At 41.3% G+C, this 120,162-nt stretch overlaps 1 protein-coding gene across 3 annotated transcripts; it reads left to right on the top strand.

Annotated features, from left to right (window-relative positions):
• Window positions 1–2,810: 2,810 nt before the first annotated feature.
• Window positions 2,811–119,357, top strand: LOC311090314 (cyclin-dependent kinase-like 1; the record flags this gene model as incomplete). 3 transcript variants are annotated; one of them, XM_084125566.1, is made up of 10 exons in its annotated part: window positions 2,832–2,999; window positions 3,094–3,212; window positions 4,638–4,710; window positions 5,725–5,815; window positions 8,769–8,969; window positions 14,384–14,466; window positions 14,541–14,597; window positions 60,124–60,276; window positions 63,512–63,639; window positions 119,231–119,357. In XM_084125566.1, 9 exons carry the CDS (start codon window positions 2,832–2,834, stop codon window positions 63,611–63,613), a joined length of 1,047 nt encoding a protein of 348 aa, XP_083981692.1. In that variant the 3' UTR covers window positions 63,614–63,639; window positions 119,231–119,357. The 3 variants fall into 3 exon arrangements, with proteins under 3 accessions (XP_083981693.1, XP_083981692.1, XP_083981691.1); XM_084125565.1 differs by having other exon boundaries at window positions 3,091–3,212; XM_084125567.1 differs by lacking the exon at window positions 119,231–119,357 and having other exon boundaries at window positions 2,811–2,999; window positions 63,512–63,879.
• Between the last annotated feature and the right edge of the window lie 805 nt (window positions 119,358–120,162).

Genomic DNA, 120,162 nt, shown 5'->3' with positions numbered 1-120,162 from the left:
GATACTTTTATAGGACTTGAAGATCTCTCTCCAGAATTCCTGTTGTGGCGGGTGAATGCAAACCGTTAATAGGGCTGCCATTGACTCCCATTCGGGAAAAATAATAATAAGAAAACAAACGGATACAATAGGGGCTTACGCCCTTTTTTAGGGCTTGGCCCCTAAATATATTTTTTCCTCATAGAATTTTCTGTGGACCTCTAACACCCCCTTGTGGCCTTAAACCCCAGTTTGACTTTAATCCATGATAGAGGACACAAGAAATGTAAATAAGTGTAATGTAACGTTATAGAGCTATTATAGAGCCCCAGTGCACAATCAACGTCCACAAAAACCATATACGAGCCTCACGGAGAGGTGGAAGGGTTGTGTTGCTGTCAGTGATCACTTACACCTTCTCACTGAGCTCAGAGCCGCTAGCTACGTGCCGTGGATGAGACATTGAGGTGCAGCCAACAGTTCTTGTTACTGTCATCACATCGTCTGTGCGTAAGAACACTTCTAAAAGGACTCAAATGAGTGAACAAATCGACGACTCTCCGGTGACATTTCCATAAATTGTCACTGATCTAGAGGAATGAATGCTTATGTCTACTAGGATGGAGCTTTCACGAAGACAATGCCTCAGGAAAGTTAGTGCAGGCACTAAACTAAACGAACTGCGTGTTTTTAGCTCATGAAGAAAACTTGCGACTGTATTAAACATTGAAATGATGTTCAGAGTCAAAGAGGAAGAACTGTTATTCCTTAACGAAGAGGAGAAGAGAAAAGCTTTGTAATTTATACGAGTCATTCCTCAGGTAAGGTAAGGTGACCAAGCAACGTAGATTGTGCTTTTAAATCACATTTACATTTTAGCTCATATTGCGATTTTAGCAGCATGTTTTTATTTAAAAATCCTTCTCATAAATATTTAATTTGGTATTCATTAAATAGACAGAACATGAAAAAAAAAAAACGTATTTTTTCCCAATGCCCTCTGGATGACAAACTACATTACAGTGTATATAAATATGCAAACGCAACTAAAGTTGCTTTAAAATAGGTAATAGTCCTACTAATAGCCAACATGTGCTTTATTTGTGTTATTTTAATAGTTTTGGAAATACTCAATGTAATTTTATTACTATTGTAATTGATCATATTAGCATACACTGTACTGTTTTGTCAGATAATATCTAAATTAACTGTTTTATTCAAGAAAAAAAAATGTATCTAAAAAAAGATTGGATATCAGGTTATACATCAGCAAAAAATAAACACATGCAAACTTATGTGGATAGGGGAGAGCGGGGCACAACCTAACACTTTTTGACTTTCTCAGTTTGTGTTTATCTACTTAGGTTTCAGAATATAAATTTTTTCCCACATTAATTTCCCACATGATTTGACACATGACCATATGACAGCTTAAAATGTTATCTGATCTCGAAAAAATTACAAGACAAACTAAAATATTTAGTCAATTAAATGCAATTATTAACTTTTTAATATAAAATAATGGATTTTTTTTAATAATTAAAATTAAACAAATTTTTGAGTTTGATAAATATAATAATATTTAATATTTAAATATATAATATTTAATAATTTCTGAACATTGATTCCCAGTCTTTATTCACCTCTTTCTCATGGTTTCTCAATAGAATTCATAAAAGTTGTTAATGTGAATTATATCACTAACATCCTAGAATAGCATAGTTCTACTTGGGGCACATTGTAACGCAGTGTTACAACATGCCCCACCTGCGCAGCTTGGATTTAAAAGTTGGTTAGATAAGGAGTAAACAACTATCTAAACTGCTAAATAACAAATTGGAGATTAAAATAATAACAGATTTGTCTCATTGTATATAAACACTAAAAACTGAGATGAAAAAATCAACTTCAGTTAGAAATTTACTTTAGCTATGGTTAAATAAATGTTCAGTGATATCTTCCAAAGATTTTGGCGCAATTTTATCACTATATAGTGTTGATAGGGCAACTAGTATATACACTAAGATTTATCATGCTGGCATGTGTGGAAGGTTTTAAACCATGTGTGTTACAACTAGCCCCGTGTTTGTGCCCCGCTCACTCCCTACTCCATTCTAATTCACAAGTTTACCTTCAGCAGGGTCAGTGAAAACAAATCTGCACCACAGAATTATATTCTAGAGAATTTTGTGCTTTTGCTTCTCTCATCTACACAGACGCAGCAGTTCCCATTTTTGCAAACCATACATAATTACAAGGAAAGATATTACCACACAAGGGAAATCATTGTGGTGTCCATGAAGATGTGAAAAAATAGGCATAAATCTAGCTTACACGTTTACCCAAATTATTAGATGCCTGTTTAACCGAAGCTAATTTTTGGGTGGGTTTCTCCCATCCCCATACAGTGTCACTTCTCTGTCTTTTACGGCCCTGGCGAGAACGTTGGTCTCCTCGGCTGTGAACCGTTCCTGGCGCGCGCCTGGCAAATCCACCATGGAACAAGCGCGCCTGCTCTTAAAGGGAATGTGAGATGACGCTCTGATTGGTTTATTTCACGTTACGCCCAAACCACACCTATGAGTAATGAAGCGACTTCAGACCAACCCATTTTAGATTTGCGTCGGGCGCAAGAGTCATTTATCCCGCCGGTATAATAGCAACAGCGCCCGAGATCCGCCCACAAAGATTTGCGTTTGATACTTGCGTTTCAGATCGTTAATATAGGGCCCATAGTGTTTCTCCCAGAAATTAAAATTCTGTCATCTGTCATCACACCATATGACTTTGTGTGTTTGTTTGTTTGTTTGTTTGTTTGTTTGCAGTATGTAGCCCTTCATGATCTCTGTGAGATGGATAAGTATGAGAAACTGGCTAAGATCGGCGAGGGCTCGTATGGAGTTGTGTTCAAATGCAGACACAGGGACACAGGTCAGATAGTGGCCATTAAAAAATTTGTAGAGTCTGAAGATGATCCAGTCATCAAGAAGATCGCATTGAGAGAAATCCGCATGCTGAAGGTACAGTAGATGGTAGATATAGAGATTGCTTTTGCATTGATTTAAACATTTGCACAATTATACATAAACATTTCCATTTTTATCCATATAGCAGTTGAAGCATGTGAATTTGGTGAATTTGCTTGAGGTCTTCAGGAGAAAGAGACGCCTTCATCTGGTCTTTGAGTTCTGTGAGCAAACTGTTCTAAATGAACTGGACAAGCACCCCAGAGGGTCAGTCATATTCTCCTCATTAAAAAAAAATCTAAATCTTAAAAATGACATAAAGGAAAATAAAGCAACTTCAATAATTATGGTTTAAGATATTTGGCCCCTATAGAAGATTATCTTGTGTTTCTCTTCTCCTTTTGAACTTTTCTTTCCTTTTTCTTACCGTTACCTTTTACTCCCATATTCAATGACCAACGCAATAAAATCAACCAAATTTCATATACGGTTATACAATTTCATATGTTTATACTGTTATCTCTAAAATCAACATGAAATTAGAACTGTCCCTATTATGATTCTACTGTATTCTCATTGCAAAAATGTTTGCCTTTGTAATCTTGCATTCATAATAACTTGTCCCACCCTAGAATCAACTTTCCTTTCAACTTCACCAAGCTCTCTTCCTTTTCAACACCTCCTCTCTCACGAACTGAAATGCCCACTTTTCATAAAGTAATCGATTCCTGATCTGACCTATAGCGTTTTTTCGTCAACAGTCTTGTTTTTCAAAGCTCTTAAGCTGGTCAGGCCACAAAGGCTGTGGCTGCCCAGCATTCTCTCTCTTTCCCAGAAGGCCTTTCAGTCGTAACCTTAGCTTCTCTTGAAAACAAAGGAACTGGTTGCCAGGGACTACATGCCCATGGTTACTACAGATATATGGGAGCTGCAATGATCTTTAGAGAACAAGAGAATTTAACTGTTGTTAGATCCTGCCAACTACAGAATGCCAAAAATGTTTAATCAGGAAAATCTAAGGGCATTTTCAGACCTGCATTTTCCTTTTCCGATACAGAGACTTAATTTGTTACAATGTTGCAATTTCTTCTTAGTTCGCTTTCACATGACAACAATTCAGAGCGTACCAAAATGTTTTGCAAGTCACATGTGAGTAAAACTGTCCTTTTATTGGTCATAGTTTCTTCTGTGTCATCCATCAAGATGTATTGACAAGTTCGCTCTGCAAGCTTATTGTGGCTTTATCTGTAGCTGTTGAGATGCACACAAACACACAAATGAATGTAGCTGCCATTCCCGCTCTTACTGATAAATTAAATATATTTAATTATATTTCAAATGTATATGTATAAATGTATTATTAAATTTTTTTATATAACACATTTCCCATTATGAAATATGATACCGCTTGGTTTGTTGGTCCATTGGGTCTGAATGCTTTCTCACCTCAACTGAACCGCCCCAATCTTTGTTTCCAATCGGGCTGAGACCACCTCAGTCAGGCGATTTTGGTGCAATTGTTTTGGTGCGGATCTGAGCGCGATTTCTGTGTTCATATATGCATAAACAAACCGAACTAAGGGAGAAAACGCATCAGGTTCCAGAACAAATGACCCAGGTGTGAAAATGCCATATAGTTGATTTTTGTTTCTTGGTCTTTATATAAACATTTGTCATTTTTTCTCTCTTCAGGGTTCCTGAGGCACAACTTAAGAGTATTGTGTGGCAAACTCTACAAGCTGTGAACTTCTGTCACAAACACAATGTCAGTATGCCCAGCCTCTCTTTTTTAGCCTACCAATGTGTGTCAGTTATGACTTCCACAGGCAACTGTGAAAGGTTGCACTATTAAAGAGCCTTTTGGGAGGAATGAGGAGACAAATTTTTTCAGTCTTCATGACCTACACCAGGCTTTCCGTGCGTTTTAATGTAAAGATTTTTCAGTGGCTCTTTCTGCAAGTTATGATATGCCATGTCAGTAGGAGGCAACAAGTGTTTGTTTGTTTGTTTGTTTGTGTGTGTGTGTGTGTGTGTGTATGTGTGTGTGTGTGTGTGTGTGTAATAAGCGAATCATTGATTCATACAGGAACAATAGCCAAAATAGCTGCAAAATTTATCTAAAATTTAAGTTACTCAATATTAACTTTTTGTTTATTCAACTTTTACGGTGATATTGCTTACGTATATAGGAATATGACTAGCTGTGAAACATGAAAACATTGTATTAAAAACAAACTCTTAAACAGAATATGGATCTTAATTGGAAAATGACATGCAGCATGCACAGTGCACTACGTACAGTCGCTGTGTCTGAAACTGTCAGAGTATTACATTTGATGAAGAACTTACTAGGTATGGATACATATAATATGAATGCAATCCTTACTACAACTGCCATATTGTCATGTGACCTACCACGTCATATGTGCAGCTTCCATGCATTTACAAATGGTCTCCTATTGCCTCATCATGGGATTGTAATGTCCATTGAATGCACACTTCAGAATCTTGGTGGAAGTAGTAAGTCATGAATACTATGAATTTGGACACAGTTCAGATACTGCTTTTTGAAAACTATAAAATAGGCATATTCGGACACAAGGGAATGACACTCATTGTGCTAGATTGTTGCTAGATCGGTTCTATTGCCTGTGGTAAGATATTAATTATATTTTTTTTAGAAAGAAATTGTCTTTTTACAAATCCCTGCCTTGTAGTAGTGTATGTGTATTTTGTGTATGTATCTCTGACAGTGTCACTCTTTGTGTGTGTATACTAGTGTATTCACCGGGACGTAAAACCAGAGAACATTCTTCTGACCAAGACTGGTGTGATCAAACTATGTGATTTTGGCTTTGCTCGCATCCTCAGTAAGTGACTTTGTCTAGCTCACACACTCTTTAGCCATTTATGTGCATTTAGCATCTTCACTTCATTAATGACTTATTTATATGTTCGGTCCTATATCAGCTGTCATGCGTCCTGAGCATACTTTCAGAGCAGCGTGAAGCCTCACAGGTGCAGTCAGCCAGTCAGGGTCAGCTTACATCATCCTTGAGTTTCAGTGTATTGTTACTATAGGCTAACACAAGGTCTATCCATCAGCATGTTGTAATCCTTTCTGTATGATGTACATGTAATTCTGAATCTGTGCATGTGTAGCTACTTAACCAGGTTTTGGGCACAAATTTGTACCCAGAAGTAAGCTAAACATGACAATTGCTCCCAAAACTGCCTTTTGGGGATGTCCATTTGTAAATAACAGTATAAAAGTAAAGTAAATAAAGTTTTTTTTTTTATTAGCTAAACTACAGATAGTTATGTATGAAGGACTAAAAATGACAGAACGAAAAATAAATAAATAAATAAATAAATAAAAGTAGAAATAAATAAATAAATGCAGAAATAATAGTGAAAATAAATACATTTTGGTAATATAAATGGCTATTTCTGTATTTTTACATGTATTTATTTATTTATTTATGCATTTCTATATGTATTTATTTATGTATTTATACATTTATTTATATATTTATGTATTTATATATTTATTTATTTATATATTTATATATGTATTTATTTATACATTTATTTATTCCTACATTTATTTATTTCTGTATTTCCACATTTCTACATTTATTTATTTCTGTATTTCCACATTTCTACATTTATTTTTCCCTGCGCATGTATGCTAATTGACCAATGGCTAAGCCATGCCCCCTCCACTCACTCGGACAAACAGTCAACATTCGGTAACAGGCGCTTTGGCAGAGGAGATTTCACAGGAGGCAATTGATGATTTTTTGGAGACAGAAAGATTATATATCATCTCGATGTCACCAAAAGGGCCTTAAATATGCATTGGAGGGTTATATTAATAATTTTATTGTTGAGAAGGTCGATAAGCTTCAGCTCCAGAACAAAGATTTACAGTTCACAGTGTAAACGTTATAGTTTGGTGCTATTTCGCTTCAAACGCTCGCTTTATACGCGCGTCCTATTCGCTTTGGATTCAAAATGTTCAAGCGTCGAACTAGACGCGGATACGCGCGAATTTGACGCTCTATTCGCGTTTGGTGTGAGCGCAGAATAATGAACAGGCTGCGATGTCAAGATTGCATTGCTGGAATGTGTGTGTGTGTGTGTTTGTGTGTCTCTCTGTGTGTGTGTGTGTGTGTGTGTGTGTGTGTGTCAGAGAGCGGGCGCGATCGAACAGTGGAAACATAAAAACATACTCCATTTTGTTCATACAGGACATAATTAAAACTGCAAAGTGTTTAGCCTACTTATATTTGTGTAAAACACAACATTGTGCTTTTGTCAAACTGTAAACTCTTGTCAAACTGTAACCTACAACTGTCACCCAACCAAAATCACACACACACACACGCTGTTTAAAAGCCAAAATGACAAGAAAAAACATAAAAACGAATGAAAACTGATAACCGCAATGCATTGCAATGGACAAGGAACTAAGCAAGCAGAGAATGTCCGAGCAGTGTTGCCAACTATTTTCAAAGGAAAGTAGTTAACGCCTCCACTAAAAGTCGCTAAATGTCGCTAGATGACGTCATACGTCAATTAGCATATTCATGACGTCATCGCGGCGTACTTGCGTTCTGCCTGCCTAATGTTTTTTTCTCGTTAAAATCATGGTCACATACTGTATTTTAATATAACATGCTATAATATAATATAATAGCCTATACTAGCCTATAATATAATATAATATAATATAATATAATATAATATAATATAATATAATATAGCCGAATGTCCAATAAAGCTGTTCTCATTTACTATATTTTTTTGTCAGACAATAGAATGAGTAGCTGTTGAATGACTATTTTTTTATATGTGTAAAATTATCTGAATTGAGAGAGTTCGGGAACTGGGTGAACTAACGCACTGTGATAGTGAGTATTAGGCTACAAGTGATAAGCACAAGTAATAAAATAAAATGGTCAAACTAAATTATTTAAATATAAAACAAAAGATAAGTGATAAGTCCGTGGAAACAACACTGCTCATTCACGTCTGTCAGCTGCCGTGCTGCTGCGCCATTCACTTAACAGGGTAGATGCAGAGAGAGGTGTGTGACGGTTTGTCCAAAAAGTAGCTAGATTTGTCGCTAGTCGCTTTTTTGAAAAAATGTCGCTAAAGGGGTCTGAAAAGTCGCTAAAAATAGCGACAAAGGCGCCAAGTTGGCAACACTGTGTCCGAGTGTATTGGGTTAGCTATGCGTACTGTGATTGGCTCATCGCGTTTGGGGGTGTGGCTTAGCCATTGGTCAATTAGCATACATGTGCAGGGAAAAATAAATGTAGAAATGTGGAAATACAGAAATAAATAAATGTAGAAATGTGGAAATACAGAAATAAATAAATGTAGAAATGTGGAAATACAGAAATAAATAAATGTAGGAATAAATAAATGTATAAATAAATACATATATAAATATATAAATAAATATATAAATACATAAATATATAAATAAATGTATAAATACATAAATAAATACATATAGAAATGCATAAATAAATAAATAAATACATGTAAAAATACAGAAATAGCCATTTATATTACCAAAATGTATTTATTTTCACTATTATTTCTGCATTTATTTATTTATTTCTACTTTTATTTATTTATTTATTTATTTATTTTTCGTTCTGTCATTTTTAGTCCTTCATAGTTATGATGTGGGTTAGGTTATAGTATTTAGAACTAGCTGTTAATAAAAACAATAAAAGTCTATGTAAGTTCCCCAATTTGTTAAAAGCCGTGCGTGCGTGCGTGTGTGTGTGTGTTTGTGTCAAACAGCTGGTCCAGGTGATGATTACACTGATTATGTGGCCACACGATGGTACCGGGCCCCAGAGCTCTTGGTCGGAGACACTCAGTACGGTCCCCCAGTTGATGTCTGGGCCCTTGGTTGTGTCTTTGCTGAGCTGCTGTCTGGAAATCCTCTTTGGCCAGGACGTTCTGACGTGGATCAGTTGCACCTTATTCGACAAACGCTGGGTACTAAAAGAGAAAGAAAGGAGAATGTTTGTGTGTTTAAAGTTTAATAATTGTATTGAAAATTAAATCCGAGTTGATTTATTTTTTACAGAGTTTGATAATATTGTTGTGATCATCTTTTCTGAACGATTGTTTTCCATCCTCGATTAAGTTTGCCTCAGGACTTTTGTTAAAGCCAAAATATGACCACACCTCAGAATTGGTTCTCTTAAAAGGCTGAAAAATCTCCTGAGCACGGTCACTGCCTTCCGCAATTCCTTCTTGAATAAAAAAACAACAACATTGCGCGCTGAGCCTGCGTCAGACTGTTGCTGGCTGGACAGGATCTAAAATCGTGATAATCAAACACGGTTTTAATGATAATTAAATTTTAAACGATATTACTAACCGTCAGTACATTTTATCGTGGTTTATAGTGAAACCAGTAATCGTCCCATCCCTACTACATATTTTAGAAAAAAAGATAATGAACTTTTTTTTTTTTCAAATTAATGAAGCTTATTACATCTCGCAGAAATGCATTGAAAGATGGAGGGGAATTTTGTTTCCATAGCCAAGTACACCTGGCTGCAGCCTGCAGATCGGGACGGGGCTACACCTGGGATGGAGCTGCATGTGTCGCTCCGCCCCACACTTGATTGGCACATTCGTCTAGGCATACATGTTGCATTCGTAGTTGGTGTAGGTCAGAGTAGTGCATGGATTGATGAGCGAATGTCATCAATCAAGTTACAAAACTGTAAAAGAGTGTCAGGATAAACAGAGGACCCAAGAGCGAAGGCAGGTACAGAAACAAAGTTTAATAGAAAAGGGAACAAAAGCAGTCAGCCATCAGGCGGACGCAGAACTGATAAACACAAAAGTCGATAACTTGGCTGGTGAAAAACAACACCAGAGGTCCCCGAGCTGGGTAACAGTGGTCAGCGAGGATGACAGTCTTAGGCCAGTAGTTGCAGATATGCAGGTAGCGGTGAGGTTGGAGACCACGAGCAGCAGGATGGCTGGGCAGAGAACAGTCTAAACAAACACGCAGACAGGACAAGACAAGGTTCTCCAGAAGTTGGTTAGCTGAGTAGAAGGTAACTGGTTTAATGCAAGATACATGGAATACAGGTTGGACACAGCATAGATCACGAGACAATTTGAGTTCAACAACTACCGGACTAAGAACCTTAACGATGGGAAAAGGTTCAGTGAAACGAGGTGCTAACTTGCAGGAGGTGCTAACTTCACCTTCTGGCCGCTAACATATCTAGGAGCCCTGATGCAACGTCAATTGGCAGCGCGTCGAGTGTGTGCTTTGGAACGACAAAGGGAGGGCAGTTCGCACCCTTCTCCAGGTGCGTTTGCACCGTTGAATAAACGCTTGCATCGAGGGAACGGAGGCCTCGGAATCCTGAGACGAGAATAGAGGAGGTTGGTAACCAAGGCAACAAATAAACGGGGATACTCAGCCCAAGGTAGCTGCCCAGACCAGGACGAGGGATTCTGGAACACCAGACTACGGAGCATATGTCTGAGAATTTGGTTGGCCCGTTCGGCTTGCCCGTTAGTTTGTGGGTGGCGGCAGAATTCCCTCCAGAACTGAGAGACAAACTGGAGTCCCCTGTCTGAAACAACATCAGAGGGGAGCCCATGGAGCTTAAAGACATGATTGACCACAGCCTGTGCCGTCTCTTTGGCAGAAGGGAGCTTAGGAAGCGGAATAAAGTGTGCTGCTTTAGAAAAACGATCAATGACCGTCAGGATTACAGTATTCCCTGCTGACGGTGGAAGTCCCGTAACAAAATCTAGGGCGTAATGAGACCACGGGCGAGATGATGGTAAGGGGTCTGAGTTGGCCAGCGGGCGGAGAATGACTAGACTTAGTCTGAGTGCAGACAGAACAGGATGCAACAAAACGACGGATATCACGTTCTCTCATGGGACACCAAAATCTTTAGCGGATGGTGGCGAGAGTACCCCTCACCCCAGGATGAGCAACCAGTTTGGAGGAGTGACCCCACCGGAGGACGGCTGGATGCACAAATTCAGGGACAAATAACTACTCCTCAGGACAGCGCCACGGTCTAGTGACGTGAGTGAAGGCCCGTCTTACTAATCTCTCTACTCCCCAGATAGTAGCTCTGACCACACAATCATGAGATAAAATTCTCTCCTTGGTCGAAGCGCTTTCTGACGAGCAGAATTGACGTGAGAGGGCGTCTGGTTTAACATTTTTAGAACCGGGCCTGTAAGAAATTATGAACTCTAAATGACCAAAGAAAAGTGCCCAGCGAGCCTGTCGAGCATTCAGCCTCTTAGCTGACCAAATATACTCGAGGTTTCTATGGTCAGTCCAAACTATGAATGGAACGGTCGCCCCCTCCAACCACTGATGCCAGTCCCCCAAGGCTAAACGGATAGCCAGCAGTTCACAGTTCCTCACGTCATAATTGTGTTCCGTGGGTGAGAGCCGATGAAAAAAGAATGCGCATGGATGAACCTTATCGTCGAGCGGAGAGCACTGCGAAAGCACCTCCCCCTCGACTATATCCGAAGCATCCACTTTGACAATGAATTGTCTCTTTTTAGGAGTGATTAAAATCGGTGTGGTGGTGAATAGAGTCTTGAGGCGCTCAAAAGCGGTCTGGGTCACTTCGGACCAAGCAAAACGAGACTTGACCGAAGTGAGCGCTGTCAGGGGGACGGCAACCTGGCTGAAGATTCTGATAAAGCGACGATAAAAATTGGCTAACCCCAAAAATCGTTGGAGCGCTACTCGAGATTCGGGAACTGGAGATTCCGTGACGGCTCGTACTTTAGCGGGGTCCATACTGATCCCTTCCGCCGACACGACCAAACCAAGGAATGTAACAGACTGGGCATGGAACATACACTTCTCCGAACGTGCTGCACGTGCACTTGGAGAGACGGGGAGAAAATAAGTATGTCATCCAGGTAAACAAAAACGAAAATATTAAGCATGTCTCTCGAAACATCATTTACAAGAACCTGGAAGACGGCAGGAGCGTTGACGAGCCTGAGCGGTAAAACCCAGTATTTGAAGTGCCCTAGAGGTGTATTAAATGCTGTTTTCCACTCCTCTCCCTCATTTATGCATACTAAATGATAAGCGTTGCAGAGATCCAACTTTGCGAAAATCTTTGCTCCCTGCAAGATCTCGAAGGCTGATGACATAAGTGGTAAAGGATACCGGTTCTTGACAGTTATGTCATTCAACCCTCAATAATCAATGCAGGGATGCAAATAACCGTCTTTCTTTTTCACAAAGAAGAACTCGCCCCGGCGGGAGAGGAGGAGAGCGAGAGAGTCAGTGAGATATTTCTCGAGTGCCTCGCGCTCCTGCGCCGACAAGGAATATAACCTTCCGCGAGGTTGAGTGGTACCTGGGAGGAGATCAATACTGCAGTCATAAGGTCGATGAGGCCCAGGAACGACTGAACACTGCTTGCAGATCGTGGTACTTCTTAGGCACTCCTGACAAATCACCAGGTTCCTCCTGAAATACAGAAACAGAGGAAACAGCAGGGACAGCAGATACTAAACATTCAACATAACAAGATAAATTCCAAGAAAGGATAGTCCCCTTTACCCAGTTAATCTGTGGGTTATGCTGCGCTAACCAAGGATGACCCAAAACAACAGGAGTAAAAGGAGATTGAAAAATTAAAAAAGAAATTGCTCTTGATGTTTGCCCGAGATGGTGAGACTCACTGGGACGGTGGTTCGACAGACCTTAGAGAGTACACTGCCATCAAGGGCAAAGACCGTGGTAGGATTCTCTAGATCAACTAAGGGAATGCCCTGTTCGAGCGCCCATGTCTCATTAACGAAACTTCCCTCAGCTTCTGAATCGATGAGGGCCATGCAAGAGGCTGTGGAACCAGGTCAGCGGAGGATGGCAGAAAAGGTGGTGCGAGTCTTCGGCGATGGGTAAAAAGCAGTAGCGCTCGCCAGTAATCCCTTGTCATTTGCGATGTCACTGATTGCGATGATGATCAGCTGGGAAAAGGAGAGAGAGAGAGAGAGAGAGAGAGAGAGAGAGAGAGAGAGAGAGAGAGAGAGAGAGAGAGAGATCTAATCTAATGTCTAATGCCACATAAATAAGATAGAATTTACATAAATTTAAATAGTTTGAGCTCAGTCTAGCACACTTAATCTGAGAATCTGAGACAACTTAATCTGAGAATCTGAGACAACTTAATCTGAGAAAGATCTTTGTTAACTCTCTTTGTACGTATCATTGAATCACTGAGTTGTTAGCTACTGCAAGTTTAATCTTGTAGATCAGTCGAATTCACAAATGAATGTTATTTAGTGTGAACCAGTGATTTAAAAGAATCAGTTAAAAAAATGTGGTCATGAAACTGTTCTCGGAGATCTCGATTTAATACTTCATAAAGTGAATCACAATATTTGACCATGGGGCTGTGAGATTTTATGAGACAATTTGAGCAATTTGACAATTATTCGAAATGTGATGTTTTCAAATCTAATTTTGGCCGCACCTGAAATGGAAACATCGCTTATTCAAGGACGTGCATTTATTGCATGGACTTAGCAAAAACATGATGTAAAAACATAATGTAACATAATATAAAAATACTCATTAAGTTTTTCATTAAACTGTTTGCTGAAATAACCACAACATTAACAACGGCACTGAAATAAAAACACGCTGTTTATCTGTCAGTCAAATGCACGTGAAAGATGCGTTCATTACTATAGCAACAGACTTCAGGCGCTTTCTTTCTGAATCGTGGCAGGTACAGATAAAAAATTCTCGATTTCGTCACTTTAAAATAACGAGGAACAGGTTCTTTTTCTGAAATAAGGTGTAACACCTTCTATAACTATGAGTATGTCTTGTCATGTTACTGATAACTATACTGATACATCCTTTTCATTTTCCTTTCTCATACTATGGTGATAAGAAATAATCAAAATGATAAATAAATTATTTAGCCTAATTCATAATTCATTCCTCTAACTGAAGACCTGACCCTCCTGTTGTGGATAATCAACCAATTCCTTTTTTAAAATGTTGTGGGGTCGTTCGTGTGTTAGTCTAAAGACCAGCTTAATTTACTAAAACAATCATTTCAGGGACATTGCGAGTTACAGGCTAATGAAACTTTGTGAAACCGCACAGCTTTTCCAGTTTTTTTAAATGACATACTCCTTCCTACACCAACTATGAACACATTTTCTATCATGTATAGCTATGAAAGACGATGGAGCCAATCAGAGTAGGTATGGGGGTGCATCTGCAGGCTGCAGCCAGGTCCTTTTCTCCATAGCTGGAGAAATCTCCAATAGAGGTCAATTGTATGACTAAAGTTTAGTCTAAATCTCTATAAAAAGCCAGTTATACATGGGCTCCTAACATCTAAACTTTGACCCCCTGATAGGTGACTTGATCCCACGTCATCAGCAGGTGTTCCGGTCCAATGTCTTCTTTAGCGGAGTCAGCATCCCCGAGCCTGATACCATGGTAACATAAATACCTACACTTAATAAAAAAATAATAATTGTGAAAGGTAACTAAATTTGATGTTGTTGTTATAGGAGCCGCTAGAGAAAAGGTTTCATGATGTTTCTCCTCATGCTATTACTGTGATGAAGGTGAGATGTCAATACAGACATAAGTATCATATACCACTTTTTCACAGACAGTGACATTCTTAACCTCTGCCAAAGGTCGCAGCTTAATTCAGAAATGGTGTGTAAACATCATGAATGGCAGTCAAACAGTAGAGCATGACACTAACAATGCCTAGATCAGAAGACTGATTCCCAAGGAATGCATTAACTGATTAAATGTACATCTTGAATGAAATGTAAGTCGTTTATAAAAAGCATTTACTGAATATATAAATGTAAATGCATAACATGAGTGAGTTAATAATAACAGAATAAAAAATTTTGGTAAATTGAGGATAATATCCTCACTAAATTCTGCTCTCAAAATCACTATGGTTACACACATAACCCTGGTTCCCTGAGATTACCGGAACGAGCATTGCGTCTGCTTTTAGCTTGAAGAACAGGGATGTCCAGGTTATAAAATCTGATAAATGTGGATGGCAAGGACAACCTCGCCACACAGATATCTGCGATGGAGATTCCACAATCCATCTGGAAAGTCTGCTTTGAGATTGGAAGTCCTTTGCTGCAACCTCCGAAGCAAACAAACAGCTGCTCTGATTGCCGAAACTGGCCTGAGCGCTCAATATACACTCTCGGGACAGAGTGGATGGGGTGCCTGATCACTTTCTGCGAGCAGTAGAGCTAACAGTGCTATCACCTACGTTCTGAACTGGGTGGAGAGCACTTTTGGCACATACCCTTTTTTTGGCCAGTAATGTCGTTGGTGCCAAAATCAAGGCAGGAAGGTTCCAGAAGCCGGTTCGCCAATCTGTGAAGAGGGCAAGACTGGGTACCTCCTTGGTGGTTAAGGAATGCAACACCGTCCTTTTCTCCGAGCGGACCAGGACATGATGGCGCCTGAGTTCTGACATTAACTCCTTCAAGGCCAAAATTACCACCATCATTTCCAGATGGTTGATGTGCATTTCATCATCATTTCATCGCCCATAAGTTGAAGGCTATTCTGCCGTCGGGGGCGCCCCAGCCTGTCTTGGTCTGTCACGACCACTTTCCTCCTAGAGACAGGGCCCAGCATCGTCCCATCCTGGTAGAAACAAGGAGATGTCCAAGGGACCAAGGCCTTGACACAGCCATGGGTCACCCTGGGAGTGAGTTGCCCCGTGCATATAACCCTCTCTTCCGCCGTCCTGATGTATTAGGACTGCTTTGGCTGCACAAGCTCTAGCTCTAGCTTGGGACAGGGGCCCTGTTGCTTTGGAAATGGGTAGCGTGGCTTAGATTCAGGCTCTGCTCCTGGTTGGAGCTGGACAGGCACTGAGGCTGGCCTGCACTGTAAAACAAATATCCTAATTTTACAGAAAATAACTGTGATTTTTTGACGATCATTTTCTTTAATTTTAAACTGTACTCAAAACACTGTAAAATTACAAATAATATCTGTAAAATGAAAAAAATTTTAAGTTATTTTAGGTATTGTGACATTAATGACAAATTACAGTAATTCACATTTTTTATACAGAAAATGTATTGTTTTTTTCAAACAGTATTTTTTCTGTTTTCTTAAATTACATAAAAATGTATGTAAAATTACAAATATAATCTGTAATTAAACAGTAACAAAACAGTTAAATGATAAAATGGTCAAATGACTGTCAGCCCCCCAAAAAACTGTAAAACATCCTAAATTAAATAAACTGAAAAACACTGTTATTTTACAGCTATTTCCTGAACTAGATGTACCGCATGGCGGTACAAAATATGACCGCCGCTCAGGCCTGCACTGGCTTTCCACAAAAATAAATGACGTGGAGCAATTTGGCTGTATTGCGTGTTTATGTATATACCTAAAAAAAGTAGTAGTATGTGCATGTCTGTCTGTGTGTGTGTGTGTGTGTGTGTGTGTGTGTGTGTGTGTGTGTGTGTGTGTATGTGTGTGTGTGTGTGTGTTTGTGTATGTGTGTGTCTGTGTGTGTGTGTCTGTGTGCGTGTATGTATGCGTGCGTACATGTGTGTGCGCGTGTGTGTGTGTCTGTGCATGTGGATTTGTATGTGTGTGTATGGCTGTGTGTCTGTGCGTGTGGATGTCAGTGTGTGTGCATGCTTGCGTTTGTTTGTATTCCTGCATGTGTGTGTGTGACTGTATCATCCTAAACCAGCAACCCTTCGCTCAACACCACCATCTACAGGCCGATGAGTGTACAGTCACTAAATGTGCACATAAATGAATTTATTTTATACCCCCCCATGGATGAAATTCTACGAAACTTAGCATACCCCCAGAGGATGTCAAGTTAATCATACACATGAAATATGGTGCAGTTCTGAACATCTCAACTGAAGATAGGGGCGATTAAAGCAGAATAATATTGCATTTTAATTTTTTATGGGAGTGGCGTAAATCACAAATGAGTGATTATGGGCTAGGTTGATGTGGGCCCTTAAGACCAACATACCATAAAAATTTCTTCATCCTCGGTGCCACGGTTCAGGTAGTTATGTAGGAAAAACTGCATTTTTGGGGTTTGGGGGGGCCCAGCTCGGGGGGGGAGTGGCCCCCGGGGACCAAACGAAATTTTTCCGTAAAAGTCTAGTGGGGCTACATGCCCACAAAATTTCATGTTCCCCGGTGTTTCGGTGTCCCTGGTATCGTTGACGAAAAATTCAGTAGATGACGGAAAAAAAAAAAAAAAAAAACTTTGACAGTCGATTATGGGCTAGGTTGATGTGGGCCCTTAAGACCAACATACCATAAAAAATTCGTCATCCTCGGTGCCACGGTTCAGGTAGTTATGTAGGAAAAACTGCATTTTTGGGGTTTGGGGGGCCCCAGCTCGGGGGGGGGAGTGGCCCCCGGGGACCAAACGAAATTTTTCCGTAAAAGTCTAGTGGGGCTACATGCCCACAAAATTTCATGTTCCCCGGTGTTTCGGTGTCCCTGGTATCGTTGACGGAAAATTCAGTAGGTGACGGGAAAAAAAAAAAAAAAAAACTTTGACAGTCGATTATGGGCTAGGTTGATGTGGGCCCTTAAGACCAACATACCATAAAAAATTCGTCATCCTCGGTGCCACGGTTCAGGTAGTTATGTAGGAAAAACTGCATTTTTGGGGTTTGGGGGGCCCCAGCTCGGGGGGGGGAGTGGCCCCCGGGGACCAAACGAAATTTTTCCGTAAAAGTCTAGTGGGGCTACATGCCCTCCAAATTTCATGTTACCCGGTGCTTCGGTGTCCCTGGTATCGTTGACGGAAAATTCAGTAGGTGACGGAAAAAAAAAAAAAAAAAAAACTTTGACAATCCCTATATGACCGCTTTCGGTCAAATGACTGGCAGCTACGGTAAGCAGCCAGAGAAAAACTCGTGTTAAAAACTAAAAGGTCAAGAGCCCAACTAAAGCAAACACTGATCTCCATCATGGTGACATCAAACTTTATTCTTTTCAATAAAACTTCAACTTCTAAACCTCTGTTAATTCCCAATAAGAATGTTAGTATGAAAGAAATAAAGTCTGGATTGTAATAAGTGAAGATGCTGAGATCCTGAGAGATCTGTTGTGTTTAATGTTCTGTTGGGGTTTAAAGTGTTTCTGTATGGTGTGTTTTGTGTGTCACCATTGTATTGAAGAGTAGAGCCTGAGCTTCAGTTCAGGATGAGCAAAGAAACACTGATAATATGCTGCATGTTGCTTTATTTAACTGACAGTAACTGTGTAATTGCTGATACAGTGACGTATAGTCACAGCAAACCATGCATGTAATTAACTGTAATTAAATGTAATTAATTAAAATGTTTTTCAGTAAAAAATTCAGAAAATAAATGTGAAATAACTGTGTTTCTGTTAAAAAAGATTAATTTAAGATTTCTGTAAAAGTATTTTGCACTTATTTAAAATTAGGATATTTTACATTAATTTTACGTTTTTTTTATGGCAGCCGTTGCTGACAGTCATTTGACTGTTTTTTTATGGGATTTTTTTACAGTGAAGGTGTTTGATCGTAATAATCCAGGAAATAGCTGTAAAATAACAGTGTTTTTCTGTAAAACATTTAAGGAAAAGGCTTGGTTGGATGACCAGACTTGGCCTTCCAACTGATCGCCGTAGGCGGGCTGAGGCGGACAGCTTCTTCTACTGGGGGTAGCTTCGTGTTTAATTTTTCATCGACACCGTCGACTTTAGAGAAAACAGCTGAAGAAGAAGACATTTGGGGGGCTGAAATGCCATTTGTCTGTGCCACTGCACAGACGTGAACCAATCAGGCTTCAGAATTCAAAGAAAACAGGAGTTTTCCCCATAAGCGTCGGCTAATAGCAGACGCAATGCGAGTGAACCGTATATGGAAAGGGAACCAAGACAACAACAACAACAAAATAAAACTATAACCACCAACGGCAATTATCAGAGTCCAAGCATCACGGCTCAAGTAGACCATAATACAGTAAAACCATGGCCATGTCCCTTTTCACATGTAATATGGGTGCTTTAGTGTCTCTGCATGAAAGCATTGTTTGTGTATTATGTAGAAAAAGACAAATAAAATTGTCTCTTTGTTTTAATTGGACAGCAATACACTCAGCCATGTCTCAACTAGACAAATATGTTTTTAAAATCTTTAGGATTCATAAAAATTAAGGTAACTAACCCAGGGTTACCAGGGAGTAACAGAAAAAAGAAGGTGATTAATTTAATAATGTAATAATGTGAAGACCTTTGAAAACTATTTAAAATAAATTAATTTATAAAAGGAAATATTACTTTTATAAAATATATATTTTCACTTGGTTATTAATGTGGCCAATGGTGATCAGTTTTGAACTCGAAACTGGCCAATGCGAGCGCAGAATGTGGCGCAGCAGAAAAATTGATTTCCGGGTTTTGCACGAGGTTTATGCGTGGAGTCAGAGGCAGCTCTCTCTCTCGTGCACGGATTTCCTGATGAACATTGATGCCCCGTGGAAAAATAAAGCCTCCTAGATGATTTCTATCAATGGATTTTTATGAGTGAAATGAAAAACTTTTTTTGCATTAATTATGAATGACATTGAGATGTTGCCAATTGAGTAAAATGCACATTCAACTTATAAATATCACAGTGATTATCACTTTTTGATTAAAAAGAAAAAGAATAAAGGAGACGAGATACACCTATGCCTCTCTGGAATTTTCTGTGAGTTTAACGATCTCCTTGGTAAGTCAGTTTGCTTTATTAATTGTTATTAATTATATTGTTATTAGTGTGTAAGAGGACAGCAAAAGAAATAAAGTATATGAGAAAGGTTAATATATGAAACAAATGTTAGCTAATGCTGTATTTGATAAATAACTGCAAACTATGTGATCAATTATGTGACGAGAAGGGGTCAGTCATATATTAATGAGTGTTATGTTGAAAAAAATAATCACAGACATTGCATATATAAAGAAAATATTCTTTATTTGAAGAATACATGTATGTGTATATTCAAGATATTCAAGTTCTTTGTAAAATGTATGATGTACGATGAGTAATTAACTTTCATGAGTTAAAAGCTTTATTGTATGTTTTTGTAAGATATTGATGATTATTTTGTGACCTTGTCTGTTCAAGGTCAGGTTTTTTTTTTTTTTTTGGGAAGCTGGTAATGCTGTTTGTGGAGTTGTTTAATCATCCTCTGCTGAGATCTTGAGAGTTTTAAAATATTCTATCTTCAGTTGATTTCAACTAAGCTGGAAGTCAGTTGTAGTTTTTGTGTTTCTCTTTCCTTCAGTGATTCTGCTTGTTAACAGCAGGAGTTCATCACTAATGCTCAATCATCACTTAATTAATCACTTAATTATACAATTATTATACAATTATCGTGCGGGGATCTAGAAATGTTCTATAACTCATTCAGTTTGAGTTCTGTTTCAGTCATTGTGTCCACATAACTTTCAGTACTATTTGAGTGCACTGAACTCAATTTGATTTAGTACATACAACTGTTAGGTTTTACAGTGTGGGCAGCGCAGGCGGGATCATGAACTGTTTGTGATTATGGGAGTCAAGCTCTGCTTTAACATGAGGGAGATAGTGAAAACTTGATCCAGAAAGACTTGTCCACATAGTCATTTTACATTTTTCAGTGGTCTCCTGTGGAAACGCTGTGACGTCAGTCGCCATTTTCATTTCTTCTGACTCAATCTCTGCTGCAGCCACTTTAAGAAACTCAGCCTCTGCCGCTGCAAACTCCTTTTTATGCTTTAGTGACAACAGTTCAGATTCCAGTTTAGCCTTTTCTAGCAGTACCTCAGCCTCTCTTTCCACAAAGTTTGTACGTCCTCTCACTGCTTCTGCTTTAGCTCGTGCTTTGGTTGCTGCCATACTTGCTGTGGACGATCTTGAACTCTTGGAAGATGCAGATATCACCGATCTGGTTTCCAGTTGACTGAGTGAGATGTGATATGGTCAGCTGTTGCTCTTCAGCTTTCTCTTTAACATCCATCTTGAGTCAGTTGTGATGGGTGGAATAATTCGATAGCTGTCCTTCTCAGAAGTGTTGTCTTCTGCCCGTCGTGATGTTGATTTTTTACTATTTTGTGCTCTGCATGCATATGCGTTGGGCATGCGTATACAGATAGCTAAACATTTTATCAAGTAATGAAGAGGCTTCAATGACCACTCAGATGAAGTATTTCATCTTTACTTGACTTTCTTGAGTGCAATCATGTTGTTTCTCTCAATCTGTTACATTATTTTGTGAAACTGAAAAAGAAATACAAAAAGACTTATTTAAAGATAAATCAACAAAAATACAATGACTCTTTACACAGTGTTTACATTAACATCGGTAAATTACAGTAGTTGTTACGTGATCACATACCAATCTTTTGAAATGTCTGTACTCCTAACATGCTTCTTATACATTTTAACAAGATATAGACACAAAGTATATACAATAATAAGTGATAAACGTACAAGAAAAGCTTCTCTCGGGCTTTAAACCACAAACTGGAAACAGATGCAGGAAGCACACAATCTCTCTGCTGCTCAGAATTGCAAAATGGCTGCTGTGCTTTGCATGATTGTTGCTATGAAGCATAACAAATAACGTTTTTCCAAAGGTAATTTAACTAAACCTATAGCAAACAGCTCCATCTAGCAGAGAGGAATGATTAACGTTAGACATGACATAATACCCTTGCTGGGTGTTGAATGCAAGAAAACTCAAAACCTGTCCAAGGAGAATGAGATGAATACTGTACCTAATAGTGCGGGAATTAACAATCCTTTAGCCACACGGTTGCAGGGTCCAGCTCTGACTATGGATATGATGGATCCTCCTGGTGTGCAAAGAGTCATGGTTGAGCACTTTGTGAGGACAAAGTGATGTAACAGCCCAGCATACCTCCCTGCATCTCAGATGTTTCTCAGGTAACTGGTTTTCAGGTTCTATCTGTTTCAGACTTGTCTCATACAAGGAGAATCCTAGATAGCTTCCACCTGCTGCTGATGTAATCAAACATGTTAGTCCACAGTCATCGCCCCCAGTGTATTTAGAGTTGCTGGAGTGGAGGATGGGGAAGAGTTGTTGGCAAAGTTTATGACTATGCTACAAAATCAGGGAGAAAAGCCTTCCAGCTACCTGCATCGATTACAGGTGATGTTAAGCACAACGGACAGGAGAGGTGGCATTGCAGAGAGCAAGCGTGACCGCTGCTTGTTGAAGCAGTTCTGCAGGGTGCTGGGATAACGGCTTAATCGCCAATCTCCAGCTGGAAAGGAGGAAGACTAACCCACCGTCCTTTGCGGAACTAGTAGTGACTGTCAGAACAGAAGACAGACAAGCTTCAAAGGAGGATCGGATGAGGAATCATTTTGGGGATGACTAAACAAAGTCTAGCCCCTTCCAAGTCACGAGCTGCAGCTCACCAGTTGTCTGTTCACTCGCATGATGTAATCTGCGGAGCAGCCACTGAAACAGACTCCATGAAAAAGCAAACATCAGAAATATCAGATGCCTTACTTGCCTCCATCCAGACATTGACTCACCAGAGGTGCCAGCCCACTTTGTTCCAAAGCAGTGAATGTGACTTTGCTGAAAAAGGAATTGACTGAACTACACGTGCAGGTTCAAGCATGGAAGCTGCGGTTTCTCAAAAGGTTCAGAATAGTAGCTCAGAGGCTGAGGAAATTGCTGGACTAACGCGATAGGTTTCAGATTGAAAAGCTCAATTAACCGTCAATTAACAGAAACATCAGCCAGGAAGAACATCTAGGTTTAGAAGTCCTTCTGCAAATTTCACAACCCAAGCAAACTTGGTAGAAAGAAAGTCAGTAGTGGTGGATTGACCTCAGCTCGACCTCATCCAGGCTACTGCTTTCATTGCAGAGAGGACAGACATGTTGCCGTAAATTGTGAAAACGATCCAAATCCCTCCAAAGTAGAAAGCAAACAACAATAGCTGAGGGAGAAACAGGCTCAGTGGGATTTGAAAAACTGAGTTGCAGCCCCACAGTTAAACTACTAGCAGTCTCTGTAGCAGGACGTACAGAAACTGGGGCAAGACCCACATGCCCTAACAAACCTAGAAGAGTGTTCAACAAATGTTGTTAAGAAGTGATGCAGAAAAAGTTACCAAGAGGATTGGTTGGAATGAAATGTATTTGTTTATGCCAAGTTATCAAGTTAATGCCAAGTTGTTTATTTAAGGAACTCCAGTGAATTGTCTGCTAGACACCAGTTCCCAAGCAACCACTATTCCACTATCCTTTTACCAAGATCATCTTTCAAGTCACCCTCTGGAGTCTTTACTTGAAGTGGAGGGAGCAAATGGGCAGTCAGTTCCCTACTTGGGCTACTTAGAACTCACTCTAAGATTTCCTAAGGAAATCCTTAGAAAAATCCTTAGGAAATCCTTCCTTGTGGGAACAAACTCCCTTGATGCTCTTTATGCTAACATGCTCAAGGAAAACCAGGAAACCTCAATCCAGCCTTCGATGCATATTGAGAAGTACTCAAAATTCTGGATGTTAGACATAAGCAAATGAGCACTGAAGTCCTGGGATGTGTGATGTTGGAAGGAACTACTCCTAAAGTTGTGTCAGCAGGGACTGTGGCTGTTCTTGATGGAGTTGTTCGTTGTCCTACAGAAACCTTGACAACATTAGGACAGCCTGGAACATTGTCTATGCCAGGTGGATTATTAGTAGCCAGTGGACTGTACACCTTGCCGCCTAAACGCTCCTTTAGTTTACCTGTATTGATGAGAAAAGACACCCAGAATGACAGCTGTTCCACCAAAAGCTGTAAAATGCACGCAGTTTAGCACGTGATTTAGACGCAGCCAAGACATGATGCCTCTCAGACTCGATTGAACTCTGACAGCGTGCAGATGAAGTTTGATTTTGGTGATTCCTCTTTACCAGCAGAGTGGAGAAGCCGGGTATCAACTTTGTTGAACACTGTGCCTGAGGTATTTGCCTTACATGACATAAACTATGGGCATATAGATAAAGTGAGACATCGCATCAAACTCCTTTTTTAGCATCGAGCTAGGCCCATTTACCCACAGGATGCTGTTCGCAAACACTTACAAGACTTGTTGGCTGCTGGAATTATTTGTGAATCAGAATCCCCCTTTGCCTCACCTATAGTGGTGGTGAGGAAGAAGGATAATTTGGTACGCCTTTGCATCGACTTCAGGAAACTTAACTCCCAAACTATAAAGGATTTCTATGCGCTTTACAACTTAGAGGAGGTCTTTTCGGTGTTACATGTTTCAAAGTGGTTCTCAATTCTGGATTTGAAGTCAGGGTACTACCAGATCGAGATGGAGGAAGCGGATAAACACGAGACAGCCTTTGTGTGCCCACAAGGTTTCTGGGAGTTTAAAATTAATGTTGCAATGGATAACAAATGCTCCCATTACCTTTCAACAGCTCATGGAGCGCTGTATCTCTGTGATCTGAATCGAAAAGAGGTGCTAGTTTTCATAGACAAACTTATTGTTTTTTGGAAATCCTCAAAGAGCACGTACATCAACTAGTGCAGGACCTTACCCATCTGAAGGAATATGGCTTGAAACTCTCGCCTGAAATTTTTTCATTTTTTCAGACATCAGTGCGATATTTGGGACATATTGTTTCTCAACAGGGTGTGGAAACTGACCCAGCGAAAATTGAGACCTTTAAAACCTGGCCAAGGCCACAGAATCTCAAGGAACTGAAATTGTTCTTGGGATTTGCCGGGTATTATAGGAGGTTCGTTCAGGGCTTTTTAAAATAGTCAAGCCACTCAACAACCTTACGGCTGGATACTCCCCAATTCAGAAAAGAAGGAGATGTAAAGACGCAAACTGTCATTACTATGATCCAAAAGAAAAGCTGTGAGACAGATGGGATGCTTGTGAGACAATTGTGGATAAATTAACAACTGCTCCAGTTTTGGGATATGCTGATCCTAGATTGCCCTATATATTACATACTAACGCCAGCACTACAGGCTTAGGCGCCGCATTGTATGAGGAGCAGGAAGGGCAGTTGAGAGTTCTTGCTTATGCTAGTCGAGGATTAACTAAGAGTGAAGCCAGATATCCTGCCCATAAACTTCTGGCCCTCAAGTGGGCGGTTACCACCAAGTACAGCGACTATTTGTACAGGGATGAATTTACTGCTGACTTCTACCAAATTGGACTCCACTAGTTATAGATGGCTGTCTGGGTTATCAGTGTATAACTTCAAAATCCAAAACCAGGATGCTGATGGGTTGTCCAGGTGTCCAAACGGTCAGGTGTTGAATGATCTGGAGTCTAAAAAAGAACAGGAGAGAATTAAACAGTTCACTCTGAATCATTTAGCTGAAACTGACAAAGTTCTGTCTGTGATCCTGCCAGAAGCAGTGAAGGCTGTGTGTAAGAAACATCAGTTTAGCCAATCACAGGATGGGTAAGGCAGACCGGCAACAAGCAGATCCTGAGTTGGAAGAGGTCCTGGAATACCTGGAGTCTGGTGAAAAAAACCTTGGTAGGAAGAACCAATCGCCTAAAATGACTATGTGGATGAGTGTGGAATAAATATGTGGATTCAGTGTTGGAAGCCAGGGCGTATTGCAATGGGCCAGGGCGGATCCGACAGTTCAGGGGGCCAGGGTGGCGCTGACAGTTCAGGGGGCCAAGGAGGCATGGCCTCTGAGGCCTTAATCAGGTACCTACTGCCCCCCCCCCCCCCAAAAAAAATGTATTGGGTGGAGGCTCTGGCGTGGCGGCGGCCATCTTGGCCGAGGGCTTACATGTTGTAGCTGATGTGTGTGCTGCCCACAAAATAGATGTTTAACAAAAAAAGAAAACAATAAGAAATAAAATCACACAAAATAGATGTGGCCACTACGATCAGCGCTGCATCTTCCAGAGCTGACTCAGGCGCGGCGGCCATCTTTTCCACAAACACAGGCACAGCAGGCATGACATGAACAGTCTCTGGCTGGGCAGGCTTGACGTGAACAGTCTCTGGCTGGGCAGGCTTCACGTGAACAATCTCTGGCTGGGCAGGCTTGACGTGAAGAAGTTCGGGCTCAGTAGGCCTGACGTTAAGAAGCTCAGGCTCGGCAGCGACCATGATGGGATGAGGCTCTGGCGTGACTGCGCTGATGAGCGGTGTGAGCACTGGAGTTGCCAACATTAGAGTGGACATGACGTGAAGTGGCTCAGGCTTAGAGGTTACCGTGAGCTTGCGCGGCTCCTCAACCGCAAAGCCTACAGTAAATGACGAGCCGCTCAATAAAAGGGCACAGTCAATGTATTGAGGCAGAGTGTAGTGAGGGGTATTGCCAGGCATGCGGTAATAAATACAATCATCCAGTCCATGGCGAAACATGTCCTTCAAGACATCGTCACCAAAGTCTATCCCTGACAAAGCCCACAAAACACCTCCACGTAATCTTCAATAGGACAGCTTCCTTGGCTGAGGAGGAAGAGATAAATTGCTGGGCCCATGTTGGTCTAGTATTCTGAATGAATCCTCTGGAGGCAAGTTGAAGTGAACCCAAAATGCAACTTTATTTCCAAAATGTGATCAAACATAAAACAAAGGCATGGCAAGGCATGAAACTCAAAACAAGAACAAGGACAGGGACAGGGGCAGTTTGGCAGTTCTTATCATTGCACTATGGTGGTTGTTCTGTTCCCGAGTCTGAGTCCTGAGTCTGAGTCTGTGTTTGTATTTGTGAAGTTTTGAGTTTATTTAATAAAAGATTGCTGCACTTGGATCCTGCTTCCTCCTCTGCTTCAACCAAAAAGTAACACTAACATTAGCGTAGATGCCATTCTTCTTATGATGTAACAAGTACATCAGGTGTTATAGGAAGTGTCCCCGGTTCCGTCTGACCTAATTTATGCAGCCTAATAATAATTTAACTGATTTGAATAATAAAAATGTTTAATGTTCTATATTAATGCCAGGTAAAAGAGATGCGTTTTTAGTCTAGATTTAAACTGACAGAGTGTGTCTGCGTCCTGGACAATGTTAGGAAGACTGTTCCAAAGTTTAGGTGCTAAATAGGAAAAGGATCGATAAGAGCTCACTCAAGTACTGGGGAGCTAAACCATTTAGTGCTTTGTAAGTAGTCAGCAATATTTTAAAATGTATACAATGTTTAATAGGGAGCCAATGCAGTGTTGACAGAACAGGACTAAAACGGTCATACTTTCTGGTTCTAGTGAGATACTTTCTAACTCTAGCTGCTGCGTTTTGGACCAACTGGACTTTGTTTATTAAGCATGCAGGGCAACCACCCAGTAGAGCATTATAATAATCTAGCCTTGAGGTCATGAACGCATGAACTAACTGTTCTACATTTTTCATTGAAATCATATGCCGTAATTTTGATATATTTTTAAGATGGAAGAATGGCGTTTTACAGATGCTGGAAACGTGGCTTTCAAATGAAAGATTGGTATCAAAGAGCACAACCAGGTTCCTAACCGACAACAAAGACTTGACAGAGCAGCCATCAATTGTTAGACAGTATTCTGGGTTAATACGTGCAGCGGTTTTTGGCCCAATAATTAGAAACTCAGTTTTTTCAGAATTAAGTAGTAGGAAATTACTAGTCATCCAAATTTTTATATCAGCTATGCATTCCGTTAATTTTGTGAATTGGTACGTTTCGTCGGGGTGCGAAGAAATATAGAGCTAACAGTGAGTATCATCAGCATAACAGTGAAAACTAATTCCATGCTTCCTAATGATATCTCCCAAGGGTAGCATGTACAGGGTGAACAGCAACAGTCCTAGTACCGAGCCTTGTGGTACTCCATACTGAACTTTTGATCGATATGTGTCAAGTTCTCAGGGTTTCTTTGCCTTAATGTCTGCCCAAACTTGAAAAGGCTTCAATCAACTTTAAGAGGAGGGTGCATGGAATAACTCAAAGCATTGAATTATTCTTCATCGAATCAATTTATTGAAAATCTTTCAACAATGACTTGATCTTCTTGTTTCAATGAATACCTCAGATGCTTAGCTTAATAACCTATATAGAAAAACATATATAAATATATGAGTCACTACACACAGTATAAATAAATGTACATTCAGAGATATTAAAAGTACAAACAATATTGTTAAAGGGGACATATCATGCCAAATGCACTTTTTTAGCCCTTAAATGCATTTTGTTGTATATTTGGAGTGTTTAGAAGTACAGAAAATATGAAATTATTCTCTTCAGGTGCTTCGTTGATATCTTTATATTCTGTTTTGGTCATATTTTTCAACCTGTTCCGATTTTTCTGTTATCTATGACGTTTTTTGAACTATTACGTCACAGTATTTGCAGCGGAACTGCCAAATAAGGACATTGACTTCCGGCCCAACACTTCGAGCAATCCGCCATTTTTATTTCTCACTGCAATTTTGTAGTCCAAGCTAAAGGATGCAGAAGTTACGAGAGGGTAAGTTAAAATGTTCGGTTGTTGGATGTAGTAACCCACACGCTTCATTACACCGTTTAATGTAGATGAACTGCCCACTTGTTACAGGACGCATGTTTAACTGAAAGAACGAGCAGAGAGAGAGACCCGGTCGCGCGCGCGCTTACTCTCTCTCTTCAGAGCCAGGCGAAAGTGTAAAAAGACATCACCGTCTCCAAACTAGACGCTGTCTTGCTCTCTCTCCCTCGCACATATTAATCAAAATAAATCGACACGGTGGTAAAAGGTCGGAAGACCAAAGTTTCATGTGTAAATACAGTACACACCATTGCGATACATCCATATGAAGACGTTGTTCTACAGGTTCGTCGTCTTCATTTTCATCTCGCTCCTGCTCCGACTCTGGCTCGAACATGTAAGGCTGGCTGGACAAGTCTTCCGTTGTTGACATTTTGTTAATAACGTGTGAATAAAAAGTTTCTGTGCCGCTAGATAATCGTATCTCTGCTATCAAACTACAAAAATGGCCGAACGGGGTGGAGTTGAACCGAGTGTGGGCGGGGTATGAAGTGTCTCATTTGTATTTAAAGAGACCGCACCAAAACGAGTTGCTCTCAGACGCACATCAGAAAAGGGGTAGAAAAGGGGCCTGTGGAGCTATAATAATGAGGAATTCAGACCCAAGCATTGCAGTTCCGCTTTATATAGACTACAAATGTATGATTTATATGTAAAAAGGAACAATTTAAAAGCATGATATGTCTCCTTTAAACTATTTGCGGTTTATATAGCAGCTTGTAAACAGCAACAACAATGTAAAATCAAATACACCTAGTGCACATGTCCAATTAGCATGCTAGATGCTAAAATGCTAGCATCAAACAACTTTCAAACACAATGAATATTTGTCCTACCAGTAGCACTCCAAGTTGATGAACACATTTTGGCTTTTCCCAGCAGTCTTTAAACAAACTCAATTGACTCGATTCTGATTACCAATCTTTCTCATTTGGTTGTATAATCTCCAAAATCCACCAGTTTAGGTAGGAGAAGCACATCCACTGCTCAAAGATCTCAGCATGCTGACAATCACACACACCTGGGGTCTCATTTATAAAATTCTGCGTAGGAACCTTACTAAAAATGTACGTGCGCCCGAAAGCCAAAAATGCCGTACGCAAAAAAATATTCAGACTTATAAAACCGTTCGTACGCCAGAACCTGCGCAGAAAAGTGTTAAAAAAACATTGCATCCACAACAAATATTTCTATTGATTGAATATAAAAATGTTGTAACTTCTCAGTAATAATTTCATGTTTAAGTGTTTAACTCCATTCATTTGAATGGCATATTTAATCTAAATGTTTATATCAGAAGCAAAACATAGTTTAAATCATTATTTTATTTATTTAAACTGTTATTTACGTCAGTTTCACTAAACGGCTCAACGCGCTCGCTGGCGCGGACATTTAAGAAGGGATGGATATTTGTTTCATGTAACAGCTTGGTGAGTGAAATTATATTTGTATTATCTTTCTGTATATGTTTAATTTTCTTTAGATTTTCTGTCTAAAAGTGACCAAAAAGACATTTAACTCCAGCTCACCATCGGTGTCGCCAAACTGCTCCATCTCCAAAACGTTCATACGCATGGGTCAGAGTTTGCGTGCAGGTGCGCAAATTTTCCCGTCAAGTTTGTTTTTATAAATCACAACTTATGCGTCGGAAGTGGCGTACGCCTCTTTCAGGGCCTGTTTTGTGCGTACGCAACGGTTATAAATGAGGCCCCTGGTCCTTTGTGCCATGTGGAGATTCAATGGCCAATCAGCTTCCCTGGTTGTTCCAGCGGCACTGTGCTCACAGCCAATAGGCTGCACCCATTTTGATCTCAAATCTTTTAATTAAACAATGATGAATATATATTTCTCCCTCTTTCCTTCAATTTCAGATTTAACTTAACAATATGACATCTCTTAATTTACTGCTACAAACTGATAACGGTCAGATAAGTATGATTTGAACTATGCTAGTGCAATTACACTAATGCCAACATAATTTTCGAGTCTGTACAAAAGAATGTTGTGGTTGATGGTATCAAATGCAGCACTAAGATCCAGTAACACTAATAGAGAGATACAACCACGATCAGATGATAAGAGCAAACCATTTGTGACTCTAATGAGAGCTGTCTCAGTACTAAGATATGGTCTAAATCCTGACTGGAAATTCTCGCAGATACCGTTTCTTTCTAAAAAGGAACATAGTTGTGAGGATACTGCATTTTCTATTAATTTTGACAGAAAAGGTAGATTCGAGATCAGCCTGTAATTGACTAATTCTCTAGGATCAAGTTGCGTTTTTTTAATAAGAGGTTTAATAATTGCCGGCTTAAAAGTTTTCTAGTGGCAAAGATTAATTAATGATATTAGAAGAGGATCTATGACCTCTGGAAGCATCTCTTTCAATAGCTTAGTCGGTATAGGGTCTAACATACATGTTGTTGATTTAGATGATTTAACGAGTTTAGACAATTCTTCCTCTCCTATAGCAATTAATTACATTTTTCCTCAAGGAGACTACAATGCACTGTCTGATGTGATACTGTAGTAGACGTTTGCATAGTTAGAATTTTCTCTCTAATATTATCAATCTTGTAAGTAAAGAAGTTCATGAAGTTATTACTGCTGTGTTGTTTGGAAACGTCTGGTGTTGGAGCTTTATTTTTCGTTAATTTAGCCACTGTTTCGAATAAATACCTAGGGTTGTGTTTGTTTTCTTCTAAAAGTGTTGAAAAATAAGCAGATCTAGCAGTTTTAAGGACTTTCTGTACACAATCGTGCTCTCTCTCCACGAAATGCGGAAAATGTATATTTTCTGTTTTCTTCCAGCTACGCTCCATTTTTCTGGCTGCTCTCTTAAGGGCCTGAGTGTGCTCATTGTACCACACGTTGGACTATTTCCTTTAATCTTCTTTAAGCGCAATGGAGCAACTGTGTCTAAAGCGCTGGAAAACTGAGTCATTTCTGTTGCAACATCGAGTTCTTCTAAGCTATCTGGGATGCTGACAAGATGAAACTGATCAGGAAGATTATTTATAAAGCAATCTTTAGTGACAGAAGTGATAGTTCTTCCATATTTATAACACAGAGTCAGCTTTGGCTAAATTAAGTATAAATGAGATTAAATAATGATATGAGATGTCATCGCTCTGCTGCAGAATTTCAACGGCATCAGCATTGATTCCATGTGACAATATTAGATCTAAAGTATGATTATGACAATGAGTAGGTCCTGACATGTGTTGTCTAACTCCAAAAGAGTTTAGAATGTCTGTAAATGCTAATCCCAATGCATCTTTTTCATTATCTACATGGATATTAAAATCACCAACAATTAGGAATTTATCTGCAGCCAGTACTAACTCTGATAGAAAATCAGCAAATTCTTTGATAAAATCTGTATGGTGCCCAGGTGGCCTGTATACAGTAGCCAGCACAAATGTCAAACGGGATTTATCACTTACGCTACATAACGTTGCAAAAAGCACCATCACTTCGAAAGAATTATATTTTAAACTTTTTTTATATTTTACTATTATATATTTAGATTTTTGAGTAATACTGAAGATATTGCTATAAATTACAGCAATACCTCCCCCTTTTCCTTTTAAACAAGCCTTGTGTTTATAGCAGTAATCTTGCAGGGTGGACTCATTTAAAGTAATGTAATAGTCTGGTTTTACCCAAGTTTCTGTCAAATACAGCACATCTAGGATATGGTCTGTAATCATATCATTAACAATAAGTGCTTTTGAAGAAAGGGATTGAATATTCAGCAACCCAAGCTTTATTATTTTTTTCATTTGCATTATATTTGTTTTTATTTGTTGAACATCAATCAAATTTTTACCCTTAAATGGGTTTGGGAGTTTTTTAGCGCAATTTTCCACCAGACAAAATTGCGATTGTTAACTCATGATTTCTGTTCTGTCTGTGCGCACCAATCTTGCACTTCTATCTACTCCTCAACCAGACCACCTAGAGACTTCGGGTTTCCGGCATTATGTTAAGGAAGGTCTAATCTCGGGAACGCACAAAAAAAATCCAGGAAAAGATTTACTATCTCTTAGTGTTGTGATCCCATGAGGTCAGAAAATTGCGCTAAAACACTCAACGAGTTTTTATTACTTGTTTGTATTTCGGGGAACAGACACAGTCTCTATGTGATGATATCTAGGTGAAAGAGTCTCTATGTGATGGGATTTTTCTGACCTCGGTGACGTGAGACAGCTAGCAGACGGTCGGTTTAGCCAGTCTGTCTGCTTCCTGACCTGAGCCCCAGATAGTCTTAGTGATCAAACATGACAATGTGCCATATTACTAGAGAGAAGAGCAGCACCATCCCAGGAGGGATGAATACCATCTCTTTTCAACAGGTCAGGTCTGCCCCAAAAACTTTTCCAATAGTCTATGAACCCTATATTATTTTGCGGACACCACTTAGACAGCCAAATTTAAATTTGCTTTGATGTCAGGCGCTCTGGACACATCAACACGTTTCCGGGTCGAGTACGCTGTGCGCGTTTGTGCTGCTGCTTCGTATCCTGGATTGTTTGTACTGTTTGTCCTGTTCGGATATTTATTTATTTTTCATCGGAACTCTGTGTTGAATACTCCGTTTCTCACTATTGCTCCCTGACCTGGACTGTTGTCACTACACTGACTACCTCTGCTGTCTGTAAGATGATGAGAACGCTGTGCGTGTCTGTGCAGCTGTTTTGCGCCTGGTTGGATTACTCCATTTTTTTCACTGTTTGAACTCTGAACTGAACTGTTGATAAGTTTGCCATCGGGCTGCTGCGAGCTCTCTTCCCTGTTACATCTCTACCACACTCAGCTCCTCAGATGGGTGAGTTACCGCTCTCTCTGTCGGTTGCACTGTTTGTTTACTGCTTACTATCTGGGTGTACGTTGCCTCCTATTTAGTCAGCTGTTTTGGTGAAGTGACGTTCAGGGTTTGGCTAACATGGTTCTGCTTGTGATTGGGCTCTCACTTTCTCAGTATCAACATGCCTTGTGCAAAAACATTTTTTTCTTTTTTCCTCTGCCTCATTTTTTGTCTTACATCCGTGATGGATATTGAATATTTTCCATCACAACTGAGGGCCTTTAACTGCCGCCCGCGTCTTGATCGGATGACGTATGAATACTGTCAGAGACTAGGGATTCTCCGTCGCCCAAGATACATACACCGTTCACGGCGCACACTCTTGAGTTCCTTTTGTTCAAAGCCTGATGCTCCTCCATCCATCTGGACCAACAATAGACTACCGTCCATACCTAGACAACTGCCTGCCGGCCCCACCATTCAGCAGTCTCTGATCTATCTCACTGATAGCGATCAGCAACATACATCTGATTTGAATCTCTTGCATCATCACTTTGCACTTTTGAACTGTCGATCAATATCGGACAAAGCCCCTTATCTCAATGAAATGATCACTGACAATAAACTTGACATTTTTCTTCAAATGTATTGGTGTCATGAAAGTCAAGTTGCTTGATTCGGAGGTTATCACGATGGATGATAGTGAGACCACCCCCTTTACCATGGAGTCGCGGTCTAGACAGATACTTATATCCATCAGGCGTAAGTACGTAGATTTAACTGTAGAAAATCTTCAGGAATTTGCCAACATGGTTTTGAAGGCTGACTCTCTCATAATTATTTTGCTCTATCGACCTCCTAAGGTCCTGTCCAACTTCTTTTCTGAACTCAGTGAACTGTTGACCCTTGCCTGCTCATTGTCATTTCCCATTCTACTGCTTGGTGACTTTAATATTCATGTTGATGCTGTTTGCTCTAACATCAACCAGTTACTTTCTATCTTTGAATGTTTTAATCTGACTCAGCATGTTAATTTTCCTACTCATACGCGTGGTCATACCCTTGATTTGATCTGTACATCACTTCTACTGACACTGGTATTTCTGATCATAAATTTCTTGATTTTAGCTTCAGCCTGCCTATATGTAAGAAATGTTCAACAACTGTTATATCCTACCGCAATCTCAAAGCTGTTGATACTGCATTATTTTGTACCTCCATTTCCTCTTCTATGATGTCTTTGATATCTCTTCTCCCTCCCTGATATTGTCTAACTATCACTCCATAATCTCGGATATCTTAGCTCCTGTTAAGACCAGAAGTGTCCCTTCAAGACATTCGTCTACTTGGTACACTCCTGAGCTCCGTACCCTAAAGGCCACTGGTAGACGGCTTGAGCGTTACTATAGGAAAACTGGCCTGACTGTTGACCATTTGGCTTTTACTGAACATGTCAAAAATTACAAATCGGCCCTGAACTTGGCTCGTTCTAGTTTTGTATCTGCCACAATTAACAAATCAAGCAACAGGCCAAAAGCATTATTTAACACCATAAACAAACTTACCAAACCCCTATCTCATGTTGCTCTAGCTCTAGCTTCTGATGAACTTTGCACTTCATTCTTGACTCACTTGCTAGAAAAGACAGATGCCGTAAACCAGTGCCTCTCTAATGATGCTACTAATATTAGATATCTGCCGAATCAACCTGGTCAATCCCTGCATCTCCTTCTTCTGTCTCTCAGTTAATCTTGAAATCCAACCCTTCATCTTGTCGTCTTGACCCTGCTCCTACTACTCTTCTGAAACTTTGCCATTCAGTTATTTCTGCACCTATCTCTCACTTCATCAATGCATCTCTTACCTCTGCTTCATTCCCTCTGTCACTCAAAACTGCTGCTGTTACCCCTGTTCTCAAGAAGCCCAATCTTGATCCCTCAGTTTTATCTAATTATCATCCTATTTCAAATCTACCCTTCATAGCTAAATTACTAGAAAGTACTGTTGCCTCCCAGCTTCAGTCTTTTCTAGTCGAAAATAATATTTTTGATCCTTTTCAATCTGGTTTTCGCCCTTTACATAGTACTGAAACTGCACTAGTTAAGGTACTGAATGATCTGCTTCTCTCTGGTGACTCTGGTTCTCTGTCTATGCTCCTGCTGCTCGACCTCAGCTCTGCCTTCGATACTGTCTCCCATCAACTACTCATTTCTCGCCTTTCAGATGTGGGTATTTCCGGTGCTGCTCTTTCCTGGTTTTCTTCCTATCTCTCTGACAGACTATTCTACATTTCACTTCAGGATTTTCGCTCACCTACTGTCCCCCTGAAGCAAGGTGTCCCCCAGGGATCCGTTCTTGGGCCATTATTATTCATAATCTATATAATACCTCTTGGTCAGATCCTCCGCCGTCATGGTTTCAATTATCATTTTTACGCTGACGACATTCAATTATATACTACCTGTACATCAATTTTATCTATCACAACCGACAAAATCTCTGCTTGTGTGCATGAAATAAAAGATTGGCTTCATTCAAATTTTCTAAAACTTAACATGGACAAAACTGAGATTATTTTTACCGGACCTTCGTCACTCACTAATAAAATTCCTACCAACTTCACCTGTGAGATCGCTGGCTCTCATATCAAACCATCTAGTACTGTTAAAAATCTTGGTGTAATTTTTGACTCCTCTCTATCTTTCCACTCTCCCATTAATTCTATCACTAAATTGGCATTCTTTCATCTCCGTCATATCGCTCAGCTCCGTCCCTTTATCAGTATCTCAGACGCTGAAACTGTCATCCATGCATTTGTCACATCACGTCTTGATTGCTGCAATGCACTTTTCATTGGCCTATCTGCTCCATTCCAAATTACAATACATTCAAAACTCTGCTGCCAGAATACTCACCCACACCAAGCGTTCTGCTCATATTACCCCAATTCTGCATGATCTTCACTGGCTTCCTGTGGCTTACCGTATTAAATACAAAATTCTCCTTCTCACTTTTAAATCTCTGCACGGATTGGCTCCTCCCTATCTCTGTAAACTGCTCCTCCCCTACACCCCGACTCGCACTTTACGATCCTCTGATTTTAGCCTTCTCGTCGTCCCTCGGCATTGCCTTGCTTCAATGGGGGGCAGATCTTTCAGTGTTGTTGCACCCAAAATGTGAAACTCTCTCCCCCGATCACTCTGTTAACACTATTTCTGAATTCAAATCCATGCTCAAAACTCACCTATTTTCTGAATGTCATAATTCTTAAGGTTTTTTTTTTTTTTTTTTTAGTTATATCTGTTTGTATTCTGATGGTTGCGCCCCATCTACCTAATTTTCATTTACTGTACTTACACTCTCATCTACCTACTGTTGTTTTGTCTGCTGTCTTTATCAATTGCCTTTATTGTTGTTTGTTTATTGTAAAGCGTCCTTGAGCCCTGGAAAGGCGCTATGTAAATAAAACGTATTATTATTATTATTATTTATTCTGGCTCCCGTCAAACATGTGACTATGGTGGCTGGTGTCTTTATTTTCACATTCCATGTAATAGAATCGCCAATAACTAGGGCACATTCAATAGGATTCTCAGTGGGTGCTTCACTGAGTGGAGAAACCCTGTTTAATATTGTTATCGGAACGGAAGAGCAGTGTTTTGTCCCACGACTACAGCATCTCACAGTCACCCAGTCGCCCTGCTGCATGGGCTCTACAGCCGGAACCGAACAATGTACAGAGTTCAGTTCACTAAGCTAGTCGCATCCAAAGCAGTATCTAAAGCCCTTGCATTCTTACTATCCTCAATGAAAGTTTGGATGCGTGTCTCTAGTTCTGAAATCTTCTCCATTAGTCTGACTATCTCCCTGCATTTATCACATGTAAAGCCCTCGGCGCTGACAGAGAAGGCTCATGTGACATTTACACATGAAGTGCAAGTGACAACAATAGGAGAAGACATGACTCACTGTGTTTGTTGATTGATCCTACTCACCACAGTTGTTTGATGGACTCGGGCGAGTGCGCGAGAGAAAAATTAACAGGCTAGAGGAAGGATTGCGCGTTTGACGAGCAATAGTGATTTAGATTAAAGCTAGCGAAGTCAGATCAATGTGACAGACAAAATTATATAATCAGATATCTGGTTGATGAGTACGATATATTTAGCGGTATAAACAACAAGGAATGATAGTAAATAGAGATTCAAAACGGAAAGCTATACAGAGCTTACAAATGCAAACCACACAGCAGCAAGGCAGACCGGGATGTATAGTATGTATGTATATTCAAGATATTCAAGTCCTATGATTAATTTACTTTCATGAGTTAAAAGCTTTATTTTATGTTTTTACAATGAAGAAATTGATGATTATTCTGTGACCTTGTCTGTTCAAGGTCAGGTTTTTTTTTTGTTCTGTCCCTTTCCAAGTTCGATTGATGCCCTTTGCCTGATGTGACGATGTTCTGGTGCCTGTATTCTGGATTTGTCCTGGCCTTCCAGTGATTCTGAGGAGGGTTTAGACTGACAAGCCCCCTTGAGTCTGTTCTCGGATTTTCTGTTTGAGAAAACTCATTCTGAACTCTGCGAATGGTTGGAAGTTGAATAACTGGGTTTTCTTTTTCTTTTTTTATGGGATGGAAAAAAAATTCCTCATCCTCAGATAAAGGACGTGTAATTATTTTGCTAGACTATTCAAAGAACTGTGTTTTTCTTGAAAGTCTTGTGTATATTTAACCTCAATATAGTTAACTGAACACTGCAGTAAATGTAGTGAGTTGAACTTACCTTTTTGAAACCCAAAGAAAAAAAGGGTTGAGACCTAAAGAAACAAAAGAAACAACAGCTAGATTTAAGAAATTACATTCTTGTTGGTAAAAATAGATTTTATTTTATTTTTATTTTGTCAGTTAAATTATCAATTAATGTAACACCTGTTGAGTGTTATATTACAAATACACGTTGTGTGTTCAAACTAATTTTCTTTGAGTCTGTTTACTGTTGTTATGGCATCTTTCTCGGCAGCGAATCTATTCTTCTGAGACGCAGGTCCACAGATTGACATTATAACATTTAGGCAAGTTATTGGCCAAAAATTATGCACTACAAAACATTTAATGATCTTTTGGAATTTTTGGAATATATTAAACTCATTGATCAAATAAAAATGAATGTGAACTGCAAGTCAACCTACTGAAACATTTACACAGATTTTTATCTGAGTCCTAAAAGGATTTCTTATCCTGTGCCTCCATCTGGTGGTCAACATTAGTATTTTAGCCTTCATCTCTGTCATTCCCATTATTATAAATGGATGATAAATGGCTTTTAGAAATTGCTGTAAAGCAATTGCCCTAGCATCAGAAATTCAGGAAAGTTGGCATGTTTTCAAGATCTGTGAAGTTTGGACATTGAGTTCACAAGAAGTATAGTCTAGATGGGATGTACCCAAAAAGTGAAAGTGAGGAGCATTTATGGGTACAAGTCGGGAACCGGCCTACTTTACATATTTCAAGGGTGCTGAATCCAAAAAAACTGGTACCCAAGCGAAATTGTGAGTTTTTGACCTTCTAATTTGCATATCAAGATGGCCGCCAAATTGCCTATCTTGCTCAGTCGTTGGACCATTTTCCCCTAGTTTTTTTGTAAGTAGGCAATCAAGATGAGGAAATTAAGTTTCTAGATCGATAGTCAAGGGTCAGAGCAAAGATATAATGGAGGCTCACTGACTTTTTTATGTATATATATATATGCAAAATACCAACTTTTAAGGTGAAATTAAGCATTATTTGTGTAATTTTTTAAGGCCGACATACATATTCAATCAACATCACTCTTAAATGTTCCCAGTGTATATATGATATGTGATGTATTCCATATTACATAATAACTAAGAAAAACACCATTGCAAGTTGTCTGAGATTTAATTTTTTTATGCAAATTAAGCATTTGTTCTCTAAATTCTAAGACGGGAAAAACCCAGGTGAATAGGGAAAAAAAAACACCATGAAACTTCCTCCGGGACATCGTGCATAAAACGGCCAGCCATCGCTGTCTGCGAGTCACCGTATTCAAGCACTGAGAGCGCACGCAATGCGCCCGCGCCCCTGAATCAGGTTCTCGAGCCCGCGGAATGCAGCAATCGGAGCCCGGAGGCCATTCTGCCCCTAGCCGTACATGCGAAAGTGTGGGAAGCTATTCCAGGTGTGTCAGAATGGGTGCTGAGCACAGTAAGAGAGGGCTATTCATTGCAGTTCGCTCGCTGTCCCCCGCGCTTTTGAGCGCGAACCGAGACGAGAGTGAATGGGGAAGTAGCACACCTACTTCGTGCAGGAATAGCGAAACTTCTGTGCAAAGGGGCCATAGAACCGGTACCCCCTTCTCTGAGCGAGTCAGGCTTTTACAGCCGTTACTTCCTCGTGCCCAAGAAGGACGGAGCTCTCAGACCGATTTTAGATCTGAGATATTTGAACAAAGCTCTTATGAAAAGACCGTTCAAAATGCTCACAAACAGACAGATCCTCGCACAGATTCGCCCGAGGGACTGGTTTATTTCCCCTCGATCTGAAAGACGCTTACTTTCAGATCCAGATAATACCCCGTCACAGGCCATTCTTGAGATTCGCCTTTGACGGTCGGGTATATCAGTACACCGTCCTGCCGTTCGCCTGTCTTTAGCACCCCGTACATTCACGAAGTGCATGGACACGGCTCTCGCTCCCCTGAGATGTCAGGGCATGCGGATTTTGAACTATTTGGACGATTGGCTGATTCTAGCACAGTCAGAGGAAGAACTTATCTCTCACAGAACAGTGCTTCTCAGCCACCTGGAAAGCCTGGGTCTCACGGTCAACTGGACCAAGAGCTCATTACTGCCCAGTCAGTCAACCTCTTTTCTGGGTTTGGAACTGGACTCTGTGGCAATGACGGCCCGGCTGTCGACACAGCGCGCGCCGCCGTATCCTACGCCTGGCCGCGTCTTTCCAGTTGGGCAGTGCCGCACCTCTAAAAACATTTCAGAGGATGCTGGGTTGTATGGCATCAGCTGCAGCAGTGCTTCAGCTGGGTCTACTGCGTATGCGCCCGCTACAACGCTGGTTGAACGCTCGAGTGCCTCACCGAGCCTGGGCATCCGGCGGCATACGAATCAGAGTGACTCAGAGCTGCGTTTCAGCACTGAGACCCTGGTTAGCGGCCGACTGGTACCAGCGGGGAGTGACAATGGGAGCCATCTCGCACCAAAAAGTTATCTCGATGGACGCATCCAACTTAGGTTGGGGCGCTCTTTTCGAGGGCAAACCGGTCTTTGGCCTGTGGTCAGACCAGGAGAAATGCCTCCACATAAACTGTTTAGAGATGATAGCGGTTGAGAACGCGCTCAATCGCTTCCTCCCACATATACGGGACCACCATGTGCTAGTCCGCTTGGACAACATGTCCGTGGTGTCCTACGTGAACCGACAGGGCGGTGTCAGATCCAGGAATCTCTGCAAACTGACAGAACGCCTTCTTGTGTGGGCTCATCGCTCGTTGCGCTCGCTGGGAGCCGCGCACGTGCCGGGCCACCTGAATGTCGGCCCAGACAGACTGTCCAGAGACAACATTCCCCCGGGAGAATGGTCCCTGCACCCCCAGACAGTCCAGCTACTGTGGCGCCTGTTCGGCAGGGCGGAAGTCGACCTTTTTGCGTCAAAAGACAATGCTCACTGCCCAACGTTTTTCTCAAAGAGCGAGGACGCGCTGGCCCAAACCTGGCCCAGCCGCCCGCTGTATGCTTTCCCTCTGATCTTGCTGTTACCACAGGTAATCAAGTATGGCGTTATTATCCAGTCAAATGTCGAGAGCGCATTATTGTAGCGCGAAAGTACATTAATATAATGCGCGAGCGCGAATCTCTCTGCTCGCGCGCGGAATATAAATGCGCGAGCGCGAATCTCTCTGCTCGCGCACGGAATATAATGTGCCGAGTGCGAATCTCTCTGCTTGCGCGCGAGAACTGGCCACGCGCTCTCAGATACACATTGCTCTTGTAAGAATTTTCTCTGGGCTCGCTCAGAGAATATGCCTGCACTTAAAACGTGTTCAGTGCAATCGCGAATCTCTCCTCTTTGCTTAAAGTAAGCATGTATGTGCTTAGACTGTGTCCCGTGCGTTCGCGCATGCCTAAGTACTCTTCTCTTCAATTTCTTTATTTTTTTTTATTTTTTATTAATGCCAAGGTATCAAAAATATAACTTGCATAGCAAAAATGTACAAATTACATACAACGGAATAAAGAAAGCAAAGCAGCATATATATATATATATATATATATATATATATATATATATATATACATACATTCATATAGCCTGTACATATGCCCATAAAAAAATAAAAAAATAAAAAAACACCAGAAAGCTTTAATGAAATAATTTAAAAAGTTGAAACAAGTTTATTGTCTTAAGAGCTTTAAGATTCTTAGATAACAAAATGCTTTGGATGTATTGTTGGACCTCTCTTCTAAAAACAATGAATAAGGGATTCTGCTGAGTGAATTTACTACGGTGAATGTGAAATTTTGCAAGGAACTATAATAGATTAATAATAAAATACTCATTAAATGTAGCTTTTGAAAAGGTTTAAATCATAAACACAAGTTGTTCTTTTTGTGGGGCCCCTGATGAAACTGCTCTTCATATCTTCTGGGATTGTCCTCACACACAGTTATTTTGGGTTGAATTTTCTGCTTCCAGATTTCTCTTTGCTTTAATGCTTTTTAAGGATGTACTGTTTGGTTTCTTTAATATACAAAAAGCTAAATTTAATGAGTATTTTATTATTAATCTATTATTGTTCCTTGCAAAATTTCACATTCACCGTAGTAAATTCACTCAGCAGAATCCCTTATTCATTGTTTTTAGAAGAGAGGCCCAACAATACATCCAAAGCATTTCGTTATCTAAGAATCTTAAAGCTCTTAAGACAATAAACTTGTTTCAAACTTTTTTATTTATTTCATTACAGCTTTCTGTTCTGTTTTTTTATTTTTTATGAGCATATACAGGCTATATGTATGTATGTAGGCCTATATATATATATATATATATATATATATATATATATATATATATATATATAGGCCTACATACATACATATATGCTGCTTTGCTTTCTTTATTCAGTTGTAATTTGTACATTTTTGCTATGTAAGTTATATTTTTGATACCTTGGCATTTATAAAAAAAAAAAAAAAAAAAGAAATTGAAGAGAAGAGTACTTAGGCATGCGCGAAAGCACGGGACACAGTCTAAGCACATACATGCTTACTTTAAGCAAAGACACGTTTTAAGTGCAGGCATATTCTCTGAGCGAGCCCAGGGAAAATTCTTACAAGAGCAACGTGTATCTGAGAGCGTGTGCCCAGTTCTCGCGCGCGAGCAGAGAGATTCGCACTCGGCACATTATATTCCGTGCGCGAGCAGAGAGATTCGCGCTTGCGCATTTATATTCCGCGCGCGAGCAGAGAGATTCGCGCTCGCGCATTATATTAATGTACTTTCGCGCTACAATAATGCGCTCTCGACATTTGACAGGAAAATAACGCCATAATCAAGAGGATCAGGGAAACACGCCACTCAGTGCTCCTCATAGCCCCGCGATGGGAGAACCAAATCTGGTACCCAGAGCTAGTTAGGCTGTCGCACTCAGCCCCATGGCCGATCCTGGTGAGGAAAGATCTTCTCTCTCAAGCCGGTGGATCAATCTGGCATCCCCATCCAGAGCGCTGTCTCTTCATGTGTGGATAATCAACGGATACCCGTTGATTTGCCAGAAGGGGTTGTAAACACGATCACGCAGTCTAGAGCTCCTTCCACAAGAAGGCTCTACGCGTCTAAATGGTCAGTGTTCTCTAAATGGTGCGCTACTAAGAGTCTGGATCCACACACATGTGGGGTTTCACGGGTGCTCTCCTTCCTACAAGAGCTGTTGGACAAGGGTGGGTCCCCCTCCACGCTCAAAGTGTACGTTGCGGCTATTGCAGCGTTCGCGGAGACGACGCGCAGCCATGCAATAGGAAGGAACGAGCTTATCATCCGCTTCCTTAGAGGAGCCAGGAGGATGAACCCCCCCGCGGCCCCCCTCGGTTCCTATTTGGGATCTTTCTCTGGTCCTAGAGGCCCTGAAAGCGTTTCCCTTTGAACCGCTAGAATCTGTGGATCTGAAATACCTTTCGCTCAAAACCGTTTTCTGACAGGTCTGTGCACTGTCTGTTAGCCCCGCATGTCTCGAGTTCGGACCAAATGACTCCAAAGTCATCCTCAAACCGAGACACGGGTACGTCCCCAAAGCGATTGGCACTCCCTTTAGGCCGCAGATCATCTCCCTGTCGGCTCTGCCAGCATCCGATAGTGAGGACAGTGATAACCTCTTATGCCCCGTCAGGGCGCTGAGAGTTTACATCACACGCTCCGCCGCCTTTAGGCGTTCTGAGCAGCTCTTTGTTTCGTTTGGTGGGCGCACCAGGGGTCTCGCCGCCTCGAAACAGAGCCTGTCCAGATGGATAGTGGACGCTATTGCAGCAGCTTATGCGTCCAAACACCTGCAGTGCCCTTTGGGCATCAGAGCCCATTCCACTAGAGGCATGGCCTCATCGTGGGCTTGGTCCAGCGGGATTTCTATTCACGACATTTGTATGGCGGCAGGCTGGGCTGAGATTTTATAACCTGGAAGTTCCCGCCTTGCAGGCTAAACTAAATCCAATTTGTTTCAATTTGCTTCAATTTGCTTGAAATAGCTTCAATTTGTTAAATTTCAAATGTTCAATATTCGTTTAAAAAAAATCAAATTCAGAACTATTTAAACTACCAGCTAAAATTCAATTTTGTTAGATTACACTTGCAAATAATTCAAATTTACACAATTCAAATTCAAATCGTTTTGTCATATTATGAGCTCCATAAGATGTCGCCTTGTATACGGCAGTTCATTGGAACGAATGCGTCAATAGAGCCGCCATCTTGGAACAGGGGAGCCCCTCCTCTTTAATGCATCAGCGTCAATGTAGGCAAAGGTCTAACGGAAATAAAATCACCATAAATCGTTATGAATGCGATTTTATAGTTTTTTTTGGTTCTTTCCAACGGTCAGACATGTATTTATCATCGAGTCCAGAGAAAATTTAAGGTTTTGATATTAAGATAATCTACTTATTTTTCAAAATATAACGCATAGTGCTATAGGCCTACGTTTATTAGTTACATTCTTTCACTTGAGTAAACTTAGAATGAACTATCGCTACTTATATATATATATATATATATATATATATATATATATATATATATATATATATATATTATATATATAAATTAGCAAAACTTGGCCACTAAATATTTAATATTCAATTATTTTAATGATCACAATTAAAGTTTTAATTTTATTAAACTGAACAAGCGCAACATTTAGCATTCAATCAAATATTCTAAAAGATGTATTATTAATAATAATGTTATTTCAACATAATATCTCATTATTTCGACATAATATGTGTGCGTGCAACAAGCAAGATGTGCATTTGTAAATCCGGTGACACGCGTGCATTGATTTTTTATTAATAAACTAGTGTTTTCTTACAGTGTCGATTCGGCTGCAAAGATGAAGTTGCCGATCGCCATATTCGTAGTGAACGCGCCTATAGAGAGAATTGCACATAATGGATTACATAATCAGAGAGTAGCCTTTTTCTTTTCGTTTTGAATTATTTCGTTTAAAGACATTTCAAGCTTTGTGTATTTGATGTATTTCTCATGTCTGTGTGAGGCATACACTGAGTTTCGTTAAGTTCTCCAGTTCACGTGCAATGCAAGTGACCATGCGGGCGCCTCCATGATTATATTGTCTGTTTGTTATATTTGCTTCTTATTAATTAGGCCTAAATCCAGGCAATTGTTTGATGAAAAAATGGTTAAAATTAAGATACAATTTATACAAAACGAAATTCACTTTAAAGAAAGGCTTTAAACAGTTGACATTTTCACAAATTCCAGTGTCCTTCCACACCTCCATCCCCAGGAAGAAACAAGCCCTTGAGCCCACTGTATCCTTGTGCAAAATGTACACATAGGATTTGTGGAATTCTATGTATAAGAATGGATGTACTGTTTGAAGATTGACAGGGAGAGGACAAGCATACTATTAGGACTGTAGCCTACTTACAGGTTACAAGCCGAAGCGCCACACTGTTTTTTTTTCCATTAAAAGGTTTGAGTACAATCGGTAAAAAAATCAAAAGTTAGGAACAACACAGTACAACACAGCCAAAAGTGGGTATTGAGGATCAACTCCTGCATATTGTACATTTTAAACACAAGGGTTATTTCAAATAATATCTAAAGTGTACAGCACATTCACAATTAATTTTCTGTGCGAGAATCACAGTTCATTTTCTTTCTCCAAGCAGAGAAATGTACACTTAACTTGAGTACTACCATCCACAGAATAAATGTAATCCCTTGCTGTCTGGTTTAGATTTCGTTCGTGTGAACATCCATACGCATCACAAAAGTCCGGCATCATCCATGAATTCGAAGTACAGGCGGAGAAAGCAGCGTTACCTAGCTACTTCTTATGACAAGACCCCTGTTCTAAGATGGCGGCGGTTTTGACGCATGCTTAGAACCCCAAGGCGACATCTAGTGTTATATCTATGCCTTTCCACAAGCGCTTGCTGTCCCGTGGCGCCTGTCGTTGCTATGCAACCATGAACTGCGCTCTCCATGATGACAAGGAAGTATCAGCAAAAGATTAATTGATTTCTAGCCCTTGCATTAGCTTTACTACTAGATATATTTATGGAGATGAAAAATAATATGTGCCCTGTACAGCTATGATCAGCTGTTTGGCCGAGCATTCAATGTTTACGCTGCGAGCTGATCAGTTGGTTCGTTGCTGCCGCGCTCTATCACTCGCACACCATAAAGAGCAAATAGTTTTTTAATGTTTCAATTTCGTGATTAAAATGACATAATTTGGAAGTGGATCATTTCTTCACAAACAGCTCATTATGACTCAATGTTAGAATGCTGCACCTACACTCGATAGTGTGAATAAGATCAGCGCAACGCAGACCACTGCATTGACAGCGTGAAACATATGATCTGTCTACAGCCAGGGCTCAGCGGAAGACAGAAAATGCCAGTCCAGCGCTGATTGAGGAATTAAATTCGAAAATAAAAGACAGTTTGACATCTTTTTTCTCGCATCTCGCATTCTCGCATTTTTTCTCGCATCTCGCATCTATCCACTACCTGCTAACGTTAGTGCACTGCACCCGAGCAAGCACACTTTGCAGTTCCTCCGGAAATGCATTTTTCTAGTTTTTGATTTGGGATTCTTGTACAACAGCCAAAACCAAAAGGTACATTTTTCACTGAAGCCCATCTCAATTAATGTTTGTTCTAAAAATTGCCAATCAACCCGATCAAATGCTTTCTCAGCATCTAAGCTGAGAAGCATTGACGTTTGAGTACCCTTTGCCATGAGTGACTGCAGGTTTAATGCTCTCCTTATATTATTTGTCCCTTGGCGGCCTGAAATTAACCCCGTCTGATCTGGTTTTACTAATTTCCTAATGTATTTTTGTACTCTAGTTGCTAAAATAGATGTTAATATTTTATAATCCACACATAGGAGGCTAATAGGACGATAACTAGAACACTGCAATGGATATTTTTAACACATAATTATATAACTTACATAATACCGGAGTGAGGTCATCAACAAACACTTTATAATATTCTCCTGCAAATCCGTCTATTCCTGGCGTTTTGTTATTTTTTTATTTAAAGGGGACATATCATGCTAAATCCACTTTTTTTAGCCCTTAAATGCATTTTGTTGTATATTTGGAGTGTTTAGAAGTACAGAAAAGTTGAAATTATTCTCTTCAGGTGCTTCGTTGATATCTTTATATTCTGTTTTGGTCATATTTTTCAACCTGTTCCGATTTTTCTGTTCTCTATGACGTTTTTTGAACTATTACGTCACAGTATTTGCAGAGGAACTGCCAAATAAGGACATTGACTTCCGGCCCAACACTTCGAGCAATCCGGCATTTTTATTTCTCGCTGCAATTTTGTAGTCCAAGCTAAAGGATGCAGAAGTTACGAGAGGGTAAGTTAAAATGTTCGGTTGTTGGATGTAGTAACCCACACACTTCATTACACCGTCTAATGTAGATGAACTGCCGCGCTTGTGACAGGCCGCATGTTTAACTGAAAGAACAAGCAGAGAGAGAGACCCGGTCGCGCGCACGCGCACTCTCTCTCTCTTCGGAGCCAGGCGAAAGTGTAAACAAGACTTCACCGTCTCCAAACTAGACGCTGTCTTGCCCCCTCTCCCTCGCACATATTAATCAAAATAAATCGACACGGTGGTAAAAGGTCGGAAGACCAAAGTTTCATGTGTAAATACAGTAACACACCATTGCGATACATCCATATGAAGACGTTGTTCTGCAGGTTCGTCGTCTTCATTTTCATCTCGCTCCTGCTCCAACTCTGGCTCGAACATGTAAGGCTGGCTGGACAAGTCTTCCGTTGTTGACATTTTGTTAATAACGTGTGAATAAAACGTTTCTGTGCCGCTAGATAATCGTATCTCTGCTATCAAACTACAAAAATGGCCGAACGGGGTGGAGTTGAACCGAGTGTCACCTCTGCAACCTGGGGAGGGGGCGGGGTATGAAGTGTCTCAATTGTATTTAAAGAGACCGCACCAAAACAAGTTGCTCTCAGACGCACATCAGAAAAGGGGTAGAAAAGGGTCCTGTGGAGCTATAATAATGAGGAATTCAGACCCAAGCATTGCAGTTCCGCTTTATATAGACTACAAATGTATGATTTATATGTAAAAAGGAACGATTTAAAAGCATGATATGTCTCCTTTAATAATTGTTTCTTTCACCTCCTTTTCTCTAATTGGCTCTACTAACGCAGAGGCGTCATCCGCCGTCAACTTGTCTAATTTAAGATTTTTAAAGAAATCATGTATTTTTTCTTCTTTCAATTCCTGATGTTGACCCTTATATAATTGTTCATAATATTTGGCAAAAGTATTTGCTACTGCTTTTGGACTAGTTTCGACATTGTTGGAATGAGGTTGTTTAATTTTAGGAATTGTTCGACTAGCTTGTGCTTTCTGTAGTTGAAATGATAATAACCTGCTAGCCTTGTTTCCCAATTCATAGTATTTTCTATCGATAAACCTAAGGGCACCCTCTGCCTTATAGGTCAGAATCTCATCTAACTTGGCTCTTTTCTCTTTACGTTTATTAAATACTTCTTGTTTTCCACTTCGTTTATGTTCATTTTCTAATCTCTTGATTTCAGTTTCTAATTCTACTTGTTTTTTAAGTCTGTCTTTCTTTAACCCTCTGAGGTCGACAAACGCGCCGACGCGTTTTGGCGGATTTTCTCCACATTGTAGCACTATAAACTTAAATTACTCCATCATTTATGGTCATACAGAAAAAAGAAATATAAAAAAAGAATCTGTGATATTTCTCCTTTTGTATGTGTCCACTTACAATCAAATCAAAACATTGTGCTTTTGTAAAATAAAGAAAATAAACAGGGTGTGCTTTCTGCCTCTCCGTCGCGGTGAACTTTTTTTTCTTGAGCACGTCTATAAACTGAAACAAAACTCAGCGAATACTTGTCACACATTTATGAGCCATATACCTTTATAAACATTTAAGTGTGTACTTTTAAATGATCGGATTCAAAACGAAAACAAATATTCTCTGTTTAAGTAATTTGTATAAAACCAACAAGATGTCCAGCTTCTCAAACGCTTGCTCATTACAGTTAATTTGGCCACGCCTACTAGCGCAAAATATATTCACATGCAAATCTCCACATGGAACGCGAACGCGCTCGTTACCTCAACAACAAAACACTTCACTTCACTTTTCGTCGAGTTTGAAAGACGTGCCTGAGCTTACATTGGATTTAGGCTACCTCAGAAGAAGAAGAACGCGATTTGAAGACAAGAAAGATAAGGTAAGAAATTCTTACATAGCCTAGTTTGTTATTGTTGCATAAATGTCACGTTGCAGCTGAACTGTTGCTAGATATATGGGGAATATTATAATATTTAGACCCGTGTTTACTGTGTTTGTGGATATCTGCTCAAACATAGATATGTTTATGGTAACCATAATGTTTTATATTTGAGAGTGATCGCGTTTGAATGTATCATATTTTGCAAGCGATCGCGTTTGAATGTATCATATTTTGCAAGCGATCGCGTTTGAATGTATCATATTTTGGATGAAAGCAAAACGCACCAAACGGCTTCATGTTTTTATTATTATCTCATTTCATATCATCATAACGGATGGAAACATTTGAAGTAACATGATAATCAATATATTTTTCTCTAGCTTCTTTTGGAAGATTTATAGGCTGCTATAGGTTATTTATTGTTATTATTATTTTATCCGCACTGCGCATATACCTTATGCCTACAAGGCACAACAAACCTGGTGTTCATTATATTATATATCGTTGGAAACGTGTGTGTGTGTGTGTATTCTGTGAATTTTAAAAAGGAATTTTAAAAAGCAATTTTAACCAGAAAAATCTAATATTTATTTCCAAAATCGTGCAGGCCTTTCTCTTGATATCAGTATGTTCACTTTTTTTTTTTCAGGTCCCAGATGCCACTGAGGACTTCAACATTCACATGAGTCTCAGTACGTGAACATGGTAAAGTGAAAATCTTGGAAATGAAAGGTATGTACAATGTTTTTAGGAATGGCACAAAGGTCTCTGTCTTTGAAGTGCTTTTTTGGCATTTGTTGTGTATCTTTGGATTATGTTGTGTTGTAAATAAATCCAAACAATTTAAAAGCCATTATTTTTTAAATCTCCTCATTTACAGTATTGTGCAAGGTTGCTCAGAATGATAGGGGCCTGATAGCTCCTAATAGGGCCGTTAGGGGAGGTTCTTTGTCTTTCTCAGGTGAGAAAAGCTTACATATTAATGAGCTCTCGCATAAGGCTTTTTCACACAAAACACGTCGTAAAATTTTTAAATCAATATATTGTCTTATCTGAATGAGCAGTCAGGGTGATTTTCACATAGTTTTGCAGCAAATATTCTAGGCTACGTCATACAATTTTCAAAAGTCTTGTGAAGAAATAATCAGTATGGGTTTCATGGCCTTATTTCAGTGAGAATTTTTTTTTGTATTTTCAAAAACCACGCATAAATGTCATTATCTCAAAACTACAAACTTTTACATACATGCTGCTGATATATTATTGTAGCAGAGTTTGTGCTGAATACAGTGTAATTAGACTTTAGCCATGAAAATGTCACAAGTAACAGAAATAACCAGAAATGTCAGAGCATGTCAGAACACCTCCAGGGCCCAGAAAACAGCTCAGACCTCAGAGGGTTTCTTTAACTTTGATCCTATAGATATTATTTTCCCCCTTATTGTGGCTTTTCCTGCGTCCCATAAAACAGTAGGTGAGACCATTCCATTGTCGTTCAAAGCAAAATATTCCATTATTGCTGACCTTATTTCCTCTCTTATATTAACATCTGTCAATAATGAAACATTAATTCTCCAATACTTCATACACGGTTCCAATCCCAAATCAAGTGTCATTTGTACTGGGCTATGATCTGAAGTGGTTATTGGCTCAATAACACCGTTTTTAACTCGGTATGTGTCCTTTTTGGACACCAAAAAAATGATCCAACCGTGAATAGCTTCCAAGCACTTGTGACATAAAGGTGAAGTCTCTCTCTTTTGGATGAAGGTGGCGCCAAGCATCTATCAACCCTAATTCCTTCATCATATTCATTAGACTTTTCGACATTCTGCTTTGAGGTTTTGAGGATGATGGTAATTTATCTATTATTCAGTACGCAATTTAAGTCCCCACCCATTAAAAAAAAGCCTTCCCCATGATCTGCTACCAAATGTGCAAGCTTTTTGAAAAATTGTGGACAATCTTCATTTGGTGCATAGGCATTCAAAAGAGTTAATTTAAAACCAGCAATCCTTCCTATGACCATAACATAACGACCCTCTGTATCCTGGAAAACTTTTTCACAATGAAAGTACACAGACCTACTAAATAGTATAGCTACACCTCTCTTTTTACGTTTCCCATAAGAGCTACTGTAAACCTGATCCACCCATTCTCTTTTTAATTTTTGGTATTCTGTTTCTGTTTCTGTGAGTTTCTTGCAGTAAGGCTATAGAGCACTCAACTCAAGAGATTTTCTTCAACTGTCCCAGTATCTTTTTTTCTTTTAATTGGGTTGTTTATTCCTTTTATGTTGTAGGTAATTAAATTAAGTAATGCCATCATTGTATTTACTGATTCATGTAACACAGCCCGAACCTCTCATAAGCATCTGTTAGACAAAAACAAATAAAATAATTTAACTCCAAATGTACAAAGTTAAAGAAAAAGAAATTTGCAACCTGCCTCAGATAAAACAAAACAATATCATTATGAACATAGAACAGAACTTCCACATTTCCAGTCAGACACAGAGAATAGACTATAACCCGGTCAGGCCCGGCGCCACGAGGGGGCAAAAGGGGGCATTGCCCCCTCAGATCTGATTTGTGCCCCCTCAGTTTCATTTTTGTATTCATGGTTACAAATGAAATGTTTAACCTTTTGAGCGGTACAGTCCCATATATGGGATTTTTATTTCTGTGCCCCTGAGAGTACGGTCCCACATATAGGATTAGAATGTTCAGTGACGAGCAAGAGACGGACGCGCTCAGCGCTGTCATCACAACTAAGCAGTGTATTCAACCTCACAGTGTTTATTTTAGGTTTCAGATATTTAAATATACATAAGCACGAGTAAAACAATACATTTTTGGAGTTTGTAAAAGACTGATGTCTGTGGAAGCAGCAATAACAATCTATTCAAATATAATTTGCCGACGTGTGTTATTCATATCAGCCAAACACAGTGGAAGTAACTATAGAGTTTACTCTATTCTTCCCACAGTTCACCGGCCACTTTCTTGCATGTATTTCGGGAGAAACTGATGACTCACAGGATTCTCTGAACTGCGGCGCAAAGAAACATTGTGGCGCCCATCTCACGTTATAGATCAAGATTATTTGGTTTTTAAATGATCAAACACACTCACATACACATTTTTGAGAATCGGAATATCAGATAGTTGATGACATGGTAAGCATGTTTGTGAATATTTTGAATAAAAAAGGGAAAAGTAAATAAAAGCGATACATCTGTCAAACAGTTTTATTGTGACTGCGGTGTGTCACGTGACAAATATGACGCGTCGCCATGGAAACATTAAGGGGGAACGTTCTGAAATAACAGTCGCCTTGAAAAAACTCACTATGGGGAGTCAGTTAGAATATTAAAATTAAGCGTGAAAGGGTTAATATATGCATAATAAATGACGCTGATCTTTTTTACTAAGCAATTTATCAGTGTGTATTGTTCATTGATGGTATAAAGTTAAGCCCCCTTAACAATTTCACATGCCCCCTCAGTCATTTCATCCTGCAGCCGGGCCTGCCCCCGGTGATAATGGGACAGAGAGTGGTGACCTAATCCCTCTGTGGAGAAAAGCACCCAATGTGCAATAATGACCAGTATTACACTAGCATGTAAGAAAGGTCTTAATGAGTGTGAACCACTCATGTAAACATCAAGAGTCCGTCAGATCTTTTTCCTTTTTTTAACCCTTTGTGACAACTTTACTTTTTTATTTTGTATTATGCTGTTATTGCTTTCAGCCTATGCATTGTTCATACACACTCAACATTATGTGTGCCCTTAGCAGCCCTAGTCTGAAGTCAAACTGAAATAAATTTCAAGTGTTATATACCTCCGACTACTCATCTTCCTCTTGAATCATAGCCTTCAAGTCAGCTATCGCCAGCATGTTGGTTCTCCTCCTCTTCGCGCTGATGTTCCATCCTCCAGTTAGTTTCTCCTCGATGCGCTCTTTCTCTCCACACTGCACCTCTACACCCATCTCTCTCAAAGTATCTGCGGCGTTTGTCAGCGAGGGAAAAGTTTTTTCTCCCGAGTCCATCTTGACTTTCAGTCGTGCTGGATACAGGCACTTTGCCTGAATGCCCCTCTGCTTTAGCTGCTTGATGACTGCGTGAACCTTAGCTCGCTTCTTTTGTAGCTCAGGAGAATAATCTTGATCGAAGAAAATCCTCTTGTCTTGAAACATCACCTTTCCTTGGCTCCATGCTTGCTGCAAAACAATATCTTTCACCGCTGCGTCGAGGAATCTCACAATGATTGATCTGGGGGGAGCCGCTGGATCTGTCGGTTTGGACTGAAGTGAGCGGTGCGCTCTTTCAATTTTAATGTCCAAATTAGGTGGTAACGTCAGTACTTTGGGAAGCAGGGCTTTCACAAATGCAACCACGTCTCCATGTTCACTCTCCTCCAGTATTTGAAATATTCGAAGGTTGTTTCTCCTCAGCCTGTTTTGTAAATCATCACAAACAGCTGTGAGTTGTTTTTCGCGTTGAAACAGGTACCGTAATCACATGGTGCTGCCCTGCCCCCGCATCTTCCACATCGCTCCTTTTCCTTGTCGATGTGGTAGTTATCTTGTTCACGGGCTATTTTCCACCCTGAAAGCTTTATATATCTGCAGTTGTCACTGTTTTCTAACTTTTTTCTGACGGAGCCTTGTCTCTAACCTGTTGTTCCAACCATGACGTCACCGGAAGTCCACAATTAAGTTTTAATAGTATTTTCTTGCCATGACCTTGGGGGTGGGAACATTACTAGGGGGCTAGCACACTTACTAGACCGTCTTATTCTATCGTTCAATGCTGAGGAGGATTCTAGCCTACAAGTCTCAGAAAGCCTGGGCTAAGATGGACACAGCCTCACTAGGATGCAGCCTTCCGTTTGAGAAGCACCCCTCATCAATTGCGGAAGTGAAAACACAGGAAGGCAGCGCTGGTAGCTACTAATATGCGCACTAGATCACATAATTCAGTGGGGAAATGAATAAAGATAATTAATCAAATCATAACATCTGTAGCCCTAGAGAGCGAATCCACTACCACATTGTCTTTACCACAGATGTGCTGGAGGTTGAGGTTGTATTCCTGGGCAATTAGGGCCCAGTGCATCAAACATTGGTTGGAGTCAGACATGTAAAAGAGAAAGATCAGGTGTTATGGTCAGTGTAAATATCAATAGGCATAACAATACTTCGTAAATATGCCTCGAAATGTTGGAGAGCTAACAGCAAGATGAGGGTCTCCCTCTCGATCATGCTGTAGCATTGTTTGCATTTTAAGAACTACCTTGAGAAGTTGCAGATAGGTTAGCAGGACCACTCCAGCACTGGCATTTACCTGAAGCTTGAAAGGCAAAGTGAATGGACCTTAAAACATTGGTGAAAAGGTCAGTAAGACTGAAATTCAAGCGTATCAGCAACTTTAGCCTCAACTGGCTTGACACAAACCTGGCCAACTCGTCTCCCAGATGCATTACCATAGCCTTACCTACCTCACACATGGCAAGATTCAAGGTTAGGGAGGCTCTAGCTAAGCGACTGAATACTAACTTCAGGGTCTTTTCATGGTCTTCCCAGGTTTAAGAACAGATGACAAGAACCCATCGCAATTCAGCTCTCCTGTCAAGATGATTTAATTAAATAAGTATATAGTCTGTTTGCCCTGCCTGTTTCATAGCAAAGTGCGCACTTTGCTCACACGATCAGCTCGTGATCCAATGTTTTCCATATCTCAGAATGGCTCAGTTCAGAGTGAATGAATGCAGAGAACTCCATCTCTGCATGTGCTGTGAGTTTAGTTACAGGAGCCGATTACGATCACTGGAAGCAAGCAGTATTGGCCAATACCGATCACCGATACCAATCACTGAAATAAATATTAGGCCAACTATTCTTAACAACAACAATGTATTTTGAAGTATTAAAAAATTAAGAGATGAGAAAGTATCATGAATTGACAACTCATTATTTATTGTCAAGCAATATGTGCAACATATACCATTCCCACTCTTGAAATAAATGATTTACTGATAGTTATAATCCAACCAGCCTGAAAAACAAGGTTTTACTGAAGCATAACTGTCAGTAGATTAAACCTGATTAGGCATAGGTAAAATTACTTAAGTTTGATATAATCTTTTTTTGCTTTATATGATGAAATGTCTTTTCCACCTTGATGTAAATACACTCCAAAAAAAATTCTGAACCTTTATTTAATTAGGAGACATTTCTGTACACAACTTATTTTTTTAATTTTTTCAAAATTAAGCAAATTAGTTAAACTAACATTGTTTTTTATCATTATATTCATAATATATTTAATAACCCATTAAGTTAAGACAGGTGTCAGTTCAGAACAAAGTAGCTTTGAGTGCCCACATCCTAAGCACGGGCGCTGCTCTTCAGCACAATGGTAAATACAAAATTCAGTAACAGAAACAACTCTAAATGTCCAACATAACTGAACATTAACATAAACTACCAACATCTTTCCCTTCACTGAAAAACACATAAAATAACACTTAATACCTAAATTTACTCTCTTAATTCAGTCCCTTGCAAAGCATGCTGGGAACAACAGATTCACTGTCCAGGGCTGCATTTAGCATCGTAAACCTAAGTAGATTGTAGATTGGCAGCAATTGTTCTACGATCAATTTAGGCTTACACTGTAAAAATGAATACGCTATATCTAATCAATAAAATTGTGGCAACAGATTACAAGCAATATTATTAATTAAATTTAACAAATTAGAATTGAGTAATAATTAATCAAATTAATTCCTTAAAAGTTAACCATTTAAAATGAGTAAAATTTACAACAATTAAAAAAATATATATATATTTATTGCCAACATTGAAGACACCTGATGTTAACAAGCAGAATCACTGAAGGAGAAAACCATAATTGTAAGTCGTCATTATGGTGATCCGTGTTTGTTTGAGTTGGGCTCTTGACCCTTAAATCATTTACTTTAGATTTTGTTTGGCTGCTGTACCTGAGTTATAACAGCCAGATGAACAAAGAGTAAAGGTGATCTGATCGTGTTGGTTGTGTTTTAACATAGTCATTATTTCACAATCATTTAACCTGAATCACTGAACTCATATAGAGCCCAAAATCTGAGTTAGGTGTACTTTATTAATTATAGCAGCTCTATCCTTGTAAAGCATAATATTTTTAGCCTTTTCAATGAAATCCATATGATCAAATCAATTAAAATCAAATCAAGTTTTTATGTAGGCACACACAGACAGCAAGAATTTGCGTATGAATCTCAGCAATGGTGACAAACAGATCACCTCTGATCATAAGCTCATTATTTGTTCATGCAGCAATGTATGATGGGGGCCATGAATGAGTTTTGATTGGTGGCACCCAGAATTCACTGCAACATGCTTTATAATTGTCACCATTGTTGAGATTCACAGGCTGATTATTGATGCCTGTGTGTCTAAAAAATAAAAAATTAAAAAAAAAAATTTGTATATGAGACATGTTTAAGAAATCTTTGTATTACATTGTAAAAGTTCAAAATATTATGCTGAGCAAGAACAGTGCTGCTATAATTAAAAACCTAAATTGGTAAATTAGGTTCCCAAGTAAATTGGGATCTATATGAGTTCAGAGATTCAGGTCAAATGATTGTGAAATAATGATTATGTTAAAACACAACCAACACCATCAGATCACCTTTTCTCTGTTCATCTGGCTGTTGTAACTCAGGTACAGCAGCCACACAAAATCTAAAGTCAATGATTTAAGGTCAAGAGCCCAACTAAAACACACACTGATTACCATAATGGTGACTTACAATTACGGGTTTTCTCCTTCAGTGATTCTGTTTGTTAACATCAGGTGTCTTCAATGTTGGCAATAAAAAAAAATTGTTTAAAAAATTCTTTTGTAAATTTTACTAATTTTAAATGGTTAACTTTTAAGGAATTAATTTGATTAATTATTACTCAATTCTAATTTGTTAAATTTAATTAATAATATTGCTTGTAATCTGTTGGCACAATTTTATTGATTAGATATAGCGTATTCATTTTTACAGTGTATGGTGCTTTTGGGAAACGTAGCCCTTGGCAGTGGATCTGTAGTTTCTAGCATGCTTTGACACAAATATTGATTCTGATCTTAATTCAGCATCAATCCATATGTAAATAGCTTACTGTACGTAAGGGGGGAAGTGCTTTTTTAGCACTATTTTAAACTTTTCTTGGGTTGATTTCAATATTCCCTTGCATTCATTAATATTTTCTAGTGTGTGCGTATCATTGAAATATATTAGGATGTAAGTTTTAACTCTTTTAAATTTCACATTTAAAAAATCTAGAATTTGATCGTCTAAATATTTAATCAAATGCAAAACCTAAAAATAAGTAAACAGTTACGAGCAACTAGACTAGTAGATACATGTATATCGGTATTTATTAAAGAGCCATACAGGCTCCTAGTAGTCAAACAATGGCATTACAATTGAAAATTATACTTTTTCCGACCACAAATTGACTCTTTGCATTGGAATTTAAAATCCTTTTCTCAATTTTAACCTTAAATATTACACAATATAAATATTTGGGGGAAATAATATTTTAAGTGGTCATTAATGGACCATAATTATTGCACAAATAATATTTAGTAACAAAAGATCTCCTCAAAATATTAAATAAATATTATTGAACTAAAATATAGAACTTTTATTTAATTGAATAATAGTTGAGGTGTATGGTCACATTTGATCACCAAGGAGTAAGTTAGGAATACTTGAGGGTTAAATACAAAAACAACATTAACATTAATGTTAACATTAATGTTGCTTCTCCATCACTCTCCTGAATAAAATTATACTGTAAATGTCGTCTACGTAATAATCAATGCACAGATCGCACACTTTGCTGTAATGTTTACCAAAAATTGCTCCAAATACCTGTATAGTGAAGCTGTTGTCAATCCTGCTTAAAGCCATTCAAATGTATTGACAGCTCTGCTTTGTTTGGAACTATTGAGAGCTTTATGCTTTACCAAGTATTGAGGTTTCTGTATTCAGATGTATTTTTTATATATATGGTGTTTCCATATTATTTATTGTACTATTTACTTAGTTGTTTCTAAATAAAGCATATTAAAAGTGTGGTTTAATTCAGTGTTAAATGGTTTGAGTAAAATGTATTGTGAAGAAAACTACAACTAAATAGAAATTGCTCAACCTTTTACTGGCCGAGTTAAAATGACTTATTTTCTATGTTAATTTTACTTGAAGTGTCCCTATGATGGATTTTTGAAAATGACCTTTCATGTAGTGTGTAACATAGCTCTAAGTGAATGAAAACATCCTGCAAAGTTTTAAATCTGAAAGTCCACCGTATATAAAGTTATTGTCTTTCAAAAGTAAGAGTCGGCGCTGAGTCAATGAAATTAATCGTTTTTCAAATGAGTCATAAGCCGTTTCGTTGTGACGTCAAGACAAAACATTAGCATATTGCCCGCCCACTTATTGCGCGCACACCAGGGAAAACTTGAACCTCAAACCGCCAGCTGATTACTGTGGATGCTGGATAGCATCATGTCGAGAAGATGCTGTGCTCTACAATGTGAAGGTTAAGCCAGTTTTTTTTCAGAGCCCAAGGATGAGCATGTGAAGAATCAGTGGTTAAAATTCATCTTTACCATGATACCACAGTCAATGCAGGATTCACAAACCGCTTGCTCTTGAAAGATACTTCAAAATACTTAGTTTTGAGTTTTATATTGTGTAGGTCTCCTGCTAACTGGTTAACTCACATTGTTACTGTCTTACTGAAATACTGCTGCTAATCATTTGTTGGCCACTATTACCTAAACCTGTGTTTATTAATGCAGTGTCATTTTCACTACTTTGAGGAACGTACATGGAGCAAGATTTGTTTTACCAACATTTATGTTACATCAGTCATTCATGCTAGAGCTCCACTAATGTATGCACTGTTATTGACACAGTTTCCACTGCAATACATTAGAAACATACTCTGTAAATAACTAAGTAACTTACAAGTAAAATAATCGGCTTGTTAATGGACATGCTCTTGTTAATGCTGATGGTGAGGAATTACAGTTGCAACATCTCATAATGTACCTCAAACTGACTAGTGTATCACTGAGAAACGTCCTGCTCGAGTCTTCCTTGCGATGGAGTTTCGGGTTGAATATCTAGTTCTTTCAGTGTTTCATCATCGGACTCGCGCTAGGATTGATATGGTAAAATCGACGTCATTGTTCGTTACTGTGTTTAGTTTACGGTGTAGGAAGCCTCAGGACAATCAGAGCTGACGTTATTATGGCAATGGGTGTTTTTGTTTTCGACACGCGCGCTGTACCCAGTAAACCAAAGACTGAGCTGTCTGCAGTGTGTATGTTCAATACTCACTACTCTGTGTGTGCACTAATTTGGATGGGTTAAATGCAGAGGACAAATTCTGAGTATGGGTTATGGTGCTTCATACATTTTGTTGTACTTTGTTGCCTTTTTACCTTCAGTAAAGATTATTTTTTGGAATTTAACAACTCACTGCTCATAACTCTTCTGTACCTGGGTTCATTCATTGGAGAGTTAGCAGAGTGAAAGTATTAAGACTGTTGTGATGATGTGATTTGATTTCTAACATTATAAGATGGGTTCGGAAGACTTACAAGTAAATGTGTATGTGTGTTTGTGTTTGTGTCTTTGTAGTCCTGCCTAGTAATGGATCCCTCTGGCAGGTTGTCCTGTGAAGAGCTTTTAGAGCTGCCATATTTCCTGGAGGATGGGGGAACGGGATGGGGCAGAGAAAATGATCGTCTCGGAAGACGCTATGAGAAAGGCATAAGACGCAGACCTCCTGGGGTATGAATCTACAGTAAAGAAAGATAATGTTGATGGGAAGAAATGAAAAATATATTCTCAAATTCAAAAAAGTAAAAAAGTTAATTAAAAAAAAGTCTTTGATTCCAAATTATGAACTTGTGAAGTCTTTAGGTTTACAAGGAGAAAGATTTCCTTGCACAAACACTGGTTTAATGTCCTAAGGGCTCAAAGACACTGATGATCAGGCAAGTACAGCTTGCAACTAGTTTGAGCTTACATTTGACACATCAAATGTGCTTGAAATATGGAAACATTTATTGATGTTAAATGTAGGTATAAAAACATGCACTACATATCAACTACTGTGGGCATAGTTTAGCACAAGGGAAAACAAATCCATGGCGTAATTACTGTAATTGCCATTATTTCAATAGAAAAAGCAGTGAGAAATTTTCCATCAAGTTCATTTACAAAAAAAATTTGAAAAAAAAAGAAAAAAGAAAGAAGAAATTATTAATATTTTATTTAATGGAATTTGTTTAAATTTGAATTTAAATTTAAAATGTTTAAATGTAATGGATGTATATTTACTGAGTAATCCACTATTTTGTAGAGAGGGGTCAAAATGTATACTGTTTATTTACAGCCCTTTACCATTAATTTAAAAATACCATGGAAGGTAACTCGTATCATTTGGGAAACCGATTGCTTCAAACATTTCGAGTTCAAAAACTAGTATTTATACTGATAGTACTGTGAACTGACTTCATTTGAGTCCACTGAAAATTAATATCTCTTAATATAAAACTGCAAACACCTAATGTGTAATAGTGAATTCATTAAAAACATGACTTTAACTAAAATCTTTGCAATTTGTATTTAGCGAACAATAGTACACATGAATGTGCTAAAATACTTAGCAAGGAGATTGTCACTGCATCAGCAACTACACAGTTACTGCGTTTAAATAAAGCAACAGGCATCATAACATCAGTTTTTGTCTGCTCTTCTTTGACTGAAGCACAGGCTCTACTCTCCAGCACAATGGTGACCTACAAAACGAATTAATTAAACAGATCTCTCCTATATCATCTTTTGAAAAAACACTTAAAACACTTCAGTTTAATATTTACACTGATGATTTAGCATTAGGGATGAACACCTGATGTTAACAAGCACTGAATCACTGAAGGACAGAGGAACAACACGAAGATAAAAAAGTGAAACACAAGAGCTACAACTGACTTCAGCCACAGAAGACATTAAATCTCTGAAGATCTCAGCAGAGGAGGATTAAACAACTCCAAAAAATAGCATTACCAGCTTCACTTATTACTAACCAGATTGACTTTCATTTTTTTCATACGTCTACAGAAATTCCTATTGAGAATTTACAGAGGTTTAGATGTTGTTTTGTTTCATTTGATGTTACCATTATGGTGATCAGTGTTTGCTTTAGTTCTCTAGGGCAGTGGTTCCCAACCCTGTCCTGGAGTACCCCCAACACTGCACGTTTTCTTTGTCTCCCTAATCAAACACACCTGATTCAACTCATCAGCTCATTAACCCATGTGATAATGAGCTGATGAGTTGAATCAGGTGTGTTCAAAATGTTTGAATCACTGCTCTAGGGCTCTTTATCCTTGACTTTAACATTAGTTTTTCTTTGTCTGCTGTAACTGTGTGTCTTTGAGACACATTTATTGTAGCAGAAACAACGCCAACAAAAATGAGATCAGCTGATGCTGATTATGATGTAATCACATAATGTTTAGATCACACATCCTGCTTCTAATCCCTTATCAAAAAAGTGTTGTTTTAATACAGTTTAATTTTACATTACTACACTGCAAAACTACAGCAAAAGATCAAGCAGTGCTATATAATTCATTCTCAAAAGAAAAATTTGAACTATGGCTTCAACTAGACACACACAGACATCAAGAATCAGCCAATGAATCTTAACAATGGTGACAATCAACAAAAAAGATAACATCAAATCTGAACATCACAAAACACGCTACTAAAAGTCAACACAAAACCAACAGCAAAAATAAAAGCAAAAAGTAAAAATTAAAGAAAATAATGAAACTTATGATTGTCACCATTGTTGAGATTCATACGTCGATTCTTGATGTCTGTCTGATCTAGAAGAATAAACTTTTCAAAAACCTTCATCTTTTGTGGATGTCAAGTCACCGTGTTATTTTTAGCTTTTTTGCCATAGCAAATCTATTTTGCAGACACAGCTATTGCAGCCCAAAAAAAGCTATTGTTCAAGGGTCCCAACTAAAGCAATCACTGATCACCATCATGATAACATCAAATTAAAATAAAATGACATCTAAACCTCTGTCATCTTTTAATAAGACCTTCTGTAGACGTCTGACAGAAATAAAGTCAAACTGGTTAGTACTAAGTGAAGCTGGTAATGCTGTATCCTCCTCTGCTTAGATCTTCAGAGATTTAATGTATTTTATCTTCAGTTGATTTAATCTTTTTTTCTGTTCTTCATGTTCCTCTTTCCTTCAGTGATTCTGCTTGTTAACAGCAGGTGTTCATCAGTGTCTGAATTAACTTAGAAAATTAACTGAATCAACTATGAAATTATTGACTCAGTCAAGTGGACTATATTAGTGAACTAATGTAGGGAATAGCGAATGAGGGTATATGGTGTGATTTGGAACACAGCCTCTGAGTGCTGTTAATTTAAGCGCTGTTAATTCACAGTATATTCCTGTAGGCTACTTTCTCGAAAACAACAAATATCACCCAGAATGCATTTTTTCTACGGTATATTTCTGTTTTAATGGAAAACAGCATGTTACTGTAAAATTTGGCCGTTTTTTACAGCATTTTTTTAGTGTAATCTTAATGTGGTTCGATGAGTAAATTGTACACATTTTCAGTGGCTAAAAACCAAATGTCTGTCACTGCATACAGCTGATACTTTTTTCTTTTAAAGAGGAATACACATAATGATAATAATAAACAACAAATAATGTTGAAACTACCCAGCAGGCACAGGATGTAGACTCCAACGTCGATCAGACTTTGGATTTTGGTTGAAATCGAAAGAGATGAAAACTAGAGAATTGGGATTGACTTAAATTATGTTTAAAAATGACAATAGCTAGACTAATTTCTGGAGGAATCAAAGATTTTAAAACTGCAGCATAGAAATGTAAAAATACTTGGGTTTCCAATCTTGTCATGCATGTTGCTCACTTCACATTATTTGGCTATTAATTGACAGAGAAATTTTGTTTTGCAGCCTCAATACTTTCCACAGCTGACCAACAGTACCACCTCACCAGCACCTGAACTGAAGAGTAAACACAGGCACAAACATGACCATCACCTACCCAACATCTGACCCTGGGACTGGTGCAAATGTGTTTGGTAGGGCAAACGTGTTTTCAGTGGAATGACTTGATGCATTTATAGCATATTTTTTAGTATAGCTATTTTAACAAATACTGTATTATAACTATTAAAGATAGTCCGGGAATCTGATATTGTACATATACAGTAGCCCTAAAAGTATTTTGAGACTTAAACCACACATAATGTATATATTGAATTTACAATGTATTAGTGTTAAAAGACATTAATGCATTAGAGTATTATAAATTTGTGACCAAAAATCAGTTAGCCACGTCCGATGTCTTTGTAGTAGAATGTAGTCCGATGTCTTTGTAGCATTTTACATGTACTGGTCAATGCACTAAGCTTCAGCGTTACCCTGGCACCACATTACTCGTTGGTTGAGCCTCATACAGATTTTGGGTGTGTTTCACTTCACTTTTAGACTATGACAGGTGAATTGTACCACTTTCATGGCTACCAGGAGAAGGAGCAGTCTAGCCTTCTGTCGCTGTCAGATGTGGCTGTGTTTAACTCCACTTTTAGACATACCACTCATGAACTTCCTTAAGCACTTCCCCTCTGGGAATACCCGCTGCCATTATGAAGTGTGTTCAGCTTTTGTCCTGTGGACGAGGTAAGTTTATTTGGGCAGACCCTCGATTTTCGAGGAAGCGAGTATACTCACATGTTCCATAGGTAGATTCGTAGACTGATTGTGACGATCATAACAGCAACACGCAGTTCTCGCACTTAATTTACCCACAAGTGATCAAGTGCTTAGGGCCTTCCATTTAAACCCATTGCAAGGGTTCTGCCAGTAGTGGGCATTCTGATGTAGGTTTGATTGAACGAGACGGAGGGAAGTTAGTGAGGCAAGGGCATAAAAAAGTGGACTTAAACGCAGCCTGTGATGAGTTTTGAATGGGATTGATTGGGACTGCTTGACCCATTTGAATTCGACAAGAGGATAATATGTGTACAATAAAGGCTCTAAAACCAGATTGAATAGACTATGTAAACTAAAGTAACTGTACACAACTGTAGTTGCAAGTGTGCACCAGTATTTTTTATCAAATATTGATAAAATCAATAAAAATATCAAATATCAAATAATTTTTTACCAGCAATTGGAGGCCCATAAGTTTGTTAAATTCTGATGTTAAACTATTGGCTAAGGTGCTGGCTTGCCGTCTGGATCACTGTCGTCCTAAAATAATCTCTGAAGATCAGACCGGTTTCATTAGGGGCCAACAATTATCATCAAATATACAACGACTCTTAAATATTATTTTTTCTCCATCCAGTGAGATTCCAGTCATCTCATTAGATGCAGAACAGGTCTTAGGGTTAGGTGGAATTATCTATTCACTATATTAGATAGATTTGGCTTAGGCCCCTTTTTCACGAACCCTGTTTCGAACCCTGTCGGCTCGGTCTCAGATCTTTTGAATATTTTTAACAATTTTGGATCTTTTTCTGGTTATAAGCTTAATATAAACAAAAGTGAATGTTTCCCAGTAAATATCTTGGCTAAACAAATCCCAGTGGAGGCCTTGCCATTTCATGTATCCTCCACAAAGTTTTGTTACTTGGGAGTAAATATTTCACACTCCTTTAAACTATAATGTCAATATAATTTTATTAATGGCTCACTCAAGTTAAATTAGATTTGCAACGTTGGGATAAGCTACCTCTTACACTATTTGGTAGAATCACTCAAAATGAATATTTTACCTACACTGTTAGACCTTACCAGGTTTTTTTACAGTAAAATACTGGCAACACTGTTGTCAGTAATATACTGTTAATTGTACAGTTCTTTACTGTAATTACAGTATGTTACTGTAAAAATGCACTAAATTAAAACTCAAGTTAACTAATTGCAGAAACCGACTGCCTTAAATTGACCAACTGTCATTTAAATGTATTAACTAAAATGTATAATGCATAAATAATGTGAGCAAAGTATTACCGTGAACTTTTTTCATTTGAGACCACTAAAAAACTATTGAACATAAAAAGATTTCCACTGGACCAGCAACTACACAGGCACCGCCTGTTAAATAAAGCAACACACAACATATCGTCAATGTTTGTAGATCTTCTCCTGGACTGAAGCACAGGCTCTACTCTTCAGCACAACGGTGACCCAAAAAATACATTTTACAGTTATCTACTGGCAACAGTGTTGCCAGTATATACCTGTTTTATGACTTACAGTTTATTACTGTTAAAATACATTTCGTGGGTGTGTCTTTTTATCTTACACTGTTAACCCTTTCAACCCCACAGGGAAATCCACACTACAAAGAGGAAAAAGTAACATTTGCGCAGTGTTGCAGTGAGATAATTAAGTGAATATGTTGAATAATAAGTGAATAAGTGAAATAAGTTATTGTTGAGCATTAGTGATGAACACCTGCTGTTAACAAGCAGAATCATTGAAGGAAAGAGAAACACGAGAACAGAAAATAGAGAAACACAAGAACTACAACTGACTTTTCAGCCATTTTACACTTATTATTAACAGTATGACTTTATTTCTGTCATACATCTACAGAAGTTGTTATTGAGATGTTTAATTGAAAATGTTTGGTTTGAAGTTACCATGATGGAGATTTTTATTGTCACCATTGTTGAGATTCATGTGCTGATTGTTGATGTCTGTGTGTGTCCAAAGACATGCAGGAGCTCAAAATGTTTTAAAACACTATATTATTTCAATATTCTTCAGAATAACTAATTACAGAAACATTGCTGTATTTCATGTTGTAGATTAACAGATATGATTAATATGAAATACCCTTAAATCCAAAGCTTTTACACTGGTTAAGATCAGAGAATCATCTTTCGCTTGATTTTTTTCTTGCCATAACAAAAGTGTTTTATAAACACATAGTTAAAGCAGTCTGAGAAAAAACTGATATAATAGTTCAATGGTTCAAGAGCCCAACTAAAACAAATACTGATCTCTATCATGGTGATAATAACTTTATTATTTTCAATAAAACATCAACAACTAAATATCTGTTAATTCTCAACAATAACTTTTGTACGAAAGAAATAATGTTAAACTGGTTTGTAAATTGGTTTCACACTCAGTGTTGCTGGAAATAAATTGTAGTTCTTGTGTTTCTCTTTTTTCTGTTCTTGTTTCTCTGTCCTTCAGTGATTCTGCTTATCAGGTGTTCATCAGTTTCTCAATTCACTCACTTCTTTTCATTCACTCTGTCAAGTGGACTATATTAGTGAACTAATGTAGGGAATAGTGAATGAGGGTATAGGGTGTGATTGTGAAAACAGCCTCTGAGTGTCGATTTTGAGCACTGTTAATTCACAGTATATTCCTGTAGGCTATTTTTGTTTTCTACGGTATATTACTGTTTTAATGGAAAATGGTATGATATTGTCAGAATTTGGTATTTTTTTACAGCAAGGGTTAACAGTGCTTGCTGTAAAAAAAGGCCAAATTCTGACAATATCATACCATTTTCCAAGTTCACAGTAATACTTTGCTCACATTATTTATGCGTTAAATATATAATACATTTAAATGACAGTTGGTCAATTTAAGGCAGTAGGTTTCTGCAAGTGAAATTAGTAAACTCGAGTTTTAATTTAGTGCATTTTTACAGTAACATACTGTAGATTACAGTAAAGAACTGTACAATTAACAGTATATTACTGGCAACAGTGTTGCCAGTATTTTTACAGTAACATACTGTAGATTACAGTAAAGTACTGTACAATTAACAGTATATTACTGGCAACAGTGTTGCCAGTATTTTTACAGTAACATACTGTAGATTACAGTAAAGAACTGTACAATTAACAGTATATTACTGGCAACAGTGTTGCCAGTATTTTACTGTAAAAAAAAACTGGTAAGGTCTAACAGTGTAGGTTTTTGTTCCTTTTTCAGGCCCTTCTAAGTCCTTCTTTAAACTGTTGGATGGAGCTATTTCTACGTATATATGGCAGGGCAGACCTCCCAGGTTAAGTGAGGCATATCTTCAGAGACATAAAATAGATAGGGGTCTTGCTCTGGCTATTTTTTTATTTATTACTGGGCAGGAAATATTTGCAAAATTCACAGTTGGTATAATTCTCCCCATATAGATTGGTGTATATTAGAAGCTCAATCATGCTTTTCGTCTTCGCTCTCTGCCTTGGTGTGTGCTCCTTTGTCCAATCGCCCCTCAAAATACACTACAAATCCAGTTGTTTGTTCTTCTCTTAGGATTTGGAGGCAATTCAGGCAACATTTTAAACTTGCTGCTGCTTCTATAATAATTTATTTGTGCCTTCAACCTTAGATTCTGCTAATGTTGTATGGAAAAATAGAGGCCTCTCATACACAGCAAAATCCCCAGTGTTAAATTAACACTCCTCAGTGTACATATGTGTCCACACTACAGGGTGTTAAAATTAACTTTAAGTTAATGTTAAGTTAATTAAGTTTGACTTTATTTCTGTCATACAACGACAAAAGTTCTTGAGATTCAACAGAAGTTTAGACGGTAATGTTTTATGGAATTTTTCTTTTCAAGTTACCATTATGGTGGTCAGTGTTTGCTTTAGTTGGGCTCTTGACCCTTTTAATTTTTTAGTATTCAAAAATGATTTTTTCTCTGACTGTTCCAACATTGTGTTTATAATGCACATTTGTTACTGCAAGAGAAAACATGACCTGCTCACAATATGTTTTGATGACAATGATATTATCAGCATGACTCTTTGACTATATGCTTGATATTGTAGCTCTGAGATTCTACAGTTTGAGATCCAACAGCAATATCAAAAATTTTGAAAATACTTTGTGCACAGAAGTTACTGTGTTTAAACACACAGACATCAAGAATCAGCATATGAATCTCAACAATGGTGACAATAAACAAACTAGTGACAAACAGATCAACTCTGAACATCACAAAACAAGCTACTAAAGTCATAACAAAACAATAGCAAAATAAAAGCAAACAATGAAAATTACAGGACAATTCAGCTGAATAATTTATTCATGCTGCAATGCATGATGTGAGCCATTGATGCGTTCTGATTGATGGCTCCCTTCATGCACTGCAACATTTAGCGGTTGTTTGATTGTCACCATTGTTGAGATTCATATGTAGATTCTTGATGTCTGTGTGTGATATTAAAACCTTCAGATTCCTAAAACATTCTTGGAAGTAGTTACTGTAGTGAAAAATTAATAAAGCATTTGGATAATCAGTTTATAATGCTGGGTGAGAGCAGTGAATTAGGCCACTAGTAATTTCATCATCAAAACATAACCAGGGCTGTGTTTCCCAAAAGCATCTTAAGCCTAACTTGATCTCAGACCAACTGCAACAAATGGTTTGTACGATCAAAGGCTTGCAATGTTTTCGGGAAACACAGCCCAAAGCATAGTTTCTCTTGCCACAACAAATGTGCTTTATAAACACAGAGTTGCAGCAATCAGAGAAAAAATAATGTTAAAAAGTAAAGGGTCAAGAGCCCAACTAATGCAAACACTGGTCACCATAATGGTGACACGAAACGAAACATTCCATAAAACATTACCATCTAAACTTCTTTTAAATCTAAATAAGACCGTGTGTAGATGTATGACAGAAATAAAGTCAAACTGGTAAAATAATAAGTGCAATAATGGTTCAAAGTAGGGCTGGGCGATATATCGCATGACATTGTTAGGCGCATCTCGTCAGTAAAGCCGGTTCCTTGATTAGTAGTAAATCGCCTTCACCTGCTTTCAGGTGGAGCGGCATTTACTACGCAGCAAAAACTCCCGTGTTAAATTAACACTCAAGAGTGTTAAAGTTAATGAGATAATTAAGTGATTAATTTAGTGATGATTGAGCATTATTGAAGACACCTGATGTTAACAAGCAGAATCACTGAAGGAGAAAATCACAAATTGTAAGCCACCGTTATGGCGATCAATGTTTGCTTTAGTTGGACTCTTGACCCTTATACATCCACTTTAAATTTTGTTTGTCTGCTGTTATTGATTTATAATAGTCACATGAACAAAGATCTATTTGTAAGATCTTATGATCTGAATTGTCTATGTAATTTACTTTTCCTAATTTAATTTTCTGCTTGTTACCATTGTTGAGATGCATTGACTGAATCTTGATGTCTGTGTGTGCCTAAAAGATTTTTTTTTTTTTTTTAAACACCTTTTAAGAAATCCTTTATATTATATCTAAAATTCTGGATATTTATGCAGAATCACAGTTATGCTGTAATCAACAACATAAATCAAAAACATAAAGTTCAATTGATGATTGTCATAATATAACCAACACCATCAGATCACTTTTTTCTTCATTCATCTGGCACTTATAACTCAGATACAGCAGCCAAACAAAATCTAAAGTTAATAATATAAGGGTCAAGAGCCCAACTAAAGCAAACAATGATCGCCATAACGGTGGCTTACAATTTGAGATTTTCTCCTTCAGTGATTCTGCTTGTTAACATCAGGTGTCTTCAATAATGCTCAATCATCACTCAATTAATCACTTAATTATCTCATTAACTTCAACACTCTTGAGTGTGGACTCATATACACTCCCAGGAGTGTTAATTTAACACTGGAGTTTTTGCTGTGTACAAAGAGCCGTAGTTAACTGACAAGCTGAGCCATATCGCATTAATTATCGCTGGCGATACGTCCGCGATATTAATGTGATATGGCTCAGCTTGTCAGTTAACTACGGCTCTTTGTAGTAAATGCCGCTCCATCTGAAAGCAGGTGATGGCGATTTACTACTAATCAAGGAAGCGGCTTTACTGACGAGATGCGCATAACAATGTGATGCGATATATCGCCCAGCCCTAGTTCAAAGTAGGGCTGGGCGATTTAAATCGCGATATTGTTATGCGCATCTCGTCAGTAAAGCCGGTTCCTTGATTAGTAGTAAATCACCATCACCTGCTTTCAGATGGAGCGGCATTTACTACAAAGAGCCGTAGTTAACTGACAAGCTGAGCCATATCGCATTAAAATCGCGGACGTATCGCCAGCGATATTTAATGCGATATGGCTCAGCTTGTCAGTTAACTACGGCTCTTTGTACACAGCAAAAACTCCTGTGTTAAATTAACACTCCTGGGAGTGTATGAGTCCACACTCAAGAGTGTTTAAGTTAATGAGATAATTAAGTGATAAATTTAGTGATGATTGAACATTATTGAAGACACCTGATGTTAACAAGCAGAATCACTGAAGGAGAAAATCTCAAATTGTAAGTTACCGTTATGACGATCAATGGTTGCTTTAGTTGGACTCTTGACCCATATGTTAATAACTTTAGATTTTGTTTGGTTGTTGTATCTGGCTTATAATCGCCAATTGAACAGAAAAAAAGTGATCTGATGGTGTTGGTTATATTATGACAATCATCATTTGAACTTGATCACTGAACTCATTAAAATCCTTCTTTCTGGCTTCGATTTATGTTGTTGGTTACAGCGTAACTGTGATTCTGCATAAATGCCCAGAATTTTTTATATAATATAAAGGATTTCTTAAAAGTTGTTTTAAAAAAAAAATCATTCTTTTAGGTACACACAGACATCAAGATTCAGTCTATGCATCTCAACAATGGTGACGAGCAGAATATTCAATTAGGAAAAGTAAATTACATATACAATTCAGATCATAATTTATTCAGCAAGCATGTTTGATTTATGGACCAAGATTTCGGACCCCGTTCCAGGGGTTTTTGGGTGTGTGTATTGTAAGTTGTATACCATTTCAATTCGTTGGGTTCGTCTGCAGCATGCTGCAAAGCACACAGTACTCCTCTGCATTACCTATACATTTGTTAACATTAAAAAGTTAAATGTGAATTCTTTGGGCAATCATAGTGTAGCCTACTAAATGTCACATACACGACATGAAAAATACTATCTCTGAACGGTTCTGAAATTACATTAAATCATTATTGCATTACTTTTTGCAACCTTCAAGTTATTTTGATGTATATCTGGATTGTATTTCTGTATATTTGAATATTCTTACTTGATTAAATACATTTTTAGACTGAAGATAGCATCTAAAGAGGTGTAATATGACATACTGTACATTAAAATACTGTACATACATTACCATTACAGAATTAAAATTAAATTAAATAAAAAATGGAGCACCCCAAACAAGTAATTATCAAAAGAAATGACAGCAGTAGATAAATACCAATAGATTCTTCATTTGTGATGTGGAGGCAAACTATAACTCGGGCTTTGATTCTTTCCGTACATTTTTATGTGTTTTAGAGATTGGATTGAATTCAAATCAAATATTAAGATTACTGCCATAACTATTTCTGAATAGGATGTCTACTTCATACATATTTGGAATAGTATGGAAATATAAGGTTCAGATCACTAAAAACCATACATGGAAGTCGAAGATCTCATCGGTGGAGTCTGGATGTCATCTAGTGGAAAATTTTGGTACTGCGCACAATACAATCTTTCCTAAAGCTCATTTATTGAGACATCAACCTAAAATCTGGCCCAGAACTTGTCCAGATATTTAACATTGATTTTCTTGAAGTTTTAGGGTTGAAAATGTTTTGTAAAAAAATAAAAATAATAATTATATATATATATATATAAACAACATTATGTATTGTATACATTTAAAATGTTCATAAACTTAAACTACTTTAACAACTTTGTTTTACTTTGCTAATCTGAGAAGTGTACCCTTTTAGTACCCTGTTAGTTCGCAGTGCATTAAGTAATGTTAACAACAACTTTTGATTTTAATAAATATTAGTAAAGGTTGAAATGAAATTTGAAATTAACATGTAAAAGTGCAGTTCATTATTAATTCATGTGAACTAATGTACTTAAATAATGTATGAAACCTTTTTGTAAAATGTTACCAAAATTACAATTGGAAAATAAAAAAACTGTGTTTTTTCTCTCTTTCTTTTTTTAACTTAAATGATAACTATTGGATTATAATAACTCACCATTTATAATCCCCTCCTCTGTAAAATTTGCCATCAATAATTCCATGCTGTTTTGCTTGGGTTTAATGATAATACAAGAGACCTAAACCACATAGGGACAAAGGCATGAGCGAAGAAAAACAAGGCAAATCTAAATTTTGATAAAACTGCAATTTAAATATATTATTTCTATAAGTTCTACAAAAAAGGACAAAATAGATAGGCTGAATAACCTGATCTATGGCATGTTAAATGGTGGTAGTCTAGTCTATGAACAGTAGCTAAACCCCCCTAAGCCCACAGAAATGGTTAGACCCAAGCCTTCAGCAGCCAATGACACTGACCCGTTCAAACTGATTTTAACTCTATTTCACGCGTCCTTTTCGCCTGGTTGGAAACTTCACACACGTTTGTACTGCTTAACTGTTTACACGTAAAAAGCGTGCGTTTTGTCCTAGTCAAAACACACGTTTTCAACGCCCATTTTTATGGAATGCCTAATGGGTCATATTTCGGCACTTTCTTACGTCGTTTTGTTAAAAAAACGCCGTAAAAAGCGCCGTTTAAACGGCCAGGACGCCGCTTTTTACGCCGCCGAAAAGCGAAACGCCGTAAAAAGCGCCGATGAATTGTGTAAACAACGGCGTATTTTTCGTCGGTTTGGAGGCGGCGAAAAAAACGACGCTCTATATGCCCATGTAACGCCGCTTTTTACGGCGCACAGTGTCCCCAATGACGCGTATCATAACGCGTCACAAGACCCGTAGTGTTAAATGATAATGATCTCCACCCTGTCTTTTCCAAAGCCAATAAATTTGAACTGGTATCATCCAATCAGTAAAGAACAAGAACAAGAACAGATGACATTAATCCAACCCAGCACAAGGATGAGATTCGATCCATGCCTCAGCTCACTGAATGTTGTTGAAACTGAGGTAGATGGTCTAGCTCACTGCTAACGTTATACCGCCTTGTAAGGCAAGCATATTTTGAAAAAAGGAAATCATACAGGTTTGGAACAACTTGAGGAAGAGTAAATTATGACAGAATTTTCATTTTTGGGTGAACTATCCCTTTAATGAAAGGAGCAACAACTCCGATGTAGTTTATTACTTTAATATGTTTTAGGATTAAATCAGAAAAGCATCCCCATATGCATTAAACTTGCTCATAAAATCACCTAATCTTGGTTTAACTTAGACCGAAGCACAATAATGAAATCTAAAAAGATAGGATCTGGACTGTTTGCTTATGAGTGTAGAAAGTGAATGAGACCTAGCTGTGGTAGGGCTGCGCCTTGTTGGATGGACAGACTTGCTTTTCTGCCTCCTGTGGTCTGATCCCTCGATCTGCTGCCAAGACCTGCAGATTCAAAGCTACTATGCACAAGTGCATTTGCTGAACAGTCAGTTGCACACACGAACCAACCCTCCTTTCTCAAGCTTTCAGATTTTGCACGTTAAAGCAAACACAGTCAGTATATTAATGTTGGATCGGCTCTATTAGGTTAATAAAATAGATGAAACACATGGTTTGGCTGCCTACAACTTAAGTGTACCGTAGTTTAAAACTACGGTGACGCATTGCTGCCACATATTATTTTTTCCCCCTCAGTGTCGTAATAACGAGATCTTATGTCATTAAAACAACACCTTTTTCTCGTAATAAAGATGCCGTTAAAATAAAAAAATTTGGCCTTATAAGGACATGTAAAGTTATGTACAAAATATGCCTTTATCTTCATAAAATTGACAGCCTATCGCGCATTTGCCAGACTTCTACGTTCAGATAGATATAGATGGTTAGATAGATATATGCCTTTATTATTGTCCAGCAGCATGTGTTATCTATTTACAATCATTCTCACAGCAATATACCTTAAAAAAAACAGACACAGGGCCGACGACTGATCAAAATTATCCAGATAGAAATACCAATACCATTTTCAATGGTAAAGCGTCCGAGCAACAATCGCTCGGCAAGATTGCCCAGCAACATCAAAAAGTTGCCCAGTGTATCGTTACCTTAAGTGTATCCCCGGCTTTATGCCGTTATTAATGCAGTTATGAGAGAGAGAGAGAGAGAGAGAGAGAGAGAATTTCATATATTCAATATTATTATTTATTTAATAAATTCGTTCATTCTTTCTATTAGCAGTAGAATAGCCTAATAAATGAAAACGCAAAGCTCTTTTAACAAGTAGCCTAGGTCAATCAATATGCCTAATTATTTATTTTATATGATCTGCAATAATTACAAAAACCTGTGCAGCAGGACTTATTTATATATTCAGTTTAATAAATTATTTATTATAGATAGGACTATATACTTTATTTATTAAAATTAAACTGCATGTTTCAGTTGACTGTGAAGTAAGACATCAAACATTGCAATCAAGCGCATGGGGCTGTTTTTCATGTTATGAATTGTATCCTAATTTCCGTTATTACAGTTAAGTTTGACTGAAATAATTCAATTCAAGATTTTATTTTATAAAAATACAATATAATTGTTGGCTATAGGCCATAGAATAGGGCATACGATTATATTATATATTATACGAGAATATTATATTATCTCCATCTAGCGGAGATCTTGCGTTATGTTTGGATTGTGCTTTTCAAATCAAGTGGATGTTAATATATGTTGGGGAAAACAATACGACTGGCTACAGTTTATCTGTCTACAATCATTGTTCCCAAGCAATGACACTGTCACAAACAAATGTGTAAGGGGAGTAGCGGCAAGAGGTTATTTATAAAGCACAATGCATAAAGTGGCTATGCAAAGTGCTTTACAAATAATCAGATGAAAAAAATCGAGAATGTGCGATAAAAGAACATAGAAAAATAACAGATTAAAGTGGGCCTATTATAATGATAAATAAAATATGCTTGCCTTACAAGGCGGTATAACGTTAGTAGTGAGCTAGACCATCTACCTCAGTTTCAGCAACATTCAGTGAGCTGAGGCATGGATCGAATCTCATCCTTGTGCTGGGTTGGATTAATGTCGTCTGTTCTTGTTCTTTACTGATTGGGTGATACCAGTTCAAATTTATTGGCTTTGGAAAAGACAGGGTGGAGATCATTATCATTTAACACTACGCGTCTTGTGACGCGTTATGATACGCGTCATTGGGGACACTGTGCGCCGTAAAAAGCGGCGTTACATGGGCATATAGAGCGTCGTTTTTTTCGCCGCCTCCAAACCGACGAAAAATACGCCGTTGTTTACACAATTCATCGGCGCTTTTCGGCAGCGTAAAAAGCGGCGTCCTGGCCGTTTAAACGGCGCTTTTTACGGCGTTTTTTTAACAAACGACGTAGGAACGTGGCGAAATATGACCCATTAGGCGTTCCATAGCGTACCCCTTCTGTCACGTAAAAGTACACGACTGTCGACTTCGGTAAGTTATCCGTGGCACTATCCACTCGTCATACCCTATAAGGGAAGGATAGACGCTACAAACAACCGCGTTCCTACCTGTGAAGAGGCTGCAGACACATCAACCATGGGAAACAGTACTCGTTCTCCTACATGCCATGGGACCACACAAACAATTTTCCTGCATGCCTCTTCACAGCATACGGAACCAGAAAAGCAAGGAAGAAGCTCCGTGACGTGACTCAATACAGGGCAGGTATATATGCTCCGCCTTTAGCTGTGATAGGCTTAATAAATAGACCTGAAGCAACCAATAGTAGCCTGAAGCCAAACATCTATACTGCCACATTCATATGAGAAGTGCTCAAGTCTGATTCAATTTAAGGTTTTCCATAGAATTCATCTTACAAACAAAGTAAGCTATTTCCAGGCGTGGATGTCACATGCAATAGGTGTTCTCTGGCTCCTGCTGATCATACCCTAATGTTTTTCACTTGTCCAAAGCTGGAAGATTTTTGGTATTTCTTTTTTGATACTTTTTCTAACATCCTTAATATTTCCATCGAACCATGCCCTTTGATTGCTATCTTCAGCTATCTTTACAAAAAAATATATAATTTGTATCAAGAGGTTCCACTGACAAATTTTATAAAAACTGGCATCCTCTTAATTTTGTCAAGAATACACCATCTATCTTTGCTGATTTGTATATATTGTTTTCATTATATTTTTATGTATAATTGTCTAGATGCAGGATTGATTGTGGGTATTTACGTATTTTTCTTCCCTTTTTTATTTGTTATTTTTTTATTATTATTATTTTGTTTATTTTTGTGTAATTTGCAAATATACTTCTCTTTTATTTTCCTCCTTGGGGATGGGAGGGGGGTCAGAGTAGTGTTGCTTTCGTCAACGAAAATTATGACGAAATATTGTCGTCAACGAACCGTTATCACCTGACGAAAACGAGACGAAACGAGACGTAAATGCTGGTCATGTGACGATGACTAAAATACATGTATAATGCATTATCGTTGACGAATAAAAACGAGACTAAATGTGGTTTACAAAATAAAAACTATGCTAAAATGTCTCTTCATTTATAACGTCACGACGAATGAGAGAGTTGTGCGTGAACCCATAGCTTGTCGGCTTTAAATTCTGGTTTGCGATCTGGTCACCCGATTATCAGTGAATTTAACAATATTATTCCATTAGGTATTCTATTAAAATGTCTCATTGATATATTTGACACATTCATAATCATTACTTTTGCCGGTTCTTTGAGACAGCTGTTATGTGCGTTATTGGCAGCGTCTCTGGTTACATGAACGCGTCACCGCATCAGCACCAGAACATGGAGATTTTATTTTAGAGAATAATCGCACAACCTATTCGATATTCTATAATTAAATAAACTAATCGAATATCCAAAAATCGTGACTCATCCCTGCATGGAATCTCTTGTTTCTTTTCCCAAATCTTCACTCACGTCTCACCCATTTTCTAAAGGGATTATAAACGTTTCTTCATTGGTTCGCTTTTAATTAGGCCTATTATATTCGTATTCTTTACTGTGGTAAAGTAGAAAAACGCTGTAGGACAGATAGCCTACATTTGTACTTGCATGTCAAATTCTTTTTAACACAGTTTGTGCTTGTTGTATTAGACATAGTGCGCGTCAAGTTTAGTAAAGCGCGTTTCACACGCGCGGGTGACTTTTAGTTTCACTTTCTCTGGCAGCGCAATCTCAAACATAGCCTAAATATTTCGCCCTTGTGGAGGATAAAATTCGCTCTTCAGACCAATTTACATCAAGTAGAAAACATGAAGATATCATAAAGAGATCGATGGTCTCTTTTCTGCTCGTGTCCCTCTCAGAGCGCAGGCTATATCACGCATCTTTGTGTGGAAATATAAAATGAGTTTTTATTATTTATTTATTTTAAATAACCCCCCAACCACCGCCGGTAGTTGGTCCATTACCGCGGTGGTAAAAAAAACGATACTTGGTTACTCACGTAACCTCGGTTCTCTCTAGAGAGGGAACGAGTATTGCGTAAGCTGTGCTTACGCAGCGGGAAAAGCCTTCTTTTCTCGAGATACTGAAACCAAAAATTATCCTTAATTTCATATATTGTCAACGCAGTGCAGCTGCAGGCAGCTGAGCTAGAGCGGCATACTGCGCGCTCATTGGCTGCCGCGCGGCAACTGCTTAAGCCTACCAGTGAGCCTGGCGTGACGTCACGCCCAATGAGGGCGCGCGCGACCTCGCGCGTCACAGCCCGCCAGAATGGGCGGCGTCAGAGCGTATATAAGGAAGGCTCGTAGGCTATATTCTCTGTTTTCTGTCGACTGAAGCGACACGAGCGATAGGCTCAGCACGGTCAGGGAACGCAATACTCGTTCCCTCTCTAGAGAGAACCGAGGTTACGTGAGTAACCAAGTATCGTTCTCTTACGAGAGGTTCTTACGCAGCGGGAACCCTTTGTCCACGCCGTGCGAGCCTAACAATCACATATGACTCATAGAAAAACATAGAGGTGATCAAAACAGGTGGCCAGCGGTGCGGGCCAGCGCATGTTCATAAGCACACATAGGGAAAAAACACAGAACGGCACTGCCGGTTCATGTAACTGATACCCTGAGCGTGCAGCTCAACAGACAAGCTAATCGGTAATACAGCCTGACCCTTGGGCAGGACATGAAACACGACTAGACTGACAGAAGTTTAGCCTGCTGGAGGACGGCAGGGCCGATAGGGTAACGACCTGAGTCCTGAAGGGAGTGCCTAACACTTTGGGGACATAGCCGTGCTTCGGTTTGAGAATGGCTAACGAGTCGTTAGGTCCAAACTCGAGGCACGACGCGCTGATGGACAGCGCATGTAAATCTCCCACACGTTTAACTGAAGCCAGAGCTAGCAGAAAAACGGTCTTAAGCGTTAAGTATTTCAACTCCACAGAGTCCAAAGGCTCAAAGGGATGCGCTTTTAAGGACTCCAGGACCAGAGACAGGTCCCAAATAGGAACCGACGGGGGCCGCGGAGGGTTCATTCTCCTGGCCCCGCGTAGAAAGCGGGTAATGAGTTCATTTCTGCCCAGTGCACGGCCGCGCGCCGACTCAGCGAACGCTGCTATGGCCGCGACATAAACCTTGAGCGTGGAGGGGGACCTGCCCGCGTCCAACATCTCTTGGAGAAATTTCAATACCTGTGGAACTCCACAGGTCCGAGCATTAGAACCCATATTCACACACCACTTGTTAAACACTGACCATTTAGACGCATAGAGCCGCCTCGTCGAGGGGGCTCTGGACTGCGTGATCGTGTTAATTACCCCTTCTGGCAGGCCAACGAGTAATCGTTGATTATCCACGCATGCAGAGACCAGTGCTCTGGATGGGGATGCAGAATCGAGCCTCGGGCTTGAGAGAGGAGATCTCTCCTCACCGGAATCGGCCATGGGGCTGTGTCTGCCAGTCTCATTAGCTCGGGGAACCATGGTTGGTTTACCCAGCGCGGGGCTATGAGGAGCACTGCGCAGTTCGCCTCCCTGATCCTCGCTAGCACTTGAGGTAGCATCGAGATCGGTGGGAACGCGTACAGCGGAGCGCTGGGCCAGGTCTGGGCCAGCGCGTCCTCCTGTTTCGAGAAAAACCTCTGGCACTGAGCGTTCTCGCTCGTGGCGAAGAGGTCGATCTTCGCTTCGCCGAAACGACGCCAAAGCGTCTGTATCGTCTGGCGGTGTAGAGACCATTCCCCTGGGGGAACGTTGTCCCTGGACAGTCTGTCCGGGCCGTCGTTCAAACGACCGGGTACATGAGCTGCCCTTAGGGAGCGCAACGGGCCTTGAGCCCAGGATAGGAGGCGCTCTGCGAGCGCGCACAGGGTTCTGGATTTGATTCCGCCCTGGCGGTTCATGTACGACACCACTGACATGTTGTCCGAGCGAACTAGCACATGGTGTCCCCGTAGAAGCGGTAGAAAGTGCTTCAGCGCTTTCTCGACCGCCAGCATCTCTAGACAGTTTATGTGAAGGTCTTTCTCCGTATTCGACCACGGGCCGCAAATCGGACTGCCTTCGTGAGTCGCTCCCCAACCCATGTTGGACGCGTCTGTCGAGATCACTTTGCGGTGTGCGATGGTTCCCATCGACACTCCCCGCTGATACCATTCGGCCGCCAGCCAGGGCTGCAGGGCTGTAACACAGCGCTGAGTCACTCTGATTGGAGCACGGCCCGAAATCCATGCTTTGCGGGGCATTTCCGTTTTTAGCCAGCGTTGAAGCGGACGCATTCGGAGTAAACCCAGCTGCAGGACAGCTGCTGCTGATGCCATGTGGCCCAGCAACCTCTGAAAAGTTTTCAATGGAAAAACTTTTCCCTCCTGAAAGGAGGCGGCGAGGTGTCGAACACAGCGCGCGCGCTGTGCGGACAGTCTGGCCGTCATCGCCGCCGAGTCCAGATCTATACCCAGAAAAGTGATAGACTGGCTGGGGGCTAAAGAGCTCTTGTCCCAGTTCACGGAAAGACCCAAGCTTTGCAGGTGACCGAGAAGCGCTTCTCTGTGGGAAACTAGTTCCTCCGCTGAGTGCGCTATAATGAGCCAATCGTCCAGATAGTTCAGGATTCGCATTCCCCTCGATCTCAGGGGTGCGAGAGCCGCATCCATGCACTTCGTAAATGTACGGGGTGCCAGGGATAGGCCGAACGGCAGGACGGTGTACTGATATACCTGGCCGTCGAAGGCGAATCTCAAGAATGGCCTGTGACGGGGTATAATCTGAATCTGAAAGTACGCGTCTTTCAGGTCGAGAGATATGAACCAGTCCCCCGGGCGAATCTGCGCGAGGATTTGACTGGTTGTGAGCATTTTGAACGGCCGTTTCATAAGCGTTTTGTTCAAATATCTCAGATCCAATATAGGTCTGAGTGCTCCGCCCTTCTTGGGTACGAGGAAATAGCGGCTGTATACGCCTGCCTCGGAACCCGGAGGGAGAACCCGTTCTATCGCCCCTTTGTGCAGCAAATTCGCTATTTCTGTGTGAAGCAGATGCGCTGCATCCGCTTTCACTATAGTCTCGGCCCGAGCGCGATAGCGCGGAGGGCGGCGAGCGAATTGAAGCGAATAGCCCTTTATCACTGTGTTCAGTACCCACTTCGACACTCCCTGAATAGCTTTCCATGCATTCGCACTCATAGCTAGGGGTCGAATCGCCTCTGAGTCTCGCCCGCCGCACAGCGCGGGACGGGGGATCTGTGGCGGTGTAAGCGCGAGTCGCGCAGTGGCAGTGAGGGGGAACGGGGGTTCGCTGATGGCGGCAGCCGGCTGAACGGCGCTGTGAGAGAGCGTTGAGTGTGACGGCTCGCGGCGCGGAAGCGGGGCGGGCTCGCGCATGTTTATCGGAGAGTGTGCGTGCTGTAAAGCGGGCACAGAGCTCTTTATTATCACACAGCCGGTGGCTGACTTGTACGTGTTTACATGAGAGTGTGCGCGCTGTGTAGCGGGCACAGGGCTCTTTATTAACACACAGCCGGTGGCTGGCTCGTGCGTGTTTACATGAGAGTGTGCGTGCTGTGTAGCGGGCACAGGGCTCTTTTATTAACACGCGGCCAGTGGCAGAATGTTCTGGTCCCCAAGCGTGTGAGACAGAGCGAGCACTGTGTAGGTGTGAGCACTGAAGTGTGGGCACGTGACCTACAGTTATCACTCGAGCGGCCGTAGCACGCTTTATGTGAGTGCACTCTGTGGGGTACACAGGGGGATTTGTGCTTGTGTGTAGTGATGAGCACTGGGAAGTGGGCAAGCTTACTACACTCATAACACTGACGGCGTGAGCCGACTGACCAGATATTACACTCTTTATTCGATTTATCTGGGTTTGTGTGCAGGCGAGAGAGTTGAAAAACTGGCTCGTTGGCTGCTGTGGGCACTACTGCAGTAGCCTTTGATAAGGGGACTGGCAGAGGGATACATTTTAGCTTTGACGGTGGTCCGGCCGCAGCGGGACTCGACCGTCTTTTCCTCCCGGCGGATGCTAGGAGGACTTTGCAGGCTCGGGCTTCAGCGTTACCTTAGGCCGAGGCCCACGCGGGGGCGGCGGCTTGTGCTGGCTGGTGGAGCGGGACCTAGGGCGGCCGCGCTGGCGCTGCTGGGAGGCTGGGGGTCGAGATGGCCGCTGTGCGGAGCTGCGTGCAGGAGGCTGGTTAGAGCGGCCTGCAGCGGAGCTCGAGCGGCGGGGCAGGAAGAGGTTCATGGCCTGTGACGCTTTCTGTACCTCAGAAAAACGGTCCACGAGGCCACTCACTGCAGGGCCGAAGAGACCAGTAGACGAGAGCGGGGCGTTCAGGAAGACGGACCGCTCTTGTTCCCCCATGTCGGCTAGCGTTAACCAAAGGTGGCTCTCAATGACGGTCAGCGAAGCCATGGATCGTCCGATAGCTTGGGCCGCTGTCTTCGTCGTGCGAAGGGAAAGGTCCGTCGCACTGCGCAGGTCGGTTAAGGCCGATCTGTCCAGTTCTCCCTCGTCGAGCTGGCGGAGGAGGTCCGCTTGGAGAACTTGAAGGACCGCCATTGTGTGCAGGGCTGAGGCGGCTTGCCCAGCGGCGGAGAAGGCGCGGCTGGCGAACGCCGAAGTAGTCCTGCAGGCTTTAGACGGGAGGGCAGTCTTTGAGCGCCATCTCTTGGATGGGGGGCAAAGATGCGCTGCAACCGCCTGTTCGACCGGTGGAATCCGGTCATACCCCTTCTCCGTGGCTCTGTCCACGCGGGAGAGAGTCGATGAGGCTGGAGAACGGAGTCTGGCCGAAACTGGAGCGTTCCACGATTTAGCAAGCTCGTCGTGAAGCTCAGGCAGAAACGGCGCTGGTCTAGACGCTGGGGCCTGGCGACCGGAGGTCAGGAAGCATCCATCGAGCCTGTTAGGCGGGGGTACCTCTGGCGGTGACCACTCGAGGCCCAGGCGCTCGACTGCCATAGTGAGGAGGCGGAGAAGCTCGGCCTCCACCCCGGCGGGAGCCCTGCTGGAAGCTCTGGTGGAGGAGGCGGATCGGGCGGAGCCGGACCACACCTCGCTGTCCGACGCCATCAAAGAGCACGTGTCCAGTCGATCGTTGTCATCCGCTTCATCCGCTGTGTCGACGGCATCGAGGGCGAGAGCCGTCGGCTGCGCGTCGGGGAGCGGGGGCGGAGAGGGAGAGAGCGAGGCTCGCGGGAGAGGCTCCGGCGAGGCCTTGGCTCGTGTCTCAGGCTCCGGTGGGCGTTGTGAGTGGCGTTTCTTCTTACGCGGCCCAGCAACGGCAGGAGCGGTGTCTGTAAAGAGGGCGAGTCGAGCCCGCAGGGTCGACATCTGCAGCTCTTCGCAGAATTCGCAGCCGCCCGAGGAAAACGCGACGGCTGCATGATCCCGTCCCAGGCAGAGAGCGCAGAGGAGATGGCGGTCTCTGTCGCTGAGCGGCGAGCGGCATGAGCCGCACGTGGTGCGAGGCATTTGCAACAACGCCTCGTGCTCTTTTAGAGTGCTGCGGAGAAAAGGCAAACACACACAAAAAGAGCTTATCAAGAAGGATATGTATCGCCGGATAGCTGAGCTGGCACGGCAGGCTGAAGGCGGCGAAGAGATCGTCCGGCTTCCTCAGACTGTCCTAAGCTGGCTCGTTAGCTTGATCCAAGAAGGCCACGGCGACGGTTTCCTCTCAGAGATCAGCGATGCGAGTGCTTCGCTGAAAAGACAGAAATCAGAGAATATAGCCTACGAGCCTTCCTTATATACGCTCTGACGCCGCCCATTCTGGCGGGCTGTGACGCGCGAGGTCGCGCGCGCCCTCATTGGGCGTGACGTCACGCCAGGCTCACTGGTAGGCTTAAGCAGTTGCCGCGCGGCAGCCAATGAGCGCGCAGTATGCCGCTCTAGCTCAGCTGCCTGCAGCTGCACTGCGTTGACAATATATGAAATTAAGGATAATTTTTGGTTTCAGTATCTCGAGAAAAGAAGGCTTTTCCCGCTGCGTAAGCACAGCTTACGCAATACGAGAGAACCTCTCGTAAGAGAACTGCCACCGTCACAGCCCTAAATATACTAAATATAATAAGATAACCTTGTTTGAAATTCTATATTGACTGGGTTAAATAGAATTGCATTACTAAAAAAGAGACTAAAATACAATTTTCATTGACAAAAACTAGACTAAAATGTCATCAGTTTTCGTCGACTAAAACTAGACTAAAATGTCATCAGTTTTCGTTGACTAAAATTAGACTAAAATGTCATCAGTTTTCGTCGACTAAAACTTGACTAGACTAAAAAGAGTATGAACGTGACTAAAACTAATAAAAACTAAAACGACAGCTTGACACAAAGACTAGACTAAAACTAAAATTAAAACAGGCCGCCAAAAACAACACTAGGTCAGAGTTCACTGAGGGTTATGACTGTTTATGTTTGTGTTCACCCTTAGTAGTTGTAAAAAAAAGAAAAAAGGAATGTATACATTTATTACAGTAATATTGCTGTACCCTTTGTGTATTCCAATAAATATATATATAAAAAAATAATATAAAAAAATACGCCTTTACCAATCCATCAGTCCAGTCTCTTTAACCCTCTGATGCTCCTCATTTGGGAGTCACACTTGTTATTTTCCCGGTCAGAGGTAGGCAAAGGTCAATGTAGGCAAAGGTCTAATGGAAATAAAATCACCATAAATCGTCATGAATGCGATTTTCTAGTTTTTTTGGTTCGTTCCAACGGAACGACATGTATTACAACCAGACATGTATTTATCATTGAGTCCAGAGAAAATTGAAGGTTTTGATATTAAGATAATCTACTTCTTTTTCAAAATATAATGCATAGTGCTAGTAGGCCTAAGTTTATTGGTCGCATTCTTCCACTTGAGTAAACTTAAAATGAACTATCGCTACTTTCTAAATATTTAATATTCAATTATTTTAATGATCACAATTAAAGTTTTAATTTTATTAAATTGAACAAGCGCAACATTCAGCATTCAAACAAATATTCTAAAAGATGTATTATTAATAATAATGTTATTTCAACATAATATCTCGTTATTTCGACATAATATGTGTGCGTGCAACAAGCAAGATGTGCATCTGTAAATCCGGTGACGCGTGCATTGATTTTTATTAATAAACTAGTGTTTTCTGACAGTGTCGACTCGGCTGCAAAGATGAAGTTGACGGTCGCCATATCTGCAGTGAACGCACCTATAGAGAGAAATGCACATAATGGATTACATAATCAGAGAGTAGCCTTTTTCTTTTCGTTTTGAATTTTTTCATTTAAAGACATTTCAAGCTTTGTGTATTTGATGTATTTCTCATGTCTGTGAGGCATACGTTGAGTTTCGTTAAGTTAGGATGCGATGCGCTCCAGTTAACGTGCAATGCAAGTGACCGTGCGGGCGCCTCCATGATTAATAAATCCAGGCAATTGTCACCACTAGGGCCGAGGACAACCACCACTCCGGAGGAGCTACACCAAGAACACCAAGAGTCAGACAACGACGTGATATAAAAGCTTGGTTCTTTTTATTAGGTATAAAAACACTTTAAAGGAATGTCACTGCCACTGAACTTTTCGTAAAGGCCACTCGTCTAGGCAGGGCTTCTGTGGAGGAAGACTCCCATCGGCCACCAGTTGGTCTCTTACTTGCTCGGAGCAATACCAAGAGGAGGGAAGGGATAAGGGACAAATGCCTTCTTCTGAGCAACCGCGGAGAGCTGGGTAGCTCTGCTCCAGGACCACAATAGAAGGAGGGAAGAAGGGGCGGGAGGCAGATTGGTCCAGAGGCCAGGACCTGTAGATGGTAGGCGGCAAACCAACGTAAGTGGTGGGCAGGGCACAGGGGGACCACGGGTAAGGATCAGCGGGCGGGGAGGGGGTTTCTCTTCTCACAGGACAGCATCAGATACTGAGTGTCACCTCTCTTTCACAGGACGACGGGGATGGGACGGAGGACCAGGACCTTCTTCGGTGGAGAGCAGGGAGTAGTAAGTAGTGGACCGGGCACGAGAGGCCACAGGTAAGAATCAGCAAACGGTGGAATTTCTCTTCTCACAGGACAGCATCAGATCACTGAGTGTCACCTCTCTTCCACAGGACAATGGGGATGGGCCAGAGAACCAGGACCTTTTCGGTGGGGAGCAGCGAGTAGTAGGTGGTAGGCAGAGCACAGGGGCTACAGGTGGGTGGCAGCAGACGATGGACTTTCTCTTTTCGCAGGACAGTGGCAACATGCAGTGGCGGATAACAGTTTCTCTGTATTCACAAAACAGCCACGGTGAGCACAGAATCCCACAGTTAACAACTGAGTTTTCTTCCCACAGGACAGCAATGGCAGCAGGCAATGGCGGATAGCAGTTTCTCTATGTTCACAGAACAACAGCAGTGAGTACAGAATCCAACAGTTACAACTGAGTCTTCTTACCACAGAACAGTGATGGCAGGCAGCAGTGGCGATTGGCAGTTTCTCTAAGTTCACATTAATTCTTGATTCCCCACCGGGCTGGACGATCTCCGACCGAGCTTTAGAGTGCTGGTAACATCAAGCTTTCATATACTCGTGCATGTATCAAACCACTTTAAATCTTCACACGTGCTCACTTCAATCGTCAGACACTGCAATACGCACCACTTAAAAGTGAAAAGGATACCTTCACCTCAACTCGTCGGGCCGGCAGATCCACTATGATGGCAAGTTCAAAAGGAGACATCGAGTTCGATCAACAATCCATAATTCAAAGCACACTCGTGCCTTCAAACTGCCGCCTCTGCCTCTCGTCTTCTTATACCTCGATGTTGATCAGGTCCGCTTTGCTTGTCTACACCTCTCTTCTTCAACTGCCGCTTCTCTCTTCTCAAACCGCCGCCCTCGCTGCACTTTTTGACCGCCGCACACACTGAGCTCAACCGCCCCACACACTGAACCCTGAACGCTGCACGCCGAACGTTGAAATAGCCACTTGATAATTCTCTGCAGCTGTCGCTCATCAACAAGGGCGGCCATGACAGGCCACCGGAACCGGCCTGGTGTCCCGCCGGAACCGTTTCCCCAAGGGAACTCGTTCCATCTATTATAGTTCCCATTTGTCACTCCGTGACATCCTCCCTCACCAATCCGTTCTAGTCCCTAGAACGGGGGCCAGACACCCATTCTCCATACCTTGTTGGAGGCATTCCTTGAGTCTCTCGTTGCGAGCGTCTGGGTGGTGCGGCAAGTTCTAATTCTCTTGGCTCAACTTCTGGTACCCTGGGTAACACAGCCCAGGCCACCCAAGGCAATCCTTGGACCTGTGGGGCCGGTAAAACCTCCGTCTGCTGCCTAGGGTAGTTAGGACAGGGACGAAGCAAATTTCGATGTAACACCCTCTCAGGCCCTGCTCTCCCCTCGGGTCGAATGGCATACACTGGCTGATCGAGACCCTGTCGTCGTTCTACCACATACGGTACGGCTTCCCACCTGTCACTGAGCTTGCCCTTCCCTTGACGTCGATTGTCTCGTACCAGCACCCGCTCTCCCGGCAACAAGGGAGCCTCTCTGGCCGTTCGGTCGTACAACCGTTTGTTCTTCCTCGCAGCCGTATCGAGATGATCTGAGACCGTCTGATAGGCAGTATGTAACTGTCGATGATGTCTATGCACCCACTCAGTAGTGGTAGTCGGATCCCCGGGCACAGTTGTCCCTAGCAGCAGGTCTGCAGGCAATCGTACATGTCGGCCGAACATCAGGTAGGTAGGAGCATAGCCTGTGGTGCTATGGACGCTGTTGTTGTAAGCCTGTACTAAGGCTGGTAGGCTATCCGTCCACTGGCCCTGGCGGTCCGAATCCAGGGTCCCCAACAAACTCAGCAGAGTCTGATTAAAGCGTTCACACCCCCCGTTCCCCTGGGGATGATACGGGGTAGTATGGGTCTTCTTGCATCCATAAAGTTGACACAGCTCTCGGATCACCCGGGACTCAAAGTTCGGCCCTTGGTCAGAATGGAGAATTTCTGGGCACCCAAAGGGCTGAAACACTGCCCTCCAAAGGGCCGTTGCTGTAGTAGCAGCCGTCTGGTCCAGAGTCGGAATCGCCCACGCATACTTGGTGAAAAGATCTGTTACCACCAGGATATTCTGATACCGATCCATCGGTCGACTCAGCGTCAGGAAATCCATAGCCACCATATGAAGAGGGGCCCTGGGTCGCACTGGGACTAGAGGTGCCCTTACTTCTCTCCTAGCCTTAAACAGTGTACATCGGGGGCACTCCTGCACGTATGCCGCCACATCCGCATCCATCCCGACCCAGTAGAAATGTCTTCGCAACAAGGACACAGTTCTCTCCTTCCCCTGATGTCCCAATTGACCATGATACGCCTGGAGCAAGGGTCGAATTTGGGCTTTCGGTACCACCACCTGACACACGGTCTCTCGAGTCATTGGGTCCTGGATAGTGCGACAAATTACCCCATCTCGCAGACTTAGCCGCTTCCAATGTCCCAGAAGTTTCCTCACCATCTGGGCCTGTATATGTCTTTCTTCCACCCCCGGGAGTACACCTAGCTCCAAGTAAGTCCGCAAAACCACCAGCACTTCATCGCATTCTTGCCGCTCCCTCCACCGTAAGGGATCCCATCCCCAACTAACCGGAATGTCCTCCTGTTGTACTCCAGGTGCCTCAATTGCTCTCACCATTAGCCCCTCTCTCGACTCTGCCCCCAACTGCTCCTCCTTTTGCTCCACAGGTAGCCGGGACAGGACATCTGCATTTACATGTTCGAGGCCAGGTCGATACTGCATCTGATCATCAAAGTTGGCAAGTTGGGCCACCCACCTCTGCTCTACTGCTCCCAACTTTGCTGTCTGAAGATGCACCAGCGGGCTGTTATCAGTGACCACCAGGACTTTGGCTCCCCACAAATAGTCTTTGAATTTCTCGCACATTGCCCATTTCATGGCCAGCAGCTCAATCTTAAAGGAACTGTAGTTGGCATCATTCTGTTCGGTTGGATGAAGACTCCGGCTGGCATATGCAATCACTCTTTCTGCCCCTTGCTGCCGCTGAGCCAACACTGCCCCCAACCCAAGGTTACTGGCTTCTGTGTACAGGATGAATGGCTGAGCAAAGTCTGCGTAGGCTAAGATTGGGGCCTGCAACAACTCCTGTTTCAACCTCTGAAAAGCCACTTCACATTCTGGGCTCCAGTCTACCAGTGGGGACCCACGGCCACGAGGACGACTTGACCCCGCAAGCAGTTGATTCAAGGGTTTAGCAATCTTAGAGAAATCCTGGATAAAGCGTCGATAACATCCCACAAATCCCAAAAAGGACCTCACTTGCCTCACCGTCTTAGGAGGATCCCAGCTCTGCACGGCGGAAACTTTATCGGGGTCTACTGCCACTCCTGTAGCCCCTACCCGGTGGCCCAAGAACTTCACTTCCTTACGGAAGAGCTGACATTTCCCAGGCTGGAGCTTCAATCCGTACTTCTCCATAGCTCGAAATACTTGTTCCAGATGTAACAGATGGGAGTCAAAATCAGGTGAATACACAATCACATCGTCCAGATAGACCAGAGTGGAGTCCACCAATTGTCCTCCCAGACACCGCTGCATCAAACGTTGAAACGTAGCGGGGGCGTTACAAAGTACAAGTCAGGTAGGTAGGAGCATAGCCTGTGGTGCTATGGACGCTGTTGTTGTAAGCCTGTACTAAGGCTGGTAGGCTATCCGTCCACTGGCCCTGGCGGTCCGAATCCAGGGTCCCCAACAAACTCAGCAGAGTCTGATTAAAGCGTTCACACCCCCCGTTCCCCTGGGGATGATACGGGGTAGTATGGGTCTTCTTGCATCCATAAAGTTGACACAGCTCTCGGATCACCCGGGACTCAAAGTTCGGCCCTTGGTCAGAATGGAGAATTTCTGGGCACCCAAAGGGCTGAAACACTGCCCTCCAAAGGGCCGTTGCTGTAGTAGCAGCCGTCTGGTCCAGAGTCGGAATCGCCCACGCATACTTGGTGAAAAGATCTGTTACCACCAGGATATTCTGATACCGATCCATCGGTCGACTCAGCGTCAGGAAATCCATAGCCACCATATGAAGAGGGGCCCTGGGTCGCACTGGGACTAGAGGTGCCCTTACTTCTCTCCTAGCCTTAAACAGTGTACATCGGGGGCACTCCTGCACGTATGCCGCCACATCCGCATCCATCCCGACCCAGTAGAAATGTCTTCGCAACAAGGACACAGTTCTCTCCTTCCCCTGATGTCCCAATTGACCATGATACGCCTGGAGCAAGGGTCGAATTTGGGCTTTCGGTACCACCACCTGACACACGGTCTCTCGAGTCATTGGGTCCTGGATAGTGCGACAAATTACCCCATCTCGCAGACTTAGCCGCTTCCAATGTCCCAGAAGTTTCCTCACCATCTGGGCCTGTATATGTCTTTCTTCCACCCCCGGGAGTACACCTAGCTCCAAGTAAGTCCGCAAAACCACCAGCACTTCATCGCATTCTTGCCGCTCCCTCCACCGTAAGGGATCCCATCCCCAACTAACCGGAACGTCCTCCTGTTGTACTCCAGGTGCCTCAATTGCTCTCACCATTAGCCCCTCTCTCGACTCTGCCCCCAACTGCTCCTCCTTTTGCTCCACAGGTAGCCGGGACAGGACATCTGCATTTACATGTTCGAGGCCAGGTCGATACTGCATCTGATCATCAAAGTTGGCAAGTTGGGCCACCCACCTCTGCTCTACTGCTCCCAACTTTGCTGTCTGAAGATGCACCAGCGGGCTGTTATCAGTGACCACCAGGACTTTGGCTCCCCACAAATAGTCTTTGAATTTCTCGCACATTGCCCATTTCATGGCCAGCAGCTCAATCTTAAAGGAACTGTAGTTGGCATCATTCTGTTCGGTTGGATGAAGACTCCGGCTGGCATATGCAATCACTCTTTCTGCCCCTTGCTGCCGCTGAGCCAACACTGCCCCCAACCCAAGGTTACTGGCTTCTGTGTACAGGATGAATGGCTGAGCAAAGTCTGCGTAGGCTAAGATTGGGGCCTGCAACAACTCCTGTTTCAACCTCTGAAAAGCCACTTCACATTCTGGGCTCCAGTCTACCAGTGGGGACCCACGGCCACGAGGACGACTTGACCCCGCAAGCAGTTGATTCAAGGGTTTAGCAATCTTAGAGAAATCCTGGATAAAGCGTCGATAACATCCCACAAATCCCAAAAAGGACCTCACTTGCCTCACCGTCTTAGGAGGATCCCAGCTCTGCACGGCGGAAACTTTATCGGGGTCTACTGCCACTCCTGTAGCCCCTACCCGGTGGCCCAAGAACTTCACTTCCTTACGGAAGAGCTGACATTTCCCAGGCTGGAGCTTCAATCCGTACTTCTCCATAGCTCGAAATACTTGTTCCAGATGTAACAGATGGGAGTCAAAATCAGGTGAATACACAATCACATCGTCCAGATAGACCAGAGTGGAGTCCACCAATTGTCCTCCCAGACACCGCTGCATCAAACGTTGAAACGTAGCGGGGGCGTTACAAAGTCCAAAGGGCATCATGTCCCATTCAAACAATCCAAAGGGCGTTCCCCTTCCTCTACCTGTACCTGCCAATATCCGCTCGCAAGGTCAAGTGTGGAATACCAAGCAGCGTGGGTTAAGCTGGTCAAAGAATCCTCAATCCTAGGTAAGGGGAATGCATCCTTCTTGGTTACTTGGTTCAACTTTCGGTAGTCTACACAGAGCCTCCAAGCGCCAATTTTCTTACGTACCAGCACAATTGGGGCTGCCCATGGACTGCTGCTCTCCCGGATTACCACTTGTTCCAGCATCCCTCTCAACAGGGTACGGATCTCGGAATACAAGGTAGGTGGGACTGGACGGTACCGCTCTCGACTAGGTGCTGCATCTCCGGTAGGTATCACATGCTTCACGGCATCCGTATATCCATAATCCTTTTCGTGTGTTGAAAAGACATGCTGCCACTTAGCCAAGAACTTCTGGAGTTGGCACGTCTGCTCTTTTTCCAACCCTTCCCCTTGCAACGACTCCCCCCGAAGGTGTGCTGGCATTCCGTTTTCGGAGGATTCAGGCCATGGCTCACCCGATGTCAAAGCCACTTCGACCACTGTTGAACTCACTTGACAGAAGCGGACCTCTTGCTCCTCCCTCACTTGATGGGGACCCACCAACGTAATTCGTGCCAACCGTTGATGACGGTACAGAAAAACGGGATACGAACTCACATTCCTCACCTGTACTGAAACTCGGCCCCGGCATGCCATGGCCAATCCTCTTGCCACCTCTACGCTCTGACACTCCTAGTGGGGCTCTACCAACACCCAATCGTCCGGACCATACGTCCGAGCAGGGAGACGGACCCAGACGACGGCCTCGCTTCGGGCCGGGACAGAGAAGGCATAACGACAGGCCACCCGGCCAGTATCTTCCCGGTCCCTCTGAGAACTCGCCGCTTGTACTCGCCGGCAATCCGTGACGATGCGCTCCCACTCCCGCTTCTCAGCCAAAGAAGTGGTACGGGGTGGCCCCACCCGGAACAGTTCTTCCCAACACTCCATAATCACGTTTAATTTCACCCAGCAGAGCTCGATGTGCCCCCAAGCAAGAGTCACGAACGACTACAATCCCATTCTGAGGCACCACCGTCCCGTGGATCTCAAAGTCGGTCACTCTATATCCGATGTACGGGATGTCCAACCCATTTGCTCCCCGCAAGGTGAGCCAGGGGGCTTCCACTTCCGGCACACAAGGGGCGCTGAACAGTTCTTTGGACAAGCTCTTGGCGAGCAAAGTGACCTGCGATCCGGTATCTACCAGGCACCGAACTTTCACACCATTCACCTTGATCTCCACAAGGGGGCAGTGTCCCACCAAACTATCTCTGGGAATGGAATTTAAAGAGGGGTCAATCCAGGGGGTCCCGACCACTTGACCCACAGTGGCCGGTCGTCCTAAAAAACCCCTTGCGAGTTACGGCGAGGGCCGCACTGACGACTATAATGTCCAGGCTCTCCACAGTTATTACAGATGGGGCGCCCCTGTGCGTCCCACTGAAACTTGGGACCGGCAGACCGATCTGGCCGTCGTCTTAAGTCTCTTTCTCCATCAGAATATGACCGTTCTCGAGGCAAGACTGGATGCTCAGGTCGTCTACGCCGAAACTCCTCCAGAAGGGTTTTAGACAGCTCTGCCATTTCTTCCCGGACATCTTGCATGGCAAATGCCCGTAGGGTTTGTCTAGGCCCTTGCTTGCAGTTAAAGAATTGTGCTCGCAGCACTGCCACTGGGGTGGAGTCGCCATATTGCCCAGCCAAGAATTCAAAGATGGCTCGTGCAGTAGATCGAACTTCTTCAGAGGCAGCTTGAACTTCTCGTTTCGCCTCACCTTCCAGGGAATTCAGAACGAACTGGACCTTCTGGGTCTCGCTCAACCCCTGTAGTCCACTTGTGTTCTCCATTCAGCAAGATTCAACTCCGATCCGGGCCCACCATACTTTTGGGCCCATGGAGCACCCATAAACACGGGTGTAATCGGAAGCCGGATAGCCGGCAATTCTTCATCTGCCATAATGGGTCCTTGGCTGCTCAACTCCGAGTGGAACCCTGCCGACTACGCCAAAATATGTCACCACTAGGGCCGAGGACAACCACCACTCCGGAGGAGCTACACCAAGAACACCAAGAGTCAGACAACGACGTGATATAAAAGCTTGGTTCTTTTTATTAGGTATAAAAACACTTTAAAGGAATGCCACTGAACTTTTCGTAAAGGCCACTCGTCTAGGCAGGGCTTCTGTGGAGGAAGACTCCCATCGGCCACCAGTTGGTCTCTTACTTGCTCGGAGCAATACCAAGAGGAGGGAAGGGATAAGGGACAAATGCCGCCTTCTGAGCAACCGCGGAGAGCTGGGTAGCTCTGCTCCAGGACCACAATAGAAGGAGGGAAGAAGGGGCGGGAGGCAGATTGGTCCAGAGGCCAGGACCTGTAGATGGTAGGCGGCAAACCAACGTAAGTGGTGGGCAGGGCACAGGGGGACCACGGGTAAGGATCAGCGGGCGGGGATGGGGTTTCTCTTCTCACAGGACAGCATCAGATACTGAGTGTCACCTCTCTTTCACAGGACGACGGGGATGGGACGGAGGACCAGGACCTTCTTCGGTGGAGAGCAGGGAGTAGTAAGTAGTGGACCGGGCACGAGAGGCCACAGGTAAGAATCAGCAAACGGTGGAATTTCTCTTCTCACAGGACAGCATCAGATCACTGAGTGTCACCTCTCTTCCACAGGACAACGGGGATGGGCCAGAGAACCAGGACCTTTTCGGTGGGGAGCAGCGAGTAGTAGGTGGTAGGCAGAGCACAGGGGCTACAGGTGGGTGGCAGCAGACGATGGACTTTCTCTTTTCGCAGGACAGTGGCAACATGCAGTGGCGGATAACAGTTTCTCTGTATTCACAAAACAGCCACGGTGAGCACAGAATCCCACAGTTAACAACTGAGTTTTCTTCCCACAGGACAGCAATGGCAGCAGGCAATGGCGGATTCACAGAACAACAGCAGTGAGTACAGAATCCAACAGTTACAACTGAGTCTTCTTACCACAGAACAGTGATGGCAGGCAGCAGTGGCGATTGGCAGTTTCTCTAAGTTCACATTAATTCTTGATTCCCCACCGGGCTGGACGATCTCCGACCGAGCTTTAGAGTGCTGGTAACATAAAGCTTTCATATACTCGTGCATGTATCAAACCACTTTAAATCTTCACACGTGCTCACTTCAATCGTCAGACACTGCAATACGCACCACTTAAAAGTGAAAAGGATACCTTCACCTCAACTCGTTGGGCCAGCAGATCCACTATGATGGCAAGTTCAAAAGGAGACATCGAGTTCGATCAACAATCCATAATTCAAAGCACACTCGTGCCTTCAAACTGCCGCCTCTGCCTCTCGTCTTCTTATACCTCGATGTCCGCTTTGCTTGTCTACACCTCTCTCCTTCAACTGCCGCTTCTCTCTTCTCAAACCGCCGCCCTCGCTGCACTTTTTGACCGCCGCACACACTGAGCTCAACCGCCCCACACACTGAACCCTGAACGCTGCACGCCGAACGTTGAAATAGCCACTTGATAATTCTCTGCAGCTGTCGCTCATCAACAAGGGCGGCCATGACAGGCCACCGGAACCGGCCTGGTGTCCCGCCGGAACCGTTTCCCCAAGGGAACTCGTTCCATCTATTATAGTTCCCATTTGTCACTCCGTGACACAATTTGCCCAGCCGGCCCAGCCGGCCCAGCCAACATTGATGTCAAAATTACGTCACGAAATAGGTCAAAAATGAAAGTCATATTGACGTCAAAGTGTCGATGTCAATTTGTTGTCAAGATTTTGACCTCTGCTGATGTCATTTTGATGTTATTTTGATGTCAATTCAACATTTATTTGACGTCAAGATGTCATGATGTTGATCCCAGCAGGCACAGGATATAGACTACAATGTCGGTCAGACGTTGGATTTTGGTTGAAAATGAAAGTCGGGTTGACGTCTAAATCCAATGTTTGTTTGATGTCAAGCTCCAACGTTGGCCAGTTGCTGAATTTTGGTTGGAATAAACCAAACAAAAAGGTGAAATGCATGGCCGTACACTTACCAGCTTCACTTAAAACTACCCAGATTTACTTTATTTAATTTCCGTTTTAATGAAATCATATTTTGCATTTTAAAGTCACCATGATGGTGGTTAGCCTTTGCTTTAGTTGTGCTCTTGACCCTTGCCTCTTTAATATAAAAATTTCTATAGCTGATATAATTGTGTGTTTATAAATCACATTTGTTGTGGCAAAAAATCCTAGAGAAAATTTAGATCAGGTGATGTTGGCTGTTTATTGATGATGATGATATTATCATGTAATTGCCTGAGTCTCTGATCTTATTCAGTGTCTAATGCTTTGATTATATAGGACTTGTGTTTTTATAATAGAAGACAATTGATTTTACATCATGAGAGCAATGTTGCTTATCAAATAATATAAAGGATTTTAAAAACATTTAGTGCATTAAACTTTTTCTTCTACATTATTACTTAGCCATCAAGAATCAGTGTATGACTCTCAACAATGGTGACAATCAATGAAATGCTTCATGCTGCAGTGCATGCTGGGTACCACCAATCAAAACTCACCCATATCTACCAGCATGCATTGTGGCTTTAATAAATTATGTTGATCTGTTTATGTGGATATTATGTTTGATTATCAATAAACAGCCAACAACACCTGACCTCATTTTCTCCTGGCTTTTTTATCGACAACAATTGTGCTTTATAAACACACAATTATAACAGCCAGAGAAAAGTTTATTTTAAAGAGTCAAGGGTCAAGAGCACAACTAAAGCAAACGCTAACCACCATCATGGTGGCTTTAAAATACAAAATATTATTTCTTTAAACCGGAAATTAAATAAAGTAAATCTGGTTTTACCAGAAATTATATATACCAAATATACAAAAAATTAGAGGTATTTCGGATTTCATGGAAGGAGAGCTCGATTACTTATACAGAGAGGCTTTAAAAGCTGCTAGATATGCTTATTTTTCAACCCTATTAGAAGAAAATAAACATAATCCTAGGTATTTATTTGAAACGGTGGCTAAACTAACGAAAAATAAAGCTTCAAGCACCGAAGTTTCCAAGCAAACAGTAGTAGCAAACAGAAGTTTCCAAGCACAGCAGTAATGATTTTATGAACTTCTTCACTTATAAGATTGATAATATCAGGGACAAAATTATAACTATGCAACCGTCTACTACAGTATCGCATCAGGGAGTGCATTGTAGTCTCCCTGAGGAAAAATTTGATTCATTCGTTGCTATAGGAGAGGAAGAATTTACTAAACTCATTAAATCATCTAAATCGACAACATGTATGTTAGACCCTATACCGACTAAGCTACTGAAAGAGATGCTTCCAGAGGTCATAGATCCTCTTCTTAATATCATTAATTCGTCTTTGTCTCTAGGAAACGTACCAAAAACCTTTAAGCTGGCTACGATTAAACCGCTTGTTAAAAAAACGCAACTTGATCCTACAGAATTAGTCAATTACAGGCCGATCTTGAATCTACCTTTTCTGTCAAAGATATTAGAAAAGGCAGTATCCTCACAACTGTGTTCCTTTCTTGAAAGAAATGATATCTGCAAGGATTTCCAGTCCAGATTTAGACCGTACCATAGTACCGAGACTGCTCTCGTTAGAGTCACAAATGATTTGCTCTTATCATCCAATCGTGGTTCCTAATCAAAACCTAACGAAACTTATCAATTCACAAAATTAACGGAATGCATAGCGGATATAAAAAATTGGATGACTCGTAATTTCCTACTTCTAAATTCTGAAAAAACAGAGTTTCTAATTATTGGACAAAAAACTTCCTCACGTAATAACCTAGAATACAGTCTAACACTTGATGGCTGCTCTGTTAAGTCTTCATCGTCGGTTAGGAACCTGGGTGTGCTCTTTGATACCAATCTTTCATTTGAAAGTCACGTGTCTAGTATCTGTAAAACTGCATTTTTCCATCTTAAAAATATATCTAAATTACGACATATGCTCTCATTGACAAATGCGGAACAATTAGTTAATGCGTTCATGACCTCAAGGCTAGATTATTGTAATGCTCTACTGGGTGGTTGCCCTGCACGCTTAATAAACAAACTACAGCTAGTTCAAAACGCAGCAGCTCGAGTTCTTACCAGAACCAGGAAGTATGACCATATTAGCCCAGTTCTGTCAAAACTGCATTGGCTCCCTATTAAACATCGCATCAATTTTAAAATATTGCTGATTACTTACAAAGCACTAAATGGTTTAGCTCCGCAGTACTTGAGCGAGCTCTTAACGCATTATAGTCCTTCACGTCTATTGCGATCTCAAAATTCCGGCCAGTTAATAATACCTAGAAACTCTGGAACAGTCTTCCTACCATTGTCCGGGAAGCAGACACACTCTGTCAGTTCAAAGCCAGATTAAAGACACATCTCTTTGACCTAGCATTCACATAATACATTATAGACTTTTATAATTCAATGTTAGGCTGCATAGATTAGGTCAGCCGGAACCGGGAACACTTCCCATAAATCCTGATGTACTCGTTACATCATGAGAAGAATGGCATCTACGCTAATTTTAGTGTCTGTGTTTATCCCGAGGTTTTCCTGCAGCCTGCCGGATCCAGGCCGTATCCAGATCTGACGAAGGACCTTGGCCTGGACCCGATGACAACGCAGTGCTGAAGTGCCAACTAGTCTCTCCCTATGGAGGATCCCTTTACCACTCTACAGATAAGGCGTTGTCGGGAAAATTCGTTTCGCGTTCCTACCCCAAAGCGACAAAATAAAATAAAATTCTTTATCAAAATTTATAAGGAAAGACAAGTACTTTGTTTAGGCTTGGCTTGTAGGGAAGTCCAAACCTGCGCACATATATTCAAACGCACATAACTATAGAACCCATTCTAAATGCGCATGTGAACGCCATCAGCGTTTCTCACAGGTTCGCGTTTAAAGTCTGTGTAGAGAGAATGGTGTCGTCTTAGCGGCCCCTAATTTAATAACAAATGATCGTTGCGACGGAAGCAAATCAATCAAAACTAACTTTAGCTGGAAAATAACTTAATTAAAGAACCACTATAAAGCCAAAACAATCTCTGTTACCTTAAATTATACGCTTATCTCTGTAAAGCTGCTTTGAAACAATCTACATTGTTAAAAGCGCTATATAAATGAAGATGACTTGACTTGACTTGACTTGGTTAGTTTTAAGTGAAGCTGGTAATAAGTGTACGGCCATGCATTTCACCTTTTTGTTTGGTTTATTCCAACCAAAATTCAACGACTGCCCAACGTTGGAGCTTGACCCTCCCTTCACTGTCACACTCTGTGTCACTCTGTGTGACTGTACGACTGCTGGCCTTTTCTTGCAAGAAAATACACCTCATCAAAAACTATTGGAAATGTTTGTCTTTTATTCAGTGATAGAATTTTGTTTGCCACCACACCTCCATGAAGGTTCTCGAGGCGACGGTAAAGCGACTCAAATTTGGCCTTACTCGTAGCCCAGCCTCCCTCATGACTATACCATTGACAAAGACATGGGCAACTAGAGTGGCTTGAATTTCATCTGAGACTGCTTGTCTTCTTGCCTTTGCCCTTCGTCCTCTTCCTCCTCCTTATCCCTCCTCGATCTCTTCCTTCATGTCTTTCTGGATCCATTGTTCCAAAACTCAAACTTATTTGGGCCCTTTTATCTATCTATTGAAGGATCTGACTGATGTGTGTTCAATTTTGACTCTTAGTGTTTCCACCTGGGTAATTGTGTGCTAACTGAGCTGAAGCTGTGTGTAAGCCCGTCTATTGGTCCAATGCCGGTTTCCAATAATATGGGGAAGGTTACTCTGCGTGTTATGTCTTTCCCTTTTCACAACACAACAAGATTAAATGCAGTATATCTTCTCACATGCAATAACTCGTTTCATCTGACTCCATAAATGAAAAAGATTTTAATGATATCTGTGCATCATTAAAATGAACGAATATTTGATTATTCTCTTAAACTATGTTTATATTTTACCCGCTTAGATCAGGAAACTATATCGCTTCGAGTTCCTTACCATGTCTCCGGCACAAGTGGTCAGTCCCGAAGATCAGAAGCAGAGGCAATTGGCTAAATATCTAGGATTTGCCATAATTCCCAAGCGCACAATCGAAAATATTTTCATCTAGCCCCCTTGGATGCCCTTCAGGAACTTAATTCAGTCGTTTTACTTTAGTAGAGGTTTTTGGCCACCATTAAAGACGTCAGTAGATCAACTTTACTTCTCTTTAATAGCTTTGGATTAGCCAAGCCCGTGATTGTTCACGTACACTTACCTAAAGTAACATTCAATTAGAACAGAAGTCATCGGACGCATCCAAGCTAGGTTGACCAACCATCTGCTGATTCTAGATGGACAAACCCATCCTCTCATCCAAGTAGTCTGCACACTTTGATATCAGTTATTAGCCGTCGCTAATCTCTGACGCAACCTTGTGGAAATATACGGATCCGTTAATCTATTTGGGAAAACAAGTCTCAGAGTCGTTCAGAATAAAATCAAACGTTTACAATTTATTGACCAGGTAATGAAGCAATAATTCAAAATCCAATTCGCAAGAATAAAATCATCAGTTAATCATAACATAACAACAATTCAGGAATCGAAGAATTTGTAGAAATTATTACCTGGCAATGAAAATTACACACAGCGGTTGTGTGGGCAGTCAACCTACAGACTCCTCGAACTTTTCTACACCTTTTCCTTATATACCCAGATAATTCAATATTCTTACCAAATGGTGGCGTCTGTCATTATAATTAGATTTTGGTTCCCTATTCAGGGATTCGCACTGTGAGATCAGAATTTGTATTTGAATAGGTTCTTGTTTTACATACAGTCTGAATGGAGGATCTGGGGGAGGGAAACACCTTTAACCCAGCGGGCACCTTGACGTCAATTTAACATCAATATGACATCAACATTGATGTCAAAATTACGTCACGAAATAGGTCAAAAATGAAAGTCATATTGACGTCAAAGTGTCGATGTCAATTTGATGTAAAGATTTTGACCTAGAGCTGCTGATGTCATTTTGATGTTATTTTGATGCTTTGTTGGTATTTGATGTCAATTCAACATTTATTAGATGTCATGATATTGATCCCAGCAGGCACAGGATATAGACTACAATGTCGGTCAGACGTTGGATTTTGGTTGAAAATGAAAGTCGTGTCGACGTCTAAATCCAATGTTTGTTTGACGTCAAGCTCCAACGTTGGGCAGTCGTTGAATTCTGGTTGGAATAAACCAAACAAAAAGGTGATATGCATGGCCGTACACTTATTACCAGCTTCACTTAAAACTAACCAGATTTACTTTATTTAATTTCCAGTTTAATTAAATCATATTTTGCATTTTAAAGTCACCATGATGGTGGTTAGCGTTTGCTTTAGTTGTGCTCTTGACCCTTGACTCTTTGATACAAAAATTTCTCTGGCTGCTATGATTGTGTTTATAAAGCACAATTGTTGTAGCTACAAAAAGCCATGATAAAATGAGATCAGATGATGTTGGCTGTTTATTGATGATGGTGATGATGATGATGATGATGATGATGATGATGATATTGTCACGTAAATGCCTGAATCCCTGATCTTATTCTGTGTCTAATGCTTTGATTATGTAGGACTTGTGGTTTTAAAACTGTTTTATTCATAATAGAAGTCATTTGATTCTATAGCATGTCTAGCAGTGTTGTTTATCAAATAATATACTTGGTTTTTAAAAACTATTTAGTGCACAAAAACTACTATCTATGGCATTACTTAGACATCACACAGACATCAAGAAACTGCATATGAATCTCAACAATGGTGACTCCAACTCCAGCTGCATAATTTATTAATGCCGCAATGCATGCTGGGTGATATGGGTGAGTTTTGATTGGTTTGATTGCATGCACTGCAGCATGAAGCATTTCATTGATTGTCACCATTGTTGAGAGTCATATTCTTGAAGTAATAATGTAGAGGAAAAAGATTAATGCACTAAATGTTTTTAAAATCCTTTATATTATTTGATAAACAACATTGCAATTCCATCCATCCATCCATCTTCTACCGCTTATCCGGGGCCGGGTCGCGGGGGCAGCAGTCTAAGCAGGGATGCCCAGACGTCCCTCTCCCTAGACACTTCCTCCAGCTCTTCCGGGGGGACACCGAGGCGTTCCCAGGCCAGCCGGGAGACATAGTCTCTCCAGCATGTCCTAGGTCTTCCCCGGGGTCTCCTCCCGGTGGGACATGCCCGGAACACCTTCCCGGGAAGGCGTCCAGGAGGCATCCGGAAAAGATGCCCGAGCCACCTCAACTGACCCCTCTCGATGTGGAGGAGCAGCGGCTCTACTCTGAGCTCCTCCCGGGTGACCGAGCTTCTCACCCTATCTCTAAGGGATCGCCCAGCCACCCTGCGGAGAAAGCTCATTTCGGCCGCTTGTATCCGGGATCTTGTCCTTTCGGTCATGACCCACAGCTCATGACCATAGGTGAGAGTAGGAACGTAGATTGACTGGTAAATCGAGAGCTTCGCCTTGCGGCTCAGCTCCTTCTTCACCACGACAGACCGGTACAGGGACCGCATTACTGCAGAAGCTGCACCGATCCGCCTGTCAATCTCCCGTTCCATCCTTCCCTCACTCGTGAACAAGACCCCAAGATACTTGAACTCCTCCACTTGAGGCAGGAGCTCTCCACCAACCTGAAGCGGGCAAACCACCCTTTTCCGACTGAGAACCATGGCCTCGGACTTGGAGGTGCTGATTTTCATCCCAGCCGCTTCACACTCGGCTGCAAACCGTCCCAGTGCATGCTGGAGGTCCTGGTCTGATGAGGCCAATTATGGTCTGAACATTGCAATTATGCTGTAAAATTATTTGGCTTCTATTATTAAAAAAAACATTACAATCAAAAAGTTCTATATAATCAAAGCATTAGACACTGAATAAGATCAGGATTCAGGCAATTACATGATGACATCATCATCAATAAACAGTCAACATCACCTGATCTCATCTTCTCATGGCTTTTTTAGCTACAACAATTATGTTTTATAAACACACAATTACAGCAGCCAGAGAATTTTTTATACTAAAGAGTCAAGGGTCAAGAGCACAACTAAAGCAAACGCTAACCACCATCATGGTGACTTTAAAATGCAAAATATGATTTCATTAAACCGGAAATTAAAATCTGGTTAGTTTTAAGTGAAGCTGGTAATAAGTGTACGGCCGTGCATTTCACCTTTTTGTTTGGCAAAATGACATCAGCAGAGGTCAAAATCTTGACATCAAATTGACATCGACACTTCTATGAGGTGTCCAGAACAACATACTAAAAGTCCTAAGAAATCCTAGTTGAGGAAATATGTTAAATTCTCATCAATCCGAGATGTGTGCCAATAAGGCCAGGCAACAATACACCCCAATGGGGCTATTTTTTTCCTTTATTCCTATCAAAATGAAACTTTACACAATGAAAGTACCCATGAAAAGTACAAAAAATTGTATTACAAGTTTCTTTGAAAATGAATTTTAATATGCAAATGAGCTATACACTAATCGAATATGCCCAAAATACACCCAAATAGGCTTAATTTTTTCCTTTACTCCTACCACAATAAAACTTTACATAGTAAAAGTATACATGAAAAGTAACTTTTTTTGTATTACAAGTTTCTTTTGAAATGAATTTGAATATGCACATGAGCGCCACACTTATTGAATATGTCCTAATTTGCATAGGCAGAAACACCATTCATATGTATGACAAATACATCGGCCCAATCTTCATCCAATCATCCTACTGCCAATGGGTGATGGCAATGCTGCTTTTAGACTGGCCTCTAACCTGAAAACTGCCTGGCTTGGTAGTACCTGCCAGGGGTATACTATAACCCTCGCCAGTATAGTCTTCAGGGTCACGGAGGCACACAAGCCTCCCCACCACGACAAGGTAGCAACAACAGGGGAGGTTTCTTTTTGGTGTTTTTTATTTATATTTATTTATTTATTTTAGTTTTGTTTTAGTTTTTCTTTAACTAACCTAGATATTGCCATTGCTAGCTTCACATAACACTGCAAAGCTACTTTACAAACGGTGGAAGTCTGATGTGTGGCCCGCCTGGTCTGAAATACTTGCTAACTACAAAAAGAGAAGCAGTTTTGGTGTCTGGCAAAATTATTTTAAAGAGCTGGAATGTCTGGAAAGTGTGTCTATTTGGTTTTTCATCTGTCTTCTGTGTGAGAGTGAATCGTTTAGTTGGTAAGAATGACTTCTGCCTGTAATCTCGTAATCTTACCAACAATACCAATCATTTGTAAATCTACCAGCCCAAAATTTAATCTCACCACGTTACTAATGACTAAGATGGCTATTCTGACTTTCTTCTGATGTTATCTGTGGGGGAATGTCATTAGGTAAGGCTTGTTCGCAAAAATAAAAAAAATAAAAAAATAAATTTAGAAAGCAACTGGAGGCAAGATTGTGCAATCAATTCTTAAGGTCAATATAAGTCTTTTTGTGGCAAGTAACCCAGGTAAGTGTGGCAAGTGACTGTTTATGCATAGGTTAACTTACTGAATTTACATGAATGTGTTAGTTATATGGCCCCTGTTTTTTCTACTTGTGACTTTATGGTTTCTTGGCCATAAGTAAATGTGGATAGGAGCAGGCTTCACTCAATGTGTATACTTGTCAACTTTAAGAGTGATGGCCTAGATAATTAGAATACATAAAGTGGGAGAGAGGCCGCACTATGCTTAAATATATTTTTATTTTTATTTGCAAATAAAAATAAAAATATATTTAAAGCAGAACTCGGCAACTCTAGCGAACTCTAGTCACTTCTTCGCTGATTTTCCCTTTTGTTGTCGCATGTTTTCCCCACAAGCTCCCCCTACAGCTGTGGGGCGTATATTCGTAAAAAACTCACTTGCGGCGGCCCCCCCTCTCTACCGCTGCTCATGTGCGTTTGTTATGATCGGAGAAAGCCAACTGTATCGTGTGGAGCTATGTCTACCGAGGTGGGTAATCTGGTAATACGTCATACATGTGTTTAGTGTGTTTATGTCAAATTGCCGTAAAGCAATTCGTGTTTCACGCTCGTTCTCGCTTCTCACAAGACTTCCAATTTCTATCTTGCCGGGACGCAGGGCCGGCGTGTGCACTTCTGCCGCTCTAGGCCAAAAAAAAATTGTGCCGCCCCTAGAGCTGGTCCGAATACCATTTTTTGAGCTTCGAAGCTTCGGTAGTAATGAACATCGAATATTTGAAGCTTCGGGGAGAGGGAGCTGAACATATTCTTCTCTCTAATAAAGGCAGGAATCTCTATAGCCTATGTCTGTCTGTCTGTTTGCATTTTGATTTTTTCGAGAACCGTTCATCCAATCGACTTCACAAGGGAGTGCAGTGTCGCATTTGGTGCAATATAGATGGACACGCGAGACGTGACACGTTCAGAATTTATAAACTTTTAGTAGCCTATATAGAACAGCGCGAGCGGGAAGTGGCGCGCCTCACGACGCGGGCAGGGCTTATTTGCAATTTATTAAACGCACACACACAGGTCTGTTAACTTAAGCAAGGCTACTTTTAAGGTAGTCTAATATTTTTCTGACTAAAAAATTACTGACACAGTAAAGGGTAGATTTAAATAAAGAAGAAACGAAATTTAAATAAAGAAAAACGATATTTAAATAAAGAAAAAAACGAAATTTAAATAAAGAAAAAACGAAATTTAAATAAAGAAAAACGAAATGTAAATAAAGAACAACGAAATTAAGTTAAATTAAAAACGAGATTAATTTAGATTGATAATAACGGGTAAAAAGGCTAATACATTTTGTTTCTGTTATTCTATTTTCCACAATGTCAAAGCAACGCAGCTTAACCCAAAACACAAGCTCAGGCACTTCTGTCCACACACACTCCGCTGTTCTGCTCTAGCCAGAGAATACTCCCGTTGTATGAACACTTTAGTAGGCCAAGAGGAAGCAAATATATTAGTTTGGGTTCCTTCAACTGTCCATCCTATTAAAATGGCTATAGGCTATATAAGATAGGCTAATTGTAAAAAAAAAAAAATTGTATTTCACCAGAATTTATAGGCCTAGTGTTGAACATATTCAAGCGCGAATGAGAACCGTTTCGAGAGTGCAACATTTTTGTTTTAAAGAATTTCCGGTAACGTTAGCTGTGCTAGCGGTCTCTTGGTTCTGTGGTGGACTTGACGGCGTGTCATCCTTGCAAATACTCCCTGGATCAATATATTTTAACAACGAACCCCTCTGTTGTTGGTGTGCTTTCTCCTTCAAAAGTCTCGATTCATGAACGATCCGTTCATTGCGTATGTCAGGTGACAAATGAACGAAAGACTCGGAAGGTAAAGTAATTATTATGTTCTGCATTATAATGATTTCTTAATTCAGAATATGATCAACATTGCGTAGGTGGATGTGATCGGGGAATTTGGCTGTTAAAAGTATAACATTTAAAGCCACTTAAATTAACGAAATTACTCAAATAAAGATTCGTTCATTTTGATGAACGAGATCGAACAAGAGAGTCAGTAAAATGATCCGAACTTCCCATCACTCAGTCATGACTCGTGAGAGCAGGGGGCGGGGCGGGGCAGCGGCAGCTCAGCAAATCATATAGCCTATTTTGTGAATTGTTCATTCCCGGTTGGCACACATTTTGCCGCCCTTACAAAAGTGCCGCTCTAGGCAATTGCCTAGTTCGCCTATATGGACGCGCCGGCCCTGCCGGGACGGTAGTCCCCAAGTTGCAAGGTTGGTTTTCCGCCTGGGAACGCTGGGGGGAGTGGGGAAAGTCACCAATATCACCAGAACACCATCCAAATGATTTCTAGACAGTTTTATTAAGTTACCAAGTTCTGCTTTAAGCATAGTGCGGCCCCTCTCCCACTTTATGGTTTCTTGGCCATAAGTCAATTAGGCCTAGTGTTGAGCTCATTTGCATATTTAAAATAGATTTTTCAAAGAAACTTGTAAAACAAAAATGTTACTTTTCATGTATACTTTCACTGTGTGAGGTTTGATTATGATAGGAGTAAAGGAAAAAATAAGTCCATTAGGGTGTATTTTGGGCATATTTGATTAGTATAGTATATTGATTACTCGTTTGCATATTCAAATTCATTTTCAAAGAAACTTCTAATACAAAATGTTTTACTTTTCTTGTAGACTTTCATTGTGTAAAGTTTTATTATGGTAGGAGTAAAGGAAGAAATTAATCCTATGCAGGTGTATTTTGGGTAACCTATATTCGATTAGTGTATAGCTCATTTGCATATTCAAATTAATTTTCAAAGAAACTTGTAATACAAAAAAAATTACTTTTCATGGGTACTTTCATTGTGTAAAGTTTCATTTTGATAGGAGTAAAGGAAAAAAATAGCCCTATTGGGGTGTATTGTTGCCTGGCCTTATTGGCACACATCTCGGATTGATGAGAATTTAACATATTTCCTCAACTAGGATTTCTTAGGACTTTTAGTATGTTGTTCTGGACACCTCATAGAAATGATCTAAGGTGAAAAAAATTATTTTACAATTATTTCTATTTTTGGCTCCAAAATTAGTTACTTTGCCTGGACTATAGAGACAGAGCGCAACGCGTCATAATCTGAAGACCACCAAGGGGGAAAACAAACCAACCGTCTCCATTGACTTTGCATTGCGAGAGGCTGCCTCCTTGTCATTTCTTGCTTCTAAGAAAAGACAGAATAATGCCTAAAAGCTGCTATGTGACAAGGTGTACAGCAAACAAGCTAAGAAACCCATAAATAAGTTTTCGTAAGCTGTCGACCCCAAAAAACGAGCGTTTGAGGACATAAAAGTGGATACAGGCTGGAACGAATGGGTAAATTGTGGGATCCTGACACTCAGTATGCACTAAAAATACACTACGTGTGCAGCAAGTTAAACATTTGGTCACTGGTGAGTCAAATATCCAAATGTCAGTTTTATATATTATATTTCTGTAAGATAAACTATCCTGTGTAGCCGATTACGGTCTCCTTCAGCGGATGTACATTAGTTCTCAGAGTAATGAGACACGTGACGCTCTGTCTCAACTGCCTGTATCCACTTTTATGTCCTAAACACTCGTTTTTTTGGGGTCGAGAGCTAATAAAAACTTATTTCTGGGTTTTTTAGCTTGTTTGCTGTACACCTTGACACACAGCAGCTTTTAGGCATTTTTCTGTCTTTTGTTAGAAGCAAGAAATGACAAGGAGGCAGCCTCTCGCAATGCAAAGTCAATGGGGACGGTTGCTTCGCGCCCTCCTTGCCACTTCCCGCCGAGACGGGTGTGGCTAACCTCTATAAAAGGAGCTCGAAAAGGCTGATTCACTTGATTTTCATCTCTTCAGCGAAGCTCACGCATCGCTGGATCACGAGGAAGCACGCGTCGTCTGAGGCAAGCACTTCAGCGGGACGAGCCCTGGAAGCCGCTGGCCAACGCCGCCTTCTACCGCCGTACCTGCTGCGCTTTCCGACGCCATATCCTTTCTTTTATTATTGTTCTTGTGTGTGTGTGTTCGCCTTGCAACACTCACCCCCTAAAAGAGCTGCGTCTTTCTAAAGATGCCTTCCTGCGGCTCGTGCCGAGCCCCACTCACCGAGGGAGACCGTCATGTCATCTGTGTCTCCTGTTTGGGTGAGGATCATGCAGCGCTCGCGCTCGCTGACGGCGGCTGCCCTCACTGCGAGCTTCTGCCGATGGTGACTCTGAGGACTCGCCTGGCATTTTTCTCAGAGCCTGCACTCCCCGCCGCGCTGCCGCGCCGTAAGAAGCGCCGCTCGCAGCGGGCCCCGGAACCCGCTCCAACCCGACCAAGCTCGCCGGTTCGCCCGCCTGCTTCACCGGCTTCCCCTGAATCACTTCCTGATGCTCAGCGCCCGCAGTCTGCCGCCGCTTCATCAGAGGAAGTTGTTTCCGAAGCCGCGTCGGGGGAGAAAGATTCCTGCTCTCTGCTAGCTTCAGGCAGCGAGGACTGGGCGAGCTCCGAGGATCTCGCGCCTCCTGCCCGTAGGCCTTCGACAAGAGCTAGCATCGAGAAGGAGCTCATGCGAGTACTCGCGTTGGCCGCGGCGAGCCTCGGCCTCGAGTGGTCTGCACCGGAACTCCCTTCTCGCACCCGGCTGGATGGTAGCTTCCTCCCTGGTGAGCGCACCTCTCCGGAATCAAAGCCCGCTCCTTTTCTTCCTGAGCTTCACGAAGAAGCTGCAAAGGCCTGGAATGCTCCCTACTCAGCACGAACACGTTCGTCTGTGTCGCCAGCATTTTCCTCCTTGGATAATGCTAAAGACCGAGGCTACCTTTCACTTCCGCCGGTGGAACAGGCGATAGCGACCCACCTTTGCCCGCCCTCTGCTGGACGGCGGACTAAACCGGTGTTGCCTTCCAAAGCCTGCCGCATGACGTCGACGCTGCTCGCGCGAATTTTCTCCGCCGCTGGGCAGGCTGCGTCGGCACTACACACCATGGCTACGCTGCAGATTTTCCAGGGTGATCTCCTCCGTAAGCTGGACGAGATGGGGCCTGACGCTATCTGCATCGCGGATTTGAGAAGCGCTTCGGATCTCTCCCTCCGCGCTACCAAGTCTGCTGCACAAGCCATGGGACGGTGTATGGCTTCCGCCACTGTTGCTGAGAGGCACTTATGGCTGACGCTCACGGAGATGGCTGATTCCGAGCGCACCGCGTTTCTCGACGCCCCGCTGTCTTCCGCTGGCCTCTTCGGATCTTCTCTCTCCGAGTTCGTAGAGAGATTTACCGAAGCCCAGAAAGCGTCTCAAGCCTTCAAGCACTTCCTCCCGAAGCGCTCTGGTTCTGCAGCGAGTCGTGAAAAACAGACCCCGCGGAGCTCTCAGCCTCAGCCCCCGCCTTCGGCCGCCTCTTCACAGCAGCGACAGCAGCGCAGCTCGAGGCCCCGCTCTCGCTCTAGCAACCGACGCCCCGCTCAGTGCGGGCCGCGGCCGAGGATTGCAGTGAAGCCGGAAGCCCCGAAGAAGTCCTAGCACGCCTAGGAAAGTGCAGGTGTGTGAGTCCCGTTGCGGCCGGTCTCTCACCCAAGCGCGCCGCTGTTTCAGCCCCAAGAATTGCGACTGTTCCAGCGTTTTGTGCAAAGCGCAAGCCCGCACAGCTGCCCGCTTGCCTGCACACAAAAGCCGTTTTTACGGCTACCCAGATATATCCCGAAAAGAGTGTATTTTCTGGTGTCCCGGCCACGGCCGATGGTGCTATAAATGTAGTGTCGATGCCCACTCCTCAGTGCCCATCCCTACACACAAGCACAGCCCTACACTTAGGGCTCGCGCACATAAAATCAACTCAGGTCGATTGCGCTTCCAACATAGTAAAAGTGCCCACTTCCCAGTGCCCACGAACACTATGTCTCACAGATCACAGGCTCTCTGTAAAAACTGTCCAAAGCAGTGAATGTGCCCGTTTCCCGCCCACATTTACTAGCAGACAGCATGAGTCCCACGAGACTTTCTCAGCCCTCCCTCACTCAGTTAAGCACTGTAGTAGGGTCGAGGACGAGCGTTCTGCCCGCTGTATTAAGCGCGCTCCCCGCCTCGAATGTCACAGGCATAACGCCTATGTTATTGCGCCCCGAAGCACCTCTGTCGCACGGCGAACAGAGTGCGCTTCGCATCCAACCCTTAGCCAGCCATGCAGAGGCATGGGCAGCGCTTCCAGGGGTTTCGGTCTGGGTGCTAGACATTATAAAGAGAGGCTTCTCGCTACAGTTTTGTCGACGCCCTCCCCGCTTAACAGCGCGCGTCGAAACTACGGTGACTTTAGAAGTAGCACACCTACTTCGCGCCGAAATATCAAAACTGATGAGCAAAGGGGCGATAGAGCATGTATCCCAAGCTCAAAGCGAAGGGGGGCTATACAGCAGATACTTTCTGGTCCCCAAAAAGGACGGTGGTATCAGACCCATGCTGGATCTAAGACGGCTGAACAGAGCATTAGTGAAACGCAGTTTCAAAATGCTCACGACCAGGAAAATCCTCGCGCATATTCGCCGAGGAGACTGGTTTATGTCGATAGATCTGAAGGACGCGTATTTTCAAATACAGATAGCGTCACATCACAGGCGATACTTGAGATTCGCCTTCGAGGGTCAGACATACCAGTATACAGTCCTGCCGTTCGGCTTGTCCCTGGCACCTCGTACATTTACGAAGTGCATGGACGCAGCGCTCGCCCCTCTCAGACTCAGAGGCATGCGAGTGCTGAACTATTTGGACGACTGGCTGATCCTAGCTCAATCACGATCACAGCTCGTGGAGCACAGAACCATTTTACTCGATCACCTCGAGAATCTTGGTATCACGGTCAATTGGACAAAGAGTTCGCTGAACCCCAGTCAAGCGATTTCGTTTCTGGGTACCATTCTGGACTCACAGTCTATGACAGCGCGGCTGTCGCCACAGCGCGTGCTGCACATTCAGCGCGCGGCGAGATCCTTCCGCTGCGGCGCGACTACCCCGCTCAGGAAGTTTCAAAGGATGCTGGGTCTCATGGCCTCAGCATCGCCAGTTCTTCAGCTGGGCTTGCTCCGCATGCGCCCTCTGCAGTTCTGGTTGAGAGCGCGAGTACCGCGCGTAGCGTGGGTGTCCGGCCGGTTACGTCTCAAGGTCAATCAGGGCTGTGTGGCTGGACGACTGGTACCGATCAGGTGTAAGCCTGGGGACTTCCTCGAGAGTGAGGATGGTGTCGACAGACGCATCCACCTCGGGATGGGGAGCGCTGCTCGAGGGCAGACCGTTCTTCGGCCTGTGGTCAGAACGAGAAAAGCTCCAACATATCAACTGCCTGGAAATGCTGGCAGTGCACAACGCGCTGACGCGTTTTTGTCCCCAAATCAAGGACCAACACGTCTTAGTCCGTTCGGACAACACGGCCGTGGTGTCCTACATAAATCGCCAGGGCGGTCTCAGATCCAGATCCCTGTACAGGCTGGCGAAACGCCTCCTAACATGGGCTCAGCACAATTTGCGCTCGCTGAGAGCAGTGCATGTGCCTGGGCTCCAGAATCTGGGCCCAGACAGACTGTCCAGGAACAACATTCCCCTGGGCGAATGGTCTCTACACCCACAAACAGTCCGGCTGTTGTGGGAGAGATTCGGCAGAGCGGAGGTGGACCTATTCGCGTCCCGCGAAAACGCTCATTGCCCCGTGTTCTTTTCCAAGAACGACAGCGCGCTGTCCCGGATGTGGCCGCGCTGCCCGCTATACGCTTTTCCCCCCGTCTCCCTCCTGCCTCAGGTGTTAGAGCGGGTCAGGGAAACAAAATGCTCAGTACTGCTTGTAGCACCGTTCTGGAAGAACCAAGCATGGTTTCCAGTCCTGATGCAGTTAGCAGACATCGCTCCATGGCCAGTGCCATTGAGGAAAGATCTCCTCTCGCAGGCCGGGGGCTCGATTTGGCACCCACACCCGGAGTTGTGGTCCCTTCATGTGTGGGCGCTCAACGGATATCCGTTGATCTCGCAGAGGGAGTGATGAATACCATCACTCAGGCTAGAGCACCGTCGACTAGGCGGCTTTATGCCTCGAAGTGGTCGGTTTTCTCCGGCTGGTGTACAGCTCGGGGCCTATCACCCCTCGATTGTGAGGTGACGGAGGTTCTCTCCTTCCTACAGGAGCTGTTGGATAAGGGCAGATCCCCTTCCACGCTCAAAGTTTATGTGGCGGCTATTGCAGCGTTCTCTGGAACAACGCTAGGTCAGTCACTAGGAAGGAACGATTTAGTCATCCGCTTCCTCAGGGGAGCTAGGAGGCTGAATCCTCCCAGACCTCCTTCAGTCCCTATGTGGGACCTTTCTACGGTTTTGGCGGCCATGAAAGGTGCCCCTTTCGAGCCTATCCAATCTATTAGCCTCAAACATTTGTCTTTTAAAACAGTGTTTTTGATGGCTCTTGCTTCAGTGAAGAGGCATTGGCGACCTGCACGCGCAAGCGCCCTCATTGGCCTGACGTCACTTCAGGCCTCGCTCGATAGGCTTATGCAGTTGCCGCAGAACAGCCAATGAGCGAGCAAGCTGTCTCGCCATAGCTGTGTACTGCTCAGCAGTACACAGCTATGCAGTACACAGCTATTAATACAGCTAGCAGTACACAGCTATTAATTCTCAATAGGACTGTCTGTTCCTTTATTAAGCGATGATAGGGGTTTACGAATTAAGGATAATTTTTTGCTTCAGTATTTCGTGAAAAAAGAGTTTTTCCCGTAGCGTTTTTACAAAAAACGCAGTACTCGTTCCCTCTTCTAGAGAGAACCGAGGTTACGTTAGTAACCGAGTACGTTTGTATTCCCCCTGGGTGTGGGCGTGGCCTAAATGAGCTCTGTCTCTATTGTGTCACTGTTTAGTGTTTTGCGACACAAATGCACAGTACGAAAAGGTTTTACAGAAATAGTGATTTATTCGACAAATTGATTTAGGCTATTGAGAATTTGGTTCAGAGAATGGAGTTTAGTGTTTTAGCAATTCAGAAAAACTGTAATATATTACTAGCTATATATTGAATACATAAGGAATTGTCCTTTTCATATATTGAAAAATATGAGAACAATATATTTACTAATATAATGTAATTTTATATTCAGTTATACACTTCATAATATATATATGTAGGCTAGGCTATATATTTTTACTAATATATCATAAACACAATTTTTTTAATTATTTACATTATAAATGTTTCATATTTTCAAGGTAGTTAAGAAAAGTACTGCATATACTTAAGTATTTAGCCAAAAGACTATCACTGTGCTGAGGAGTGCACAGACATTTCTATTAAAGGTGCAGTGTGTCAATTTTAGCGGCATCTGGTGGTGAGGTTGCGAATTGCAACCAACAGAAGTTGCGGTGGCCGACAAGAAAATATGTCGTCGTCTGAGACAGCAGAGTTACCAGTTAAGCAATGAGGTTTGTTTACAAAGATAAATGAAGATATTTTGTTTAGTTAATTATTCAGTAATACGATATGTTATTGCGAATATTACTGTTGCTTGTTCATTATTGTGTCAGTGTTTTGTTTGTTGACTATAGCTAGTTTTTTTGCACGAAAAAAAAAAATAGGGACGAAACACGCTTTGTAATAGTTTGTCCATTCAGGGCTAATGTAGTAAAATGACGACGCAAATTAGCCCTTTATGGGGACCCTTATGTATGGAGACGAAATTGCTCATTCGATAATAATTACATCGTATAAATTCTAATATACAGCATTTTTATGAATAAAAAGTTTTTATTCTACCATTATTATATTCTGGCATTGTTGAAAGTGTAGGGTTAATGGTCAACCGAACCGAACCACGGGCTCTCCTCTTCAGCACAATGGTAACCCCCAAAAATTCACACATACCAGAAAACCTTTTAAATTTCGAAATAATAGAACATTAAATTAAACATTAGCAGATCTCCCCCTATATTAATATTGAGCAAAACACGTTAAATAACACTTTTAACATTTGCTCTCTTTAACAGTCAGAAGAAAGCATGCTGGGAACTGTGTGTGTGTGCGTATGTGTGTGTGTGTGTGTGTGTGTGTTTAAGTGTGAACATGCATTCACATTTATATGGGAACATGTATGTAAAATATATGTACACAATAAAACTTTGAGAATACATGAAATGCTATTTTTTAAAGGCTCATATAGTCTTCAAAGACTCACTAAATGCATTACAGTTTTTTTTTTTTTTTTTTTTTTTTTTTTTAATTGCTAACATCTTATTGTCCAATCAAATGTCCAATGTTCAAAACTAATGTTTCCAATCATTTATCTATGATTGCATTCTAATAATTTCTTACATGGCAATGTGATCGTGTGCGTGGGCGTGTTCGAGGAATTTGGCTGCTGAAAATACAATATTTTCATTAAACCGACTTTTTAAATAATTTCAAACTAAATGACTTAATTAAATTTAAATTTACAGAATGCAGATCCTATTATATTCTAATACATTTACATACATTTAATACATATAATTATTATTATAACCAACAGCTTTATAGAAACTGTATCTTAAGATAAAACACATATATATTTTTACTTTATTCATTTGATGACGTATCTTATAAGATGAAGGCTAGTTATGTGATTAAGCACACACCTGAGCTAAACTCATGATACAATTGATCTTCCAGAATAAGAATAATATATGTAAATCACAATTACACAGTAACCTACCTGCTTCGTATATACCTGATTAAACATGATACCATTCACAAGAACGGTGAGAAAAAAAGAAAAACAAATTGGGACAAAAATACCCACCACCATATTAAATAAAAAAGGATGGTTCTGTATTATTCATAAATGTCAAATTATAATACAAAACAACAGTATAAATCAAAGCAGGGGGTTCAGCGAAAAAAATCGGCAGCAGGAAGTAGCTGCCGTTGACAGCCGGAAGCCCTGCCATATTAGGATGGACCTGCCATTTCGTGGCAGCCAATCAGTATCGTCCAACGTAGTAGCAACCAATCACATGTAACTGGAAGTCAAGCGACAGCGGCCAATGGTCAACGGTGGCGCCGGCGATAACCATAAAACATGGGGCACGTTCAAGTTCAAAACGGTGCGCAACGTTTTGCTACGGTTTCCGGGTTGAACGTCATGTTTCCTGGAAACGGCGTGCACCGGTGTGCAACGGGGTTTGAGATACGTTTTCTCTTGTTTGATGGGTGTGTCAGAACTGCAGTCTAATCAGCAGCAACATGTATATAAAGCATGCGGTATTACAGTTTTTCTCGATTGCTTAAACACTATAACCAGGTTTTTGAACTAAAATTTCAAAACCATAATGCCATTTATCAAAAAGCACACCCATTTCACTAAACTATAAACACTATTTCCTGCTTTGACACATGAGTCAGATTTGTTGAACTGTCACTGCAAAACTCTACACACAAATCCCTTCATTTCTCATTGCCTAGACCATGTTGTCATATAGAAAGCACTAGCATTCAAAATTGTTCACTCAAGTCAGCGCAGCTTCAGCTCAGTTAGCACACAATTACCCAAGTGGAAACACTAAGAGTCAAAATTTAACACACATCAATCAGAACCTTCAATAGATATATAAAAGGGCCCAAATCAGTTTATTGCGTTTTGGAACAATGGATCCAGAAAGACATGAAGGAAGAGGGATAAGAATGAGGAGGAGGAAGGGCAAGGACAAGAAGACAAGCAGTCTCAGATGAAATTCAAGCCACTCTAGTTGCCCATGTGTTAGTCAATGGTATGACTATGAGGGAGGCTTGGCTACGAGTAAGGCCAAATTTGAGTCGCTTTACCGTCGCCTCAAGAACCTTCTGGAGGTGTGGTGGCAAACAAAATTCTATCACTGAATAAGAGACAAACATTTCCAATAGTCTTTGATGAGGTTTATTTTCTTGCAAGAAAAGGCCAGCAGTCGTACAGTCACACAGAGCGGCTGCAGAGTGTGACAGTGAAGAGAGGGCATCCTTTCTCCTTTATAGTCTTGAATCCCAGAATGTTATCTTTCTAGGCAAATGATGGTATTTCAACCATATGTGGAACATTCTTAGACGTATCCATCATATTGTATCCTTGAGTAGAGAACCTCCTGTCACGTCCTAACACTCTTTACCATTCCAATACAATTCGAATTCCATATTAGAATAAGGTTTGTGTGTGCTCTTTTACTGTCATATGTTGGTCACACACATCTTACTGTAAGTAAATATAATAAAAAAAATTAGAGGAGAGAGTAAAAAAAAAAAGAGTAAAAAAAAAAAAAAAGAGTAAAACAGGAAAAAAAATATTTTTGTGTGTGTGTGTTTTCTGTGTATGAATAAAAATGTGCCAATGTATCCACTGGTTGTGTCTTTTGTGTTCATCATGTGAAAAGGTTTGTGATGGGGGAACCACAAGCAACATAACTTACCAGTTTTGCAAATGTTGTTTTGAATTTATTGCACCAGTGTCTTAGACTATGTTGTAGTGTGTGTGATTTTGAGGGCTTGTGTGTCCTGTCTGAGGGCAAAGTTTGGTTTTTCAGCAAGAGTGAATGGTTTTGAGTGTAGAGCTTCATTTTGACCTGAAAATAGGAAGTTTGGGGAATTGGGTGAGACGTTATGGATTTGTGTTTATAGTTTTGAGAATACGAGGCATAGTTTCAAGAAATGTGTTTAAGCAATCGAGAAAAACTGTAAAGTGAACTCGCACAATGGGTTCAAGGAAAGTAATTTACAAATGTGTTCGATGCAGCTCGGTATACACAACAACTGAGGATATTAGAAGACATGTTTGTCAAAAGTTTTATTGTAAAAATATAGGATATCAACATAATGATGTAGTTGTTTATATTTTTAGCTTCATTGCAAGTGTATGACATTTGGTATAGAAATAAACAATGGTAATTAAGTGCTTTTCCTAAAAATGAGAAAGAAAATACAGGGTATTAAAACAGTATGAACTACAAATAAAGTGAGTATGTGAGGCTAAATAGATGTGTTTTAGTCTGAATTAGGTAAAATGTGTGCTTCCATTTCAGTTTCAGCAAGTGCAGTAACTGGGCGGCAAGTGCAGTAACTGTAACATTGGGCATATTTTGTAGTATTAAACACATATTTATACCGACTTCATCAGGCTCCGAAAATTATTCACAAAGAACACAAAGAATGGCCTTCTCAGCTGCCATAGTTGTAACTCTTGCGTCATCAGAACAGTGTGTTCAACGCATCACCGTTTCTGTTTAAAAAACGTTGTGCAACGTTTTGTCGGGGCTGAACGCAGCCATGGGGCACGTTCAAGTTGAAAACGGTGCGCAACATTTTGCTACGGTTTCCGGGTTGAACGTCATGTTTCCTGGAAACGGCGTGCACCGGTGTGCAACGGGGTTTGAAATACGTTTTCTCTTGTTTGGTGGGTGTGTCAGAACTGCAGTCCAATCAGCAGCAACATGTATATGAAGCACGCGGTATTAAAGTGAACTCGCACAATGGGTTCAAGGAAAGTAATATACGCAACGGTATACGCAACAACTGAGGATATTAGAATACATGTTTGAATACAAGTTTTATTGTAAAAATATAGGATATCAACATAATGATGTAGTTGTTTATATTTTTAGCTTCATTGCAAGTGTATGACATTTGGTATAGAAATAAACAATGGTAATTAAGTGCTTTTCCTAAAAATGAGAAAGAAAATACAGGGTATTAAAACAGTATGAACTACAAATAAAGTCAGTATGTGAGGCTAAATAGATGTGTTTTAGTCTGAATTAGGTAAGATGTGTGCTTCAGTTTCAGCAATCCCTTCACTCGATTGGGATGTTCTCTTTTGTTCTGGGTGGCAAGTGCAGTTACTGTAACATCGGGCATATTTTGTAGTATTAAACACATATTTATACCGACTTCATCAGGCTCCGAAAATTCTTCACAAAGAACACAAAGAATGGCCTTCTCAGCTGCCATAGTTGCAACTCTTGCGTCATCAGAACAGTGTGTTCAACGCATCACCGTTTCTGTTTAAAAAACGTTGTGCAACGTTTTGTCGGGGCTGAACGCAACCATGGTAAATCATGTTAAAGCAGCACTCAGTAGCTTCGGGATTTCTTCGATGTATTCTCGCTTTTTGCTCGCAGATTTCTCTCTAGAGCTCCCCCCACAGCTTCGGAATATATATTTGACAACACTGTTGTAAAAACTTGTTGGCGATTCTCAGACACCAGAGGCTAGTAGATCAACGACATCAAAGCAGATGGGACATTCTTTAAAACGTCTTCTTCATTCGGGTTCGGACAGCGTGAGGGAGCGCAATAATGACAGTATTTGAGCAGATTTCTTTTGGCCGTAAAGCAATTGTTTACATCGCGAGACCTGATATCACGCGATACTTCCTGACGCGGCGGCCCGCCGCCCCAAAGTTGCAAGTGCGGATTTTCCGCTCACGGGCACCAGGGGGGTGCGAAACGACCACCATTCAACCCGAAATAAGTAATATAACCATTCCAATGACTCCGAAGCTGTTCAGTTAAGGTAAAAAAGTTACTTAGTTCACCTTTAAACCATACTAGAACATTTTTAAACTTTCTGGCTAGGCTTTTTCAAGCTAACTTAAAGTTTGTCTACGAACTTTACTATCTAGTTCAGGATTGTGGTCTATCATTCTGATTTCAGAACAACAAATACAAAGCCTGTTTCAACTGTTACAGCTGCTTCATTAAACAAAAACAAGAATATATTAAAGTAGTACTACAAATGTAAAACTGAACTTAAATGATAGCAAAATATGATTTTAAATAAAGGTAATCGATGAGACAATGTTCTTTTTTTCTTCTTTTAGACAGGACTTTCATTATTTAAGTTTAAATGTTGTATATTTAATATGTATAAAGAATATATACTTAATAAATATACAATATGATTACATAGGCATTTCTTTCTGTATGTATATATTTAATTATTTAACAAACATGTACACTCATGTACACTCATAAATTATATTTATACACGTAAAAAGGGTAAAAATGTAAAAACTTGCTTTTTTTACAGCAAGGGTTAACAGTGAAGATGACAGGTGCACTGATGGAAACAATCTAAGATGGAGAGAAGAAAGAGGATGAGGACGAGAAAGAGCAAGGTGTGGACAGGGTTGTCAAAGTGCTTAAAGTAATGTGTCAGACTAGAGGATTTTTCCCTTCGTCTGGCAAGAGACAACATTGTCTAAAGTCCTCAGGCCAGAGCCAGCAGGAAGACATGATGCTGATGCTGAAGCAGAATCAATCTCTCATTGACCTTGATTTTGCAGTTTCACAACGTACAGTATTTGAGTGTACCGTAACAGAGTTTTATTTGACCCCTTTGGCTTTTGCAGTTTTTACAGTATGCAAGTGCTGAATATACAGACATTCAACAGGCCTACAATTCAATATTCAGTACAATTCTATACTTGCAGTGCATACAGTATACAATATTCGGCTGTACCTTACTCGGCTGTAATCACTACTTTTTTTATGTAATTGCAAAAATTGTTTACTGTACACAATTTTTTTTTTTTTCTGTAACGTTCTGGATGCTGTGTTCTCCATTTTTTGATGTAGTATCTAATGATCTATAGTGCTTATTTTATTGACTCGTGTGCATGATCTGAAAGCATTGCTTGATTTTGATTACAGGTGAAACGGTTTTCAGGCAATTGTTTGACTTTGCCAGAAGAGTCAATGGTTTTGTGAGTTTAGATTAAAAATTTGGATTTGTGTTCAATGTTGTGAGAAAATGTGTGAAGGGTTCAAGAAACGTGTCTTAGCAATTGTGAAAAACTGTAATTCAAACACAACTAATTACAATTTCAGCTGAAAGCCTACCCAGGTGTCCAGGTGTACAATGGTTTTTTGTCTCTACAATAGTAAATTGTTTGCTTGTTTATTGGTTTTGTTTTTTGTAATTTTTATTGCTTCAGGATTTTGTTGCTGTTGTTTCAACTC

This window comes from Abramis brama (genome assembly GCF_963993115.1).
Source record: "Abramis brama genome assembly, chromosome: 10".
In the NCBI taxonomy this organism is placed as follows: domain Eukaryota; kingdom Metazoa; phylum Chordata; class Actinopteri; order Cypriniformes; family Leuciscidae; genus Abramis; species Abramis brama.
Note: the sequence above shows the minus strand (reverse complement) of the source record. Positions and strands in the feature narration are given on the sequence as shown.